The sequence below is a fragment of the Neomonachus schauinslandi genome, chromosome 6, assembly GCF_002201575.2.
Source record: "Neomonachus schauinslandi chromosome 6, ASM220157v2, whole genome shotgun sequence".
In the NCBI taxonomy this organism is placed as follows: Eukaryota; Metazoa; Chordata; class Mammalia; order Carnivora; family Phocidae; genus Neomonachus; species Neomonachus schauinslandi.
In genome coordinates, this window is record NC_058408.1 from 76754058 (window position 1) to 76867669 (window position 113612).

Consider the following 113612-nt stretch of genomic DNA (forward strand, 5'->3'; position numbering starts at 1 on the left):
ACCCCCAAAATGGCTCCTTCAAACTTCCAGAATCTCCTGTAAGCACAGCCTCACCTGAGAAATTCTATCAACCCTGTAATATCATGACCTCATATTTTATAAATTAAGCTTTTCGGGTCACACATATCATGCTATGGGTAGGGTTTAATGTATAAAATACAAATGAGATCAAGAGTATCTTGTACCCACATCGTATATAGAACATAGTGAGTAGTCACAAAAATCTGTTAATGATTTTTATTACATTGCCACGTCCTTCAACCTTTGCTGGAAAAGCCCAAAGCCTTCTTGTTTGTTTCACCCCCTTTATTTTGAAAGTGGCAACAAGAGATTGTTAAAAGTAGATCATTTAAAAGTCTTTATTTCAATGAACTTTGTTGGTGGGCTTTAATAAAGTGACATGAGAATCTCAGGGACTAGTGACCAATATTCATGGTGGTGGAGCTGGTTAAGGAGTCAGATGCTTCATCAACTCGTCCTTCTCAAGAAAAGAACAATCCTTATATTCGTATAGTCTCCTGTGCTTTTGGAGCTAACTACCTTTCTTTTAGACTGCATTTAGCAGACAGGGGCAACTTTGGTTTTGGTTGTTGAACACAAGTAAACACATTTGCTCCTACAGAAGCTCTGCTCATATCCCTCATTCCTAAATCTGAACTGTCAACTTCTCAGCTGATCTTCAAGGATTTATTTCTCTAGCTACTATCTTGCTCCCATATTAACTTGAAGCAAATTTAAGACATTACATATTTCACCCATTGAGTATTTCAGGATGTATTTCTAGAAGATCAGGTCTCTCTTTTTAACATAACAAAACCATCATCACATCCAAAAGTTTCTTAATATCATTAAACATCCAGTCAGTGTTCAGGGTTCCAATTGTCGCATAGATGTCAAATTTTTTTACAGTTTGTTTGAATCAGAACCCAAATATGCTCTTCACTTTTTATTGGTTGATCTGCCTCTTATCTCTTTAGGTCTATAGGTCATCTGCCCCCTCTCTTTTTATTTCTTGAATTTTTTTGGTTATTGTTGTTAATGAAATGGTGTCTTTGGCTTGTAGTTTCATACCATTGAGATTTTGCTGATTATATTCCAGTTGTATAATTTAACATGTTCCTCTCCACTTCACATCTCCCATAAGTCAGGATTTCTAACCTCCAACACTATGGCCATTTTATTTGCCAGATAATTTTGCCCAGATAATCCCCGGGCATTCTAGGATTTAGCAGCATCTAGGTAGGTGGCCTCTACCCACCAGATGTCAGCAGCACACACACCCGAATTAGTGATAACTAAAAATATCTCCAGACATTGTCAAATATCACCTTAAGGGGAGAACTGTCCATCGTCCCTGCCAAGAACCATTTTTGTGAATTATAACCTTGATCACATCGAGATCTTTTTTGGAAAAGCTACTTCATAGACGGTATTGTGTTTTTCTAGAATGAGGATCAGAATGCAGAATTGCTCATTGTTCAGGATGTCAGTAGCTATGTCTTTGCAGCACCCAGATTCAGCTGTTCACTAGGGGTTAGGGAACGATGATATTCTAGCTGAATCATTTTTTCTTCATTTATTAGCCAGGATGCTTCTGTAGGAGAAAATTTTCTTCATATGTTATTTGGCTACCCAAAATATATGATTCTTTCCCTTTTTCAATTTCCAAAATGAGTTTTCCTTCTTTTAGTATCATAATCAATTAATGTTCCTTTGCATATTTGATGTGTTTCAATGCAATGCAATTTTTATTCTTAGAGATATTAAAATTATTCCCATATACTGCTTGTGAGAGCCTCTAGGAATGGTTCCTGTGTCCTTTTGACCTAACTGTCATCTTGTGTATTTGCCTCCCCTGCTCTGGAATCAGTTATTTCTCCAAGAAGTCCTGGCTCCTTTTAAGAAGCCTTATTCCACTAGGGAGGTTGATCATTGTTATCGGGTTGGTCATTGTTTTTAGGCTTTTTCAGTGACGAGAGCTAGGTAATTTTTTTAAGATAAACTACATCATGGAGTGTCTAGGTGGCTCAGTCAGTTAAGTGTCCAACTCTTGGTTTCAGCTCAGGTCATGATCTCAGGATTTTGAGATTGAGCCCCACATCGGGCTCCATGCTCCTTGTGGAGTCTCCTTGAGATTCTTTCCTTCTCCCTCTGCCCCTTCCCCCATTCACACTCTCTAAATAAATAAATAAATAAATAAATAAATAAATAAATAAATAAATAAAATCTTTAAGATAAAAATACATCAGACTTTTATATTCATTTTTCTCTCAATTTTTAAAAAATATTAGCTCTTCATCCCCATCTCCACCATATCTGTGAACACATAATGCTTGAACTATTGCAGTAGCATCTTAAATGATCTTCCTTTCTTTAGTCTCTGCTTAATATTCCAAATTGATTCCTAAGATCCTCTCCATTCTTCAACTTCTTAAATTCAAATTCCTCAACCTGCCATCCCATGTCCTCATAAATCTAGAGTTACTTATCTATACTATCTCTTCCCCATCTACTTTAACCAGAGGCCTCCCTTCTAGTCAAATCATCCCTTCCTTGTGTCTCAAATATACCTCTTAATTTGCACCTTCATATCATTGCTCACATTCTCCTCCAAAATTCTTCCTAATTTATTTTGGGGTTGCAAGTAGGTTTCTATGTTCTGTACATAACTCACATGAAGACCAATAAAAATGAACAGAGAAGTGTGTTGTCATCTAAAACTTACCAGAAATAATATGACTCCTATTTTTAAACATCATGGTATTTTAAAATTAAAAGAGCTAAGCAACTACCCACTTTAGTCCCAACATTCTCCCAGTGAGGCTATTAAAATTCACAGCGATTGAGTCCCTTAATAAATTGACACCATCACGGCTGGGATCCACATACCCTAGTCCAAGTATTCTCTTTTTGCTGCACAAAGCTGACATAAATAGCTCTGTTATGTTGCCAAATTAAATGTTTCTAGAGTTATCTGAGGGAAGGAATGAGGGGAACTGCTGAGGATTTTGTGAAGTATTATTCAGGTTAATAATATTGAATATCTGACCTTCTAGGCTCTACGCACATATCCGTGAGAGAAAAATGCCAGTTGAATTAAGTTTTCCCTGCAAGTGTGAAAGGAAGTAGAAGTAGCTGGATAGACATTAGGATGAGAAAGAAGAGTGGTGCCTGGGTCGCTCAGTTGGTTGAGCATCTGATTCTTGGTTTTGGCTCAGGTCATGATCTCAGGGTCGTGAGACTGAGCCCCGTGTCAGGCTCCACACTCAGAGGGGAGTCTGCTTGGGATTCCCTCCCTCCCCTTCTGCCCCTCCCCTCACTTGCACACACACTGTCTCTCTCTCTCTCAAATACATAAATAAAATCTTTTTAAAAAAAAGAAGAGAAAGAAGTGGAAACAAGAAAAAAGTCAAGAGAGCAAGATATTGAAGGTATGGGAAGGATTTGAACCTCCAGATGCAAGCCTCACCTGCTTTGCCATGTTTCAACTGGGCATTGTCCTAGCCCAACTCAGAGACTGTAAAAGCCATATAATCTAAGCCAACAGGGAAAAGCATTTAAGGCATACAAGTAAGATGCCATTCTAGAATGTTCTTTTGAAAGCAGCACACACACACACACACAAAAATACAGATGAGATGAGCTATCTGCTCAAATAACCCACTCTAAGAAGCAGTTTTCAGGTAGGCTGCTGATAGTAGCAGTGAGTCCAAAACCTCATCGAGAATAGTAAATTAAAGCTAAAATAAACTATAAAACAATTTAAGGTATCATAACATGCTGATGTCGTAATAAGGTCTACAGTAAGTAGGGATATATGGGAACTTAAAACCGAGTGTATTCTAGTCAATTTGCAGGTAGGGAAGGATATATATATTTTCAAGTTGCATAATAAAATTGTGGTAAACATGAACTAAGAAGTCAACGTGACCTGAGTTCAAGTGTAGATCAATGATGTATATTATGAAAAAGATGTTGTCTTCCCGACACTCAGTTTCCTCCAGTGGAATAATGAAAGTACTTCATGGAGTTGTTGTGAGGATTTCCAAATTCATTTATTGAACAAATATCTATTGCACTGTTTCTCTATGCCAGACATTCTAATACACCTAGTGTATGATCCCGGGTAGCACCCAATCAATATCACCTAATATTACTTTTATAGCTCCAAGGCACTATCTATTAAGATCATTTTTCTTTGCTCTTACATTCCAGACAATCTTCTTATGGTAACTTAGCTTCAAGATAGAATAACTACTGGGGTGCCTGGGTGGCTCAGTCGGTTGGTGTCCAACTCTTGATCTCAGGGTCAGGAGCTCAAGCCTGGCATTGGGCTCCACACTAGGGGCACAGCCTACTTAATAATAATATATTTTTTAAAGAAGATCCCGCAAGATGGAATAACCACTGAGTGAGAAGCTTGTAGAGCACCCAATGTAAGTGTCGGATCTACTACATAGCAGGTAAAATTTCTCTGCACACATAAAGCATCGATATTCTGTCTTATCGGGTCTTTTCTGTGATTTTGGTTAGTGTAAAACAGTTCCTCAAAGCCTGATTATCTTTAAGTAAACTTATGTAGTCATAGTAATAAAAACAGAAAGCCAAAATTTATGCACAATTATGGAGCCTAGTTAGACCCAATCTTGGGAGCCAGCTGGCCTGCATCTGGTTATTTCATTTTAATAATTACACATTTTACATTTCTTAATGAATTATCTCTCTTTGAGTTTTAACCTTCTTGTGTAATTATTTCAAGGTGTATTTCCAAGACCGAAAAGCATCTGGAAACTTCTTTCTTCTTCCTGCGTTCGTTTGGTTTGCCTGCTCATTCTTCCCAGCTTCTCCTCTATCGTATCACCCCGTTGGCTCTCCAATACAAAGCTCCTTAACTTAACTTGCCATATCTGTGAGCTCAGCCTTTAAGAGGAGCATTAACACTTTTTTTTAAAGTTCCTCAATTCAAGGTCTCCCCACAAGTTCCAACAATCCACTACTCTTTATGGAAGAGAAACCAATTCATGGATTCCAGTAGATTCAGTAACACCAGAGCAGCTGGCTTTCTGTCACTGTGTTGTTCAATGTGTGCTGCTGCGGCAAGGTCAGCCCCTACCAAGTGCACAGGAGACTTGAGTGGTTCTGTTTGCGAACCCTCATCGCCTTATCTTTATTTTAGATCAGCTTATGGAACACTGAAGAATATATGCACATTGTATGTCTAAAAATATATATCCAAGTATAAATACACATATTTACAAATACCTGTTATATATTTTATGTGTATGTATATATATTATACATAATAAACTTTGTATAATATATACTTATAAGATTATACATATATTTATACACACATATACTACTTAGAATATGTGTGCACAAACAGGCACACAGTCAGAAAAAGAATTACTTTCTTTTGAATAAATATTCTGCCAAACAATTTTAATTATCTAAGCATTAATATACCCTTTCCAGTGACCTTAAGAGTCTGGGTTTCACACCTTCATTTTGAAGCATCTCATCAGAAAATGTGGCTGAACTTATCAAACAGGAGAAAATGGATCTATTAGGTTAAATTTTTTAAAAAGCTTCTTGGTCTCTGAAACCTGTGCTGCTTGTAGAAAATATTTATATTCATTTAATAAGCCTAAGTTACATAAAATATATTATATTCATATTCATTTAACAAATATTTATATTCAATAAATAATTACAGAGCTCAATGCTGTTCTAGATGCAGGAAACAAAGACAAACCCCTGCCCCCCATAAAGCTTGCATTTTAATGGGAAAGCCTGGTAATCAATTATAAACGGATGTATATTATGGTATCAGGTAATAGTAATCACTGATAATAAAGATATAGCGGGTGGGACAGTAGGAAGGACACAAGGCAGTATGTTAAACAGAGAGACCAGGAAAGTCCCCTTTGGGAAGTGACACCTGAACAGAGAATGGACCAACATGAGAGAGATGCGATGTATTTGAGCGTCTGGCCCAGTAGCTCTACACCGTCAAGGATGGAGATGGTCTCGCAAGTTAGCGAGGTAGCCTGCCACAGTATCATCACGGCTGGCAGAAGATAGGAAACTCCCAGGTCAGAGACAAAGGACTCCGTTGCTCACAGCACAGCAGGCCTCATGACCTCTACCTTGCCCTTGTTCCCCAAGTCCCAGGAAGATGTGAAAGCTGACCCAGGTGTACGTTGCACATACAATGGGTCTACGCCACGATGAGGAGCCCCAAGCATAGGGAATCCCCATGCTATAAAGGGGGCTGCTAGCAAACCTATCCAATCTCGGCCCCAGAGAGGGACACCGTCTTTATTACACTGGCCAGGAACAAACCTGCCCTGTCTCCTGAAAAGAGATATTACCACTGTTTTCTAAAGCAGAGGGTTTGGTCTGCTATGCAAGCATCCTTGAAAATAATCTGGAACAAAAATTGATCTGAGACGTGCAGACATATCCTGGAGAATAGTCTCCTCATGTCAACTTTTAACAAACATCAGAATCACCTAGAAGGCTTGTTCAAACACATATGGCTAGTGCTAATCCCCAGTATTCCTGATTTAGTCTGTCTGAGGTGAGTCTCAGAATTTGCATTTCCAAAAGTTCCCAGAAGATAGTGATACTGCTGATCAGGAATCCACATTTTGAAAAATCACCATTTTAAGTCTATTAAACAGACCGTGTTTTGTTGTGTTGTCCCTGATTTGTTTTCATCTTGCTCTGCTTTATAATCAGAAAATCATAATTTTAAATTGCTTCTGCCTCTTGGGATCTTTTATTTCATTAAGTCTGGCAAGTAGTGTATCTCTTATTAGAAACAATTGTCATAGGGCACCTGGGCGGCTCAGACGGTTAAGTGTCTGCCTTCGGCTCGGTCATGATCCCTGGGGTCCTGGGATCGAGCCCCACATCGGGCTCCCTGCTCGGCGGGGAGCCTGCTTCTCCATTTCCCTCTGCCTGCCGCTCCCCCTGCTCGTACTCTCTCTCTCTAATAAAAAATAAAAAATCTTTAAAAAAAAAAGAAACAATTGTCATATCTTACAACATGGTTCAGCTTACTGCCTTTTATATGTTCATTCCAGACACAAAACAAAGGAGACGGTTGAAATAATAGAGAAAAAAGAATCCTGCTTATAAAATTACCTCAATAATCTTAATAGGAAGCTTGTGCCTAGAATTGATATTAATGGCATCCCGGTTTTTATCTATAAGATGCTTTGACAGAAGCTCAGATGTTGGCATTGTTTCAAGAGCACCAATGATTTTCCATCTACTATCACATACTCTTGGTGACTGCAGCTTTAAACAAGTTTTTGAAGTCAAAATTGAGCTTTAAATGACCTAATAATATTATGTATTTCAGATCACACACAGGTCCATAAATCTATACCATTAAAACATAAATACACTTCACGGCTATATTCAGAATTGTTGCAAACCCGGCAGGGTTTTTTTTTTTTTTTTAATAGCTTGAAAATGTAACTGTTCTATGAACTTAATTCCATAAGCGCACAGACATGCGGTTTATTCTTATGAGAAAAACACTTACTGCTATTTAAAATATTTTCATATTCACAATCTATTTTAACAAAGATATTTTGTAGGAACTATCCCATTACCCAAATTTGCCACTAGAATGTAGATTGGGAGATTTGCCTGTGATTTCGCTCTTAATCCAAGTCATTGACTCTATTTTATTTAATCAATAGATGGCGCTTGTGGCCATCTTACTTAGCATGTTAAGGCCCAGTATTAAAAATTGTGAAAACTTCTCTCTCTACAAAAAAAAAAAAAAAAATAGACATTAAGTCTTAGAGCAATTCACAAACAGAAGGTAGGGCAAACTTGCTAAGCACTTTACATATGGCATCACAAAAATACTACAAAATTGGTAATACACCGATTTCACAAAGTAAGGATGCAGAGAATAAATTGTGTGTGCACATTCTCCCTGCAAATAGTGGAAGCAGGATTTGAATTCAGGTCAGCCTGACCCAAGTTTGTCAATATCTCCTACCAACACATCAAGTCCTAATACACATAAATCCTTCACGTGATGCTATGCTACAAAGTACATTTTGGTCTTTGTTACCACTCTTCCCTCTTTCTGTTAGGCAGTAGGTATGAGTAACAGTTTTTATCACTGCTTTGAATTTGTAAACTGTCATTTCAGGGAACCCCAGGGCTCCTTCTCATTATATGTTCTCTGCTGCTATGGCTCAGGAAGACACAAAAAAGCCCTTGTTTCATCGCCAAAGCTTATCATTATGTCCTCCTCTGATACCTTTACCAGTTGTTTACTAACAAATAATTCATTTTTTCCATGTAGCTAACCTGTCCATTTCTTTAATGTGTCAGGTTCTCTTAAAATCACATGTAAATAGCAAACCCACTGGGGACTGGCTTACATGGCAAAAGTATTCCTAAACTTGATACAAAATTTACAATGCCCTGAGTTTGATTTACTTCATCATCTTATTACTAATTTCTTTTTAAAACTTTCATTTTAGGGCTGCCTAGGTGGCCCAGTCAGTTAAGCATCTGCTTTCATCTCAAGTCATGATCCCAGGGTCCTGGGATCAAGTCCCATGTTGGGCTTCCCACTGATGGGGAGTCTACTTCTCCCTTTGCCCCTCACCCAGCTCATGCTTTCTCTCAAACTCTCTCAAATAAATAAATAAATAAAATCTTTTAGAAAAAAACCTTTTTTTGAAGTTTTCAAGCACAAAAATTGAGAAAGTAGTGGAGCTCCCAAAGATCTCTCAGCCAAAATGTCTATATTTTGGCCTAAATTACATGGCCAATTTTATTTCATCTCTATTCCCAACACAACCAGCAACGGATTGTTTTAAAGCAAACTTCCAGACATCATATCATTTCATCTGGAAATGTTTTATGACATAGCTTTAAAACATAAAAAAAAATTTAAAAATGTAACCACAATATCAGTATCACCCCTAAAAACCAAGCAAATAATGAATTCCTTAATATTATCAAATATCCACACTATGTTCACATTTCCATGATTGTCTCATAAATATGTTTTTTACAGTTTGTGCAAACCAAGAATAAATACTCCTATGTACTGCATTTGGTTTATAGGCATCTTAAGACTCCATTTGAGTCACTTGGCTGGCTCAGTCGGTAGAGTATGTGATTCTTGATCTTGGGGTCATGAGTTTGAGTCCCATGTTGGGTGTAGAGATTACTTAAAATAAAAAAAAAAAAGACTGTCTACACCAGTTTCCTTCTAATTTTCTTATTTCTTTATGCCCATATGTTTACTGATGATAGCTCCCAATCCCAACAATATAATCTGTCTTTGAGAATACTTTCTATTGAATCCTTTTCTGGCAAGTGCAATCTGTTTCCTGTAAGACCATAAAGTACATCCAATTTATATCCTCATTTTACCTTTTAATGTTTCTCTTCTTTCCCCAAATGGCCACGTTAAACTCAGTCTATGCAAGCACTATACTCCTAATACAATTCCGCCCCTCAGTCACTCCCAGCAATCATTTCCTCCCACGCCACGTCAACACCACAAGGCTCCCATCCTCAAACTCACACCAGAACCGGAATACCTAAGGCTCCATTTTGTGACTCCCTCTTTCCATCTGTTGATCAAATGCAACATAAGAAGCCTCTCACACCTTCTATCATTTGACTTACCCCAACAGAGGGCTTACTTCCTAAATCAGAATCAAATTTATTTCTGAGTTTCTCCTGAAAAGGTCTTTTTCCATCATGATAGGATAGATTCAAGAAGGTGTTGCCATTCCTTGAATTTCCACCCTCCTATCAAAATATCAAGGTATGCCTTTAAGAATAATGTGATGGGAAGGGTTTTCTTCTTGGTCTTGTTTGGTTACTCTTTTTTCCATGTCAGGATTTGATTTCATTTACACCACCTCCAAATGAGCTAACTATCCTCATTGACTACTAAAAGCTGTTTCTGGAATCTCTATTAAACCCTAGGAATGAACAGCATGGTGGAATCAGAAAGACCAATCTGTCCAGAGGAGCTCTGATCATCAAGGACACAGTGAGGTGGTTGCTTGAGAAGCAGGACAAAATCATTCATATATGTTCCCAAGTTATTAAACAAATGTTCTCATTCAAAAGTATCTCTTAGATGCTCCTTTCAAATGGTCTGGGATAGAGCTCTTGGATTTGAAAGCTGAACTCAGCACATAGCACAGACAATTGAGCTCTTAGTAACAGAAACTTGACCATTAAAATAGTTGAAAATACTTATTGATCTTAAAGCCATGGTTGGTTTGTTCAGAAGATATAAACACGAGGTGATGAGAATTTTTCCAACTGTTTATTCCTTATCATTTTTGTTTTTATTGCAAGGAAGAATAGTAGAACACAGAGCCTGCACTGAATCCAGATTCTGATTCATGACAAAGCATGTCCATTTTTGATAGGTTTCTTATCATCTCAAAATTCATATGTATATTTGAGTAAAACCCATCTTGTTACTCTCACTTGAATATTTTTAACTAAATAGCCTTAAATTAATGTTCTCAAATAGTCTTATCCTTTTATTCTTAGTAGATTTTATACTTTTAGCAAGTTTGCAAAAACGATTGCTGGGATTTTTATTAAAATTGCATTAAGCCTTTTCAATAATTCTTTAAAAATTGGTAATTCTTCAAGCAGAGTCTTCTTCAAAATAGCGTTTCTGGACTTCAGTTCAAGTTGCCTTCTATGTCCCTTAGTAAAAGTATGTAGTTTCCTATATATAAGTCTCTCGTTTCTTATCCAAGAAATGGAATTTTATGATTTTGTGGGTAGCATGAATTAGATTTTATTCTATTCTTATATATCTAACAAGCTATCACTGGTGTAGAACTGTGACTATCAGCCAAGGCATTACAAAATCACTTGTGGGTTTTTTTTTCCAAACTGTATTCCCTTGATGCCCAGGGATTCTGATACATCTTCTAGAATATAGGTCTGCCCGCCACCTTACTTATGAGTATATATATCACCCCTCAGGATCAGGAGCAGGGAGCAATATTAAGTGCACTGAAGTAAAACAAAGCTATGGGGTCATTGTTTTTGCTTTTTGTTTGTTGTTGCATGGAATCACTTTATTACTTTTCCTATTCTGAGAGCTTTTCTTTTGCATTGAGCAATTTGCTTTCTAAAATAAACCTCAAGCATTTCCTCTATTAATCAATAACCAGTGAATGTATGTGTGATAAAGCCTGTGCTGAATGCTTCAAGAATACACAAACCTGAACGTCTGAATTTACCTTTCATCAATCAGGTTTGGGGAGGAAGTGGTACCTAACAGTCGGGTTAATTGAGCTAAGCCGAAAACAGAGCAACAGAAGAAATAAGCATGTGCATTTTCATGAACCGTACTAATAGTCTGTCCTTCTGCATATAGGCATCAGGAAAGTAAAAATAATTGCTGAAGGAGGGTGTTGAGGCAGGAAAAAACCCAAATTCTGAGAAAAACAAACTTCAGCATTTCTGCACATCCTGTAATTTCATTTATATATATAAATGAGATGTGCATGGAACCCTTATGTTGACCAAGGATGTCCAGCTAAATCATTCTCTTGAGGTTGGAAGAGGTGGAGGGGGGGCTTTCGTGATGTAGCCCTTGGAGACAACGCCCATAGCCCTCTACCTTAAAGAAGGGGTCATCTCTTCATAAAGCCAACACTGCCTACACTAATAATAGGCCGTCTCTGAATGCTGATTTCGAAATGGTTCATTTGGAACTTGCAACACATTTCCTGTGAAAATGATGCTTTATAGCAGAGCTTCTTCAGGCTACGCCATAGTCTCCTAGAGAGCTTGGTAAAACACAGAGACACCCAAGTCCAGGACGCTGATTCTGGACATCTGGAGCGGACCCCAAGGAAATTGCATTTGTGTGGATTGCCAACAAATACAAACACACACGTGCTCTTTTACTGCCATATGGAGCCTCTCCTCCCTCCACCCAGCTTCAGGCAACCATTGAGGGAGGTGCAGAGCCCCTGACAGTGGTCTTGCTGCTGGTCAGGAAAAAAGGGGGGTTTTGGCAATAGGAGAGGATTAAGACATGCAGATTGAGTGGAAGAGATGTCAGTAGTTTGTTCCACTGAAGGATTAGGCGGGAGAGAGGAAGCTTGCTGGATTGGGCTCCCTTTGGTAACTACTCTCAGCAGATCCATGGGAACTAGACAATGAGGGGATATGCCCACCAATCACAATGACTTCTGGGCAAATGGAGTGGATCTAGTGGGAAGGGAAAATATGGGATTCCCAGAATGCCCCGTCTCCCAATTCTTGTCAACTCATGATGATATCCATACCCTTCTCAAAGAGGAGAGGGGACTGACATTTATTTAATGCCTACTAAACATCAAGCACAATCCTAGGCACATGTGCACACCATCACACTCCCTTTTCATCCTCATTTTATGAACAAATCTACTGGGCAAAGAGCACAGCTCCCACCCCTGCCTGGTGAGTGGCTTTTAATAAATTACTTGACCTCTTCAAGCACAGTTTATTTGTTTTTTTAGTCTGTAAATGAGAGCAATCATTCATAGTTTCTAGGGATTATGGTGAGGATTAAAATATATAGGTCAAAAACTCAGCACAGTGCCTAGCCCATAGTTGATGTTCAGTAAATTGTAGCTAGATCATCATAATGACCATAATTGTCCTCATTATCAAAAAACAAGAACCAAAACAAAACAGAAAAGACACCAAGTGGAGCTTGCTTAAGCAACAGAATCTAAATTCAAATCTAGGCACTTTTTTTGCCTTCACCCTAGCCTTGCTACTCAAAGACTAGGCCAAGTTCTTAGTAGTTTATTAGAAATGGAGAATCTCAGATTCCATCCTGACTACTTGAATCAGAATCTATGTTTTAACAGGATCCCCAGGTGATCTGTATCACATTAAAGTTTGAGAAGCACAATTCTACAGAACTTGTGCATTTATTTACTTGTCTGGTAGAACGTTATGCTTAAATTGATGCTGAAAATTAGCTTTGTGCTCTTGGCTATGTCTAGAATGTAAGTTCAACAAGGGTAAAGATTTTTATTTGCTCACAGCTGAACTCCACTGCCTGAAAAAAAATCTGGTATATATTGTAGAAGCTCAGTAGATGTCTGGTGAGTAAATAAATCTGAGGCAAAATGGGGGGGGGGGAGGATATTTCTGGAAATGTTTTACATACTGAAGCAGAAGGAAGCACCATTCCATAGGCATAATTAATTGCCAATCAAGGTCCAGATAAATTGGTGCTCCCCTTTCTATTTGCCAAATACTGGAGGAAAGGAAGAAAGAACTGGTTATTCTTGCTGCCCTAGCACGTTACCTTTGTGCAGACTAATTTGCACATCACCCAGAAGCCTAAAGTTGTCAGCACACTGCTGTGTTCAGAACATTCCTTTCAGAGCACTTGGTTTCCATGATCAACCCCTGACATGTCTCTTGTGGCAAAGGGTCTTAAAGCTTGGACTCCACAGTCACTTTTGAAATGAAAACTTTGTCACGAAGACGCCTAAATTTAACAAATACAACGAACACGCAACGATCACTAGATGAATTTCTGCTTCAAAAGGTGGTTGTTCACTATCAACATTTTGAATGGACTCACGTCCATTGAGCAACCGTAGATAGTACTCATCAAAACAACAACAAAAGTGACTTTATGAGTTTTGTTATAGTTACTTGTGTGCATTTCAAATTTCTACCACCAAACTATAAGTCTCTAAAAGAGTAAATCTCTTTCAAAAATATTATTGTCCAGGAATATTTGATATATTCAAAAGAATATATGCAACACGTGTGAGCTATAAAACGTAACAAATCTAACACTCCACATCCAGACCCCACATGAGAAGAAAGATGGCCATTCTATTGCATCCACCTGCATGCCTGTGGTTGGCTGGGGGAAAAATGGTCCCTCGGAGATAGATTTACCTCACAATCTCCAGAATCAGTTAATGGTCTGTGAAGATTCTGTGTGTGCACATGTCTGCATACAGTGATATGTACATGTATATGTACATGTAATATCCCTTGTCACTTTCAGTTATGGGAGACAGTAATTTAGTAAAACTAATAACAAACCTGAAATCAGTTGTAGCCTTAGCTCTGACACAAGCTTTCAGTTAATTTTAACTTCTTAAAAGTGCAAGTTGTCTTGAAATGAAGAAATGTGAATACATAATCTCTGAGGACCGCATAAGCCCTAAATACCATGATTCTATAAAGAAGTTGTGTGAAGCACCTGAATGAAGACAGACAGAGAGGAGAAATAAGTTAAAGTTTAATATGACTGTCCATTGAATTTGGAAGCAAACCTGTTTTCTCTTTTGACATAAAATTTACATGCAAGTAACTAATGAAAGAAGTGATAAACAATTTTTTATTGGCACTTCAGAAAACTGAAATGATTGTTAATGCATCAGATTCCTATGGAACTGCTTTCTTTAATAAACTCAAAGAGGGCAAACTTTAACATCGTAAACATTCTTGCTTTTGTACTTTACTGCACTTGAGTGAAACAATAGCCATACCCTTAAGGAGCTCACAATCTCGTGGAAGAAAGACACAAACATATGGATTATGTGTTAGCATCCCATTGCTGGACACCACAGTGACTTCACACAACACAAATTTACTACCTTACAGTTCTGGAGGTCAGACCTCCAAGATGGGTTTCAGTGGGCTAAAATTAACTAATAAATTCTTAGATATGTCATAGCTGTAGGGGGTATTAAAATGGAAACTTCTATTGAGACCTAATACTCCAGAGTGGAGGGTTAGAGTCCCAGGGAGGACCTGCGCTAAAGGTAGGAGAAATCATTTGACTTTTAGAATGTTGTTTCATGAACTGCCCCATCCACAGAGGATGAGGAGAGACCGCTACAGATTGGCAGGTGGTGGGGGTTTTTTGGTTTGTTTTTTGGATGTTATTAGCTTATTATAAAAGAGAGACATGGACATATTCACGGGATGACCAATTTCAGAATTTGGTGGAAGGGGCAGCTTCATGGGATGCCATCTCAATAGTGACTTACTTCAGTCTCCATACTTTGCAAGAGTATCACCCCTTCTAAGTAAGAAATGATCCTGGCCATCTAGAACTACTTTGGTGCCTCCCTATTCTGGGAGGACGATACCCGACTTTCACGCGAACCAGCGGAATCCATCCACCCTTTCCTTCGGAGCCCAATCCGACAGCTACTACCGTTGCCTGCAATGCTTTTCCCTGAGATTTTTCTGGAAGCATAACGCCTCTTGGTTGATATTTTGGCTACACCCCTTTCAGCTAAAACTCAGTCGAGGAGGGGACGAAATTTTCTAAATGCCTGTCTTGCTAGCAGTGTGTAGCCTGTTCTCAGACACTGGGATGGTCGGTGGCAGGCTTAATAAGCCGAGAAAATTACTTTTCAGGTTTGACTCAGCTGCCGCAAGGTGAGTAGATCTCCACACACGAGTATAAGAATCTTAAAAGTGGCTAGAGAGGCCTTACCTGGATTCAGTGCTTGTATGCAGTCCCTCAGGCTGAACAACACGTGAGCTCGGCAGGTTTTGCTCCTGGGCAGCTTCCTGAGCAGGGAAGGTGAGCAGAGCACACAGTCTGAGGACACAGAGGAGGTGAGGAGCCTCTGGGTGCTGGGTCCAGCTTGGGTTCGGCTTGCGGGTCAACTAGGGGTCATGTCTTCTCGGTGACTGCCTCCAACACACATCTCAAAGCTCTAAAAAGGTCAGAGATTGTGGATTTCAGGGTCAGGCTTTTGGAGAAATGTATTACCACATTGTGAATCCCACCTCTTCTTTTCCTTCCCCATTCTCCCTCTCCCCAGGAACAGGGATGCACCTGCTTGCCCCTCAGTTCAGGCCAAAGGGGTGACTTGGAGAGCATAATGCATATACCCTGCACTTTAGGAATCAGCAACCTGGTGTCTGACTCCACCTGCAAAGCTAAGGCCGCTTTCTAGGCTTGGAAAGAAGTGGGCTACATGGGGCCCGGGAGAGACAGTCACTACATGCTTGTCTTTCATCTGGAGGACCGCCTGGAAGACCAAGAACCATCAGCGGGAAGAGGCCGGAGGTATCACCAAATAACTTGGAGCTGCAGAGGTAAGTGAGCATCTGGAATAGAGATGCGTGTCCCCTGTCCAAAGAGCTACGGATAGGCTTCTCCAAAGAATCCCACAAGACAGTCAGTTTTCAGAATAATCAAGTCTAGAAAACACTAGTAATACAACAGGACAAGTAGTAAGAACTTGCTCCCCTTTTATCTTCTGTGTCCCAACTCAGTGGACCAGAAACCAAAGTTCGAGAACTCGAAGAGAAAGGGTAGAAGCACCCGGAGAGAGAGTGTGAGCCAACATACTCCCTTGCCTAATGCAAGCTTCTGATCTCAGGCTGGTTGGATACAGGCTCCAGTGGGGAAGGTGCAGAAACTTTAATTTTAAATCCAGATTGAATTGTGATCCTTCTTGGTGAAGTCAGGGGATTTTCCTGAGTTTTCATGCAGATGGGAATAATTAGCACCATATGGCAGATTTATAAAAGCAGTAACAAATAAAATGGGCTTGTTCCACGTACACATTGCTATTCAGGGTCATGGCCTTAGAAGTCTGGGCTGGAAGCCCGAGATGCTTGATCACCCAGGCCTCATCCTTGACCCACACCACACACATAACCTCCAGGTGATGCCGCACACGTAAGGTGTGCACCTGCTGGGAAGCTCTCAGCCTCACCCAGCTTCCAGACCTCTACCATTTGCTCTTCCAAGGCCACTGACACCCATTGAGCATTATGCTTTATACTGGCTAATTTTATAGGATTTCTTAATGCGTGATTTTGACATTCTATCATTAATAACAAATTTGAACATCTGTTCATGCATATGGTCTCTATTTATATTTAGCCTATGTGAAATTTTTTATATCTGAACTTTTCCCACTTTTTCAAATTATGTTCTGTCTTTTATTTGCTGGTTCCTAAGTACTCCTTATATATAAAGATTACTAACTCTATTATATAAGTTATAAATATGTTTCTAAATTCATTGCTTTTGGAAATTCTCTGTGCTGCTTTTAGGAATGTAGACCTATTGAAACTTTTACATGGCTTAATTAATGATCTATTGTCATGATTTCTGCCTTTGGTATCATATTTAGAAAGCCCTTCCTCACTCAAATATTATAAAAATATTTACCTGCATTTCCTACTACCTTAATGTTATTATATTTTGCATCTAAATTTTTAATTTACATGGGATTTCTTTTGGTATTTGGAATGATGCAAGTATTTAGCTTTATTGTGTTCCAAATATTTAGTCAATTATTCTGACGTCATTGGGGAAAAATTCCTTGTCTACACACCTTAAACAAGGTTTTATTGTGTTACAAAGTCTTGACATTTAGGGGCGCCTGGGTGGCTCAGGTTGTTGGGTGTCTGCCTTCGGCTCGGGTCATGATCCCAGGGTCCTGGGATCGAGCCCCACATCTGGCTCCTGGCTCGGCGGGGAGCCTGCTTTGTCCCTCTCCCTCTGCCTCTCCCCCTACTCATGCTCTCTCTCTCTCTGTATCTCTGTGTCTCAAATGAATAAATTAAAAAAAAAAGTCTTGACATTTAGATGCATTTCATAGTGAAAATTTTCGTTGTATTCTATACTTTTGCATAGCTAGAATGAACCCATGGTGATGTATTATATTTGCTAATTTTTATTTAACTTTGATGTATCACAATTTATAAGTAAGCACGGTCTGTAGTTGCCTTTAACTTTTTTGATTTTTTTTCAATGAGGCTTATTCTAATCAGATGCATTAGAAATATCTTCTTGATGCTCTGTAATAGTTTCGATAGCCCAAGAATTGTCTGTTCTTTCATGATTTGTTATAACTATAATCTATAACTCCTTTAAGTATGATGCCTTTTTCACGAAGGGATTTTTACTGCCTTTTAAATTTTTTCTAAGATCTATTTAGGTTTTCTATTGTTTCTAGAGTTCATGTTAATCATTTATATTTCACAATAAAATTTCCATTTCATCCAAAAGCATCCATAAAGCTAATATATGTTATGAATCTCTAAGAGTATAACATAAAGGGTTCTTAAACGTTTCTGGCTGGGAATCTTTTGTTGTTGTTTAATTTTTTGTAGGACTATTGTTCTAAGTTATACACTTTGGAAAATGCTAACACCATGTCTTAGAACATTCCCTTAAATTTGTTTTTAAATTCTCTCTGCACAAAGAATTGTATTCCCTTTCTTACTCTGAATCTTGTATATTGCTTTTCCTCTATTTTATACAATTATTTTTACTCAAAGAAATAGCTTTTGAATATGTGTGTTCATTCTTCTGTTTTTCAACTCTTTAAAAAATTTTTTTCTCCCTTAAGGGAAAGGGGAAAAGAAATTGAAATCAGGAATTCACCAGGAATTTGTTTCAGAAAACGTAACTGGATGTACTTTTAAGTATTTAAACTGAATGAAATAAAAGGAAGCTAGAAGAATGAACAGGTATACAACATAAAGGTTTTAGTTACGAATATTGTGAAATGATTGTCATAGTAAGTTCAGGTAATATCCATCATCTCATACAGGTACAATAAAAAGAAATGGAAAAAAAAGAAAAAAAATGTCTTTCCTTGTAATGAGAACTCTTGGATTCATTCTCTTAACAACTTTCCAATAAGTAATACAGCAACAATAACTATAGTTATCATGCTGTACCTTACATCCCTAGTTCTTATTTACCTTTTAAGTGGAAGTTATCATTGGACCACCTTCTCTCAATTCCCTCTGGCCCTACCTCCCAGCCTCTGCTATCCACAAATCTGATCTCTTTTTCCATGAGCCTGTATTTTTTCCCCTTAGACTCTACATATAAGTGAGATCATACAGTATTTGTCTTTCTCCGTCCGACTTATTTCACTGAGCATAATGCCCTCAAGGTCCACCCATGTTGTTGTAAATGGCATGATTTATCTTTCCTTCTTAGGATTACTTTGGCTATTTGGGGTCTTTTGTGGTTCCATATAAATTTTAAGATTTTTTCTCTACTTCTAAAAAAATGCCATTGGAATCTGGATAGGGATTGCATCGAACCTATAGATAGCTTTTGCCTGTATTGACATTTTAACAATATTATTTCTTCCAATCCATGAACCTGGGATACTTTTTCATTTATTTGTGTCTTCTTTGATTTCTTTTATCATTGTCTTATAGTTTTCAGAATAGAGATCTTTTACTTACTTGGTTAGATTGATTCCTAAGTATTTTATTGTTTTTGATGTTATTGTAGAGGGCATTGATTTTATTTTTATTTATTTATTTTTCAGATAATTCATTGTTAATGAACAGAATGCTATTGATTTTTGTATGTTAATTTTGTATCCTGCAACTTTACTGAATTTGTTGATTAGATCTAACAGTTTTTTGGTTGAGTCTTGGGATTTTATATATTAAAAACACGCCATCTGCAAATACAAACAACTATACTTCTTCCTTTTTAATTCCAATGCCTTTTATTTTTTTTCTTGTCTGATTGCTCTGGTTGGACTTCCACTACTATGTTGAATAGAAGTGGTGAAAGGCATCCTTGTCTTTTTTGTGATCTTAGAGGAAAAGCTTTCAACCTTTCTCCATTGAGAATGGTGTTAGCTATGGGCCTGTCACATATGGTCTTTATTATGTTGAGATATGTTCCTTCTATACCTGATTTGTTAAGTGATTTTATTGTGAATGGATGTTGAATTTTGTCAGATGTTTTTTCTGCATCTATTGAGATGATCATAGGTTAATGTGGTATTATCACATTGATTGATTTGTATATATTGAACCATCCTTACATCCCAGGAATAAATTCCACTTGATCATGGTGAATGATCCTTTTAATGTGCTGCTGAATTCAGTTTTCTAATGCATGGTTGAGAATATTTGCTTCTATATTCATCTAGAATATTGGCCTATAGTTTTCTTTGGTAATAATGTCCTTTTCTGGCTTTGGTATTAGGGCAATGCTAGCCTCCTTTAAAAATATTAATTCTCAAGTTGTTTATAAAGATAAGCACCATACACAACTAGTCTGTAGATAAAATATTTTGAGTGGAAGAGAAATTCTTTTCTCTTTTTGCCTCTTTCCATTTTGTAAAATGGATAGACTTGATCCTATCTGTACATATAGCTTATTGGATAATAACACAAACAGATAAACATTGACTTAGAAACCCCATTTGCCCTGAACTATAATTTTTTCTGTATTTCAAAACATATGGACTGTCTACAAATGGCCATTTGGACTATGAGACCTACAACAAAATATCAAATATTTACATAATAAGATAATTCAGGCATTAAATGTCTTGGTAAGGGGTAAAATGTCTCATTATTTGTCCCCCATCAGCTAGTTCTCTAAAAATTTATAACTTCTCTGAATTGTTTCCTCACCTGTAAAATGGACATTATAATATCTACTGAGCAGGGTTTAGGTGACAATTTGAGTTAAGGGCTTGGTCTCAGGACCCTTTCCCAGTAGCTATGGCCTTTTAAGGCCCCTACGACATTTTAAAAAGAGGTCTTTGGGGCTTGCAGAATCTTAGGTGATTTCACTTCATGATATACCAAACTATGCAAGTGTTTTAACCCATAGATATATCTGAATTGTGAAGCAAATTCTTACAAAAATCTTGTGGTCTAAACCTTGTGATTTAACTCAATGTGGCTATATTATAATAAACTATATTTCGTTGATTTCAAAATGCTTTTTTTTTTTTTTTTTTTTTACATTTTCATATCTCATTACTCGGAATGCTTCTTACAATCAATGTCTTATAAGTATGGCTGATGTTGTGTTTCTTTCCTAGGAGTACATAATATGATGAAAGTTACATTTTACAAATGAGGACATCTTAGATTCAACAAAATAGTGTAAGATCTTCAGCCTTTTCAAATTTAACACCCCCTCCCTGGGAAAACCCACATGCCTTAATGAATTACTACAATCATTAACAGAGGGAGTGAATTTTGATCTTTTTTTGTCCATGGGCCTTGTTTCCCTGTGACTCATAATCTCCAATACACTCCAGCCAACAAGATACCAGGTGCCTATCCACACAGGCACATACAAAAGGTCTTCAGCACACACCTTTGGAGGAAGACATACCCTAAAATAAAAATCTTGAATCTCACAGATAGCCTAGGTCCCTACCAACCCATAAAAATGCAAACCCCAGGGGATAGTACACAAAGGCAATAAACCAAAACAATACAAGTCAGTCCAACATTACACAAATACCAAGGCATATAATCTCATTGATGAAACAATGCCAGATTCCTGGCTCAGATTTAAAGTCACAGATTTTTTTTTTAAGACAATGTTTTTAGCTCGGTTTTAGGTTCACAGCAAAATTGAGAGGAAGGGACAGAGATTCCCCACTTATCACCTGTCTCCACAGGTGCATAGCTTCCACATCATCGTTATTCCCTGACCAGAGTGATCCATTTGTTACAACTGGTGAACCTACTTTGACACATCATCATCACCACAAGTCCACCATTTATATTAAGGTTCAGTCTTGTAAATTGTTGTGAATTCTAGCAGTTTCAACAAATGTATAATGACATGTATACAGTATAGTACCAGTCTAGTACAATACAGAGTATTTTCATTGCCCTCAAAACACTCTGAAGCCACAGATTTTAAAAAGTGTGCACACTGGGGACCCAGCTCCAGTCCACTGTGAATGTTGCTTTCCCTTTAAGACTTCCCTAATCCCCTAGACCCTAGAACACAGTTGCTGGATACACATACTCACTACCAGAATGAGCCTATAGCATGAGTCAAGCAGGGATTACTCTCTTCTTTCCCTTGCTCTGTCCTAACACCCTGGAGCTTTTAGAAATCATGATGAAAGAGGAAGGAAGTGTTCTTGAAAGAACACCTACCCCTCCAGCAGAAGGCAGGAAGGAGAAGCAACAAAACAAGATGGGCCCCAACCCTTCTGCAAAGGGAAAGTACCTTTGCCCTATTATTTTGTGATCTAGACATTGGGAAATAAGTTTAAAGAAGATCCCAAAAGCACAAATATGAATGGAAAAGTAAATATGTAAACAGAGTTGGATTTCTGTTCACTGAGTCAAGTCATAGATGAATGGAATAGAGAAATGACGGATTGACAGAGATGTTTACAACAGCACAACTAGCAAAACAGGTAGAGAAATAAATGGGTACTTCCAGTACTGTGGATGGGAACACACAGCCTATTCTAGAACAATCTGACAGCACATAGTAAAATTGAGCAAACTGTATGACCTATCACCAAAGATCTCATCTCTAGAAATACATCTCAAAGAAATTCTCACACATTCCATAACGGGGGGTGTAAATGCTGATGTTTTTAACAGTGGGGATTTTGAGGAAATAAAATTACATGTCTGACTCGGGGAGGGGGGACAGGATACTTAAAAAACAGATATTGTGGAATTCCGTGGAACAGTAATTAAAAGCAAACCATATGTACAGATGGGAACATGCTGTGTTCTCAAAAGCAGGGCTGACTTGATTGGTATGTCACATATGCAAAGCATAGGGCCCCGTGCTTGGAATGTTCTCACATGTTTACTCCTCTGCTGCCTACATATTGAAATTCTTCATCGTTTTTAAACATGGCATCCCATATTGTCATTTTGCTCTGGCTCTCGCATATTAGGCAGTCAGTCCTGTTCATAAGCATAGCATAGAGAAAGGTAAAAACGGGATGAGATTTATTACGAAATACCATATGGAAAAGTTGTGTACTATATTCTCTACAATGATATGTTAGAATGACAGGTTAGGGTAGAATGGAGGTCAAGTGTGTGGGAATGGGGATCAGAGACAAAGGTTAAAGTTAAATAAGAATAAACAAAACCACAAAGGGCCCTTATATGGATGAATAACTCATTCACTGTAAGTCTCCAAACAACAATGATTTGGATTTTCTTTGGATGAAGGGTGCCCTGCAGAAAACTCTTGGTAAAGTAGTTTAATATCAACTAGGCAGTACTTGAAAGCTTCACCTTCCCACTTCTTTTTGCCTAAGGGTATCTCATTTTCTAGCATAGACTAGATTCCAGTTGTTTCTATATTGCCAACACATGAACCGTCTTTCTGGTGGGTTTTGTTTTTCTTCTCAAGACTCAAAACAGCATGCTGGTGAGGCATACTACTTTGTAAATGGAACTGCCTATTAAAAACATAGGGATATAAAACTTTTGTAATAAAACAAATCAATCTGTAAAACATTTTAATTAACTGCCAAAACTATTACAGTAACAGAAGCAAAACCAATGCTGACTACAAATTTGAATCAAATAGAATCCAAGTGCTTCACTCACTGACACAATCCAAACAGACTTGAAGGTATTGAAATCAGCCTCTTGCCACACAGTCTTGACTGCCCAACTAAAATGCCAGGTCTGCTGTTGTGTTTGGGTTTTTTTTTTTTTTTAAGATTTATTTATTTATTTGAGAGAGAGAGAGCACAAGCAGGGGGAGGGGCAGAGGGAGAGAGAGAATTTCAAGCAGACTCCCCATTGAGCGCAGAGCCTGACACAGGGCTCCATCGCACCACCCTGAGACCACGACCTGAGCCAAAGTCACAAGTGGGCTGCTTAACCGACAGAACCACCCAGACACCCTGCACGTTGTGTTGTGAGTGACTTTGCAACCATCCCTTGTGCTCTGAGTGGCCACAGAGATGCCTGAACTGATGGGGAGAATTCAGGAGCTAATTCAGGAATACTCTTACTCTTCTTCAGCTGACTTTTACGCATGTAAAATGTTAGTGTTTGCATCGTTTTAGAAGTTTGCTTGGTTTAATGTCGTCAAGTTGGATCTGCAGCCTCACAATTGTGAAAACAGAAAACAGGACTCCATGCAGGTCTAATATCCCCTGTAGGTTACATACCACAACCCTCCCAGTGCAGACACAGGAACTGCTCATCCAGTAGGAAAAGACATTGGTTGGAGAGAGCAAAAGCCCCTGGTTCTGCCTTTAGCTGGCTGGAGATCTTGAATGAGACACTGTGTTTCTAGGCTTCCATTGAAAGACTTGGATATACTTTCTCTGTTTCCTGCCTGTCTGATTTTCAATTTACCTAAGAAGGTAGGGGAGATTTAGGAAAGCCAAGGCAGAAATTGGGAATGAATAGCACTCTGCGTGTTGTAACTGATGGTGCAGGGGGCTGAGGCATTTTATGGAGATGCTTGTATGACTGGGTCGTGGCATCCATCCTTGGGTGGAATTATTTTCTGGATGGAGAGTCTATGTTCTGCTGAGAAGCTTCCAATCCACCTGACCCTTGAGGCACAGAACCCGGGGACCGGCTTGGCAGGAGCGAGGTTTTAGATCATTAACACTTCTTTTTTCCTCCCTAAGAACTCGCCTGACAAGGTTGCCTGGGCGGCCTCTGTCATATTTGAAGCCATGATTAATCTGCCTCAAGTTGAGAAGTTTCTGGTTGCAACATCTCCCGGGCTGTCTGGAACAGAGCATGCTCTCCTGGCAACTGCTTCTGGAAGGAGCTGGAATCGATCTGAAGCTCCCAGGGCTTGAGGACAGCACACCCCCGCTTCCCAGAGACTTCAGGGATCAGGTAATAACTATTGATCTATTTGCAGAGCCTGGGTCCTGGTATTTCAATGAGACTTGGGAAATACTTGGAGGCACAGAAACTTTACATGTTGGTGAGGAAAGCTGTATGTGGTTCGACCTCGTTAAGCAAGAGATAGTGAGAGTATAACGTGACCACCGAGAAGATAGAGTGCAGAGTTTTCCTTAGAGAATGTCATAGCGAGTTTCAGAATGCTGTAGCATTTAGAAAGCATATTTGAGTCTCCTCGAGAGGAGGTATTGTTAAGGCCACACCTGGGAAAGGCAGGTGGCAGAGTTCATGGATTTAAGAGACCAATCTCTTAGATGGTGCCTCTAGGGGTTTGGGAAAGAATGCTTGGATATGTTTTTAAAACTTTTTGGAATTTTCAAAAAGCCTTTTATTGTCTCATTCCAACGGCTTTGAGCATGAATATTCCTTCTTATGAGCAGGCTCATCTGCGGGAAAATGTGGGGCCAAGTGATTGCCCTGCATTGCTGTACTAAGTGACATTCCTACTTATGGAAATTATGAACGTTCTTCCAAAATTTTGTGAGGACATGTCATTCTCCTTTTCTGTTGCTTTGTAATGAGTAGCTGCACTGGGTCGGGAGTGAAAGAGTGGTTCCTATGAATATGGATTGAGTCAGGTGCCCCTCCAACCCTCATAATTTCAGACCTGCATGAACTCCTGGGACATGAGGATGGGCTAGCCTCATGGATTCAGATCTCCCTGGGAGACGAAATGACTGTCCTCTCAGTCTACATGTCAAAGCCAAACATTTATTTTCTTGCTCTTACAATATACTTATATTTTATTCTCTGTTTTCAGAAAAAAGAAAGTTGTTTCCAGACTTTCATGTTTGGAAAAAGGAGTCATTTTACTCAAATACAACTAACTTCAGTGTTCCTTTACTGACCTATTCTATGTCTCCTTTACTTTGTAAAAGAAACTGAGGGATCAAGTATCTCCTCCACAGCTCCTCCTTTGTTATCTGTTTTACTTTTTTTAAATTTTGAAGCAACAGTCTTCCAGAGTTCAAGGACTTTGTCCTCAACCTAGGACAATATTTTTTTACGAAGAGCCATGAAAATACGATGCCCTCTAGTGTTTGCTCTTTTTCCTTTTCCCCCTTGAGCATTACATTCCCCATTCAGCATGAAAGTCTTTTCTGCTGGGGCTCCCCTGGGCTTGATGCCCAGAGCTACTGGCCCCTTATCCCATTTGAAGATCCCGCCTGTCAAATTTGACACAAAGTGCTAAATCCTCACATCCCAGATTTGTGGGCCTGGATGTCCTGTTGTGTAATGATTTCCTCCCATTCACTTGTTGATAGTAATGTCCTCATCTTCCTGATTCCTTCTTTCACTCTGTGGGTGGAGGACTTCAGAAAACAGAGAACCAAATTAGATCCAGATTCTGATTAACCTGGCTGCTAAAGAGTTGTGTAACCTTGTGAGTCACACTTCTTTGGTAAGAGATAAGAATATCAGAGCCTTGGGCGCCTGGGTGGCTCAGTTGGTTGAGCGACTGCCTTCGGCTCAGGTCATGATCCTGGAGTCCCGGAATCGAGTCCCGCATCGGGCTCCCTGCTCGGCGGGGAGTCTGCTTCTCCCTCTGACCTTCCTCCCTCTCATGCTCTCTGTCTCTCATTCTCTCTGTCAAATAAATAAATAAAATCTTTAAAAAAAAAAAAAAAAGAATACCAGAGCTTTGTGAAGGATGCTGAGGAAAGGAGGAGACAGAATTTAAATTTTTGTAAACACCCCAATTGGTTTGGGATAGAATACCTCGGATAAAAAGGGAAAATGTGGCAAGCACCAAAAAGTCTTCATTGACAGACAATAGTCTTCTGGCCAGGAAGAACATTGGTATTACTGCCCCAATCCTGTAATAAACAAAATGTGAGGTGGACGTAGGGAGCTGTTGATATGGTTATTACAAAATAGAAATACTAAAACTTGTCAACTTGGCCCCATCAGAAGACTTCTAGTGAAGCAGGAGAGCGAGGTTCTTGTCTCACTGGGTCAAAGAATGAATCTCACAAAGGCGAGTGAGCAAAGCAATAGAGTTTTATTAAGCAAGGATACAGAAAAAGCTCTCAGGAGAGGGGTCCCCAGTGGGTTGCCAATGTGGGTCTCCATCCACAGTCTTTTATTGAGAACCGACCAGGAAGCTTGTGGCCTTATCATTCTTGTGATGTCTTGTTTTGAATGAGGACTGGTGATAATATTTTTAATGGCTTACTTCTTCTTTGGGATCTGGTCACAATATGACTGCCATAAAAACACCCCACTTCCGACACCCAGAGCAGGGTGGTCTGGTTTGTTCCCTTATCTCTGGTTTCGTTGTGCCTCAGCATTTCTGGGATTTCTTTGAGCCTGATCCTGTAGCCCCCTACCTACCTCTCTCTACCTAGCTCCACCTGTCCCTTACTCAATGAGACCCTTCCGATGTATATCAGTGGGTCATATACTTGGGGGGTGATTGCCAACATGTATCTTGAGGGTAGAGATAAAGGAAGTTTCCAAAGGAATTTTTATATGTTAAAGTAGACGTACAGGATCCTGGGGCTCAGGCTAAGCTTGCCTTTTGCCCTTAGCAAAGTATTAACATCAAGGCAGTTGAGTCCCTAAAGGAATGGCACTCTGCCTGTTTCAAGGACTTGTCAGTGGGCTATAGACAGTAAGGAAATTTAATAATTTTTCTTCTGCCTTTGTTTCCCACCTCACTACGGCATTTACTCAGAGGTCATTGGGTTTAAATTTACACCTAATTATTTCTAAATGTCTTAAGTATATTTTTATTATAAGAGTAATTCAACCTAATAAAGTCATCGAGGATAATGTATAACCAGTAAGTAGCAAAAGAGGGGAAGTTGTTATTCCTAGAATCCAAATACAATCATTATCATTTTGGAATAATCCTTCCAGTCTTTTTGTTTGTTTGTTTGTTTTAAGATTTTATTTATTTATTTGACAGAGAGAGACACAGAGAGAGAGGGAACACAAGCAGGGGGAGTGGGAGAGGGAGAAGCAGGCTTCCCGCCAAGCAGGGAGCTGGATGCTGGGCTCGATTGAGGACCCTGGGATCATGACCTGAGCCGAAGGCAGACGTTTAACCAACTGAACCACCCAGGCCCCCCTTCCAGTCTTTTTGAAGATCATACTTTTTCAGTTTATTTATTTGAGATATTTTAAAAATATATATTTAAAAATGTATCTGTAAGTTGCTTAAAGATTCTTTTTGCCTCTGTCACCCCAGACAAATTGTGCAAAACTCTGTAAATATGTACAAAGTTTTAGGCTGACATATAAATTTTTTAATCATAAATTTAAATGGTTGCAAAGGATGCACCTTAAGCATATTGTAGACAGTCTAAATTGAAATTGTTACACAATTTTTAAAATATATCCAATAGAATAGTGATTTGAAACCTAATAACATCCATTGGAAAAAATCTCTTATTTAATGGATTAAAAAATTATATATTTTGTTTGTTCCTTGAATTCATATTCCCATTCCATTTTTTTTTCTACAGGTGTTTTATATATTTCTATAAATACATATACAAATGTATTTGTATGCTTAAAAAGTCTTTTATTGTGCAACTAAAACAGTGGATATGCATTGAAATTAAAATTGTTTTATTTTGTGATCATAAATTTGCATTTTCTTTTAATTTTTTAAAGACTTGCCATTGTAATTTTTATTAGCATATAATTGGTCAAAGGATCATTTAATGAATAATTATTAAGCATTAAAACCAAATTTTATTAGGAATGAATCTCTTAATGACATGAATGGAACTTCTCTTTTTAATTTGTACAACCAGTGATGATTATTACTTATTAACAGATGAAACAAAATTCAGCATCAGTTGTTTTCCATTTATTCAACAGATGTAAGTGCTGAAAACCCTTGTTTAAATAGTGTTATTCAGGTCCTTGAATTCTTTTTGAAGCTCTGTGCCACAAATCAGATAGAGATGCATCCACAAAAATTATTTTTAATGATCTATCTCCTGACAACTCAAGTAGATTCTTTTCCAATTTTTGAAAGCAGAGAATTAAACATCAACACATTTGCAGAGGTGACTTGCCCTTGGAAAAGGACTGCTACTTTATCAACAATGCTTTTGCCAGTACCAATGTCGATGTTGTCAAGTGTTCCTCTGTACTATTCACAAGGCTAAGATTCAGGAGATGGGAGAGGTAGACCTTCCCTTTGTAGAGGTGAAAAAGGGGAACCAGCTTGAAGCTAGAAATTCACAGGTTGTATCAATTTTAGGAAAGAATATATACAGGTGTCAAAGATCTATAATCTGATTTTTAAAAAAAAACTATTTGCATGCCTATATATTTCTTAGAAAGTCATTGCATACCTTGGAGTGAAGACCACGGATATGTACAATTCTTCCTCCCCACAATTTTTCCCCTACTTAATGTAATATCCTAAGTGTGTCTTCCTGTTATTATGTAGTTTTCATGAACATTTTAATGGTTTTCTCTACAATATTTAATTAATCATCTAATATATTTAATTAACATTATATTTTATTTAAACACCCCTTTACAATTGAACATCTGTTTTTAAGTTTTATTTATTTCAAATAAGCATGAAAGCAACTTTGTAGAAAAGATTACCACCCCCCCCGTCCCCCCACCTTCAAGTGTAAAACATATTCTCTTAGTATCTATTTATCGAGTGGAACCTCTGGGACATAAGATATGAATAGTCTTAAGATGTCCTGGTAAGTGTAGCAATGTTATTTACCAACTGAGTTGCGCTAATTTACACCAGAACTAGTAATCATTGAGAACACCTGCTTTGCAATATAGTTTCCAGTTTCTTTTTAATCAAGTTGTAATTACATACAATAAAAATGCACAGGGCACCTGGGTGGCTCAGTTGGTTAAGCGACTGCCTTCGGCTCAGGTCATGCTCCTGGAGTCCCAGGATCGAGTCCCGCATCGGGCTCCCTGCTCGGCAGGGAGTCTGCTTCTCCCTCTGCCCCTCCCCCCTCTCATGTGCTCTCTCTCTCATTCTCTCTCTCTGAAATAAATAAATAAAAATCTTAAAAAAAAAATGCACAAGTTTTAAGTGTGCAGTTAAGGGGTTGTGACAGTCATCTGGTCAAGATATAGAGTACTGTTATCACCCAGAAGCTCTTCTACCTGTCCAGTTAATGCCACCACCAAGTAAACAGTTGTGTTTTTCGATTCCGATACATTTATTTTACCTGTTTCTTTTTTCTTTTCTTTTTCTTTTTTTTGTAAGATTTTGTTTTTAAGTAACCTCTACACCCAATGCGGGACTCCAACTCACAACTCTGAATCAAGAGTCACATGCTCCACCGAATGAACCAGCCAGGAGCCCCTCATTTTACCTGTTCTTGATCTTCATAGAAAAAGAATTATCAAATAAGCATTCTTTTGTGTTTGGCTTCTTGCACTCAGCAAAATATTTGTGAGATTTATTTATGTTGTATGTGTTATTGAGTTCCATTGTATAAATATAACACAACTGTGTATTCCTTCTATTATTGATGGACATTTGGGCTATTTTCAATAATTTACTATTATGAATAAAGCTTCAAGGAGCACATTTGCAAACAAGTCTTTATGTAGACCTATATTTTCTTTTATTCTGAGCAACTACCTAAATATGGAATTGCAATCTTACAGAGTTTTAAGAAGTTGCCAGTTTTTGGCAGTTTTAATATTATAGACTCCCCTCAGAAATGTATGAGCGATCTGATTGCTCCTCCTTCTCGCCAATATTTACTAGTATTGGTTTGTTTGTTTATTTATTTATTTATTTATTTTTAAAGATTTATTTATTTGAGGGAGTGAGGGGAAAGGATGGAAGGAGAGGGAGAGAGAGAATCCCAAGCAGGCTCCATGCCCAGTGGGGAGCCCAATGTAGGGCTTGATCCCAGGACCCTGAGATCATGACCTGAGCTGAAACCAAGAGTTGGATGCTTAACCCACTGAACTACCCAAGCGCCCCTATTGTTGGTCTTTTTAATGTTAGCCCTCTAGTGGGTATGCAGTAGTAGCTCATGAGGGTCTTAATTTGCATTTTCTGATGACTATCAATACTGAACATCTTTTTGTGTGTTTATTGGCTCTTCGTATATCCTCTTTCGTGAAGTGACTATCCAAGTAGTTTGCTAATTTTAAATTTAATTGTATGTCTTATTGTTACTTATATCTTGAAAAATCCTAGACATACATACTTTATTAGATATTAATTGAAATGTTTTCATGTTGTCTGTGATTTGCCTTTTTATTTTCTTAATGGTGTTATTGATGACCAGAAGTTTATTTTAATAAAGACTTGTTTATAATATTTTTTCTTTTATAATTAGTTGCCTATCCCAAATTTGTAAAGATATTATCTTCCGTCTTCTTCTAAGAGCTTTATAGTTTAGTTTTTACTTTTATATTTGCAATACATCTCAAGTATATTTTTATGTCTGGTTTAAGAAATGTAGCAAGTTTTTTTTTTTCAAAATTGATATCCAGTTGTTCCTGTGAAATAATTATTGAAAAGGTTTTTCTCTTCTCATTGAACTTCATTAGAGCATCTGTCAAAAGTTATTAGATCACATATAATTTGGCCTATTTCTGTACTCTATTCTTTTAATGGATCTTTCTCAATTTTTTTGCCAATACCACATTGTCTTAATTACAGTAGCTCCATAGTAAATCTTAAAATTGTGTAATGTAAGTCCTCCAACATTGTTATTCTTTTTTAAAATAGCTTAAGCTATTATAGGGTCTTTATATTTCTATATAAATTTTAAAATCAACTTGTCATTTTTTATTAAGAAGTCTGCTGGAATTGTCCCTGGAACTTAATCCATATATAGTTCAGTTTGGGAACTGACAGCTTAACAATATGGAGTCTTTTACGTATAAAGTACATAATATCTCTCCATTTACTTAGGTTTCTTTAAGTTTTGCAATTTTCAGTGTAAAGATCTTGCTGGTCTTTTGTTCAAGTTGTTACTTATTATTTTTGTTTTTTGTGCTATTTAACTCATATTTTAAAATTTTTGTTTTGTAAGCATTTTTTTTGTTAGCGTAAGATAAACAATTGCGCTTTTTTTTATATTGACCTTGTGTCCTGATACTTTTCTGCATTTACTCAGGAGATCTAGTAAGTTTTGTACGGATTAGTTAGGATTTTCTAAATGCACTATCATGTCATCTGCAAATACAGTTTCACTTCTACTTTCCCACCTTTCTGCTTTTTGGTTTTGTTTTTCCTTTCTTTTTACTCTATTTTATTTAATGACACATGCTGTATGTTGAATAGACGTGATAAGAGCACATATTCTGTCTTTTGTCCCATTCTTAGGGTGAAAGTATTCAGTATTTTACTGTTGATTCTAATTACAGCTGGAGAATTTTTCATAGGAGTCTTTCAACTAATTGAGGAATTTCTGTTTCTACTTTGCTGACAAGTTTTGATTAGGAAGAGGAGTTAAGTTTTGTCAAATCTATTTTCCAGTTTTGAAACTGATCTTTTATTTGCTAATTTGGTTAATTTCCATATTCTTCTAATAATCTTGGCTACCAAGGATTTACCCAGAAGTTTAAGAACAATTTATCAGGAAGGAAAAACTCCAACTGGGCTCTCTCAGTTAAAATCAGATTTTCTTTTGTCACTTTTTAAATACGTAAGAAGTGTACAATACATTTCAGTAATATTTTCAGCTAAAAGAGTTAAAACCAGCAATGACAACAATAACTAAAAAAGTAAGTAATTTACATTTACCTGCTTACCATTCTGGCATTTATTCTGCAAATCCATGTTGTGGATCTACCAGTGCCACCTGTTAACGGCTTGAATTTTCGTAAATGGTGAACAGATAAAGTGCTTGCTATAAATACATTACAGCATCCTCAGAATAATTCCTGATTATTCCAGACAGTGTGTTTTTATTATTCCAGCCTCCACACAGTGAGTCATTTGAGCCAAAGTTTGTTTTCCTCTTCTCATTGACCACAGCACCTGTTCAACCTAATTACAGCTTTTGTGGGTATCTAAATCTGATTTATCTGTGCAGTTTCCACTTTCACTTCTGTTTATTTGCCTCAGAGAGAATAGTCTTATTTGAAAGCCCTTTATTTTTTTTTTAAGATTTTATGTACTTATTTATTTTAGAGAGAAGAGAGAGGGAGAGAGAATCCTCAAGCAGACTCCTCCCACTGAGCCCAATGCAGGGCTTGATCCCACCACCCTGAGATCACGACCTGAGCCAAAATCAAGTCAGAGCTTAACCAACCGAGCCACCCAGGTGCCCCTAAAAGCCCTTTAAAACCCAAATGCTGATGTGATTCTTCCTGCTACAGAGGGAAGGAAGGCAAAAGGGAGAAAGAGAATGATGTAAAAAGAAGGAAAAAGAAGGAGAAGAAAGGAAGGGGAGGCAAGAGGGAAGGAGGAAGAGACTGACAGACAGAAAAAAAAGCAAACGCTTTGGGATGGTGCACAACAATGGTCAGTAATTTCTCCTCCTGAATAAAAAATTTATCCCATTTTTTTACCAGAGGGCCAGGAATGAGGAAGTGGCAAGGTGACCAACGTCTTTTGAATTAGATTTTTAGCTTGTAACTTTTTATATTAAATTACTGAAAATTCCATGAAACATGGTCTTGCCAATAGTCATGAAAAAATGACCTGATCCAAAGAATGTTCCAGCACACACAGAAGAGGCAGTACAGAGTGGCGATGGACTGTAGTATCTTGAATCAAACGATCTCCATGTAAATCTCAGTGCCAGCGATTAATACCTATGTGAATTTAGCTAATGTACTAGCCTCTCTGTGCCTCAGTTTCTCCTTCTGCAAGACAGACAAAAAGGAGATAATAATACTAGTACCTACCAATAAAGTTGTTTTGTGGATTAAATAAGTTAATTCATAGAAACTGCTTTTAAAAACTCCTGGCACAAAGTTCTTTACAAAAATTATTATTTTTGAAATCATATAACTGTAATAATATAACCATACTAAAAATGATAGTGGGGCTCCTGGGTGGCTCAGTTGGTTGAATGACCAACTCTTGATTTGGGCTCAGGTCATGACCTCGGGGTTGTGAGATGGAGCCCCAGGTCAGGCTCTGTGGTGCTCAGTGGGGAATCAGCTTGAGATTCTCTCTCTCCCTCTCCTTTTGCCCCTCCCCCACCTGCTTGCACAATGCTCTAAATAAATAAATAAATAAATAAATAAATAAATAAATAAAATCTTTTTAAAAAATTATAGCTGTTATTATTTTCATTGAATTTTATTTTTTCATGATAAATGTTACTAATAATAGAACTTTGACAGTTGGTGACTGGAAAAAGAGAGAGATGAATATTCAAAGCAAAAATATGTATTCCTGAAAGAAACATGATTTTATGGACTGGACTTTCTGGGATGGCCATGGTTCTGCTCTGTTACTATGAGCGCATGACTAATCGTGGCCTGACAGAATCATTTACCAAGGAAAGACCAGTAGCACTTCTCTGCAAAGGTTACACCCAAAAAAGAAATCTGTTTGAATAATATAACAACACGTGGAGATTGCATGAGCTTGGCTCTGTGACCCATCAGTTGAGTTAGAACCTAACAATATTAACAGGTATCTAATATATGCCAATGTAAGTTCTCTTTCAGAAACTAAGCCTGGAAATCTGCCCTTTCAATGAGGATTGAGAGGTGAAATAGAAAGCAGAGTGTCAAGTTATTTCCTTGCTGAACAGTTAAATGTCAGCCAAGAAGCGAAACAAAAGAGCAAATTGGGCTGATGCTCTGGAGGGGAGTGTTGGGTTATTTCTACAGACATTATAATTCAGACCTCATTTGAAAAGGCTAAGAATTCAAGCTTACCCAGTTACTACTGAAATATGTACTGTTCATCTTTGAAATGTTTCTGAAGAAAGAGTAGGACAAGCAGCTAGCTATGTAATTTAGGAGACAACAGAAATTAAGCAATTGGAAAATGATTTGATGTTTCATGGTATAACCTTCAAACTCATTAGAAGAACATTTCAGAGCAAAGGGCAGTCAGAGAATGACTCAAAAGAGTTGAACCAGGCAAGAGGGAGAGAGTCTGGAGAGATGAAAGTGGGGACATCACAGGTGTGGGAAACAAGGACACAGAGAAATAGGAATTAAATCTGTCTAGTGATGTGCTTCTCCAGGTATGAATTTGGAGCCACCTAGATCAAGAACCTCCTGGGGTACTAATTAAAAATGCAGTTCTCAAAGAAAGAAATAAAAAATAAAAAATGCAGCTCTTGAGTCTCTACTTCACCTTAGAATCAGAATCTCTGAGAGACAAGGTTGAAGATCCCAGTATTTTTCACAAATACGAACAAGGATTCTGAGGTTTAAGAAAGGGAGTGGATGGAACCAACATGGAAAGGATATTGGGCCATTGTGGTTGCTTCTTCTTTTTCTTTTCAACACTTCTTTGAGGTATAACTTGTATATTGTAACGTAGTTACACGCTATAACAGTACTAGCCATGATCTTTGACAAATAAATCCACGTAACTGCCATAAGATCAGTCTTTTATTTTTAAGATTTTATTTATTTGAGAGAGAGAGAGCATGCACAAGTGTGGGGGAGGGGCAGAGGGAGAATCAGGCTCCCCGCTGAGCAGGGAGCCCGATGCAGGACTCGATCCCAGGACCCTGAGTTCATGACCTGAGCCGAAGGCCGACGCTTAATCAACTGAGCCACCCAGGTGCCCTGCCATAAGATCAGTCCTGATATAAATTTTCATCACCCTAGAAAATTTCTTCATGTTTCTTTGCTAACTAGCCCCAAATCACCTTCGATCTAATTTCTGTCCTACACATTAGTATTGATTTTTGTCTAAAATTTCATATAAATATAATCATTCTATATATACTCCTTTGTATTTGACATCTTTCTTTTGCTCAAGCTAAAGTTTTTAAGTTTTATCCATGTGGTTATGTGTATTAACTGTTTGTTCCCTTTTTATGGCTAAGGAGTATTTCACTGGACCTATGTACTGTATCTCTCTATCCATTCCATAATGACAGATATTTGGGTTATTTGGGTCATTTCTCTTGGTAAATACCTAGGGGTGGAAATACTGAGTCATGTGGAAATTGTATGTCGTATATTTAACTCTATAAGACTATATAAGACAACACTAAATTGCTTTATCTAGTGTTTTTTCCATTTTACACTTCTACAAGCAAAGAAAGCATGAAAGTTCCAGTTGTTCAAAGTCCTTGCCAACCATTGGTCTTTTTAATTCTAGTTATTATAGTGGGTGAGAAGAGTTATCTCATTATAGTCTTAATTTGCATTTCCCTTTTGACGAAAGATATGGAGCACCCCTTCATGTACTTATTAGTCATTCATACACCTTCTTTTGTTCAAAGCTTTTGTCCATTTTATTATTGGCTTATTTGACTTCTTATTGAATTGCAAGAGATCTTTATGTATTCTGGATAAAATTTCTTTGCCAGATTTTTGTTTTACAAATATTTTCTCAAAGTCAATGGTTTGACATTTAAATTTCTTAATGTTGTCTTTTCAGCAGTACAGTTTTTAATTTCAGTGAGATCTAATTTATCATTTTTGTCTTTCATGCTTTTTGAGTCCTAAGATATTTTTGCCTACCCTGAGGTCACAAAGATCTCTTGTGTTTTTGTTTAAGCTTTATAGTTTTCGCTTTTATGTTTAGGCCAATAATTTACTTTTAACTTTTATAAATGGTGCATGTTAAGGGTTAAGCTTGATTTTTTTTTCTTTTATGCACAGTTCTAGCACCATTTTTGCAAATATGATTCTTTGCCATTGAATTATAAGCTTTGTCCAAAATGAGTTGACTCTTTGTGTATGTGTATATTTGTGCACCAATTGTTGTACCCCATTGTACTAGATATTTGTCACATGACACTGCCACACAGTGTTGATTACTGTAGCTTGTAAATCTTGCAATCAGGTAGTGTCATTCAACTTCGTTTCTTTTACAAATAAGCTTTGGCTATTTGGGTCACTTTAGAATATAATGTGAATTTATTTGGACTTCATAAAATGTGTTGGGAAGAGTTCCTTCCCTTTTTTAAAAAAATTCTTTTGCTTAATTATAATAATTTCTTCCTTAAATGTTAAATAGGATAATCACTAAGGAAACCATTGGGGTTACTTTTTATTATTATTCCTATGTCTTTTTTTTTTAAGATATTCTTTATTTAAAAAATATTTGTTTATTTATTTGTTTATTTATTTATTTGAGAGAGACTTGGAGGGGGGACAGGCATAGGGACAGAGAGAATCCCCAGCAGGCTTCATGCCCAGCAGGGAACCCAATGTGGAGCTTGATCTCATGACCCTGAGGTCATGACCTGAGCTGAAATCAAGAGTCAGAAGCTTAAACCACTGAGCCACTCAGGCACCCCTATTCATAAATCTTTTTAGGGCTCAAAGTAGAACATGGCCCAACTCAATTTTTTTTTAATAAATAAGACTAATATTTAGTAGTCAAGATACTCAGAAGTGGGATTTTTGGGGCGCCTGGGTGGCTCAGTTGGTTGGGCGACTGCCTTCGGCTCAGGTCATGATCCCGGAGTGCCGGGATCGAGTCCCGCATCGGGCTCCCTGCTTGGCAGGGAGTCCGCTTCTCCCTCTGACCCTCCCCTCTCTCATGTGCTCTCTCTCATTCTATCTCTCACAAATAAATAAATAAAATCTTTAAAAAAAAAAAAAGAAGTGGGATTTTTGTTTGTATGTGTGTAAATTCTTCTTAAAACAAATTCAATTTCTTTATAGAATAGGGCTCATCAAATGTTCTATTTTTTCTTGAAACAGAAATAGTTGAAGTTGTTTTTCAAAGAATTTGTTCAGTTAATCTACTTTATCAAATTAATTGGCATTAATTGGCATATGAGTTTTCCTCATATTCTCTTATTACAATTTTATTATTTGTGATATCATTCATGACATTCATTCTTTAATTTCTGATTCTGGTACTTTGTATAACTATTTTTTTCTTGATTCGTCTTCCTAGTGCTTATCAATTTTATAAATCTTTTCAAAGGACCACCTTTGGGATTTGTTAATTTTCTCTAATATTCTCTTTTTTTATTTTATTAATTATTTTCTCTTATCTTTATTACTTCTTTTCTCCAACTTACTATGGGCTTTTCTTTTTTTACTTAATAAGGTAGAAACTTGCAGTTTTGATTGCGAGCTTTTCTCTCTCCTAATATAAGTTGATATACATTGTTATGTTATATTATAAGTTAACGTAATTATATTACATATTACTAATTTTGACATTTAGTATTTTTTATTCACTCAATTGCAAATATTTTCCTAAGCGAGCTTTGGAAACACAGAAAAGCCCGTTGCTACGTCTCACTCTGAGGAATCTCAGTCTGCTCAATGGTAAAATAAATCTAAAATTGACGTCTTTGTACCTACCTGCATATATATATATATATATATATATTAAAACAGCATTTCCCAAGAGTGTTCCTTAGAAATTGGGCCATGGTATGTTTAATTGGTGTTATTCAAACAGTAAAATTTCAAGAGCAAATGAGATTGCAGAAAAGTCGATTATAGTAAAACAGGGTCAGGATTTCAGGACTATGCTGACCCTTAATTATAATATTGTAAACTAAGACTTCCAGAGCAAGTCATTATATAGCATTTGTATATATATGTACTTATGAGGATAGCAGTGTCGTTCACCCTAGGGGACATTTGGAAAGATGAGGATGCATATTTGAATAATCTAATGGGTGGCTATTGGCATTTAGTGGGCAAAAACCAGGGTTGATAAACATACTATCGTATATAATTTTTATATATGATATAAACTATATATACATGCTTTCCTGTGAGCTCTTCTAACAAGTAACATCTTCTGGGAGTCATGTTTCATAGAAAAGAGTGTGAAATGCTGATTTAGAGTGATAAATCAATATAATCTATATGTAGATTATATATGTATAACTATATATATATAAACCTAAAATACATATATATATATATATATATAAACCTAAAATATATATAATCTATGTTGATTAAGTCTAGAGACTTGAGGCCCCGATCTCAACTTTAAGGACTGAAAGCCCTGTGGAATTTATCATGGCTGCTTTCTTTCTATGCATTCGTGTGGGCCAGCAGGATGTCAGTGTGAGATGCTTTCGTCAGGGAGCTGTCATGGAAACCCATCAAAGAAATAAGAGGACTCTTGGAGTATCATGAAGGAGAAGTGTCTAAATTAGGCAGCCTCACCCAACAATTATAGGTAATATTGTGAGACTCAGATAGAGCAGAGCAGGTAAGTACACCCCTCAAAAGTACAAGTCAGAACAGCCCTGGTGAGAGGTGCCTGAAGAGAGGCAGTTTGGTTAGAACCACTAACCGAAATGGAAGACAGAGACTGCTCTTGTCTGGGCATGTCATCCTTCCAAACCCAGATCCAGCACACCGAGGTATGAAACAAAGCAGCCCAATGGGCTCGATGTCACGGCTACACAACACAGCCTGCATTGACTAGGACAGTCTTGCGCCATCCCTTAGGACAAGACTCCAGTTCTTCCTACAGGCGGCACATGGTCCAGCTCCTCTGCACCAGCCCAGGCCCCAGAGGCTCTCCAGCAGGCCCATTATAGAAGGGAGCTGGATGCTCTCTAACGCAGGGGCCCTTCACAGCAGTGACTATAACTCAGAGGCCCAAATGTCAACCACTCCACAGAAACCACTAAATTGTGAGTGCTTTGAGAGAAAAGACCACTTTTTAAATTTTCCCTCATGCCTTCCCATAAGATAATCCTGAACTAAGGACATAATCAACTCTCAAAGTTTACTGTAAGAGAGGACCAGTGGAGCGGGGTGAAATTGTTACTGATCGATCTATCACAGTGGCTAACTCAGAAAACAAACAGCTAAGCCACTCCCTCTGGGGGACCCCAAGGGGGCTGACAGGTTGAGAGCGTAGCTCTGGGCTGGGTTGCCAACTCTGTTGCCAAACAAATTCAGATAAACTCGGCTCAAAAGAAGCCAATATCTCAAGAGACAAGGGTTTGGAAAAGAGAAAAGGATTTATTTTGGGTGCCGGCAGCTGAGGGAGGTGGCAGTCTTCTCCCTTAACAACAGACTTCTCTGAGGCAAAAAGGAACACCTCGAGTTTTATAGGAGAGTTTGGGGGGTTGGGGAGAACAGGGTATATGTGCAGGGGAGCAGGCAGAGAGCACCTAGTCATGGATAGGAGCTGTATGTGATTAGTGCATCATCACGGGCTGGGAAGGGGACCTGTAGGGTGTGGTCTTCTAGACATTTCATTGCTCTCAGGACTTTTCTGGTCCATGGTTGGAATGTTCTGGTCATCGCAAAGCGTCTTTGTCAACGTCTCAAGACAGTATGATAAGGAATCGGCACAATGGGTTTTAGTTAGAATGTGAGTTGAGCTGCCTTGTCTATTTCTGGTTTTATCTGTTGGGGTCTACAGTTGAGCAAGAGGGCTCGCTGACAAAATGAAACGAGGCAAAAAAGATATAATGCAAAATGGTGAGTCAATGTGGGGTCATCTTTAAGATTAAATGATGTACTCATTCAGTCTTTCACCCATCTATTTACTTGACAAACGTTTATAGGAACTGATGGAGTTTGGGATATGTATAGGTGAGGTTTGGTGGGGTCCAGAGCGGAGGGCCAAGAAAGAATTCTTGAGACTTCTTTGGTGCAAAAAGGTGGTTTTATTAAAGCACGGGGACAGGACCATGGGCAGGAAGAGCTGCTGCCCCAGGATTGTGAGGAGCAATTGATTATATACTTTGAAGTTGGGGGAAGTAAAGATAGGGAAGTTCCAGAAGGATTTTCATATGCTAAAGAAGACTCACAGGATACAGGAGGCCTTGCTATTGTCAAACTAAGGTTGCTTTTTCCTCTAGCAAGGCATTAACATTGAGTTGGGAGCTTCCTGGAGGAACATTATACCCTGCCTGCCTCAAGTATTTGTCAATGGGCTGCAGGTTATAAGGACATTTAATTTTATCTATGTTTCGTTCTGCCTTTGTTTTCCACATCAGGAACCTCCATGCTAGGTCTCAGAGGGACAGAAATGAGAACAAAAAAGTTTCTTTTCTCAAGGAATCCAGGCAGTCTAGTTGTTCCTCACAGGTTGGAATGCATACGAATGAATCACTTGGAATGATGGCTGAAAATGCAGATCCCTGGCCACACCCCCCACAGAGTCTCATTCAAGTTGGCTGGGGTGGGGTTCTGAGTTTGTAGTAATTATGGTGCCTGTGTTCTACGGTCTATTTGACACCAGTCAGGCACATAGTAGCCAGAGGCCCCTGGAAGCCTATTCCCAATGGACCAAGTGGTTAGGAACACAATGCTCAGGAGCATTTTCTTCAGAGCCTGGCAACAAGAGTCAGATTCTCAGGCAAATGACTTGACCTCTTTAAGACCCAGTCTCAGTTGAAATAAAATGGAGATAATATTTCTTATCCCTTGGGATCAGTTTGAGAATAAATGAGACCATGTATGTCTGGCACCTAACTTGGCACATAATAGGGGCTCAGTGGATAGTTGCACTAGTAATAATAATTACTACTATTGGTGGTGTTATCACTACCAATGTGATTCACCAGAATTAAGCTGTATCAATCAATATGAGTTATATATAAATATATTACATTAATATAAAATACATGTTTACCACATTGATCATATTATAATATAAATTAATTATATTAATACATACAGTCAACAGAGATTATGACCTTGATATATCCAAGAGAGACATTCATGGAATTTTCTATAACAATACTGGAGCATCTTCTGAAAAATCCTCCCATTTCCTACAGGGTGAGAGTTACCATCTGTCTTATATTGAAAAAAAAAAAAAAGAACATACTAATAGCTAGGGTGTGTTTTCCAACATAAATTGAAGGTCTTCACTTTGTAAAGACTGTAGTAATGGGAAGTCTCCTGCAAAGTGTCCCCCTGTGTTATTTCTGCAGTTGTTTACTTGTTTGTTGCTTTTAAACTTAAATGGTTTCAAAGCCAAATGGAGAATATAATCATCTTTTCTCCCCCACAATTTTGACAATTTTCTATTTGAAAAGTAACTTCTTTCTTATGATAAAGTAATACTGGATATAAAAAAATTATAAAGCATGGGAAGTCCTGAAAAATGAGAAAATAATCACCCAAATATTCACCACCTAGACATAATGAAACATTCACCATCTAGACCATAATTAAAATTTGGTGTTTACATAACCGAACTAACCTTGAGTTTGCCCCTTGGTGAGTCACAGGTAGAAACTATACCAAGTGAGTTGTCACACAAAGAAAACTTTATTTGTGGCAAATAAGGAGATCACGGGGATTAACTTCCAAAGCTGGGATCCCCAAGCAAGGTGGGTGGGTTCCTTTTATTCAGGGTTAGGATGAGTATTTAGATAGAGGAGCCTTGTCATTGAATGTAGAGGCAGGGATGAGGTTGAGCATGCACCTTAAGGGACCATGCCTGTACACACTTTGCATGTTATGTAAATAGGCTTGTGTTCCTCCTTGGGTGGAGATTTTAGTGTTATAATGAGGTAGAGGTAACTGCGGGTCACTCCATGGTCCATCTATGCAGGCGTGAGTCGGGTTTAAGCTCACACTGGTCAGGGTGCTCTGGGCCATGGGAGCTCTTCCTCTGGGCAATCCTTATTGCTTGAGGGGTGGTTTCAGTTTCTATCATGGGATGCTGTGCCTGTCATGTCTTTTTCCTGAGTTAAGAGATAGGCTGGGAGAAAGAACTTAAGGAAAATGTGGGACAAATATGGATATGTATATGCAGGTGGGCAGCCAAGGTCAGATCTTGGGGTCAATCATGAGGAGTTTGGCAGGTGACAGTCTTTTTGTCCTCTTTATCATTTGTTTTAACATTGGGCTCAAAATATATGGACAATTTACATTGTTTTCCCCTAATATTATATAATAGAGATTTCACATAACACATATAAATATTATACTTGGTGGCTGGATAATACCATTCTTCCTCACCCATAATTTATTTTATCAATCTCTTATTTGGTAAATTTCACTATATTAAGATATATAATCAGGAATGATTTTATAATAATTATTTCTTTTTTATTATGTATATTATTTTTCCTTTGGATAGACTGCTGGAAATAGAATTGCTGAGTGAAAAGTATGAATATTTTTAAATTTGTAAGTCATGTTAATAAATTTCTCTCCATAAAGGTTGTGCCGATGCTTACTCCCATGATTAGAAAAAAAGGAATTAATTCATTTGGTAACTAGAGATATTAAACGTGCTTTATTAATATATTGGCCATTGTATTTCTTTCTCTGCAAATTCTACATTCCCTTCTTTTGTCTAGCTATCTATTGGAGACTTATTTGAGGTTTATGCTTTCTTTCTTCTTTCCTTCCTCCTTCCTTCCTTTCTTCTTTCTTTTCTTACTAAAAATTCATAATTTCAGATTTTTCATGGAATGAGTCTTGAATATTAAGTTTATTGCTTGCTAAAGCACAACCTAGAAGCAGGTTTCTACTCTCTCTTACAGTCATATTATAGAAGGATTACACCAAAGTTCACTTGTAGAATTCTCTTTGATGACAAATATATTAATATTTCCTTTCCCAGGCAGACCCCAAATGTGGCAGCTTTTAGCAGCAGCATACTGGATGCTTCTTCTTGGACCTATATATGGTTATCACAAGAGAAGAAGTGTCACAAATCCTGAAGCTAATATGAATATTGTAAGTCCTTCATTAAGAAAAAACATTAAGGGGCTCCTGGGTGGCTCAGTCATTAAGTGTCTGCCTTCAGCTCAGGTCTTGATCCCAGGGTCCTGGGATCAAGCCCCACATCGGGCTCACTGCTCAGCGGGAAGCCTGCTTCTCCCTCTCTCACTCCCCCTGCTTGTGTTCCCGCTGACGCTGTCTCTCTCTGTCAAATAAAAAAATAAAATCTTAAAAAAAAAGAAACATTAATATAAGAAATTATTAATTTATCATCTTTTTTAAAAATTTTATTATGTTATGTTAGTCACCATACAATACATCATTAGTTTTTGATGTGGTGATCCATTGTTTTTGTGTAACACCCAGTGCTCCATGCAGTATGTGTCCTCCTTAATACCCATCACGGGGCTAACCAATCCCCCCTCCCCCTTCCCCTCTAAAACTCTGTTTGTTTCTCAGAGTCCATAGTCTCTCATGGTTTTAGATCTAATTGGTCTGCTTGTCTACAACCAGTTCTACATTGACTAAATCTGTGTTCACTCCCCTATTCCCTGGCATGGCTAACCAGGAGCTGGAAGTTGCTAATCTAAACTTGGAAAGACTTGAGCCAAGGTGGGGCAGTAATATTCCCTTTCCTGGTGATTTGAGCTACCATCTGATGGTGGTTTCCTGAAGAAAAGTTTCATGAGTTCGTACTGATGACCTCTACAGAGTATCCTTGCATTCTCCATAAGGCTTTTTATAGAACAGTTTCTTTAATTTGTGAGCTGTATCAGTGTTTTTCTTAGTTTAATAAGCCAGACATGGTTTCTGTTGTTTGCAACTGAAAGTATCTCAACATGCAGAAATTTGTATCAGAAGTAGAAAGGAATAGAGTGGAATGGAATAGAGCTAGTCAAAAAGAAAGAGAGAAAGAGAGAGAGAAAGAAAGAAAGAAAGAAGAGAGAAAGAAAGAAAGAAAAGGACAGGCAAATGACCAATTTCCACCATAGGCTTCATTCCAATGGGATACTCCATACTCTTGCATAAATGGTGCACCACTGATGTCCTCACCCAGGTCAAGGCTGTGCTAGAACTTTAAGAAGAATGTAACTGTCACAGTTTCTAATGCGTGTCTCCTGTTGTTCCTGTCTCCACAGTAAGCAGCAGGTACCCCTAACCTCCTACACTGCTGAACTCACAGTCCGTGACTATATGTCTCCATATCGAAATTTCCCTCTTTCTCTCATATTCACACACATTCTCTTCCTTTCTGGTCTGGGTGCTTTTTGGTTCTTAATTATTTTATAAAGATGATAAGAATAATAAACATTTACAGAGCACTTATTTTGTGCCAAGCATTGATCTAGTTATTTTATGTATAGTCCTCAGAACAAATCTGTGAAGAGATACTAATATAATTTTTATTTTACAGTTGAGGGACAAAACGGTTAAATAACTTGCCCAAAGTTGTACAGCTAAGAAGAGAAAGAGCTAGATTTTGATGCCATACAATTTGTCTCTAGAATCTAGGCTCATAACCACCACTTTAAATAACCCCATCATATATGCACACCTCTCGAGCACCTTGCATGGGCACATGCATAATCCTGTGGTAAAGGCATGCACTTTGGAGCTAAACTTCCTTAGGCTTTAATTTTGTCTTTCTCTCTTCCTAGTGTACAATCTCAGATAGATTATTCATCTCTCTGGAACTCGGTTTTCTCAGCCATGAATGGGTATGATCCCATCTCAAAGGCTTGTTGTAAGGATTAATAAAGCAGAACATATACACCATGCTCTATGCAGATGACCAGTAAACAGTACTTGCTCTCTTGCCTGTATATCTGTGCAAGAGGTATTTTTCATTTGGGTTCAGACTCTCTTCTTTACATCTTCTTTACCCTCTGCCCAAGAAACTGACCTGTAAGAACTAGGTCAACAAGGTCCCTTGCCTTTAGCTTTCAGTTCAGTTCAGCCCATTGAAATCTTGAGCAGGAGATCAGAAGGAGGGACAAGGGTAAGTCAGATGATTCATTATCCTGGTTCCCTCCACGTGGTCACCTTAGATGGGCTGTCTGCTTCCTCTCCATGTGGTCCTTTCTTCCTATCTCATTCTGGGCCTGGGGACCACTCTCTCCCACCTCCCTTCAGGGTTGGCTGGCAATAGCTCACTTGTTACTAGCCACAGGGCCCTACACAATCCTTCATGGCTTCCCTCATTAGCTAACCATACACATTTGTTTTCAAACATTTTGTGAGTGAACCCGGGTGCATTAGTAATTCTCATTGTAACTCTCAATCCAGGCCGGGCAGATGGGGATATAAGGTCAACCTCCCTCGTCTTCCAATGCCTCTGCATGCAACCTTCTTCTAAAACCCTCCTCAAGGGATCCTAAGTTTCCTGCTGCATCCTGTCCCAGTACTTAGTTCAACAGTAGCTTGTGTAACTCAAAGGACTATGTTGCAGTGTAGGTATAAAAATCGAGAGCTGACATCATGGACGTGTCTGTTTTCCTCTCCTCCTTCCAGAGCCAGATTATTTCCTACTGGGGTTACCCTTGTGAAGAGTATGACGTCGTGACCAAAGATGGTTATGTCCTCGGAATTTACCGGATTCCTTCTGGAAGAGGATGTCCCAGAGCAAGTAGGATTTATGTTGTTATGGAAGGAAGACTGCCTCCAGCAGAGATTCCTAGGTGTGCTCTGAGCATTCCTAGAGGAGCTGGGCAGCTTTTGGTCTGAAATAGGAAACTCATCACCTCCACCAGTCCGGCTCCATTTCGCTTGTAGAATCTTCTGGGGTTTTTCAAGCATTTAGATACACAGTTGGCTCAAACAACATGGGAGTTAGGGACACCACTACCCCCCACCACAAGCAGCTGAAAACTCACATATAACTTTTGACTCCCCTAAAACATAACTACTAATAGCCTACTGTTGACTGGAAGCCTTGTCAATAACATAAACAGCCAATTGACACATATTTTGTATTATGTTATATGCATCATATACTGTATTCTTACAGGGAAGTAGGGTAGAGAAAAGAAAATGTTAAGAAAATCATAAGGAATAGAAAGTACATTTATATGACTGTACTGTATTTATCAAAGAACTCCACAGATAAGTGGACCCATGTTGTTCAAAGGTCAACCGTACACTCCTTATTTAGTCTTTTCTTCCTCCATGACTTTGTCCTTCCAAAAATAACATGAAATAAAACTTAGTCTTGTTCTGGAGATACTCCCTTCAGGCTTAACAACCAGACCCCTAGAAGTCATCTTGACGCTTTCTTGTCCATCACTTCCTATATGCAGCCAGTCACCAAGGTCTATCAATTTTGCCTCCAAATTTCTCTCTCATCTGAAAACTTCTCTCTGCTTCAATATTCCTCAAGTCTAGGTTTGGACATGATCATCACCTTTTGCTTCAGCTATTCCGACAGCTTTCCAACTTACTTCATTTGTAATTAATTCTCTTCTTAAGTCATTGGGACTTCATGTTTTAAGTAAATCTGACCCGATTTTAAAAAAGATTTTATTTTATTTGTTTATTTGAAAGGCAGAGAGAGAGAGAGATCACTAGCAGGGAGGAAGGGTAGAGGGAGAAGCAGACTCCTCGCTGAGCAGGGAGCCCAACACGGGGCTCGATCCCAGGACCCAGAGATCATGACCCGAGCTGAAGGCAGATGCTTAACCAACTGAGCCACCCAGGCGCCCTAAATTGGACCCAATTATTGCTATACTTAAACTGAATTAATGAGCCATTCCTAGCTCCCTACAATACAGATTGATCTCTGTAGAGTAAGGGGGAATCCACCTGGCAAGAACTGTTTGCTTTCTTCTCTCAAATCTTAGCTCCTTTGATACTTTGGAGTCTTGTATAACGAAACTTGCCAGTCTCAGAATGGTTAATCATATAAAGAGAAAAATCTAGATTCTAGATAACCCCATTACAATAGTCATGAGAACTTTGTCTGCCCAAACTTTTATTTCAGTTCTGCCAGCTAGCTGCCAAAATGTGTGAGCTGGACAGCTGACTCTACAATGAGAAGCTGCTGGGGGCTCAGATCCAAGGGGGCCTATGCTCTTAGGCAATAATTTAGCAGAATTAGTAACACCTCTTCTTTCCGTTTCCTCCAAAGATAGACTGAATGAACATAGACTTTAGTTTCTCGCGTCTGGGTGACCAAAGGCTCTCTGGGACCCCAGTGTAACCACCCGATCTCTGGGAGCTGGTCTAGCCCCAGAGGGAGCTGAGGGGGTCCCGGGTACCAGCACAGTAACAAACCTTTTGTAAAAGACAGGAACATTGTTGCTGCTTTTCTCTCTTGTCTGTGTCTCAATGCCACTTCCCTGCCTTCTTCTTCGTCAAGTTGTCCCAATTCCACATTGTGAACAGGAATTTTCTATCAGATTAACAATTTTACGTTGCATAACATTTCACTGAACATCTTGCATTTTGCTGTTTTGCTTTCTGACAATGTGAATGAAACTATGTGGCGTGTGTAAAATCGAGCCTAATGCCTGGCACTCAGTCAGTATTCACAAATGGCATTTTTAATGTTTCTATTACTATTTCGAGAAAAATTTAGTTTGGTAATCAGATGCTTCGTGAGACATCAAATGTTATTGATATGAATAATAATAATAGAGAAATGATTCATTATGCTGGACTGTCTTGTATGTATTTTTTAAAGATTTATTTATTTATTTTAGAGAGAGAGCAAGAGAGAGTAAGATGGGGGGCAGAGGAAGACAGAGAATCCTGAAGCAGACTCCCCGCTGATCGCGGAGCCCAACACAGGGCTTGATCCCAGGACCTTGAGATCATGACCTGAGCCAAAGGCAGCCGCTTAACCGACTGAGCCACCCAGGCGCCCCTATGTATTTTAATTCTAATTTAATTCTTATGACTACACTATGAGATAGCATTTGTTAATTACTGCCCATTATACAGTTAAGTTAATTGAGGCACAAGGGGTTAATGTGTAGCAGAATAGACTTTGAGCAAGAACAACCTGACTCCAGTACCTACAGAACAATGTAAAACATTATATATAATCCAAATTTTACAGAGACAAAAACAAGACAGGAGAAGACAAATAACTTGCCCAAGTAAGCAGTTCATAAAGGACTCGAACCCAGATTTGCCTGGCACCAAATGTCATCCCTTCCCCTCTGTTCTACTAGAGGAAGTCAGGAAAGAGAATTCTTCTCCAGACACTGAGGGCGTTCAGACATGAGATTCTTGTTGCCCATGTGTTTTCAGCTCCGAGGCCTGTTGTGTATTTGCAACATGGCTTAATTGCATCCGCCACTAACTGGATCTGCAACCTCCCGAACAACAGCTTGGCTTTCCTTCTGGCAGATACCGGTTATGACGTTTGGATGGGCAACAGCCGGGGCAACACCTGGTCCAGAAAACACTTGAAATTCTCACCTAAATCTCGAGAATACTGGGCCTTCAGGTAAGGAGCTACATACTAATAAATAAAGTATGTACCTGTTCATGGACATGGATACCCTTGGATTTCCCTCTTTCTGTGCACACACAACACAGTGGAATCCACGAGAAGGAAACAAACATTTCTTCCTCTACCCGGGCTTTCTTCACAGGCCCTGAAGAAATGCCCTTATTCATTGCATTGCTGTTTGTTTAAAAAACCCCGCTCACTGGTGTGTGTGTGTGTGTGTGTGTGTGCGCACGCGCAAAGTATATATGCAAAAAAATAAATAAATAAAAATGCAAAGATCATCTTTAGAAAGGTTAATTCCAGGACTATCACTTTGCCACTGTGGACCCCAAAGGAAGTTTACCTGGGGTGCTTGCTAAAGAGGAAAATCGAAACTGATCGAGAAATGGGACCGGAAACAAGGCTCTGGGTGAAAATTTTGAGAACCAGACATTCATGATAAGCCAAGAGTGAGCCCCGGGTGAGTTTGCACAGCTGACCCCTCCAATGTTTATTCACTGAGGAGTGAATGAACCATCCATCGGCTGGCGGGGCTGAGACCTGGCCCCAGAGTCAGGTCCTGGGAAAATAAAGAGAAAGCCTGACACAGAATGAGCCAAGAGCAGAGTCACCAGCAGCAGCACCCTGGGGCATGGTCTGCTCTAGAAGCCATGCCGTCTTCGTCCCAGGGGGACCCCCCCCCACCCTGGTACAGACTCTAAGAAGCATGCCCTGCAGGTCACTAAAGCTGTTTGTTCCTTTCTTCATTGCCGCCTTATTCTTCGAAGCCATTTGATATTTCCTCATTCCACACCCCAATGCCCCCGTGTCATGGCATGATTACAGGTAACGTGATGATTCCCTAGGTGAGTGTTTTCCCAACTACACATAGGAAAAGAAGCACCTGAGGTGACTGATAAATACGCAGATCACCCGGCCTCTTCCCCAGAAGTTCTGATTCAGTCTGTCTGGGCTGACCCCTACAAATCTGTTTGCTTTAGTCTGCTTTTAAAATAAACATTCCAGGTACTGTTCTTTTCAAGGGAGTTTGGTAAATCCGCTGTAGAATTAAGTGAACTATGACTAGCCTTACAGGAAAATCGTCTCTGGGACTTTGCAAAGCAGATTTTTCTGATTCTGGTCTCTTAACCATGTCACTCTTGCCATCAAGGGGACATCTTCAAAACTTGCAGAGATGCCTAATGTTCTACATTGACTCTAGTCTTAAATTGACAAAAGCTATGTATCTATGTCTGCAATAAATGTGTCTAAACATTGTAGGACTGACATTGAGTTGGGTTTTTTCCCCCCAATTTTTTTGTTCTTTCTCTTTGGCAGCGTGGATGAGATGGCTAACTATGACCTTCCGGCCACAATCAATTTTATCGTAAAGAAAACTGGACAAGAGCGACTCTACTATGTGGGCCACTCCCAAGGCACCACCATTGGTGTGTTTGGGGCAGGTGGGATCTGAGAGTGTCAGAGAACCTTCCATATTCATGAAAGGGGTCAGGACTTCTTCCCCCTGTGCAGTCTCTAGCTTGAGGACTTGACCTGGGAAACCATTTCCTCTGACTGGTTTCTGAAGAGTAAACAAAACGAGGAGGACACCAGGGATTTGTGCCGCTCCAGGACTGAATTTGGAGATTGATAGATAAGCCTGAGGGAGAGGGACTTACTCCTGTGTGTACACCACACACAGTTACCAGACACTGGTTTAGACCCTGGGAAGGCCGAGATAAGAATGATATGGGTCTTTCCCTTAAAGAGCTTTCAGTCGAATGAGGACACCAAAAAGAAAGCAGAGAATTACAAACTGTGGACATCATATGCCACAATTACTGTTTCTTTTAGTTCCTGGAGGCACTGGGATAGGCTAGAGTAGATGGTGCCGTGTTGACAATGCCCTGAGGCACTTCACCCCCTTCCCTGCTCCCCATGTAGCTAGACAGCTCAACAATATCAACAGCATCTCCACCAGGCTGTTTTCTACATCTGAATTCTAATCAGGTTTCTGGTGTAAAGTAGGTCTTTAGATGCTATGCATCTCACATACCATCTCTCATTGCAATCTACAAACATTTGAGACCATTATCATCCATGTTTTACAAATGACTGAATTTGGAAATCCTTTCCAATGGTGAGAATGCCAAAGAATACCTTCAGATATATATATATATATATATGTAATTTAACCTTCAAAAGAATCACCCTGTGAGGATTCTATTTTCCACATTGACAGCTTGAGAAAACCAAGACTTCCCACAGCTAGTGAATGAGAAACCAAAATTATAGCCCAGTGTTGTATGATACTAGAGAGTATGGTCAAGGTAGAATGGCCCTTGGAGTTTACCTGGACATGCCCCACAATGGATGTTTGAACCCTTTCTGCAGTACTATGAAGAGACATAAATTCTCCAGGGAAAAAAAAGTCACTGCATTTTGAATTAGCCAATTGCTTCCTTGAGAGGTTTAGGAAATTCTTCCCTACCAGTGGTACTTATTCTGAGCTGTTTTTGTAGTTGCTGTTGTTGTTTTTAATATGCCTACTTTTGCTACCATTTATTATGAATGAAGAATTGTTTTAAATCTATAAACTAGTGTTCTTCCCTTTCAGCCTTCATAGCATTCTCTACAAATCCAGAGCTGGCTAAAAGGATTAAGATATTTTTTGCATTGGCTCCAGTCATCACGGTGAAATACACCCAAAGTCCTATGAAAAAATTCACAATTCTTTCCAGAGAAGTAGTCAAGGTATGTGACTCCTCCAAGTTTAAATCTGTAGTAACTAAAACTAGCTCTATTTTCACTGATTTCAAGAGAAGAGAACCTTAGACAAAATGGCATTTTACAAGCTTCTGAGACTATAACAGATGTAAGATGTCCATGTAGATCTACTGATAATGTAATTTTACCAACAGGGTTTAGGGAGCTCACTCCAATACCATTCTACCCTATTGTCTAAATGTCTATCAGGGGCTTCTATCCCATGTCATTCCTCACTCACAGATAAAGCAAATGTTGAGGTGATTAATTGATTTGTTTAATCTAGTAGGTTAAATTTCTCTCTAGTGACCCTTGCTTTTTCAGGAGCAATATGGAGGAGGAGTTAAGATCACAGCATGGCGCCAGATGGCATGGGGTTGGATCCCAGCTAGCTGGGTAAATTTATCAAGACCTTAAATCTTTTGTGAATCATTTTCTTCACCCATAAAGAGGGAATGTTAATAGTTCCTACTCCTAGGACTGCTGTGAGGATTGAGTTCAGACTTGTGAATCCCTTAGAACCAGGTCTTGCACATTATAAGCCTTCAATTAATGTCACCTACTCATTGCTGTCATGATTTGCTTAGAACATACTTTCCCCATCACTAAAAGTCCAACCTTTTTTTTTTAAGATTTATTTATTTTAGAGAGAGAGAAAGAGAGTGAACATGAGCAGGAGGGGCAGAGGGAGAGAGAATCTGAAGCAGACTCCCCACTGAACTCGGAACCTGATGTGGGGGCTCAATCTCACAACCCTGAGACCACCTGAGCAGAAAGCAAGAGTCAGATCCTTAACCAAATGCACCACCCAGGCACCCCACTAGAAGTCCAACCTTACTCAACGGCCCACACTTCTTAGACTCTCAGTCTGTCAACTTCTCGAAATCTGGGCAATATCCTAAACTCCAGATTCTCTCTGTGTGCTAACAGCTAACTAATCTGATCAGTTACTCAGTTGAAGTGAATTGGTCCATGAACTTTAGTGTGTTTTCCTCTTATGGATTGATATGGGCTTCTCCTATTGCAGACTAAAAGTGATCATTGCATTCAGTGATTTTGATTAAAGCAGATGAAAGGAAGACCATTTTTACAGAAGCCAGGGATTCTGGCTTGTGAGAAATAAGTATATTAGCCCATGGTGATTCAATTCCATACCTATACAACCCAGAAAGACACAAATAAATAAAAAGATACCGTGTCCACAGATTGGAAAGACTAATATCACTAATGTGTCCGTACAACCCAGAGTGAACTGCAGATTCGGTGCTATCCCTATCAAAATTCCAATGGCAATTTTCACAGAAATAGAAAAAACTATCCTAAAATTTGTGCAGAAACAGAAAGACCCCAAATAGCCCAACCAATCTTGTGAAAGCAGGGCAAAAGTGGAGGCATCACACTTCCCAATTTCAAAGTCTATTACAAAGCTATAGTAATCAAAACAGTATCGTACTAGCATAAAAACAGGTGCATAGACCAGTGGGATAAAATAGGGAGCAAGAAATAAGCCCACACTATGGTCAACTAATCTTTGACAAGGGTGCTATAAACACATAATGGCGAAAAGACAATCTCTTCAATACATGGTGTTAGGATAACTGGACAGCCACATGCAGAAGAATTAGGAACACCTGGTGGCTCAGTCAGTTGGGTGTCTGCCTTCGACTCAGGTCATGATCCCAGGGTCCTGGGATCGAACCCCACATCAGGATCCCTGCTCAGTGGGGAGCCTGCTTCTCCCTCTGCCTGCCGCTCTGCCTGTTTGTGCTCTCTCTCTCTCTCTCTGTCAAATAAATAAACAAAATCTTAAAAAAAAAAAAAAAGAATTAAACTAAACCCCTATGTTACACCACTCACAAAAATTAACTCAAAGTGGATTAAAGACTTACACAGAAGATCTGAAACCATAAAACTGCTAGAAGAAAACATAGGGAAAAGGCTCCTTGACATTGGTCTTGCCACTGATTTTTCTGGATAAAACACCAAAAATACAGTCAATAAAAGCAAAAATCAGCAAATGGGACTAACTAAAAAGCTTCAGCACAGGAAAGGTAGCAATCAATATATTGAAAATGCAGCCTACAGAATGGGAGAAAATATTTGCCAACCAAGTATCTGATAAGGGGTTAATAAACAAAATATACAAAACGCTCATATAATTCAATAGCCAAAAAGCAAGTAATCCAATTAAAAATGGGCAAAGGATAAGAACGCACATTTTTCCAAAGAAGACATGAAAATGGCCAATAGATACATGGAAAGATGCTCAACATCACTCATCATCAGGGAAATGCAAACCAAAACCACAGTGGGGTATTGCCTCACATTCATTAGATGGCTATTATCAAAAAGACAAGAAATGAATGTTGGCGAGGATGTTGAGAAAAGTGAACCCTTATACACTATTGGTGGAAATGTAAAAAAACAGTATAGACAAATTAAAATGGGAAAATTTTAAAGAACATAAAAAAGTCAAAAGAAAATAAGGAAATGCAGTCATTTGCAACCTAGATGAAACTAGGGGGCATAATGCTAAATGAAATAAGCCAGACAGGAAAGACAGATACTGTACTGAGTCACTTATAGGGAGCATCTAATATTAAAAAACCAATTTCATAGAAAAGGGGAATAGAATGGTGGTTAGTAGGGGCTGGAGGAGGAGGAAATGGGGAGATGTAGGTCAAAGTATACAAACTTCCACTTATAATGTCTTTTAATGTCATTATTTAATGTCATTTATAATGTCATTAAATGTCATTTAATGTCTTATGGTATCAATTATTCCTCAATAAAGTTGAAAATGAATGAATGAGTAAAAAAAATGGGTAAGATCTGTCAAGTTGTTTTGGAGATTCATTGAGATGATATATGTTTAAGCATTATACCTGGCCTATAGCAGGTGTTCAGTTAAGTATTGTCTAGTATTATTAATTGGGTTTATTTTTTTTTAAAGATTTTATTTATTTATTCATGAGAGACAGAGAGAGAGAGGCAGAGGGAGAAGCAGGCTCCCAAGGAGCAGAGAGCCCGATGCGGGACTCGATCCCAGGACCCTGGGATCATGACCTGAGCCGAAGGCAGACGCTTAACCATCTGAGCCACCCAGGCGCCCCTAATCGGGTTTATTTTAGATTCAACCTCAGCACTTGGTGCTTCAGATCTCCTGTTTACCAATTGCTTATCCTCTCCACCTCTCCCATCCCTTGTTTTGCCCCTGGGCATTTATGTGTTCTTACCCTTCTATCTTTTTTCTGACCTACAGCTTGCTTTGACCCTTTGCTCTTTATGTGTTTTCTATAATAGTAAGGGTTGTTAGTATTGTCTTCATTTCTTTCTTTCTTTCTTTCTTTCTTTCTTTCTTTTGGGGTGTGGGGAGGAGCAGAAGGAGAGAGAGAATCCCAAGCAGGGTCCATGCTCAGCGCAGAGCCAGAGGTGGGCCTTGATCTCACGACGCAGGAATCATGACCTGAGCCAAAATCAAGAGTTGGACACTTAACCGCCTGAGCCACCTGGCGCCCTGTCTTCATATCTTAAAAGAAGAACCTGAGGCTCAAAGAGGCTAAGCACCTGTCCCGAATGACCCAGCGAATGGGTGGTGGAACCAGAATTTGAACCCAGATCTGAGCAGGCCATCTATGGTCAATGTTCTTTCTTCTATGTAATTATTTACCCTCCTTTCCAATGCCAAACTGAAAAAGTCAGCTCTGGATCCTTATGCAGCTATGTACACAGAGCCCAGCTCAGCAGTCCACTGAGAGCTGCATCCAGCCCATGTTCTCCTTGGCAAACCATGAGACCTGGCACGGGGCCACGTACCCAGAAGAAGGGATATCTTCTTAAATTAGAGCTAATGCAAGACTGCTATACTGTTATGTGACAAGCACACCCCCTCCAGAACCAACTTGGAATTACAGTCTATGAGTCACGTTGACCACACTGTAGGAATGGGTGTTCTATGGCTGGCTGGCCTGCACTACTATCCTCTCTTTTTAGGTTAGGGTGAAGGAGCAATTATCTGTGCCTGGGTAAATATAATGGTAGTTTTGTTGCATTGCTTATGTGTGGGGGTAGAGGTAATGTGAAGTCAGAGACCGCCATGCTACTTCACCCTGTATTTGGAAACACCGGCAGTCAGAATAAAGAACAAGGGCCCTTTATGGCAGATATAACCTCTTTCTTCACATCATATTTTGATGGCTGGTCACATCTATGAACTGGCACTTCCTTTTCACATGGATTTTCTGCCAAGTGTGGATGATGAAGATATTGGTAATGAGAAACAAAAATGTTTGCTGATTAAAACCAGACCCTGCTTTCTACTCTGATTACTTATTCATGTGCTAATCTATTTAGATTATTACACTTGAGAACATAGAAGAGATGCAAACATTCTTTTATTTTATTTAAAGATTTTATTTATTTGTTTGACAGAGAGAGATAGAGAGAGTGGGAACACAAGCAGGGGGAGTGGGAGAGGGAGAAGCAGGCTTCCCGCTGAGCAAGGAGCCCGGTACGGGACTTGATCCCAGGACCCTGGGATCATGACCTGAGCCGAAGGCAGACGCTTAACGACTGAGCCACCCAGGCTCCCTGCAAACATTCTATTAAAAGGTAAGTTCAAGGGGCACCTGGGTGGCTCAGTCGTTAAGTGTCTGCCTTCGGCTCAGGTCATGATCCCAGGGTCCTGGGATCGAGTCCCCACATTGGGCTCCCTGCCCTGCGGGAAGCCTGCTTCTCCCTCTCCCACTCCCCCTGCTTGTGTTCCTGTTCTCGCTGTCTCTCTCTCTGTCAAATAAATAAATAAAATCTTTAAAAAAAAAAAAAAGGTAAGTTCAAGGGCGCCTGGCTAGCTCAGTCAGAAGAGCATGTGACTCTTGATCTCTGAGTTGTGAGTTTGAGCCCCATGTTGGGTGTAGAGGTTACTTAAAAATAAAATTTTTAGGGCTCCTGGGTGGCTCAGTCGATTAAGTGTCCAACCCTTGATTTTAGCTCAGGTCATGATCTCAGGGTTGTGAGATGAAGCCCCACATGGGGCTCCACACTGGGCATGGAGTTTGCTAAAGATTCTCTCTCTCTCTCTCTCTTTCTCCTTCTCCCTTTCCCCGCTACCACTCACACACATGTTCTCTCTCCCTCTCAAAAAAGAAAAAAAAATTAAGTTTTAAAAATTAAAAAAATGTTTTTTAATTAAAAAAATTTTTTTAATCTTTCAAGTGTCCCAGTGATTGTGACAAAATGAATGAGAGGCCAGAATGAATTAGATAATGTCTGCCATGATTAATTACTGCTTTCTAGACCTAAAGAGGTTGATTTGAACTATTTTAACACATTGTAGTCTCTCTTTCTTTCTCCTTCCCTCTCTCTGGCAGGAAGGGGTATATGAAGTCACAGTATATCATAGATAACCTTAATATTCCATGGGATACCAAATATTCCATTAAATGAAGATGACCTTTGACCATATAAAGTAACCACTTTTCAAACTCAGAATTCAACCAACTATACCCAGTAGGAATTTACTGGTTCGAGTTTACCAAAGATACTGTGAGATCTCGTCATGCACTAGTGCAATAAAAATAAATGCTAGTTGTTATTGTTCTTTGGTTGTAATTGGTAGTTAAAAAAGGCTTCCAGGAGAAAGAGAAGCCAGTTTTTACACTGTAAATAGAATTTCCAAAAGGTTTAAGAATTAAAAAATATCTTTACAGGGGCTCCTGGGTGGCTCAGTTCGTTAAGTGTCTGACTTCAGCTCAGGTCATGATCTCAGGGTCCTGGGATGGAGCTACCAGGCTCTGCGCTCAACAGGGAGTCTGCTTGTCTCTCTCCCTCTCCCTCTGCCCCTCCTGCCGCTCATGCTTTCTCTCTCTCTTTCTCTCAAATAAATACATAAAATCTTTTTTAAAACACTTTCATCTTTGTATCTAATTTAAGATTATAAAGCTAGTTATTGTGAAACAGACAAGATTCATCTTCTATGCACAGGAATGAGATTTGAATTTGTGTCCTAATTCGAAGGGATTCCTGAAGTTCAGAAGGTAAATTCAACTCACTGGCAACATGGCCTGAAATTCCACTAGTAGAGATTGATTTTGGGGGGGTTAAGCTTTTGCTTCTGGAAGAGTTCGCTAGAATATTCTGGAATGATCATTCACTAATTATAATAGTAGTTATTATTTGGGGAATGTTAACTAGATTCTAGAAACTGTAGTAGGCTCCTTTTAAACATGACCTATTATCTTTACACAGTCTTACATACTGCATATTAATTTTTCATTTCATTATCCATTTCCAGATAATAGAAATGAAATACTTTCTTAAGGTATAAGAGACAGAATCCAGAATTGAGCCAAAGTATCCCTGCCTCCAAAGACTTACCAATTTCCTACAGGGGCTAGTTTTTCAGGGCACGTTCCAAAAACACGGCAAGTAGAGGATCTTGGGAAAAGGCATCAAGAGGAGAGTTGGGAAGACCAACAAGGTGGGTTGGGAGAACCAAAAACAAAATTTAACAGGCCTCTCTGTTTCACTGAAGACTAGCATAGAGCAGATACCACTGCTGTCCAGCCCTTGTCTGAGTTATCACTCACTTTCCACTTTTGGCATCCATATCCGTGAAATTTGATGGTATCTTAAATTAATCTTGCAGGCTTTATTTGGTGACAAGATGTTCTACCCTCATACATTTTTTGACCAATTCATTGCCACCAAGGTGTGCAACCAGAAGCTATTTCGTCATATTTGCAGCAACTTCCTATTTACTTTGAGTGGATTTGATCCCCAAAACTTAAACATGGTATGTGTAAGTAGTTGGAGCCAAGAAAACAATTGTTTTGTTGCACAGAGGTGAGGAGAGTTTGTACTGAATCACGTGGAAACCACATCTCAAGGGCTTTTTATTTATTTATTTTTTTTTTGGTCTCCTGAATTGAAGTTACATGTTGGTGGTTTCCAGCCAAAGCTGGGGAGTCCACCTGCTTTAGTAGGAGGATCTGCGAAGAAGGCTTGGCCATTGAACATTCTCACCAACTCTTGCTGTTGGCCAAAGTGCCGCCATTGAAAAATCCTTCACTTACACTAAGACAATGATTTTGAAATTTATCTTGCTGTGCCTAAACCTTATTTCAGACCTACTAAAGTAGAATCTCAGGGAGTAAGCTCAGGCATCTGTATTTTTTAAACCAGTTTTCCACTTTCATAGGTGATTTGGAAATCGTCATTTTGTGAACCACTTACTTCTTTAATCCAAAGGGACTAAGGGATGGCTTTCCAATGATAGGTATTGATTCACTGTTCAAGGGACACCGAGAGGGATAAGCTGGGATTCCTGGTGAGTCCTCTCCAACTGAAATCCTTTTCTTCCTCGGTCACCACTAGCTGACCCAAAGAGTCGGAGAGGGAGGAGGGGAAGCTACTGTTTATTTCCCCTGCCAGAGAGAGGGTATCTTCGAAACCACAGGCAGGACTAAGCTGAAAATGGTCTTCGACTATCTCACAGACTTCTGCCCAGAGTCTAGTCTCCCTCTGTTAGTGGAAGGTACTGATTAACACTTTTCTTGCTTTCAAGCAAGATTTCTAAAAGGCTGTTTATGGAAAGCATGCCCTAGTCACTGGCTTTTCACATTCCTTCTCTACATTGTTCTCAGTTTACAGAAGGGAAGTGTGCTTGCCCATCACTTCGATGGAAGCATATCATGGAGGCAGAGCTAAGTAAGAAGACCTTTAAGCACACACAATAAAGATCATCTCAAAAGCACCCTCTCGACATGGCCCAAGAGTTTGCTAAAGAAAGACTTCACAAAATGGCCCCCTTGAACATTCACTGAGGGCCTTCATTATACATTTTTACAGTCAGATTGCCCTTTTTTTTCACTGTTGGGGACCATCCTATGGAATACTGTAGTCTCTACAGGATGTTTATTTTAGTGGAGGATCGGCAGGGATGCACAAGTAGAGTTTGTGGAACTTTGAAGAAATACACATGTCCAGAACTCACCCCTAGAGATTTTGATATCGATTCAGTAGGTTTGGGTAGGTCATGAGGGGTTATGTTTTTTTTTTTTTTAAAGCTCCGTGTGTTTCTATGCTCACTTTGGTGGAAAAGTATAACTATGTATACTAAAAAAAAAGCAATGGAAAGTATAAAAAAATCAAGTTTTTTTTTTAATCCAGAAAAAATCTAGATGTTAATGGAAGTTACAATACTGGAAGGATTACGTTCGCCAAACTTTCAGAGAGCCCTGTAGAATATTTACTATGTTGTTAAAATCAGAAAGCAAACATTCAGATCTTTTCTCAATGTCTCATGATAAACAACTCTCTCAGGACGTCCTTTGGGACTTAACGCAGGGTGAGGAAGGGCACTGGGGCTTTTATCCCTTGGGTTAAAAGGGTTCCTGGACCTGTCTGACATGAGGCTGGAGAGAAAAGGTGTGTTAGCACCTTTGACCAGCAGGATGCCCTCTGGACTTTAGGAAGGCTGCACAGGACAGACTAGAGCCAAGGGAGGAGAAAGTTCTTCAAGAGGGTATGGTACAGGTTTATTCCTGAGAGAGAGAGAGAATACTCACAGTTATCTGTGGGGTGGTCACATGATTAGCCTCCAGATGAGAAATAATCTCTTTCTTTTGCAGAGTCGCTTGGATGTTTATTTGGCCCAGAGCTCCGCGGGCACGTCTGTTCAGAATATGCTGCACTGGGCCCAGGTACGAACTTCCTATTTCTGAAATGAGGCACACGCAGGTCCCTGAGACCCCTGAAGAGCGCTTTCACAGAGCCCACCACAGGGTGTGCTGGCACCTGCTGCTGTCAGATTGATGCTTCTGGAATCAGCATCAGCTCGCTTTGACTTCCTCTTCTCTCTTCTGTTCATCGTGTCCTCAGTAGCGTCTGCTGTATGGGCCTGCTTCCCACAGATTCTGACTGAACTCTGATTTTTGGATCCCTCCAAACTGCCTTTTCTAGGGAAAGCTTGTATTTCCTCTTTTGGAAAATTGTCAGTTCTAACAGAACTTTATATACCATGACATGGGCTATTCCAGAAAGATCTGCTCAGCCTCCTATTGGCATGTGGGCCATTTCACAGTATGGAAATCATGCTTTATTCTGAGCAAATTAAATGTTAGAGAAGGACTAAAGTAGATTAATGGTTTCTGGTTTTACCCTCAGTTTAAATTTTTTGTGTGTTCTACTGTATCACTCAATATTCAGCAAGTTCAGAGGTAAGGCACATTCAATTGGTATAGCTTTCTGAGCCAAATATGTATGAACCTGTCTGTGTATGGGGGGAGGGGGGATAGGGAGGAGGAGAAAAAGGTCTTCCCAGAGTTTTAATGTATCTGAGATCCTAGGAATCTGCACTTTAACCTCCACCCTAGTAAATTTGTTCTGTGCTTTAAGGTTGAGAAGCACTGCTGTAGATAGCCTGAAATACTAGTTGAGGATTTCTGAACTCCTTTGAAGAGTTCCACCCCCTAGGAGATAAGCCTTCAGGTTCCTGCAAGAAGAAGGATGTTCACGACATAGGGCCTCCTCCCAGTGAGGAGACAGATGGAGCCCATGATGAGCATAGCCTTCATGTTTCAATCTCACGTTTACTGAGCACTTACTATGTGTTCTTGCTACTCATACATGTGATTTCATTCAGTCTCACTGAATTCTGATAACAGTCTTTCCATGGAGGCTTTGAGACCCCCATTCTACAAATGTCCTCACCAGTCCCTTACTCATCTCCCAGCTGACTGCTCTTCAAAAGATCTCTTCCCCTGTGACAGAAGGTCCTCTTCAAGACAGAAATAAGTCAGGAGGATGGGGGAAGGAGATGAGATAAAATATGAGGTCGTAAGTTATGCAGACAGGTAAGGCAAGGGTGATGATGCTGATGTTGATAGTGGTAATTTTGAGTCTTCTTAGGTGTTACACACTTTATAGGCATTACCCTATTTATTTATTTTACCTTATTGCATTACCCTGTTTAATCTCCACAACCCTATGAGGAGAATGGTGTCATTCCCATTTCACAGACGAAAATTAGGGAAGATAAATAACTTGGCATGAATCACAGATGCAATAATCCTTTAAGCCTGGATTCAAACCAGCTCTGTTTGCTGCTGAGAACCCGAGGACCTAACTAGTCCACGATACTGCTTCCCATTGTCAAAAACCTGCAAATTTCCAACAGCAGCAGACTACTGCCTCTGTCCTTAGAAATCACAAGGGGAATAATTTTAAACTAAAAATCCGGATCAAATCAACGAGGGTGGAAAAAAAAATCTGAGATTCAAGTTAAGAAAAAAACCTTTGGAAGAGCCTGAGAATCATTTCATGAAGTGCTTGAGGCAAATGTGAACGTTATCTGCCTCCATCTGACATGGGTGGCAAATCACTGAAGAAGGAGCCCTTCGGCATAGAGGCTTATGAATGTTTCCATTCTAATAGCTGAAGCCTAAGCATGAAAATGCAAATATGGGCATGCGTGTTGTCCCAGACACTAAGCCTGTGGCCACAGGACAGATGACATGGGGGCAGGCTGCTTGACCACGTAATGGGGGACAGCAACACTGTACCTCAAATAGAAAGCACTGAGGATACTCTGAATGAACATTCCTCTCAATAGCAACAAAAACATTTAAGAATAAGGAATATGGTCATAATATCCTAGACCACCTGGCAAGAATAACGTACAAAGCTGTTTTTATGTTAAAACAGTCACTTTTCAATGTAGGAGATGTACAGCTGGTGCCTTTTAAAAAAATATTTATATTCCTGGAGCTAAGATATTCAAGAATCATTCCATCCAGCATCCTTGTGAACATTTCATAAACATTAGAACATTTAAGGACATTGCTGTCTGAGGATTTTCACAGGAGAAGTATGGGGGAGAGGATTAAAAGACTGTCAGTTCTGTGAATTAGTATATCAATATTTATCATTTATATTATCTGGTTTATTCCTCTTTATTGGGTTTTAGCTCTTGTGCCGAAAGAGTGGGATGTGATGTCATCCTCTTTGTATATTTTCTGTTTATTGTCTTTCAATGTATGTTGTTTTCTTATATCATTGTAATGCATTTTTATTTTGATTTTATTATAGGCTGCTAATTCTGGTCTGTTCCAAGCTTTTGACTGGGGAAACCCTGATCAGAACATGATGCACTTTCACCAGGTACAAAGATGGCAATAATCATCAATAGCACCTGCAAGCGAACTAATAAAGTAGTATCCACTCCCTAAGCACCAACACTATGCCAGATATTCTATATCGATCAGATGCTACTTATTGGTTTCTTGCATGTTCCATATCATTACTTTTGATCCTCATAAGGACCTTGCGAGGCAAATATGATTGTCTTCACTTTGCAGAGGCTCAGAGAGGTTACGTAAATTGTCAAAATTATTTAGCTAGTAATGAACCAGAGGAGCCCAGGGGTTCCTGGATTTTATATCCATTCTTCTTCCACTGCTCTTATTCCTTCTCAAAAAAGAGAAACTCTCAGCACTTGGGGACAGTTCTTTGGGATGCCATGTACTATACTCATTTAAAAAAAACAAACAATATATGGATCATTAAAGATAAACCAGACAGAAATATCACTCTTAGGAAAAAATACTGTTATCTGCCAGAGAATGGTGTGTCAAGATATTGCTTGACACAATCTCTGAAAAATTTGGAGCCAAAGTTCTATATTAAATGACGATATGTTGTGTTCTATTTGTTGTTCTTTTTTCCAGTACTTATAAGGAAATCCGTACATGGTTTTGGCTGCGTGCTGATAGACTGAGCTCAAATTAAACAAGTAGTCATCAAAGATACATGAGTTTTTCAAGTCAGGGATGTGGAAAAATTTGAATTTTTTTAAAAAGCAAATTTTCAGTGCTACCCTAACTGCAGTAGTGAAAATGCATAATTTTGGCTGGGGTGAAAAATCTGATTTTTCTCCCAAACTGCTATAGTTTTCTCCTGAACTACTAACCACACACAGACTCACCCACTACGACCAAGTACCATTTACTCTTGTAATTAACCAATTCCTCGTCCTAGCAAGAGTAGATAGTTGCTAAAAGGAAAGTGTCTTGGATGATGAGCTTACCTGTGGGACTCAGGTATCAATTTGGTTGAGAGCTGAGTCACAGGGCTTAGCTTTACCATTGTGCTTGCACATCTTCAGAAGACGGGGTGATTCAAGTTCATTTACAAATCTTTTGCTTGGGACCTTGGGGGAATAATGGAAAACCCCAAACAAACTGAGGCTGAACAACAAAAGTGTAAAAAGCAATCACTTTCGTCACAAGTATAAGTAAGACTCATAAATTAGACAGGCGTGATTATCAATGTAATTACCAATCCTTTATGATTACGAAAGTAAAAAAGAATTTCTTGGCCCAAAGCCAACACGTCTTATTTGCATCCTGAATTTTCATATGCATTTTTGCTTTGCCATCTTCTGGGCCCCCTTTCATCCTTCACAGGGTCTTCATTGCAGAGGGGCTCTGCAGGCCCATTCTCTTGCCATAAACCTTGCTTATATGTACTGCTCCCTCTGGGTTGTGCTGTCTCTCTATTCTTTACCTCTCTCCATCTTTGCATCCGAGTATTTGTGCTCTGTATGATCCTGCCAAGAAAACCAGAGTCAGGAAAAGCATGCCTCTTCTTTGCCTTTGGGGCACTGTGCGGGCTCTCCTGAGCCCTTCTGCTCGCATGCACTGCTGGTGGTGAGCGCCCATCTGCACTCACAGGTTTCTCTGCTTTTCTCACTTCCTGTTGTAGCTATACCTTCTCACTGACCACTTGCTCCTAAGCCCAAGGCCACGGTCTCCCAGCAGTATAGGGTACGCAGGATACCCGTAAGATATTTAGTAATGCAAAGACCCAGACACCAACGCATCCAGGGCCAGTGACCTCGGTGATGAGTAACCCAGTGCTCTCTGCCTGAATACCACCCTGCCCGGAGAACTCCTGGTGCACAATCGCCAAGTTGGGGACCTCCCCCGGTGCATTTCTGGTCTAGGAAAGCTCTCCCCAGCAAGGTTACAAGTGCCTAAGGATCTTTTGTCCATATAACCTTTTCTTCCTAATCTTGCTGCCAAAATTAATGATGGTGTATTTTCTTTTTTAAAGATATACTTAGTTGTTTTTAGAAAGAGAGAGAGAGCATGAGCAGGAGGGGCAGAGAGAGGGGACGAGAGAGGGAGAGAATCTCAAGCAGGCTGTGCTCTGAGCATGGAGCCTGATGCAGGGCCTCGATCTTATGACCCCAGGATAAGGATCTGAGCCGAAACCAAGAGTTTGACGCTTAACCGAGTGTACCACTCAGGCGCCCCAACGGTGGTGTATTAATCTGCTCACGCTGCCATAAAAAAAAAAAAATACTGTAGACTGAGTGGCTTAAACAATAGAAATTTATTTCTCATAGTCCTGGAGGCTGGAAGTCCAAGGTCAGGGTGCCGGCAGGTGGGGTTCTGGTGAGGACCCTCTTCCTGGCTTGCCAAGGGCCGCCTTCTGGCCACACGCTCACATAACCTTTCCTCTGTGTTTGTGCTTGGAGACAGATCTCTCTCTTCCCCTTCCTATAAGGCTGCCAGTCCTACTGGGTTAGGACCCAGCCCTTATGACCTCATTTAACCTTAATTCCCTCCTAAGACCCTTATCTACAAATACAGTCAAAGTAGTGGTTAAGGTCTCCATATACGAATTTTGAGAAAACACAATTCAGTCCACAGACTATGGTGGCAGTCCATAATCTTCCAGTTGCAGATAGCAGAAGACAACTTTATTTTAGGTTTAAAAAATACATACCGCTTTACTGAGCTAAAAAGTGTGGTGGGAAATTAATAATAAATGGGAACTTAAATACTGTCCTCCGGGCTCTCCTGCTCCCTCAACTCCTCCCTCTCTCTCTCCTACTTCTGCTTGCGTATGCTCTTTCCCTTCTTAGGCTGTTTTAAATATAGTAGTAAAATGGTGCCTGGATGTACTTAGCTCATAGCGTTCTTTCAACGGCAAATCCAAAGAAAAAGCCAGTATTTTTCTCAATCGCTCTAGCCAAAAGTTCCAGAGAACTCTGGCCTGGTTTTAGCCATGAACTCATCTCTCATCCAGTCATGGAGGCCAGAAGGATGATGGACTGATTGGCCTGGCCTGGTCATCCTGGCCCGCTGAGGAGCTAGGGGATGGGATTTGTTGGATCCACATGAGAAAGGCTGTATAACCAGAGAGACGGGGCAAGAGATTAATACCACAGCCACTCTTGTCTGGGACAGGCTGGCTCCTTCCTAACCTCATATTTCAAATGTTTTCATCCGTTGGTCTCAGTGCTCCCCCAAGAGCCTGCTCAAGTGTCAATAATCCCCCTAGTCGAGATTTCTGCATATGAGGAGAGGTATTTACATTTATCCAATCCATAAATACATCTATTTTGTTGGAAAAGGACATACTCTCCATGCAAGCGCTACTAGAAAAATGGTCCTCATAGAAATAACGGTCCCCTTCCCCTAGGATTCTTTCCTATTTTCCCCCCAAGTGCAAATCAGGAATAAAACAGTTGTGATTTTTTGGTTTGTTTGTTCCCAATTTAAATTATTGCATGAAAGTGTTTTTAATTACTTTTAACATTTTAGTGTCTATATATCACTAAGTGTATTCTAACTGCACACTTTGAGCATTTGAAGAACTTGCTTCACAATTAATACTGAATGTTACTTCCATAAGGTGGTTTTCTGTAAAAACTGTTTTTTTTTCTCTATCTCTTTAACTGTAATTAGCTTACACCTCCCTTATACGACGTTACAAAGATGGAGGTGCCAACAGCTGTGTGGAGCGGAGGACATGACCGTGTGGCTGATGTCAGGGATGTTGAGAATTTACTCCCTAAAATTACCAGGCTTATTTATTACAAGTTGATTCCACACTACAATCATGTGGATTTTTACCTTGGACAGGATGCACCCCAGGAAATTTACCAAGACCTTATTAGACTGATGGATGAATGTTTGCAAAATTAAATGCATTTTCCTTTCTCTAAGCAAGTGGATTTTCAAAATAACAACGTGGCAGACAAACCCTAAGGTGATCCCTCCAGTGACCTTCACCTCCTAGTGTCCACGTGTTGGTGCAATCCTCTCTCCTTGATTATGGGAGGGCCCTGAGACTTGCTTCTGGCCAACAGAATTGGCAAAGGTGCCACACCCTTGATTAGATCATGTTTATGGCAAAGGTGATGGGACGTCACTTCCTGATTGCATTATATTATATGAGAACTCCATGTAAGTAGACTGGAGAAGGGATTCCCCTTGTTGGCTTGAAGAAGTAACCAATATGTGCAGGAAGCCTACACGGCAAGGAACTGTGTGTGACCTCTAGGATCTACAGGTGGGCTCCAGCCGACAACCAGCAAACAACAGGATTCTCAGTCATACAGCTTCAAGATGAATTACATCTAGATCCTGGATGACCTTGGAAGCCTGTTATTCCCCAGTGAAGCCTCCAGTTGAGAAAGCAGGCTGGCCACAACTCGTCTGCAGCCCGGGGGGTCCCTGAGCAGAGGAAGTAGCTGGGCCATGTCCAGACTGCTGACCCAAAGCAAGAGTGAGAAAATAAACATATTCTTTTAAACCACCACGTTTGTGGTAATTTCTTATCAACAATAGTAAACTACTATTGATAGTACTAACAAACTATTATTATTATTATTATTTTGTCTCTTTGGTTAAAAGCTTGAGAGACCCTGTTCCTTATTACCTTTATTTCCTTATTTCTCTTGTTTTGATGAACTTCCTTAAACACTTCTTGTTTTGCAGATCTGCTAGCTATCGATTCGCAGTGTTTGTCTGAAAAAGTCTTTGTTTTACCATCATTTAAGGTCGAATTATATTCCATTATATGTATGCATTAGGTAGATCTTCTTTATCCATTCATCTATCAATGGACATTTAGGTGGTTTCCATATCTTGACCATTGCGAATAATGTCGGGACGAGCTTGGAAGTATGCGTATCTTTTCAAGATGCTAATTTTAATTCTTTTGAATGTATGCCCAGAAGTGTGATTGCTGGATCATGTAGTAGATCTGTTTTTAATTTTTTGAGGAACTTCCATACCATTGTCTACAGCAGCTGCACCATTTTATATTCCCACCAATGGTTCAATTCCTCTGCATCCTCACCAACACTTCTCTTTTGTCTTCTGTTTTATTAATAGTAGTATTGTTGTGGGGCGCCTGGGTGGCTCAGATGGTTAAGCGTCTGCCTTCGGCCCAGGTCATGATCCCAGGGTCCTGGGATCGAGTCCCGCATCGAGCTCCCTGTTAGGCGGGGAGTCTGCTTCTCCCTCTGCCTCTGCCTCTCTCTCTCTCTGATTCTCATGAATAAATAACTAAAACATTTAAAAAAAATAGTAGTATTGTTGTTATAGCCGTCCCAGCAGGTGCAAGGGAATATCTCATAGTGGCTCTGATTTGCATTTCCCTGATGGTCAGTGATGAATGGAGAAGATACATAGACGAGGCCCCCAGAATCTCCAGCTGGGCTGATCAGTGAAGAAGGTATTTTGCCTTCATTTCTAAAATTTTTTTTCTGATAAGAGAATCTTGGACTGATATGCTTCCTATTTTGTTATTCTCACAGGGCTTTTTTTTTTTTAAGATTATATTTATTTATTTTAGAGAACGAGAGAGAAAGAGAGAGAGAGATAGTGCATGCGCACAGATGTGGGGAGGGGCAGACGGAGAGGGAGAGAATCTCAAGCAGACTCTGTGCTGAGCGAGGAGCCTGACTCGGGGCTCTAGCCCAGGACCCTGAGATCATGACTTGAGCTGAACCCATGAGTCAGATGCTTAATGACTGACCCACCCAGGAGCCCCTCTTGTGATGCTTTTAGATGTTGTTCATTACCTCCTGGCATGTAGTTTCTGATAAACATGTGAGTTCTTATATTCCTTCTTTGTATTTACTGTAGATTTTTTTTCTTTGCTCTAAGATTCTCTTTTCACCAATGGGTTTTTCGCAATTTGATTTCATTGAGCCTTGGGGTGGTTTGGTTGTATATTCTGCTTGGAATTCAATGAGCTTCTTGAATCTGTGGACTTAGAGTTTTCATCGAATTTATAAAAAATTTTTATTATTTCTCCAAATATCTTTTTTTTCCCTCCAAACATCTTTTGTACCTTCACATTCCCTGGGTCTCTAATTTATACGTTAGACCACTTGCTATTGACCCACAAGTCACTGAAGCTGTGCATTTTTCCCAGTGTTTTCCCTCTGTGTGCTTCCTTTTAGTGTCTACTGTTGTGTTCATATTCACAAATTTTTTCTTACACAGTGTCTAGTCTGCTGGAATCCTATCTGGTGCATTTTCTATTTTGGAAGTATATTCTTCATCTCTAGATATCCCAGTTAGGCCTCTTTTATATCTTCCCTTTTTCCACTCCTTATTGTATGTTTTCCTTTAAATCCTTGAGCATAGTCAGCCTCTTTCAAAACCTATCATAACATACTTTCTGTTGATACAATTATCTTTCTCATTTATGGGTTTGTTCGATAGATGGATTCTCTCCTGGTTGTGGGTTATATTTTCCTGCTTTGTTGCACGCTTAATAATTTTTTTTATTGGATGCCAGACTTTGCATTTTGCATTGCTGAGTGCTAAGTTTTATTGTATTCCTTTCAACAGGGTTGGAAATTCTTTTGGCAGTCAGTTCACTCGCTTGAAGCTAAGTCTGATTGCTTTGAGACTTGTGTGTTTTGGTTTGGGTTTTTCACCTCCTCAAGGGCCAGTCTAGACTAATCTCTCCTCCAAGGAAACTCTGCCCTGCTGTGAGGCGTGCACTTCCTAAGTCTCTACTGAATGCCCCCCTGTGCTCGGAAAGCTCTCTCCATGCTGGCTGGTGGGAATTCAAATGCATCCCTATGTATACTAGGGACACTCTAGGAATTGTTTTGCTTATAGTTTCCTGGCAATTGTTCTTTCTCCGAAAGTTTTACTCTGTCCGCTCTGGTCATATTTTAACTTCTGCATGGGCACATTATTATTTAGCCAAAAACTCAAGGGGATGCCTCTCCATATTTTGGAAGCCCTTCCTCTGTATTGCTCTTCTTTCTCTGGTATTCTGACACAGATTTTATCGTCCTCATCTTCCCTGAATTCCAGTCTCTGCCTTCATAACTCATATAAACTACTGAGCTTGCTTGCTTTCTTTTCTTTTCTTTCCTTTCTTTTCTTTTTTCTTTTCTTTTCTTTCCTTTCCTTTCCCTCTTTCATTTCTTTCTTTCTTTCTTTCTTCTTTCTTTCTTTCTCTCTCTTTCTTTTTTTTTCTTTTTTCTTTTTCTTTCTTTTTTTTTTTCCTGCAAAAAGCTTGTTCTGTTTCCACTTGTTCCACAGCTTGGGAGAGGGTTCCAGAGCGGCTAACAAGTTGCCTAGTGGCTGCAGGGAGAGGCTCAGGCAGAACCCCAGCACTGGGGGGATGCCAAAGGGACCCCTCAATGGCTGATGGGCTCTGGAGGCTCCTAATTGTGCTTCAGGGTGAGCCTTTTGAAGAGATCCTCACCCAGCCGGCCCCAGGGGCTGCCAACCTGTGGCAGTGAGTCAGGTGTTCATCCATCTTCTTGATGACTTTTACCTCCTCACCTGGGAAATGGTTCTCCAAGAAGTGCCAGTGATGGGGGTCTGTGTGAGCAGAACCCAGGGCACGCGGATCCAAAAGAGCCTGGTTCATGTTCTTCTCCAGAACCAGTGGCTTCCCTGGCATCCAGGGTTTGACCCCACTCCCACCGAGCTTTCTTTGGGTTGCCCTACCTTTGCTGTGATCTAGAAAGGATCAGTAGGCAGAGCATTCAGGTTTTCCTAGAGAACCCCTCAAACGTTTCCTTCCTCTCAGTGATCACCCTCCTGTGTGGCCTGATTTCCAATGTCTGAAAACTGTTGCTTATTACTTTGGCTCCAATGGTCTAGTTTTTTTTTTTTTTTTTTTTTTTTTAAATTTTATTTATTTATTTGAGATAGAGAGAATGAGAGACAGAGCGCATGAGAGGGAGGAGGGTCAGAGGGAGAAGCAGACTCCCCGCCAAGCAGGGAGCCCAATGCGGGACTCGATCCAGGGACTCCAGGATCATGACCTGAGCCGAAGGCAGTCGCTTAACCAACTGAGCCACCCAGGCGCCCCTCCAATGGTCTAGTTTTGATGGTAGGTGGTAACTCCAGACCCTGTTGTTGTCTCATGGCTAGAAGCAGAAGTCGAAATCCTTCTTAAAGATTGTATCATTGTGCTAATGCAGAGCTAGTGTGACTCGACATAAAGAAAGTAACTAAAATAAGCGTAACTATTAACAATTTTAAAGTCCCTCTACGTTCTACCTAAAATTGTCTCTTACGAGGCGTATGTTTAAGTGGTGTGCCCAAGGTGTATGAGTTAGTGAGCACACTAGAATTGGAACTGTATTTTCAGAATGCTGAGCCAATATAGTATTTCTACCGCATCAGTTTTTCTCTACAAAAGCTTTATTCTTGGGGCGCCTGGGTGGCTCAGTCCGTGAAGCATCTGCCTTTGGCTCAGGTCATGATCTCCAGGTCCTGGAATAGAGCCCTGCATCCAGGGTCTCGGCTCAGCAGGGAGTCTCCTTCTCCCTCTGCCCCTCCCCCTGCTCGTGCTCTCTCTCTTTCTCTTTCATATAAATAAATAAAATCTTTTTTAAAAAGCTTTATTGCTTCCTCCTTAATATCTTTAATTATGAGTTTTTCCACTGATTCATCTTCCTTATTCCTCCTTCCAAGGGTGTTTTCACCATGAAACACCATTGTACCAGAACTTACCATGACTCTGCTGCTTTTTATTTTCTTCTATGAAGCCCTAACTTCCCTAGCTATATTTCAAAGTTCCCCATAACCTGACTTCACTTGCTTTTCTAGATACATCTGCCTCTGCTTCCCTAATCAGATGCCCGTCTTCAAACAAGTTTTATATACCTAAGTCTTCCCACACATCTTCCTCATTCTCCTCGACACGATCTGCCCACCCTGTTTGCCTTAAACTGAATGGAATTTAATTAAAATTAAGTCACAATGTTGTCTTTCCTAATCAGGTTGTATTTTCTTGCCTTTAGGGCTGTCTCTTAAAAATACTCTTTAAATTTATATTCTTAGTAGAAGCCTCAAGGTACATCACTATCACTCTCATCAATCATGTAAATGTCATATTTTTAGTTTGATTTTGTATTACGTGTTCAGGAATCTGAACGTTGGCAGCTTCCAGAGGGGAGAAACTTTTAACATAGAACCACTTTTCAGTTCCACCATAAGCCTACTTTGTGCAGGACCGGGGGCTCAGAGGTCTCCTTCTAGGGGTATCTTTCTGATCCCTGATAAAGAAATTTTCAAACAACTCCTCAGAGTTACAAGTCATTCATTTAAATAAATTTACTCTGCAGGGAGCCTGGGTGGCTCAGTCGGTTTAGTGTCCAACTCTTGGTTTCAGCTCTTGTCATGATCTCAGGGTCGTGACGAACCCTGCGCCAGGCTCTGCACTGAGGGTAGAGTGTGCTTAAAACTCTCCATCTCCCTTTGCCCCTCCCCCTGCTCACACTCTAAATAAATAAATAAATAAATAAAATCTTAAAAAAAAATTTACTCTGCACCTCCTATGTGTTAGAGGCTGGAAATAGGGCATTAAATAAGGAAAATGTGGTCCTCATCTTATGACTTATACATAGTTTAAAGTATGCTGGGGAATTTCAACCCAATGAGGGTAGTAATAAAAATAGCTAACTTTATTTAGCACTTACTAACTTCTTGGGCATTTATCAAAGGCATGGCCTGAGCCGTTTATCCCTGACCTTATCTCTGTGATAAAGGGACTAGGCTATTTTTAAAAATTTTTTATTGTTATGTTAATCACCATACATTATATCATTAGTTTTTGGGACTAGGCTATTTTAAAGACCACAGATGCTAGAAGACTTAGAAGCAAATCTGGGTCTTAAGCCCAGAGTTATTAGAATCCAGATTCCAACTCTCAGCGCTTCCTTGTTTTGTCTCCTTAAAGACACAGATGAGGAAGCCCAGGCGAGACTGTCTGGTCGGGGAGGCTCCTGTTTGTTAGGGGATTCCCAGGGCTTTGCACAGTGGGCAAGGCCAGAATTTCATACAGATTTAAAGAAAACACAGAAACTAAAGCAAAATCACTGTTACCAGAACTGCAGAGACGGAGAGGACGAGCCAGCAACGGGGGGCAGGATCAGGACAGAGCAGGTGGGTCCGTGAGTATGTAAAACAGGACCCCCAAGTTCTGAGTCAAAACCAGCCCGGCAGAGAGGAGGGCCAGGTTCGCCAGGTGTGGTTGGTATTCGTCTGACAAATCTGTTGACAGGTGTGCTGTGGTGGCTTGTCAGAGCCACAACACATCGAGGTAACAGCCAGCAGTCATCCACTTGGCCCCACGCAAACTGATTCCCATCAGGGAAGCCCCGCCCTGCCCCACTGGAGAATTACCCAACCCTCAACACAACACTGCTCCCTCTGTAATTAGGAGGACCGGAAATTTTGAGAGGTTGCCATCCTCTGCAAGAACACGCCTTTCTTTTTTCTTCACCTGAGCTTTCGTACCTGAGGCTGAACGTTTTCCCACCTTCGGGCTTCCATCTTCCAGGCCCCCTCTTTCAGGGATGGTGGCACCTGTGCATCCTGCCCACCAGGATGGTGTCGGATGGATGCATTCCGTTTAGTGAAAGGACCGTTCAAGGACATCGTGGATATGGCCAGTAGTTATAAAGATCATCATAACAAAAAATTGCCCTTCTTTCTATGACACCTCATGCTCTTTTCAGAGTAGCCTGATCTTGTGAGCATTGAGCAATGTATAGGGTTATTGAATCAGTATGTTGTACCCCTGAAACTCATATAACATTGCATGGCAGTTAGACTTCAAAAATAAGGAAACAGTAAAATAAAATAAATTTTAAAGTATTTTCACAGCATAATCACCTTTTCTCTTGACTGAGCAGAAACGTGGATTTGCTATGGAAACAATCCTCATGGTAGTGTTAGACAATGGAAGTTCAGAGTTAGCACCACCATTTATGAGCTGTGTGACCCTGGGAAAGTCATTTCTCATTGATTCTAGCTATTTCCTTTTTTTTTTTTTAAGATTTTTATTTATTTATTTGACAGAGAGAGACACAGCAAGAGAGGGAACACAAGCAGGGAGAGTGGGAGAGGGAGAAGCAGGCTCCCCGCAGAGCAGGGAGCCCGATGCGGGACTCGATCCCAGGACCCTGGGATCATGACCTGAGCTGAAGGCAGTCGCTCAACCAACTGAGCCACCCAGGCGCCCTCTTTTTTTTTTAACAAAATGGAGACATCCATTCCTGCCTCATCCATATTCTGCCATCATGAAGACTGAAGTTGTTTATGAAGAATATTTGTAGAGTACAGCACCTCATCGTGGGCCCTGAAGTCGTTAGATTTGGTTCCTACTCCACTGTTATCTTTATATCATAGACCAGTTAATTAATCACCCTAGCCCACATTTTTCCTACCTGTATAATGGAAATATGTTTAAGTGTCTCTATTATTGAGTTGTTGTGAGGTAATAATGCAAAAGAATTTAACACAATGCCAGTTCCATAGAAAAGGGTTAGTAGATATTATTGTTTATAAAGTGCTGGGTACACATAATGGCTTCATATTTCCATTCATGACCTATATCCCATATGGAAAAAGAGAATTCTTAATTCACATAGGAATTAGGTATGCTGAGATGTTAAATGGCACGTATGAAGTCATATTTAATCACAAGACCTGTTTCCTTAACCTCTTGGGACTTGGACATATTTACCTGAGTAACATTAATAGAATTAATAATGGGGTTAGTCCTAACAGAGATGTGCTGTGAATGTCACATAATCATCAGATTTCAAAGACTTAGTGCAAAAAATAATAATAATAATAATATAAATAAAGGAAAGTCTCTTGTTAATAATATTGATTACATATTGAAATGATAATATTTGGGGTTTATTGGTTTAAATGAAGTATAATATAAAAATTAATTTCACCAATTTCCTTACGCTTTGAAAAATGTGGTTATAAGTTAAATGACATGTGTAGTTCACATCACATTTCTATTGGACAATGCTGGCGTAGAGAAAAGGTTTAGGTTATTATTTCCTAAGAAATCTGGTTATTTGTAGGAAAAAAAAACTTGAATGATTCTGCATTTATGAGGTTTTTTTTTAATGTATGGAGAAGTTAGAGAAGAGAGATTGTGTGAAAGATATCAGATTGTGCCATAATAGATAGATTTAAGGACATATTGGAGGCTGAATGATAGCAGAAAAATGACTATCCAGTAGCAATTTTTGTTATTGTATTAGTATGTAATGCAATCTATGACTAATGGTGGAATTATTCCAAGTAGTACAAAAACAAAACAAGATTGACTTTTCCTCTCTTATTAAATTTACTCTCTTATTAAATTTAATATATAACAATGCTAAGAAAAATGTCCTTTGAAGCATACTTAAGAGCAAAGAGATCCAGTAGAATTTATAGAGTAACGAGGTAAAATACCTGACACAAAGTAAATAATAAATAGTTAAGAATCACTATTTTTATGAATAATATTATTATTCCTCAGTAATTAAGCAATGTTTTCTGGACTTCTTGATTCATCCGTTCATTCATTTAATTCACTCACCCAGCAGATATGTTAGATGTTGATGGTGATTAGGAGAGGGATGAAATCAAAGCCATCGACCCATTTACAGGGATGTTGGGGAGATTTGAAGGTGATTTAACAGCAATTTAACACAGTAGAAAATTAATTCAGAAAAGAAACAGGAGCATGGGTCAAAATAGCCAGTGTTATCTTGTTGTTCTTTCCAATTGCCTTTCATTTACCCACACAAATTGATAAGACTATCTAAAACTAGATACAACTTAAATTTCTGGCCAGGTGTTCTGTGTGTGTGTGTGTGTGTATCTGTCTGTGCATTGTCTGTGCATGTTTAAAAAAAAACATTTCCATTTGAACATACATCCTACAGGAATTCAAATACAAAATGAGCTGTAAAGAATACCATACATAGATTCTGCACATTAAGTAGGCAGTTAGGCAGGTAAACAGGCTTGGAGGATTGGATGCTATAAATCTCCTCCTACGAGATAATATGGTCCATCCTCTTCATTCCCCAGAAGCTTTGACCTTTGCCACAAATACAGTCTTGATCCTGCCACCCCAGGACGTGGAAGTCATCAAGGGCAAACGCCTGCACTCTTGGGAATAACTTCTCTTTAAATGGAAGTGATATTTCCTTTGCGCATTTTGGATAGGGATGAGTGTACATTCAATTAGCTTTTTATGACCTCTTTTCAAAAACCTTTAATATTTCAGTTATTTATGATGGAACTTTTTATTTGCCTTTTCTCTCTTCCACCTCTCCATCCTATAGCCATGCGGTGTTTGAAGGTGGGTGCAGTTTAGTGGGGTTGATGGGGAGATTCAGACACCAGCCAGCATTAAAGAGAACATGCTCCATTCTGATAGATAATTTCAGAAACAGCATTGTTTCTTATAAATGTCACGAGCATGGCCAATTCTGCTTTATGGGTAAAGAAATAAAATTGTTAAATGTAATTTAAAGTGCCTTTCCTAAAGCCAAATTGGGCTAATCAATCATTGTGTGCGTGCACGCACACACGCACACATGCTTACCACCCTGTTTGAATTGGTGAGCAAGCAACAGATTCTGTGCTCCTGTTCATGCAAAGTCTTTTATTCTAGGACAAAATTTGTCTAAAGGGGGTAAGGTTTAATTATTTGTTTCTCCAAAATTCTCATTAATTTCTATTTTTAACCTTGAGTTGCTTTCAAGGGAAAACGATTCCCCCTTTGATACAAAGTTATGTGCTACCAAAAATATCAGTCTTTGGGGAGAAAGAAGCAAGCAAACAGAAAAAGAGGAGATGTAATAGCAAATGTATTTTGAATTAGAACATTGGAAGGAAAATAATAATCATTGTTGCTGACAGACATCAAGTTCAAGGATCTATGTTCTATGTTCAAGCATGTATTTTTAGCCACCTTGATATTTGAACGGGCAGCCATCATTAAAAAATTTGCTCAGACTGCAATATGAACTTTGGGTCAAGGTATCAGAAACACCATCGGGTTTCAGAAAGGCTGCCCCCAAGATCATGTTCCAGCTCTAATATGATCTAATTTTATGGGGGGAAAAAAGTAGGGAAAATTTGAGCTTCTAGAGAGTAGGAGCTATAGTTTTGTATTTCACAGGGCCAAGGAAGAAGTTGCAATGTGTTTCATTTTAACTCCTTTCAACATATTGAATGCTTCCAGGAGGGGTCTAAGAGCACGATGATACAGACTTTTGAGATTCGAGCTGTTCTAAAATCTGTCAAGGCTGGAGACATTTAGCTCCATTCATGCTAGTTCCACGCGGAGTATGGCCACAAATCTACATTAATACTAATAACATTGTGCCTCTTAGAACTCCCCAGAGTCTGTTGAAGTTCTGTTTGAAGTAATTTTTTTAAAGTTTTTTTTTTTTTAAGATTTTATTTATTTATTTGACAAACAGAGACACAGCAAGAGAGGGAACACAAGCGGGGGGAGTGGGAGAGGGAGAAGCAGGCTTCCCGCTGAGCAGGGAGCCCGATGCGGGGCTCGATCCCAGGACCCCGGGATCATGACCTGAGCCGAAGGCAAACGCTTAACGGTTGAACCACCCAGGCACCCCTGAAGTGATTTTGAAAATCAGAAGCCATAGGTGTTTCCCAGCAGGTCCTCACCCCTCTGTCATTGGGTCATCAGGGTCAGGAACGGTGGAGTCTTGCCTCAAAGGTGGAATAATCCGAGTGCCTGGGTGGCTCAGTAGGTGAAGCATCTGCCTTTGGCTCAGGTCATGATCCTGGGGTCCTGGGATGGAGCCCTGCATTGGGCTCCCTGCTCAGCAGAGAGCCTGCTTCTCCCTCTCCCTGTGCCCTGCTTGTGCTATCTCGCTCTCTCAAATAACTAAAATATTTTTTTAAAAAAAGGTGGAATAATCCATAATCTTCCCACTTAGTCCAACAAGCAGAGTCCTTCCTCTCAGTCCATGTTGGTGTAATTGGCATGAAATTCCCCGTTCAAGTGGAACTGATCTTAAGGTTTGGACAAATGCAAATAAGAGCTTTGTTTTTGAAAGGGGTGCAGGATGAGTCCAGACTCAGAGAACAGAAGCTATTGAATCTGCTAGGTAGGACTTCACTGTCTTCCCGCTTCTTGTCCCCAAGAGATTCAGTCACTGCTGGGGCCCTAGAGGTGTACAGAATACAGAGTGAAACAGAAACGATGCGTATGTGCCTCCACTATTTTGCGGGGGAGGTTGGAGCTAAGTTGTCTTCATTCTCCTCTGGCCTCTGCTTCTATTTTGCTTTGTGTGTGGGTTTTGTTTTGTTTTGTTTTTTTAAGATTTTATTTATCTATTTTAGAGAGACAGAGAATGCAGGAGTGGGGAGGGGCAGAGGGAGAGGGAGAGAAAATCTCAAGCAGACTCCCCGCTGAGCGCAGAGCTCGACGCAGGGCTTGATCCCAAGACCCTGAGATCATGAGCTGAGCCGAAATCAAGAGTGGGGCGCTCAATCAACTGAGCCCCCCAGGCGCCCCTGCTTCTACTTTGCTTTAAGTAGAGGTCAACTGCTCCGTGGTTCGGTGCTCACAACGGTTGCTGCCAAAGCTGACCCAGGGCTGCATCCCTTGGGCATATGGGTCGGTGTCCTCCAACGCTCCGCTGCTTCCAGGTCCTGCCTGGCCTCGGGAGCCAGGAGTCAGGATGGCCTCATCCTCACCATTTAGCCACAATCAGTCCCCTCCCTCCACATGACACAGTTGACATCAGTGCATTTCCCAGACATCGCTTCATCTGACCCTGACAGAAATGCCCTGGCGTTGAGAAGGTAGATATTGCTCTGTCTGCTTCTGTCCATTAGGATCCTAAGTCTGTCCGACTTCCCCATTTTATGCCAGGCTTTGAAAATGTAGCGGAACCCTCCCAACAGTGGCCCAAGGAAACATGAAGGATTCAGTCAAACTGGTTACTTGGCATCCTGCAGACCACTGTTTCCCAATCTACAAGCGCATCAGGGCATTTGGTGCGTCAGGAAGATGCCCTGGGAGGCGCCACAGCCTGGGGTTTCCTCATTTCCATGGGCTTCCTGTCTCTGCTCTCTCTAGCTTCTGACTGTCACTGCAACCACATCTCGTTCTTCAGCCTGAAGTCACATGCAAAAGTTTAGAGGTTCCTAATCGGTGCAGACTCTTCGGGAGCAGAGGTGCTCACTGAACTAGGTAAGGTCAGGATCTATCACAAGCGGGAGGGGTGTCAGATGCAAGGGCACTGCTGGGAGGCTGCCTGCCTTCCGGACCCGCTTCTGGCACCCACGGGCTCTGTGACCCGGGCAGATCTGAAATCTCTCTAAGCCTTGGGTTTTTTCATCAATAAATTGAGGATGATAGGACCTACTTCATGGAGTTTCTTTGAGATTGAAATAACACGTCTGAGGCATTTAGAAACATTTTCTGGGCAAGCTTAGCACTCAGTAGATACTAGCTGTTACTAGTTTTAACAATGTTTTCAATTATATGACATTTGCAGATATAAAATCATCTTCAACCAGACAGCAAATGCATGGAAAGCTATTTAAAATCTTCAGAAGTAAAGCTCTAAATTTCTAGAAGTCAGTCATTAATTTGTTACAGCTCTCTGATATTACTTTCTGGCTCATTCTCTGATTGGGAAAAATAGCGAGAAAGGGCTGACTGTGTCTACTGCTTTACAGGTCCTTTAATCCTTCCTATAGCCCTGTAGGGTAGGTAACATTATTCTAATTTCACCCACAAAGAAACCAAGAGACAAAGCTGCTAAATAACTTGCCCAAGGTCAGAGATCTTGTTGGTGGTGAAGCTGGACCTCAACGTCAGGTCATGAGTGGGGGTCACAAGAGGGGCACTGTGGTCTGCCTTGGAAGAAGTGCTTTTAAGCCACGCCAAGGAAGAGATTGCACATTCAAATGTGCAGGCTTCCCCGCTGGGTGTCCACAAGAGAAAGAATCCGGTCACTGGAAACCGATCGTCAGCTTCTCTGCTCACTGTTCTTGTTTGTTTTGTGGGAAGCCGGTTAGAGTAGAGGATAGCACCCCTTTTCCCTTTACTGTGGCTTTGGACACCTGTCCTCTGAGTCTTCGGGTACCCTGGCAATTTGCAGGTGAGCAAAGACTTAACATAATTGAAAACTGGGCGCCTGGGTGGCTCAGTTGGTTGGGCAGCTGCCTTCGGCTCAGGTCATGATCCTGGAGTCCCGGGATGGAGTCCCGCATCGGGCTCCCTGCTCGGCAGGGAGTCTGCTTCTCCCTCTGACCCTCCCCCACTCATGCTCTCTCTATCTCATTCTCTCTCTCAATAAATAAAATCTTAAAAAAAAAGTTAAAAAAAAAAACATAATTGAAAACCTTTGACGAAAGGACGACCAAAACAATAAGGCTTGGTACTGGATGAAATGTCTTGCAGAAGTGGATTGGGTCAAAGCAGTTTCTATGTGAGGAAAGGATTCCCATGCTCAGAGTTAACTCACTGCGTTTGCTTCCTTCCACACTTTCTCAGTGTTCCTAGGATGTCCGTCCGGTTTTCAGTAGGGTACTATTTTCATTTCTTAGAGCAAAGTTGATGTATAAAATTAATCTGTGATTATTAAATGTCTTACATCAGGCATTCCCACGATGTGGCTGGTTTTAACAACAACCTGTTGTTTGATCTGTGGAACTTTAAGTGCTGGTAGATTCTTTAATTTGGAAGAAGAAGCGAATCCTGAAGTGTGGATGAATATTGTAAGTCATGCCAAGTCCCAAAGGACATCACATAAGGCAGATGAATGGTTTTGTGATAGCAGAGAGTCTCAGATAAGGGAACAGATAAAACGTAGGTGATATTTAACATTTCTCTAAGAGTAAAGCTAGGAGGATCTCCCCTTTTGACTGAGTAAATAATATTTTCTAGTAATGTAAAGCAAAAAAGAATTTATAGGCCACCTCCTCTTCTGAATTTATATTTTAAAAATATTAAAATTTCTATTTTAAGCTATTTGGATAATATATATAACTGCCTTCTACCAAACCATAAGGGGTCTCGAGAATCAGCTGGAGAACATAGTTGTGTCAGAAAATACTAAATATTATCTCTACCCAACTACCCACCCCCAAATTTGCCAATAGCAGACTTTTTAAAAATATTCTGCTAATTTTTTATCAAGACTTTACACAGTCAATTGATTTTACAGTTACCTGCGGCTACAGATTTCAGATAATTCACCCCAATAAGCACACACCAGATGCTTTGTTCTAGTTTCTTCCGATCACCTCTGGAGAAGATGTTGAGCTAACGTCTGGGTTTTTACCTGGCAGAGTGAGATCATCACCTATAATGGCTACCCCAGTGAAGAGTATGAAGTCATCACTCAGGATGGGTACATCCTCAGCGTCAACAGAATTCCTCATGGACGAAAAGATGCCAGGAGCCCAGGTAAAAGATGTTCTCTCCTGCAAAGGAGGACAGCAGATGGCTCCAATTTAGTGCTGGCTTTCCATTAAGAGAATGACTAGTTTATCAAAATCGATGGACTCTTGGATTAGTCTTTAAATAGTTAACAGGGAGGGGCGCCTGGGTGGCTCAGTCGTTAAGCATCTGCCTTCGGCTCAGGTCATGATCCCAGGGTCCTGGGATCAAGCCCCGCGGTTGGGCTCCCTGCTCTGCGGGAAGCCTGCTTCTCCTTCTCCTGCTTCTCCCTCTCCCACTCCCCCTGCTTGTGTTCCCTCTCTCACTGTGTCTCCCTCTGTCAAATAAATAAATAAAAATCTTAAAATAAATAAATAAATAAATAAATAAATAAATAAATAAATAGTTAACAGGGAGTCTCATTCTTTTCCAATTCTCTGAAGACAGTCAAGAACCTGAAAATACAAAAGGCAAGACAGATCTTGTTGACAGCAAGCAGGCCTGCTTGGTCAGGGTGTAAATGCAAAGGCGGGGCCAACATTTCTTTCATTCATGACTGATTTCTCATGTGGAAAATTGCTGCATCCCAGGAAAGTGGATTTCCTCACTTGCAAAGAGATCGGCTGGGTTGCATGAAGTCTCTCCTGCCCCCTCTAGAATCAATAGGTCTCCCTCTGCAGGATTAAAAAAATCAAATTAAATGACCCTGACATTTCTGAAACTTTTTCCGAGAAGGAAAACTGGATCATTCTTCCTATGTTTTGATCAGAGGGACAGAAGTTTTGTGGGAGGAAAGAGCATGGTGTTAATAAGGCCTGAATTCTAGCATGAAGAGCCAGCCATGCAAAAGCAGAGAAATGACTCTTTAAATAGGGACATGTCACTGCAAAGCTCAAGATGAGTGAGGAAGAGAGAAGCATAAGCAAAGTATCTGGGAAGTTTAGGGGGCAAATCCTTTACCTGTCACTCACCATCCCTCCTGCCATTCATATTCAGAGGCAGCTAAAATCACCCTGTTTGACTTTCTCTCCTCTAAGAAAGAAAGGCGTAATTCTAGAGATTCAGAATGAAGACTGAGAGTGGGATGTAGGTGGGGGTAAGAGACAAATGGAAGACACCAGTTGAAGCTGAATTTCAGATCACTAACAAATCAGTTTCTCGGACAAGTTCCACTTAGAATGTACTTATACAGAAATTGTTCATCCTGTATCTGAAATTCAAATCAACAGGACATCCTGAGTCTTCTCTTAATCTTCATTTTCATTTTTTTTGCAAAATCTGGCAACACCAGCCTTGGGGGGAGGGGGCTAGGAACTCTAAAAGGAGAGCATTTTTCCAGGAAAAGTTTTACTTAAGAAGGGAGAATTTGGGGAAGGTTTGGAATTAAGAACCATTGATTAAATGTATTATTCTCAAAGCCTTACATTAATTTATATCCAATAAACCTCTCATCCCTAGGAGGTCAGTACTATGAATAGTTATCATTTTACAGATGATGAACCTGAGCAGGCTCTGTAAAATGCTCAAAGTCACACACATAGCAAGTGATGGAATCAGGATTCAAACCCAGCCTGGCTCCAGAGCCCATGGTCTTACCCACTAAATTATGGTACCTTTTTGGAACCTTCTGCATTGGTTCTCCTCATCTCCCTGAATAGCCTCTCCGTCAGGAATTTGACAGTTGTCAGAGGGATGTTGAGCCGATTCTATTATATTTGGGGTTTTCAAATGCTCTCTGGTGGGCAGAGGCTGGGGATTTGGCTGGAAGCTTGGCGAGGAACCAGTCATTGTCCATTTACACTCTCGTCCTCCTCCTGCCTGGAAGAGGCATGGGATTCCATCAAACACGATCATTTTCCTGTCTTTGCAAGTCAAGTCAGACCCCAGAGATAGGCAAATGTGAATTCATAGAGCAGTGAGCTCAGTTACGAGCACCCACTTCGGTGTGAAACAGAACTGGGCTTTCGTCCTAGCTTTGCATCTTGTTAACTGGGTGGCCCCTTGGGAAAGTTACTTCACTACCTTAAAGCTCAGTTTCTGCATCTGTAAAATGAAGATCCTTAAAATAGTAGCTATCATAATAGAGGTATTATGAGAATGTAACAAGCTCATGTGTGTTCATCTGTTCATCTGTCAGCATAGCACCAGGTATAATGCACGTGCTCAAGAAACTTACGTGATTCTCACGCTCTACACGAATGACCAGGGGGAAGGTGAATGCTGATTTTGGTTTTTGCTTCTTCTGGTGTGGGGTGTGTGTGTGTGTGGGGGGGGGTTCTATCATGTTCCTGAGATGCTCTATTTATCATAAATTATTCTCTCTCTCCTCTCTCTTCCTCTCTCCTTCCAGGACCCCGGCCAGTCGTATATATGCAACATGCCTTATTTGCAGACAATGCCTCTTGGCTGGAGAATTTTGCCAATGGCAGCCTTGGATTCCTTCTAGCAGATGCAGGTTATGATGTCTGGATGGGAAACAGCCGGGGGAACACTTGGTCAAGAAGACACACAACACTCTCAGTGACTGAAGAAAAATTCTGGGCCTTTAGGTAAATTGTATCTAAGAAAAATCATGAAGAAAGTTCGAGGCAATTTCTTTGAATATAATAGTGTGGGTGATGTTAATAATAATCTGTAACATTGGAAGTCACATAGTTCCTTGTAGTTTCTACTAATATCTCAAAGCAGAGAAATAGCAAGAAGTTAGATTTCCACTGATTCTCCCACAAGCACATTATATCATTTTAACATGATGATTTTAACATGCAATTCTATCCAATAATATACATTATAAGTCTGTCCCAAGGGACAGCTCAGGGAATTCCTATGATCGGTGCACACACTCACTTAACCAATGTTTGCTGAGTGTCTACTGCATGTACAGTTCCAGGCCCTGAGCACTCAAGAGTGAGCAAAGTACCTGCCCTCACGAAGCTTCTATTCATTCTAGTGCTGCTAATCCAGGTCTTTTCTCTTGGACAGGCCAATCAATTTTGCAGAGGTGATGTATACCAGTACTATATTTTATTTAGAGAAATTCTGGTTGAGACCGTATTGTGTACCATTTTTCAAGAGAACTCCAGTATGAGGTCTTTAAAACCTTGCGAATGGGCAATGGAGAACAATGTTCTCGTATGCTGCCTCTTTGACTGAAAGTATTTTCTGCTGTCACCAGAGGACAGGCTGATGCCTGCAAGAGACTTCCCTTTGCAAGGCTAAGCTAGAACAGAGTGTGCATTCCTACCATATTAATGAAATATTCAGCACCCACTGACAGGTTGAGAATGAAGGAAGGGTAGAATATATTGTTAGGGCCAGAGCTTTGGGGCAGGAGCAAATATCAGGAAATATTTTGTGTCACTGGCCCTTGGCTGGGAGCTTGAAGCTTGTTTACTATAAGACATCACAAGAATTCTCTTATACTCTGTAGTGTCAGCCTACAGATTTCCTATTTCCTCACATGTCCTTTTGATAAGCAAACCTTGAGCCCATGGGCTACCTGGCTCCACTAAATATTATATAAGTCTTTTGGTTCTCCTGTGTTAATTCCAGTTGAACTGGGGCTATGGCATGTTGGTAGATATCGAACATATCTCTAATGCGGAAAGAAACAATAATAACAGGTGCACCTGAGTCATGACTTGACTGTCATCCAATCCCCTTAACAGCCCTGCTCAAGAGCAGGTATTATGTCCATTTCACAGATGAGCAAAATGAAGCTCAGAGCATTTAAGTAACTTATCAAGAGTTTCTCAGCTAGAAGCATGATTTGCAACCAGTTCTGTTTCCAAAGCTGAGTATGAAATGGCCCGAAGGTCTGGAAGTGCCCTGTGGGTGTTTGAAGAAGAGGCAGGCAAAGCACGGGAAACAGAAGGACAAGAAGAGGAGAAAAGGTAGGACTGGCCTTCAGACAGTACACACAGGTTTTGAAATCAGTCCTGTTATTAGACTGTAACGCACATAAATGCAGCAAACAAAAGCTACACTAGCCAACACGTGATTGGGTAAATAATGAGATGCACTCCAAAGGAGCGACCGCCACAGAATTCTGTGTATAAAAAGTAAGTGAGCAGGTGCTCTGAGTTTAAACTTAGTGGCGAGTATTTATGAGCCCCCGTTTTATTTTGCAGTTTCGATGAAATGGCCAAATACGACCTCCCGGGAATAATAGACTTCATTGTAAATAAAACTGGTCAGGAGAAGCTGTATTTCATTGGGCATTCACTTGGCACTACAGTAGGTATGTCTACAAACGTCAGTGTTTTACAAGAGTCAGAGCCTCCCAAGGTTCGCCTTTCAACTGGAACAGAATCACCGCCATTTACTGTGCCCTTAATTTCCCGTCTTGTGCTAGACACATGCTAGTGCTCTACTAGCCACAGCAAGTGGCTGTGAACTCGAATTTCAGAGACTGTGTGTCAGGCAAATCTTTCCTCCATCTCTGGCTACAACAGCACTTTTGTAATGGTGATATAATTTCCATGTGCCCCCAAACTGAAGTATTTCCAAAGTAAGTTTCTAGGTCCCCTCTGAGCTAAAATAGTAAAGCCTAATGACATGAAACATCCCTGAAGGATGATAAGTATGTGTCAATCATGCCTTCCTCACAATCCATTTGGGATTTTAAAAAATAGTCAAAGGGTGAGCTTATACTTACATTTGAACGAATTGAAAATATAGGATCACTTTTTTAAAAGATTTTATTTATTTATTTGAGAGAGAGAGAGAGCACATGAGAAGGGGCAGGGACAGAGGGAGAGGGAGAAGCAGGTTCCCCGCTGAGCAGGGAGCCCGATGTGGGGCTCGATCCCAGGACCCTGGGATCATGACCTGAACCGAAGGCAGACACTTAACCGACTGAGCCACCCAGGCGCCCCTACAGTCACTTTTTTTTAGTTGAAATACAAAAGCATACATCAACTGGGCTTATCTATTTAGCGTGCAATTTAATATTTATGGAATAGCAATTAAATTCAAGCACTATACAGAAAATTTTTAAAAGTTCAAGATCCAGCTCTCTGAAAATGTACTTCTTGGTGATTTACTAGATCTTTTAGAAAGAAATCAAAAATCCAGCTCCAAATAAAAATTTAGAGGAATCCATACTACGAATATTGTGAATTTGTTAGTGATCTTCCACTAAAATTTCTAATTTTAAGAACACAGATTCAAATCAGGTCAGTCTGCCTCCCTGCAGTGAGGGTGTTGGGCATGTGGAGGAACCGGATGGTTAAGGTATGACTTGAGTGGGGTCTAGAAAAGTGGGCAGGAGTAGATATGCTCTTACATCTGATCTGCAAAGAAAACAAAATATCTGATCAGCATTGCTCTGCCTTGCATTTAGGGCATGAATTTTTCAGTGAACATCCTCCACATTTGGGGCAGAGCAATTTTGGTTATGTGGGAAGGACCCACTCTAGACATTTAGCAAACCCATGCTCCAGCTTACCCTACAAGTCAGTGTGAGCGCAGAACAACTCACCTCCACACACTTCCAGAGATCTTCCCAGGGGAAGTATTATACCAGTATACCAGTTTCAGTCTTTGTTGGCTCAGCCAATTAATACAAAGTCTGTTCTTTTTCTGGCCAAAATGGTTTCAATGTTTCAACGAGAATTTCAGGAAAAAAAGCAGGAGCGTCCGTGTGTGCGCACGCGCGCGCGCATGCACATGCACACACACACACACACACACAGTGGCAGGGTCCCCGGAAGGCATCTCAGGGAACCAAAATACACAGACACTCCACATACTTCCCTGTGCAGTGCTGCTTGCAATCCTCCTCCTCATAGGGCTAGAAATGCGTGCTATGCTGTTGCTGAAAAGTCAGAGCGAATGGAGACAGCTGGTCCTTATCAAGACCACAGAGGACTGAGGGAAATCGGAACATTCTGGAGGTTGGGCAGCATCCAGTGAAGCACTGGGAGGGATGAAATTTCTTTGCACCGTGAGAAAAAACAACTGTGGGATCACTGGATAATACTGCATAAAGAACTGATTGGTTCACCTCCCATGAACCAATCGTTTACTTCTGGAAGCTCTGTGACTCATCCTGGCATCTCAGGGTTGGTGGGAAAATGACAGAATTGCTAGCGCTTAGCCCATGCGGAGAGGTGGGGGGGAGCGGGTTGGGGGGGTAAAGCTGTCCCCGGGACCCCTTGGCAGTGGCGGCTCGAGCAGCTTATCCCTCACTCCCCCCAACCAAGTCAAATTGTCCAGAATACGAGGAAAATGGACACTTGAGAGCAGAGAGGACTGAAGGCAGATTATCTTTGCTGAACAACTCAGGAGAGTTTCCCAGTTCAGCCACAGGATCATCGCAATAGAGGGATAAGCTGTCAAAGCAGAGTCCTACTCTTGTTAGTAGGGACATTGCCTCAGCATTTCTAATTTTTACAAAACTGTCTTGTCTCCTGTTCTCTTAGGGTTTGTAGCCTTTGCCACCATGCCCGAACTGGCACAGAGAATCAAAATGAATTTTGCCTTGGGTCCTGTGGTCTCATTCAAATATCCCACGGGCATTTTTACCAGTTTTTTTCTACTTCCAAATTCCGTAATCAAGGTAGGCTTCTCATTTTCGCCAAAATGTCTCTGAGGATCCCATTTTGGACTGTAGATCCTTATTATTGCAAAATCTATTATGAAGCGAAAGTAGGAAAGTAGGAAATTTACATGAAATCTGTAGAAACCAGATTCTGTGACTGTGTGCTTTGTGTGTGTGTGGGTGTGCGTGTATGTGTGTCCGTGTATGTGCGTGTCTGTACCCACGTGCATGTCTACAATTCCCATATACAATTTACCGTACTCAGTCATTAACAGACCTGAGTGTATATCAGAATTTCTAGTTAGGTGACTGTGATGTAGTTTAAAATCCACTCACAATTTTCTCATTCCATTCTTGTTCCACTGGACAGGTCAATAAATTCACGATGCCCAGATGGAAGACATGATGTTAGATAAGCCTGAATAATACACCCCTTCCTGTAGGGGAGCTTGCTTTAATTTACCAGAGCTATGATTCCAAAACCTAAATGTCTTACAGCTCAATTATTCGTTCAGACATTTATTGGTTATTTTCCAGGGGTTGAAAAAGTAGTTTGGTTGCCAATTATGGATTTGGGAATTTATCCATCAAAAGTCTTTTTCTTTTTTTTTTTTTTTCTGTTTGCTTTTTGTTTCTCTAAAAAGGTCATTGCCATGATAAACACAGTATTTTGGCAAAATTGCCTTTTTGATTTGGGGTGTCGGCTAAGATGAATTTTGGCCAAAATGAAATCAAGGAGACCGATAAGGGTTTCACAGTAATTCATACGTAAAATGAGGCCCTGGCTTAGGGTGAATGGGTGGGAATGGAAAAAAAAATTATTTGTGAGCTAACACAAGGATGAATTCCCAAAGAGCCTAATGATTGGTTCCACGGTTTTATTGTATTGTTTACTGTAAGCTCAAGTGATGCAATTTCTCTTTTGTGTGGTTGATAGTTCTGTTGCCAAAGTGTGTTGACACCCGTTAGTTTGGGGTGTTTTCTACATTTGGGCAGAGTTGAGCAGATAAGTTACATTACGTTCGGAGGTAGACACATCTATCTCTAAATACATCATTTTTCCATTTTATATTTTACATATATGTGGCTTTGTGGGCATAGGTGGGTCTGAGGCTTATCTCAGTTTCATATTACCTCCTGTCAGATTTCCTGCCACTTTCAGTCCCATTCCCTGACCCTTCCCACTACTTCCTGTCTGTGGTCCCCAGAAGCTTCAGTCCTCCCCTCAGAGAGCCCCACCCAAGCTTACTCTCTCAAGCCCTAGAAGTTTTAGCTGTGCTGTGTCCCATTATATCAAGTATTTTCTGTCCAGTGGCCCCCTCCTCTCAGTACTCAGTGGTCTGCTTTCCAGTCCAAGAGCTGGCTCCTCTGGGACGCGGCTTAAAAGATGATGTGCACATGCGTAGTAGGGGAAACCTTGCTTTTCCTTCCTAGTCAAGGCAATATTTGGCCTTAAGGAGAAACTGCTCTGCCTTTCTTGCCAATTAATGAGAAATAAGAAACACAGGCAGTCAACAATTGGACAGAATAGGGAAGCTTCACCATGGAGAAGCAAATTTGGGGTTGAAGAGCCTTACTGCAATCTCTTTTTAAATTATGTTTGTTGATCTTCCCTGGATAGAGATGGGTTCATAAATAGTTCCTTTTCCCAAATGACTTAGTCTCCTTGGCAGAAACAGCAAATACAAATGGAAATAGATCTCCAAGAATCCTTATTCCTGGGATGAAGGGAATGTCAAGAAGCCTGAAAACAATTCTTGAAAGGATAATTATTGTTTATTTTTACAGGGTATTTTTGGTACCAAAGGTATATTTTTAAAGACGGGAAGGGAACATTCCCTCAAACTCTGCAACAATAAAATATTATGGGTGTTATGTAGTGAACTCATGTCCTTATGGGCTGGATCCAACAAGAAAAATATGAATACGGTACGTATAATGATTATGGGACCATTTGATGCTTTAAGAGATTCCAGCTTTTCGGGGCGCCTGGGTGGCTCAGTTGGTTAAGCGACTGCCTTCAGCTCAGGTCATGATCCCAGGGTCCTGGGATTGAGTCCCACATCGGGCTCCCTGCTCTGTGGGAAGCCTGCTTATCCCTCTCCCACTCCCCCTGCTTGTGTTCCCTCTCTCGTTGTGTCTCTCTCTGTCAAATAAAATCTTTAAAAAAAAAAAAAAGAGATTCCAGCTTTTCTTTGACTCACCTTGATGTATCTATTACACTGTATAAACTAATGTGGTGTTCTAAACCGTAAAGGAGGAGATTTGCTATGCATAGATTGGGTATTCAATGGACCATGAATGTGAAAACTGGGGGAAAGAATAGGTAGGTTCATCTTTCCATCCCTGGTCATATTTAGGAAAACAGATGTCCATCATGGGTAGGAGTGTCACACGTTCCCTATAGTCAATTTGATTTTACAACGAATACCATGCATTTAAAAAAAAAAAAAATCCCAGAAAAGAAGTCCAGACAAGCATTGAACTTATTTCCTGTGTGCCTTTGTTTGTTGGGTGACTTTGGCCTCAGATAAAACTCCCCACTTAACTTGGAAGGCACAAGACAGAATGGAACGGAGATAGAACCCCTTTCCCACAAAAGAGGAGCAATCCTGTTTCATCAACTCTTTGCTTCCTGTTATGGAGAATTCAAGGAGGAGGAAGAGTGTGCATGTGCAGGCTAATGTGGTTGAACAGCTAGTTCTGTCACATTTCATATGGCGGCCAATGAGGCTGGTACAGTGAAGCTAGTCCCCAAATAGCTTTCTCCGCCAGCCCACCCTACCCCTATTCAAGAGGTGTAGTTGTGCCAGACCGAAATACAAGAGGAACCATTGTTCAAAGCCTGCTTATTCAAAAGTAAACATTTTTAATAGTTCCCTTGATTACTTTCGTTCTACAGTGTTCTAAGACATAGGATTCCGATTGCTAGTACATCTCTATAATATTCATCTCTATGTTGTTTACAAAGACCGAAGCACAGCGCATAGGAAGTGATTATATTTAGCTTTTCTTCTGCAATATTTTATCTTATCCTCACAAAAGCCTGGCACAGTATGACTTTTAGTGTGTTCATTTAATAGGTGAAAATACAGAAACTCACAAGTTACACAAAGTCACAAAGCTTATAATTAACAGAGTTAAGTTCTGGGGGCGCCTGGGTGGCTCAGTCGTTAAGCGTCTGCCTTCGGCTCAGGTCATGATCCCAGGGTCCTGGGATCGAGCCCCATGTCGGGCTCCCTGCTCTGCAGGAAGCCTGCTTCTCCCTCTCCCACTCCCCCCTGCTTGTGTTCCCTCTCTCACTGTGTCTCTCTCTGTCAAATAAATAAATAAAATCTTTTTAAAAAAAAAAAGAGTTAAGTTCTGAAGCCCAGGTGTTTTGACGCCCGGATCTGAGACAGGGCACACCCACGTGCATGCACACAGCACCCCCCTCCTTGCAAATTATCCCACGACTTCAGAGCTGGTGCACGTTGGCTCTCAAGCAATCCATGAACTGACATGAGCTCTTATTTACCTAGATGATTCGGCCTTGTCATTTCCCAAACCCCAGCTTTGGTTTGCTACTTTTTAGCACACTTGTTCTCTGCTTCTGGGAGATATACTTTCTTTCACTGGGTGATTTTTGCTATAGTATGTTTTATTTCCCTTCAGAGTCGAATGGATGTGTATATGTCACATGCTCCCACTGGATCATCAATGCAGAACATCCTGCATATAAAACAGGTAGTATCTTTGTCATGGAAGACTCTTCCAACCTTATTTCGGTACATCTGAAAGGAGAGAGTTAGCAGGTCTACCCTAAGAAGGTTCGAAGCTGGCTTCTATTTTGTCTCTGTCACCATCTTTGGTTTGATTTCCCCAGATTTGAAGGGAAAGGACAAGGTATGGTACAGACCAAGTAGGTGACATAAATGAGCCCAATCTTAGATCGGAGCTTGTAAAACAGAGCCTGAGCTGAAGCAAGAGGTAACCAGGGAAAGCCTCAGGTGATAGAGCCTTCCCGGGAGAGAGTACTATCTGAGGTTTGACTTTCCCCTAAGGAGTCGTGATTTCCCATTAGCTGTCCCTTCAAACCAAGGGAGACCATTGCTTCCCTCTCTGTTGGCCTTGTGCTTCTAGTGGTAAAAATGTATTTATATCCTTCTGGTGATCCAGAAAGCTTTATTTTCTTCCCAGTGCATAGTGGTTTTCTAAGATTTACTGCAAAAATTGTGATTCTTACTCTGATTATTTTTCCAAAAAACATGTATTTCAGCTTTACAGATCTGATGAATTCAGAGCTTATGACTGGGGAAGCGAAGCTGAGAACATGCATCACTATAATCAGGTGAGCTGCTTGGAATGGCCCCAGAAGGGTGGCTTTGAGACATAATAAGAAATTGGGATGACTAGGTGGCTCAGTTGGTTAAGCATCTGCCTTCGGCTCAAGTCATGATCTCAGGGTCCTGGGATCGAGTCCCGCATCTGGCTCCCTGCTCAGCGGGGAGTCTGCTCCTCCCCCTGCCTGTGCTCTCTCTCTCGTGCTCTCACACTCTCTCTGGCAAATAAATAAAGAAAATCTTAAAAAAAAAAGAAAGAAATTATTGGAGAGTGAAAAGAATCCTGCCTGCCTGACAATTAGTGGCATTCTCATTGATAACGCTTTTTAGAAAATGACTAATTTAAATAAGCATTCATTGCAGAAAATCTAAAAATAAATAGAACAGAAATAAAAGAAGGATATCTTAAGGAATTCTAATAATTTATAATCCCTCCACCCAGAGAACACTATATGTATCAATATTTTACTGCATTTATTCCAATCTTCTCAGTATCACTGCTTTCACACAATTTTTAATCTTGCTTTTTCATTTACAGTTACACAAGACCTAGCCAATGCTACTGAGGTGGTTTTTAACATAATTTTGTTGACAGTATAATAATGAAAATTGTTTCATAAAAATCTATAAAAATGTACAGAGAAAATGAATACCCAGTTCTGGATGTCAACATAAAAAATATAGGATCCCACATGAAAATTAAAAGAATCACTACATCAAAAACTAATGATGTAATGTATGGTGATTAACATAATAAAATTTTTAAAAATTTTTTAAAAATTAAAAAAATAAAAAAGAATGTTATCCACCCATGAAGAGTTGAGCCTTTAGCATCTTTTTGCCCTCTGAGTTTTCACACTAAAATTTGGAGATTCATTTAGCCCTCTATGCCTGTGGAGTCCTGTTGCCACCATTTCGTTCCTCAAATTCAGGAGCTGGGCTTCTCAATATGAACCAAACACATTAAATTAAATTTTTCCAATATTTTCCCAGACTGATATATTTAAGGCTATTTATAGATCAATGAAGTTGTTTCTGAGCATCAAAACAGTCAATCAGACCAGTCAATTTCTCACTAATGGATTGAATTGTTAGACAAATGATTCTACTAGCTCTTAGGACAACTAAGAGAGCTATGTATATTTTTATTATTTTTTAAGCTTGATTAAGGTATAATTTACATACAATAAAATTCACACATTTTCCAATTCAATGAGTTTTGGCAAGTACACTCATTCCTGTAACCATGCCACAATCAAGATATAGAAATTTCCACTACCCCCCAAAGTTTTCCCCTGCCCCTCAGACCATATATATTCACAGATGCATTTATTTGCAAATGCTTAGAGTAGGGCCAGGAAAAAAAAAAAAAACACAGCAACAACAAAACTTAAAAGAATTGTCTTCAGAGAGCCAAGGAAAGGCAGACTGAACTAGGGGAACCTGAAAGAATTACGGGAATGTGAAGGAATTAAGGAGGCTCTCAATTTGGATTTGACATACTTCTCTTTTCTTCCATTATTTTTAATGAGCATATTTAATTTATATATTGTTTCCATTTACAAGAAAATGAAACAAAAATGTCACCCATACACTTAAGACCATTGTTAGTCAAATTCTTTCTTTTTCAGCTTTATTGAGGCAAAATTGACAAATAAAATTGTAAGATTGAAGGATACAACATGCTGACTTAAATATATGGGAGTGTCAGTGTCCTTAGAATTTCCCAATGGTTAGCTGGTCCAATCTGAGTCCAGGCTGATCCTGTCTGCTTTGAGTATGATTTTAGGTCACTTGAAGTCAATTTTTATTATATTCTGGCATCATTACTTTGCCGTCTTCTTAAGTTCCCAGCACAATCTTTGTGCCCACTGCATTTTATTGAGAATAAGGAGACTAACCCCTGTCAGCTCCACGAGGGTAGAGATTTCCTTCTGTTTTCTTCACCAGTGTTTTCTCACGGGGCAGAGGACCTGGCACTTCCTGGGCCCTTAATACTTACTTGTTGCATGAATGAAATTTCTTAATGTCCCTTTTATCCATCTTACAATGACTCTGTCCCCTTGGTTCTCTTCTTCCTTCCTCTCAGAAAATGAATGCCCACTTATTTCCCAAGTTTGTGCATCTGTGCCCTTGGCCCCATCTCTTCTCATCTCCTCTTCCTTCTGGCTCCTCTTACCTCTTAAATGAATTGCTGTTCCTTATGAAACAAACAAACAAACAAAAACCTTCCATCAACCTACAGATTCTATCACTCATCATTCCATCCTCTGATTTCAATCAACATTTTTTAATATTTAAAAGGGCTGAGTTCTCCACTTCTTCCCTTCCTTCACTCACTCCTGAACCCCGGAAAATGTAGTTTGGGTCTTCATCTTTCTATTACAGCTACTTTATTTAAAGTCGCGGGTGGTTTTTGATTGCCAAATCCAGTGGCCTGTTTTCGCCTTCAGATGTATGTTCTGTGAGGTCACACAGCCCCTGTACCATTCACTCACTCAACCCGGACTTCCACGATGCTGTGATCTTAAATTTTCCCTTCCCTTTTTGATTGCTTCCTTCGTCCTCCGTTGACACTGTCTACTTTCTATCTCCTCCACTCACAAATTGTCAGCCTTCCTCCAAGATTCTTCACACCTCTGTCCCTTTCTCTCTTGGAGAATGTAGTCATCCCCATAGCTTCAATTATCCCTTCTCTGGACCATCCCTACTGTGTGTCTAGATTGTTCCAGGATCTACCGCCAGCCTATTCCTTCCTCAAGGCATCCCAGACTGATGGCCCTACAGTCACCCTAAGACTGAGCTGTGAGAAATGACCCTGCTTCATCCCCCCCAAACTTCCAAAAATGTCAAAATACCTTAGCCTAGACCTTGACTGTCTGTCTCCAATCTGATATCCTACTGCATTGTCTCACACAGTTTCTTCCCTGGGTTCACTGGAGAGCTTGCCATCCTGACCATGGTGTACATGCTCTGGCTACCTGCCAGGAAGCCCTCCCACCCTCATCCCTATCTGGCAAAATCCAACTGTCCCTCAAGAGTCATTTCAAATAACTCCTCTTTCTAGAAAGCCCCCAGTCAGAAGTTGTTTCTTCTTTGCCTTCACTGCCATTTATTTGGGGAATGTTTTGTGGCATTTGACATACCCTACTTTGTAGGCAAATGTTTGTGGACTTATCTTGCCTTGCTCCTTCATACTCCTTGAAGATACGGACCATTGCAGGCATTCTTTCTACTTCCCTCGGTGCCTGACAGAACTGTGTTCGTAGTCAATGCTCATTTAGCAGCCCCTCTGCGTACCTGAACCCAGTTGTTGTAGTGAGGAGCTTTCTCTCATGAACGTTCTTTCTCTCTTTTCCGTAGAGCCGTCCCCCGCTCTATGACTTGACCACCATGAAGGTGCCTACTGCTATGTGGGCTGGTGGCCATGATGTCCTTGTGACGCTCCAGGATGTGGCCAGGGTAATCCCCCAAATCGGGAATCTCCAGTACTTCGACCTCTTGCCTGACTGGAATCACTTCGATTTCATCTGGGGCATGGACGCTCCTCAGCGGATGTATAGTAAAATCATAGCCTTGATGAAGTCATACTCCTGACTGCAGCACATCTCCATCTTGGTTCAAAGTTGCTTGCCAGCCCATGGGAGGCTTTGGGAAAGAGACTGATCAGCAAGGAGGCCTTCTCCAGCATCCTTCACCTTGTTTGCTGTTGCTGAGGGGCTCCCTTACCTGGCATCCCGGCTAGGAATTATTTCAACTGTGTTGCTCTTAGCTAAGAACTGCACACACCTGAAATCTCCAGTCTCTTCCCCTCAGTCAGGGGTAGGCCCAATTTTTCATCTCTGCGAAATATGCACTTGGGAGAGTAGTTCAAAGAGGCCTTTTCCTTTCCTAGTTAAAGTCAATTTCTTAGAAGGAAAGACTTCATTTGGGAATATATTTTGGGTGGCTGTGATCATATGGCCTACTAGAAATCACAGTTAGGTGGTCATCTATAAACAAGCCATGGTCATCTATGGTCATCTATAAACAGGCCATGGTCATCTATGGTCATCCATAAATGGCCATTCATATGGCCATGAAAATAAGCTCCGGCCCACATCCAGCATGAAAAAGAACAGCCCACTGGAAAAACTAATAAAATTTAAGTATTCCAGGAGCCCACTTTACTGTTATAAGCTAGGAAAAAAAAAGAGAGACAGACAGACAGACAAACAAAACTGGGAATGACTACGTAGGATATGCTGAATTACTGATTATTCTGAAATTACAACACATGAGAAATAATTCTGTCCCGTCTTGCTCTAAAGATAAGTTAAACTGATCACCAGCAGTGTTTTCATGGTCAAAGGGGAATTTATACTATTGCTTGCACCCAAGTGACATTTAAAGCAGCTTCCAGAAAGCCTATTTTAGAAGCAGCAAGGGAGGCTCTAGGAATATTCCAAGTCTTGCTCTGTTTCATTCTCTAACTGATGCCAGACCTTGATTTTAGCATTTAGTACGGAGTTCCAAGAGGAACGTGAAGTTTTGTGTCCGTTTCTGGATTCCTGAGTGGTGGAAACTTGCAAAAGTTCTTTACCTTCTATGAAGATTTCATTAATGGAAAACTCTTTACGATCCTCAAGGAATCATAAATAAATGGTACACATACATACCTCCCACAGTTAATTTTAAACAAGTAAGTGTGAATTAGCTCCCTAATATTTGCATGGAGGACTAGGGTCTTTTGGATGTCAAATACCACATAATCATTCTTTAATAAATAATTCATACTTCATCATTTTTAACCTTAGTTTTAATGTCTTTCAAATGAATAACAATTCTAAAACACTTGGGAAGCCATTTTAAGTACAAATCCTTCCATATTTGTATAATTTTTATTTATCAAGATTGGACTAAGTTTGTTTTTAGTGACTTTTAGAGAGCTCTTCGAAGAGTAGAATGTAGTTTTCTTTTTTAATTTAAATTCAATTAGCCAACATATAGTATATCATTAGTTTAAGATGTAGCGCTCAATAATTTATCGGTTGCATATAACACCGAGTGAAAGTGTGGTTTTCATGCAAACAGTACAGTCTTTTAAAGTCACATTTAACCAAATTAATCAAAATGCATTAAATAATATAACCATTATAACAGATAGAACAGGCATAAGTAAGTCTGAGAACAAATATCTAACTCTTGGTAAGCTTACAGTTCAACTGGAACGAGTGGAAAGATGTGGCCGTAATAGATTAGCTTATTCGTTATGAGTATTTAAGAGGCATTGGACATCAGTTAAGATACCTACAGAGAGAAAAGAGGCATCGGTTACTATAGGAATCTAGTTAAGTGGACGTCAGTTGAGAGAGCTCCTGCAGGATTTGTCTTATTCGGCTATTGCTATAATGCTGTGTAACAAGCAATCGTGAGTAGCTCAGGGGCTCCCAACAGTGAACATTCCTTTTTCATGCTCACAGCCCTGCAGTTTGACTGGGGGTGGCTCTGCCTTGGGCTGGGATCACCAGGGCCTGGCTCAATCTGGTGGGTTGGGTCCTGGTCTGCTCCACATGCCAGTTCATTCTGGAGCTAGCAGCTAAGAGGACCTTGTTCTTCACAAGGTAGATCCCAAGAGCACAAAGAGGACTAGCTCAATCATAGCAGCATGTTTACAGCTCTGCTGGGTTCACAGCCACTCCTACACATGTCTCTGCTGCAGATGACCCAGCCGAGCCTGCCCCAGGGGGGTGGGGTAGTCTGCCTTCCCTACCGGGGGAGGCTGTAAACCACACGACCAAGAATGCACGTACATCATGCTGTGATGCGGGAGTGCAGAAGTGGGGAAGAATCCGTTCTACCACACACAGGTACAAAACTCAAAAGATAAAAATAGGGAATACAATAAAAAGTAAGTCTCTCTCCCTGCCTTGGCTCCTGGTCCCATGGTCTCCCCTTCAAAGACAATTCATTCTCACCAGTGTTTTTGAGTATCCTCCTAGGGATTATACCATGCATATTTCAGTAGCTCCATAGATACTCATTGGGGTTTTCTTTTCACCTAACTGTACCATACTATATGTACTTTTTCACATTTTGCTTTGATCACTTAATATATCTTGGAGATTTTTCTCTATCAGTTCATATGGAACATTATGATAGACTACATGGAATTTCATTATCAACAGAGATTCAGATGGATTAGGATCTTTTGTAATTATACACATTGCTGTAAAGAATATCATACAGACAGGGCGCCTGGGTGGCTCAGTGGGTTAAGCTTCTGCCTTCGGCTCGGGTCGTGATCCCAGGGTCCTGGGGTTGAGCCCTGCATCGGGCTTCTTGCTCAGCGGGGAATCTGCTTCTCCCTCTGCCGCTCCCTCTGCTTGTGCTCTCTCTCTCCAACAAATAAATAAATAAAATCTTTAAAAAAATTCTCAAGCTATGCTTTTGCAATGTGTGCACTTTTTCTATTATATATGTTATGTTTCAATAAAAAGTACGTTTTAAATACACTAAGCTTTTCTGCTTAAAATCAACAAGCTATGAAGTACAGAAGAAGAGAACACTTTTTACCAATACCTCTACTTTTTTATTTTTTGCTCTGCATATTGTAGCAAATATATTGACTATGATAAGTCTGAGTAAGAGTTTATTTTTTGCTAGGAGTTTTACAGGAAATATCTCATTTAAAACTTATAACTCTATGGGATAAAACTATGGTCACATGAGGCACAGAGAAAAATGAGATATAAAAGCCAAATTTTCCTAAGATTGCACAAGTGAAGGAGTCATGATTTTAATCCAGGATGTCTGACAGTATATATCTGTATAAATGTGTTCAAATGGTATATAAATATCGTTGGGACACCATTCAGAAAGTCATGTTTGTTTACCCTAGACCAGAATTACTTGAAAAATAAAGGCAAGAGATGAGAAAATGTTTTGGAGTTTTTTGGGAGAGGGGGTTTGTTGTGTTTTTTATAAACTCATCAAAATCTCATCAAATTGAGATGAGAAGATAGAACTACCCTATGACCCAGCAATCCTACTTTTGGGTATATATCCAAAGCAACGCAATTCCCTATCTCAAAAAGATATCTGCACTACCATGTTCATTGCTGCATTATTCACAACAGCCAAGACATAGAAACCTAAGTGTCCATCAACAGATGAATGGATGAACAAAATGTGGTATACACACACACACACACACACACACGAGTAAAATATTATTCAACCATAAAGAAAGAAGGAAATCCTGTGACAACATGGATGGACCTTGAGGGCATTATGTTAAGTGAGGTAAGTCACACAGAGAAAGACAAACATTGCATGGTCTCAATTATTTGTGGAATCTAAAAACATCAAACTCAGAAACAGTAGAATGGTGGTTGAGGGGGAGGGTGGGGGGAAATGGGGAAATGTGGTCAAAGGGCACAACTTTTAGCTAAGATGAGTAAGTTCTGAAGCTCTCTTACAGCATGGTGACTGTAGTTAACAATACTGTAGTGTGTATTTAAAAGTTGCTGGGAGAGCTTTAATGTTCCCACCATAACAACAAAAGAGTAATTACGTGAGGCAAAGGACGTGTTAACTAATCTTACTGTGGTAAACACTTCACAATATATGAGTGTATCAAATCATCACATTGTATATTGTAAACTTACACAGTGTTATCTGTCAATTATATCTCAATAAAGTTGGATAAAAAATTTAGATGAGTAGATGACTAGTCAGGTCAATTGTAACACATTTTTCATCACTTTGTCTGAAATACCAGGATCACTTCCAAGTAAACATAGAATCTAGCAATGCACTGATGCAGAACTTGGTTATAGACTTAGTAATATAAAGTTATTGAAAATTTGACAACATTTCTCCTTTTTTTTCTTACCGTTACATTTACACAAAGCAAGAAACTCATAGACCCCATAAACAGACTCACTAGGGAACTATAGTTTCTCAAGCCTGAATATCCCATTAATATTTTGTATAGAACAAGGTAAATCATGACATTAATTTCTAATACAAATCCAGGTCAAATGTAAAGTCTTTGGTGAGTTTCTTTCAGGAAGTATATTTAGTTTCAGAGAGGTGAAACTGGACTAAAATAATGGCTTTTTGAGACTTATTAATCCAAGAGCAAGGAAGTTATCTGGCCATGCAGGGCCTTGGTCAGCTCTGACCACTTCCCCGTTGTCCTCCTATGCGAAGCTCATCCACACCGTCCAAGGTCTAGCTCAAGCACCCCCATTTCTGAAAAGATTTCCTTGAACTTGACACCCCCAAATTAATACTTCTTCTTCTAAATCACTTTTTATTATGCTCCTGCATTATCTCTTTAGTCTATCTCCCTAATCAATTTTAAGTAGCTTGAGAACAGGAGCTTTGTGTTTCTTACCTTTTCACTTCTTAAAATCTTTGTTTTGAAATAATATAGATTGCTGTGAAATTGTAAAAATAGTGCAGAAAGTTCCCACATACTCGTCCCTCAGTCTCCCCCCAAAGGTAATATCTTACATGACTATAGTGTGCTCTCAAAACCATGAAGTTGACCTTGGTATAATCCACAGAGCTTAACCAGATTTCACTATGCCCTCCTGTGTGTGTGTGTGTGTGTGTGTGTAGTTCAGTGCAATGTTATCATGTATGTAGATTGTGTAACCACCACCGCAACTAAGATACAGAACTGCCCATCACCACAAAAACTTCCCTCGAGCTTTCCCTGCGTAGTTAACAACCACCCCCACCACTCCCCAGCCCTCCTGAAACCTAACCCTTGTAACCACTAATGTGTCATCTCGGCAACTTTGTGTAAAAGTTGTGTGACCTTTTGATAGTTGCTTGTTTCACTCACTTGAGAGCCATCCAAACTGTTAACTATTAAAGTGTATCACATTTGCTCCTTTTTATTGCTGAGAAATATCCGTGGTATGGGCCCACTACGGTTTATTTAATTATCTACCCACTGAAGGACTTCTGGGTTGTTTCCAAGTTTTGGCTTTACCTTTTAACTTTCCAGTGCTCAGCAAGGTGACTTGAAAGTAAAAAACATTCAATTCGGGTTCGTTAATTTGAATTAATTGCTAGTCCCACCCGAAGCTGAATTCTGTGCTGACACCTGATGTACATATTTGCCCTGAGGGGAAATGTCAGCTTCTCCATGTTTCCATTGACTTCACTCTTACCTTCACCTGATACTGAGAGATTGCAAAACGTCTATGCAGTTCTCATTCCATTTTAGAGTTCAGATGTGATTTAAGAAGTGCTTTGGGGTCCAGGGAGAACGGATTCCTGGTATTCGCACCTTGACGGTTATGAAATTCTCCCCCAGCCTGTTATCAGGGTGACAGGGGCTCTTAGCTCATCAAAATCTCCATCAGCATTATCACAGCCCCCACAGAGCCAGTCCACATGAAAAGAAGAATGACACTAATATTGTGCCATCATTAAAATTTTCTGTGAAATATAAAGGCACCAGTATATTTTTTCAGTAACCCCTACCTTTGTGTGCCATTTTGACTGAAGCATGGTTGACACACAGTGCTTCACTAGCATCAGGTATCAACGAAGTGACTCGACAGCTCTATGCTCACAAATGTAGCTCCCATCTGTTTCCATACCATTGACTATATTCCCTGTGCTGTGTCTTTTCTTCCCAGGACCTATTCATTCCGTTACTGGAAGCCTGCATCTCCCACTCCCCTTCAAGCATTTTGCCCATCTTCCCACCCCTCCCCTCTGACAACCTCTCAGCTTATTCTCTGTATTTATGGGTCTGTTTCTGTTTCCATTTATTTGTTAGTTTTTGTTGTTTTGTTTTGTTTTTGTCACTTTTAATCTGTGTGCAAATTGCTTTCTTAACCTGACCAGTCAACTGAGCTGGGAAAGTTAACTTTTTCGGAATACTATGTGCCCTTCATAGGCTTCATCAAAATAAGCACTGTTAAGTGTTCGCTTGGGCAGCACAGAGACTAAAGTCGGAACCAGACAGAGAAGATTATCATGGTCCCTACTCGAGAATGCCTCGCGAATTCATGAAGCAGTCCTATTTTTTTTTAAATGTTTTTCATTTAAAAATGACCTCCGTGCCCTACCACCATCACCCCTCTCCAAAGAGAGATCACTGGAAACTCTGCTATAGGTAAAAACACCTGGTCCTAGACTCTATCAAAGCATCTCATCAGCCATGTGAGGTGGCGAAGCTCCAAACACAGGAGACAGAGGCCAAAAAGTCAGCACTGGGATGGAAAAAGGAAAAACTGCTAACCACCTACTCTGCAAGATTTGCCACAGGGGTATATGGAAACTACATAGGTTTCTATATCATAATAAAATAATACAATTTATATTACTAAAAAGTACATGTGTATGGTAGAAAATTTAAAAATGCAAATATTATAAAAATTGTTTAATATTAAGTTGGTTCTTTAAATGGGATTTTAGGCATTGGTGTACCACATGCCCGTATTTCCAATAATTTAAGGTTTCAAAAGGCAAATATAGGAAGAAGTTACCTAGTTGCAAAAAAACCCTTAGCTCTTTCATATTGAAAAAACTCAGTTGTTCTAAGTAATCAAAGATCTGATAAAGACAATCTGAAGTATAGGAAATATTTGCTTCTGAGGCAGATTACATAAAAGATAAACAAAAAACATTTTATAATCTTTCATTAAGAGAAGACCAATAATCTAAGACATGTTGTGATTTTAACAGAGAGAAAATTAAAGTCTAGCTTTATATAAGCCCACCACTGAGACAATCTGGCAAGTGGTTGGTACTCAGGAGATGCTCGTGGTACTGGGGGTGCTGTCAGGGAAAATCTAAAGAGTTGATAATGATGAAGCTCCCACCCCAAAAGCTTCTTGGGGAAATCCCTGGTAAAGTCCCTGAGGGAAAACTATCTTCACCATAAAAAGTTCCTTGACCCCCATCCCCATTGCCATCTACTTCATCCTTACCCTCTCCCCTCTACCTCCAAGCTGAAAGGATTGGAATATTTGAGCTCTAAAGCACCTCCTGGGTCCTTTTCCTATGGACCTAGCTCTTTCCTGCTTAGATTGTCCTGACTGGTCATCAGCCACCAGAGAGAGAGAGACCACATGAGCACAGGAACTTACCTTTACCTCTCAGCAAGACTTGCAAAGAGATTCACCCTTAACCCATGCCCAATAAACAATACCCCACCAATTTTCCATTGTTGGTTTGCATTCTTCCTGAATGAAGAGGAAGGTCTCTCTCCCAAACTTGTTGACCCATCCTCTATCCATGCAGAGAACATACTGTCAAAGACGCAAAAGGGAAATTGGGTTTTTTTTTTATTAAGATTTTTATTTAAGTAATCTCCACACCCAAGGTAGGGCTTGAACTCTTGAACTCACAACCCCGAGATCAAGAGTCGCATGCTCCATAGACTAAGCCAGCCAGACGCAGGGACGCAGAAGGGTCACATTCCTCAAGGGAGGCCTCATGCAGAGCTAAGCAAGGAGAAGAGTCATCCCTGACTGTCCTGACTCTTCCCTAATTTTAAGTAGGGTGGTGTTCTACTAAGGCAATATTTCTCAAGCTTTAGTCATTCACATTTCTCATTCACAATGCTGGTTGTACCTGCATGCCAAACATAATACTGCTTATTCAAAAGTCTCAAAATCAATTCTTCTATTTAACTTAAACTGCTTTTTAAAAGAAACCTCCTGCTGGGGCACCTGGGTGGCTAGTCATTAAGCATCTGCCTTCGGCTCAGGTCATGATCCCGGGGTCCTGGGATCGAGTCCGGCATTGGGCTCCCTGCTCAGCAGGGAGCCTGCTTCTCCCTCTGTGCCTGCCCCCTCTCGTGCTCTCTCTCTCTCTCTCCCCCCCCCCCAAATAAATAAAATCCTTAAAAAAAAAAAAGAAAGAAAGAAACTTGCTGCAGCTACTATAAATGGAAGGAAAGGTATTATTTGCCAAAACTTGAAAGTCGCCATAAACAGACTAACAATACAAAACAATTGATGATAAAATAGATAGCATGACTAGTCAGGGCACTAGCGTTTTAGAACTGCCTTTCTTTTGTTAAATGTGCTCTTTATTTGCCAGGGAGATGAGCAATTGCTAGAAACAAAGACATAAACCAAAGTTAGACTCTCTCCTTGTGACATTCAGAAGGTTGAAAGAAAAGAAATTTTTTTAAGATTTTATTTTTAAGCAATGTCAACACTCAGTGTGGGGCTTGAACTTACAACCCTGAGACCAAGAGCTGCATGCTCTACCCACTGAGCCATCCAGGTGCCCCAGAAGGTTGAAAGAAATTTGATAGGGAGACATGGTAGGAAGAATAATGGGCCCCCCAAAGATGTCCCCGTCCTAATCCCAGAAGCCTGCAAACGTGTTACCTTCTATGGCAAAAGAGACTTTGCACCTGTCATTATGATAGGAAACTGGAGGTGAGAATTTTATTCTGGGTTATCTGGGTAGACCCAATGGAAGTGCAAGAGTTCTTATGACAAGGAGGCAAGAAGGTCAAAGTCAGAGAAAGGAAATATGACCTTGGAACAACTAGAAGTGGTGTGATAGAGCCAAGAAATGCGGGCAACCCCTTGAAGCTGGAAAACATAAGGAAGCAGTTTATCCCCTGAAGTCTTCAGAAAGAATGCAGCCTGATCAGCATCTTGATCGCAGCTTCCTGACCTCGATCTTGGCTTTTGGAACCATAACAGAATAAACTTATGTGACTTTAAACCACAACGTTTGTGGTCCTTTGTTACTCTCCCATCCTGTGATTCTGTATTATTTAACATCTCTGCATGATTTAGTAGCCTGTGCAGCAGCTAAAACTCCCATAGTCCCAGGGGAGTCTAGCCCACGCTTGGGGAACCAGTGCCTAAGGAACTAATGGTAGCCATAGATGAAAGCAACTGCAGAAGAGTTGGGGCCTGAGGCAGTGAAGCTGGTTGCTAGAGTGATGGCTGATTACAGGGGAAGCTGTGTGTGGCCAGTGTCCTCCTTCCTCTCCTACTTCAGTCCTCGAGCTGGGCGACAGCATTCCTGAATCAGCCCTCCTTCAGCAAATGAACCCTGCCCTGAGGTAGGCCATCCCTACGGTTCTTTCTGCTCCTAAACTGTACTGCCTTTAACTGGATTAAAATAAGTCTGGGGATATTCTCTTAAATTTAAAAAAAAGTTATTTTGTTTTTGCTCAATTGCAAAAGTAAAATCTGTTTCTTATAGACATTTTAGAAAATAGACACTAACAAAGAAAATAATAACCAAAATCCTCACCACACTAACAAAGAAAATAATAAATAACCAAAGTTCTCACCACCAAAAACTACCTGGTTCATATTTTGATAGATTTCTTTCTAGTCTTATTTCTAGTCAGTAAATATTATTTAGTAGCCTTTATCTTCCCCGTTGAACATATTATGAACATGTTACTATCCTGCTACAGTAGATCTGTAATGACTGAATAGTACTCTGTTGTGAGATTGAATTAGATTTTCTCTAACCATTTCCCTCACGTGGCTACTTATGCTATTTTTGCTTGTCACAGATGGGTCCTAGAAATAAATTTCTGAATTAAGAATATTTGATTTTGGGAGCGCCTAGGTGGCTCAGTCAGTTGAGCATCTATCCAACTCTTGGTTTGGCTCAGGTCGTGATCTCTGGGTCTTGAGATGGAGCCCCGTGTCTGGCTCCACGCTTGGCAAAGAGTCTGCTTGGGGTTCTGCCCCTCTCCCTCTGCCCCTCCCCTTGCTTGTGCTCTTTCTCTCTCTCTCTCAAATAAATAAATCTTTAAAAAAATTAATTTTGGAATTAATTGCAAATTTGAGTGAATAAAAGAGAGGAAAATAAGTAGTGACCTTTTTGGGGAAAAGAGTGAGAAGAGTCTTTATACTTCCTATTATATGTGTTAAACGAGAAAACATGCTTGCCTTCCTCTTTATCTTGTGTTAGAGAAAGAAAAAGGGCAGAAAGAGATGCTCTGGAAATGGAATAATTTCTTAAAGAGGAAAGAAAATAGGTGAGGATATTTTTCCTACGGTATTTTGATGAATTTGTAGCTACTTCTTGGGTCAGTGCTTTCTGTTTGCAGAAAGGTGTAGCAGGTGGACAACCCTCACTGTGGCACGTTGGGAAGGTCCTTCCAAGGTCTTTCTAAAGTCTTTGCCTTTATCAGAAAAGTCGCATGCTACACCCTCGGCCAGAAATAGACCTGTGGATTTAATCAACACTGATGATCAGATTGTAGAGCTTCAAAGTAAATTTCTGCCTCAGCTGTCTACACAGGTTGTGAGAGGCAGGACTTCCAGATTTCCACCTTGCCAAATGTTGTCATGGCAAAGCCGGGGCGACCATTGCCGCCCAGGACGGGGGTGGGGGGGATGGGGGGGTAGGCAATTCTGCCCACAACCAGCCTTGCAAACTCGAGCTGCTAAAGAGTATGTCTGCAATCAGGATCGCCTGCTTCAAGCTCCTTATATATTTTAACTGAAATGTGAGGCAGGAAATGTCCAAGTAATCCAATTTCTTTTCAGTTTTCTCAACCTCAAGCCCACAAATTGGTATTCATTCTAATGATAAGAATGGCAACCATAAATACCAATGACATATTAAGTAGCTTCTAGATGCCAGGCACATTGCTGTGCTCCTCACGCGTGTGTTTTTGTTTTAGGCTTTACAACAATGCTGCAAGGAAGGTGTTATTATTCATTTATAGGTAAGAAAAGGGAGAATCAGAAAATGGTCCAAGGCCCACAGCTGGTAAGAGCAGAGCTGGGATTTGAACCCAAGTCTGTCAGATTCCACATTCCCAATGCTTCTGGTAGGGGGGACTCCATGCTTGGTGTCCCTGTGGCTTGAGGTTTCAGTTGGGATTTCCAGGTCCATAATTGAACCCACACATCCCCTGCTTACCCTTTTAAGAGCCCTAGGAAAAAATTTTTCAAGAAACTCAATGATACTTAGAGTCTTTCATGTTCCTCAATTGTTCCATCCTTCATTAGGTATATTGCAGGTTTGAAAAGGCAGGAATAAAATTTTTTCCTATATTTTTAAGGACATTGTTTTAAAACTATACAGTTTCTGGATTTTTTGTTGTTGTTGTTTTGATTTACTTGTTTGGTGTTTCTTGATTTGATTAAGAATAGGCTGCATATTCCCTATTGATAAGATATACCAGGCATATTATAGACAATCAAATAAACATCTCAAGGCAGGAACCCTTGGGGAGAACCTTCCAGAAATGATCTATGTCAACATCAGCAACAGGACCAGATAGGCGCTACATTCTGGAAATAGAATCCCCAAGCAAGAATACATAGAGAGGAGAAGCAACTTCTGAATACAGAGACACTTCCTATTTAATTCTTTTAAAGCATGCCAGTTCATGTTGCTAGGATGTCCCCTGAAAGCAGTGAAGTGATAGAAGGAGGCTGTCTCTACCTTACTTCCTCTCTCCTCCTCCTCTCACTTTTCATTCCTCAGTGTTCTTTTGCCTGCCTTAGCCCTCATCATGCGGAAGCTGATCTTAAACATTTGGGTGAGTTGTTTCCCTCTTCTGGGCCTTTTTATCTATAAAATAAACCAGCTGATCTGCCAAGTCTTCGTCAGCCTCAATATGTTGTATTCCTATCAATGTGATCACTTTTATTTTTTTAATTAATTTATTTTTTTTAAGATTTTATTTATTTATTTGACAGACAGAGATAGTGAAAGAGGGAACACAAGCAGGGGGAGTGGGTGAGGGAGAAGCAGAGTCCCCGCTGAGCAGGGAGCCCGACGCAGGACTTGATCCCAGGACCCTGGGATCATGACCTGAGCCGAAAGGCAGACGCTTAACGACTGAGCCACCCAGGCGCCCCAAATGTGAATTGTGCAAGACTGTTGAATCCCAAAGGTGATCACTTTTAAAAAAGCAGTGTTGGGGGCGCCTGGGTGGCTCATTGAGCATCTGACTCTTGATTTCAGCTCGGGTCATGATCTAGGTTTGGAGATTGAGCCCACGCTCTAAATTTGGATCCACCCAAGCCTGATTCTCCCAAGTGCTCTGGGACTAAACTATTCCCCAGCCACCGCTCAGCTGCCTCTTATCAAAATTTCCAAAATCTCAAAGCGTGACAACATGAGTAGATATTTCTAATGTTTTTAAGAAGGACCTAGATATAACGTCAGAGAAGAGATTATAGAAACCATCTCACCCAGTGATTTTAAAACAGTTTTAGAACAAAAAAATCTTTTCAAACAAAAAATATGACATAAGGCTCCAACACATGTAAAATCAATGAGTACTAGATGGTTAGTCTAAGTTTATCATATAAAATTCACATTTATAACCTCCAGCCATTATGAAGTGATAAGGATGAAGTTACCTCGATAATCCTCAGAATTAGGAATTATTGTAAGCAACAGTACTCCAGGGACTCAATCTTGGCTTACACTTCAGTACTCTATTTTGTTGAGTTACATGATACGATAAAATCTGCACACAAAAGTAGTTGAAGTCATAGTTGTTTTTAAACAGTTAAGAGGTTTTAAACAACCTCAATTCTCTTCAATTATGTAAGATAGCAAAGGAGATTCTAGCATAAGTTAATGAATATGTGGCTACTGATGTGAACTTTGATATACAAATAGACATTTGCAATTACCTGTGAAGCAAAGTTATTTAAATGAGTAAAATTACATTTTTTTTAAAACAAAACTGAATGCTTCCCTTGGCCGACTTCTTGCAGCCCTTCTACAGAACCCAGACTTCAACAAAACAGTTTGAAAACTACCGATCTGGTTTCAACCAAATTGTATAGCTTCCAGGGCCTGGATGGGGGAAGTGAATTCCCCAGGGTCACACAACTAGCTTCCCTGGGGACCCCAGACCCTGACTCCCATTCCAGTGCTCCTGCCACTTCCCTGGAATGCCTCACTAACCAAGTTCTTTTTTATTAGTGGAACTTCAGGCTTTCTGACAAAACAAAGTAGAGATTTCTCCTAATTAGGGGAAAAAAGACATCTGGGGGCAAAGGCACTGATTTGGATAGCTCCTAAATTACTTACCTGCCTTTGTGAGTGATCGAATCCTACATCTGATGACTACTGAGTTTATTTATCTGTATAAATGTACTCACACGTCTTAGGTAGTTGTAAGTTCAACACTCACACTTCTTCACCTGCTGACTTATAACAGGTGTGAAAGTCCTAAGATCCTCCTTTTTCCTGATGCTATTCTTGAATGGCCATAAACCTGCAATCGCTAGCCCAGACCCCCTACCCCAGAATCCGCGCACTCTGGATGTGGCTTCAGAACGACAGTCAGTACTCAGACCAGGGCTACTCAGGTCCCTTAATTTTCCCTGTGGGTAATGTGCATGGGAAAAAATATCCCTCCTTTGCTGCACTATCCCATCTTCAGCCAGACTTTGTATCACCTGGATGACAGGTGGATATCGATGGACTTCAATATTACCAAGCCCCTAGGTTTAGCAGGGTCCTCAGACATGCTCTGGATTCTGCCCTTCATTTTCTTTCTTTTTTTTTTAAGATTTTATTTATTCATTTGAGAGAGAGACAGAGATAGAGCACAAGGGAGAGGGAGAAGCAGACTCCCTGCTGAGCTGGGAGCCAGACATGGGGCTCGATCCCAGGACCTGGAGATCATGACCTGAGCCAAAGGCAGACACTTAACCATCTGAGCCACCCAGGCATCCCCTGGCCTTCACTTTCTTTTGCTGAGATGGTCTCCCCCGGGGAACTATGTTTAGCTAGCTCTTGGATTTTTTTTTTTTAATGAATTCTTTCATCACAAATATCTTCCTTCATGATTTGCAAACATATACTGAATTTTTGTCAATTCACTTCAAATTTCTCTTCCTTCCTTGGGAAACTCTCCAGGACACCACTTTAATGATGTATATAATGAATCCCTTAAAAGCTGAAAAACTGGGAATGCTAAAATCTAAAGACTTCAGAATAACCATTTGCTCTAGTTGCTGTCTGATGGTTAAGTGTACTTAAGAAAATTATTTTGCTCTCATTGAAGCCATTTTGGAAGTTCGAGCCCTTTGCTGCTATTCTCATAGCTCTTTTATCTCTGGGATTGAGTGGCCCTGGAAGCTAAATATCTCAATAAACATGGAAAGGTCCATTTATCACAGTATTTGTAAAATGCCTCCAGGGATGGCATGAGGTGACTCCCAGCACTTTCTTAGCATCATGCAGACCACATCCATGTGATCTGATTCTCTAGGCTTAGCTATATTTGTTTGTTTAATGCAACCCAGATTTATGATAATTAATGTTTAAATCCACTTGAGATGAGAGCAACCGAACCAACACAAACTATCATTAGCAGCCATAAAAACGAGTAAGGCGCATGTTTGTTTCTTCAACTCTTGTGGTTTTCCCTGATACATTTTAAAATCTCAAAGAGGTCGTGGTTATTATGAATCATCTTTTTACTACATTTTTTGATGCTGGTGAACACAGGGAAAACTTTAACCCTAAAAGCTCAAGTTGTACTTTACCCCCAGGATTAAATTGCCTTCTGAGACCAGTCACTCTGGAAGAATTTGCCCCACAGCGAGGGGTGATTCTCTCCCTGGGGCAGGAGGTCTGTGGGTGCAGCATGGCAGCGACCCCCAAACCCAGCTCACCCTCAGAACCATCTGGTTCACCTGATAAAAATACAAATCCCTGGGTCCCAAGCCCAGAGATCCTGCTTCAGCAAGTCTAGGGTGGAAACTGAAATCAGCATCAGCAATCGGATGATTCTCAGTCTGATTTCTGTGAGTATGGGAGGTAAAGTCAGCTGTGAAAACTTCAGCCCCACCTGGTCTGGTCAAAGCCAGTGCTTTGGAAAGAGCACACAATTAGTCTATGCATATGTCATCCAGGGGAACAAACGATGTGTTCTAGAGTGGGTGAGAATAAAATACTTCAGTTGTGGAGATAAGGGAACATCTCAGAGAACGTCAGTGTGAAGAGTGACATTCTTTCTCACCTGGAAAACAGCCAGCCACTAAATCATGATAATTATTAGCTTGGAAGCAAAACGCCTGTTGGAGGATTTATCAACAGTTACAAAAAAGCCAGCAATCTTATTTTATTTTTTAGAAGATTTTAATTTATTTATTTGAGACAGGGAGAGTGAGAGAGGGAACACAAGCAGGGGGAGTGGGAGAGGGAGAAGCAGACTCTCCGCTGAGCAGGGAGCCCGAGACAGGGGCTCCATCCCAGGACCCTGGGATCACGACCTGATCCAAAGGCAGACGCTTACCCACTGAGCCACCCAGGCGCCCCCAAAAGCCAGCAATTTTAAATACTGATTGTAAAACATGTTCATATGCCTTTTCCAAGTAGAATTTTTTTCTCAGACCTATATTCCTACACTGCAGTGACTCTAGGACAAGATTTCACAACCTCAGTACAGCTGACGTTTTGAATGGGGACATTGTGCGCAGGGGACTGCCTCCTGCCTTGCAGGATGGTTAGCGGCATCCCCGGCCTCTACCACTAGATGTCAGGAGCACCTCCCCTAGTAGTGACAACCCGAAAATGTCTCCAGACGTTGCCTAAAGCTCCCGGGAAACAAAATTGTTCCCAGCTGAGAAGCGTTGCTCCGGAAAATCATGTAAGCTCTCTGGGGCTTCTGGAACTTATAACAGAAGATGAAAAAGTAAAGGTCAGTCATCGCAGTAGAATCGGACAAGACTAAAGGATCAATTATACTTGTAAAATTGAATAGCTACTTATATTAAAAAAAATCCAGATTCAATACCCACCCATATTGAAAAATAAATTTCTTTTTTTAAATTTTATTTATTTATTTGAGAGAGAGAGAGAGCACAAGAGCAGGGTGAGGAGCAGAGGGAGAAGCAGGCTTCCCGCGGAGCAGGGAGCCCGACCCAGGGCTCAGTCCCAGGACCCTGGGATCATGACCTGAGCCGAAGGCAGACGCTTAATGACTGAGCCACCCAGGCACCCCGAAAAATAAATTTCAAATGGTCCAGAGTTCTAAATGAAAAGCATTGCGAAAATATTGGAAAATATATTTATGTAAACTTGGGATAAAGAAAATTTGTCTTGGAAAAAATCAGAAAACCTAGAAGCCCAAAACAAAGGCCTCAAGAGACTTAACTCTGTAACATGTTAACATTCCTGTAAGATGAACAAGGAACTAAAGAAAAGTACCATAATCAAAATTTTAAAAGAGGAAAAAGAGAAAATATGTGTAATACATGTAACAAACTAAAGATCGATATTCATAAAAAAATGAAAAGCCCAACAAATCATTTTAAAAATGTAGAGAAAATAGGCTAATAATTTGAAAGAGCAATTCATAAAGAAAAATCAAGGAGCCAGAGCACAGGAAAATTTTCCAAGTTCGTTATAACTCAGTAGAACACAAACAAAAATTACCATATCATCTTGATCTCATCAGACTGGCAACATTAAAAAGATTTATAAAATGCAGAAGCGATGAAGGAGGATGTGGAGAAACAATCATGCTCATGCCCTATTAGCAGAACTTACCCTGGGTCAATCTTTTGGGGACAATTTCACGGTAGCTCTGAAGATGTCGAAACTGTATAACCTTTGATCTAATATTCCCCATCTTAAATCTACCCTATAAAAATACTCTCATATGTGCACACAATATGTAGATATGAGGGTATGGTATTGTTTGTAATAAATAAATATTGCAAACAGAAGAAAGTTAGCCATCAGTAAAGAATGGTTGGTGCATTGTTATATCTTGGTACGTACAACGTTGTTTTTTGCAGTAGTGAAATCGAATGAGACAAATGTAAGAAAGAGAGAGAGCGCACCTGCAAGCAAGGGTGGGGAGAGGGGGAGAGAGAGAGAATCCTAAGCAGGCTCTGGGCTGGGCTGAGTGTGGAGCTCCACACAGGGCTTGATCCCATGACCCTGAGATCATGACCTGGGCTGAAACCAAGAGTGGGTACCTTAACCCACTGAGCCACCCACGTGCCCCTGACAGAAAGTTTCAAATCTATAAAGAAATATGAAAGCATACACATATTTATATAAATAAATTTATTTATTCATGTCTACAAAGTTACATGCATTTGACTGTGAATGTATAATTACACGTATATGTAAACATGTAAAAAGTATCTTGAAGGTTACGCATTAACACGTTAACTCCAGGAAGAAAAGTAGGATGTACATCTCATTCTATGTGCTTCATAGTGTTTTGAAGTTTTACCACAAATATGCAGTTTGCATATTATATAATTCTGAAATAAAAGCCAGGACGTTGAACTCCATGATGTCAGAAGTCTGTGATTTCAGCTCTAACAAATTAGGGCTCAATTAATCTTGGGTTAGAAATAAATCTGGAAACTTAAGCCACCAAGCTTGCGTCTATATCATGGGATCCTTCAAGAAGGAAAAAAAAAAAAACACACACAGGGAAAGAAAGTACTATGCCTTAAGCACCCACATGTGCTTACCCCATCTGTATGCATTTTCCCATTTATCGTGGTGGTGTCACAGTTCTTTGAGGCACTGAGAGGTGAAGGGGCTCGACAAAGATCACTGGGCCAGGAAGGGACAGGCTCAGGAGTCAGACGTGGACCAGTCTGCAAGGGATATGACCACAGCTCTCCACACTGGATGACTCCTAGTTTCTCTGGTT

General features: G+C 40.2%; 2 protein-coding genes and 1 non-coding gene across 6 annotated transcripts; all 3 read left to right on the forward strand.

Moving 5' to 3' along the window:
- Positions 1 to 24516: 24516 nt before the first annotated feature.
- LIPK (lipase family member K) lies at positions 24517 to 67211 on the forward strand. 4 transcript variants are annotated; one of them, XM_021696169.2, is made up of 10 exons: positions 24517 to 24636; positions 43307 to 43422; positions 45919 to 46033; positions 48658 to 48856; positions 50180 to 50289; positions 51459 to 51595; positions 58254 to 58400; positions 60238 to 60309; positions 62696 to 62767; positions 66364 to 67211. In XM_021696169.2, the coding sequence occupies exons 2-10, from the start codon at positions 43318 to 43320 to the stop codon at positions 66601 to 66603; spliced, it is 1197 nt and encodes a 398-aa protein (XP_021551844.1). In that variant the 5' UTR covers positions 24517 to 24636; positions 43307 to 43317; the 3' UTR covers positions 66604 to 67211. The 4 variants fall into 4 exon arrangements, with proteins under 4 accessions (XP_021551844.1, XP_021551845.1, XP_021551846.1 ...); XM_021696170.2 differs by having other exon boundaries at positions 48757 to 48856; XM_021696171.2 differs by lacking the exon at positions 58254 to 58400.
- Positions 67212 to 78806: 11595 nt separating this feature from the next.
- Positions 78807 to 95593, forward strand: LIPN (lipase family member N). Its single transcript, XM_021696129.1, has 10 exons — positions 78807 to 78931; positions 80348 to 80466; positions 81040 to 81157; positions 83481 to 83679; positions 85261 to 85370; positions 87556 to 87692; positions 89463 to 89603; positions 91329 to 91400; positions 91933 to 92004; positions 95360 to 95593. Exons 2-10 carry the CDS (start codon positions 80359 to 80361, stop codon positions 95591 to 95593), a joined length of 1191 nt encoding a protein of 396 aa, XP_021551804.1. The 5' UTR covers positions 78807 to 78931; positions 80348 to 80358.
- Positions 95594 to 101928: 6335 nt separating this feature from the next.
- On the forward strand, positions 101929 to 102035 carry LOC123325190. The gene has a single exon (XR_006540294.1). It is a non-coding gene; the product is annotated as a U6 spliceosomal RNA (small nuclear RNA).
- Positions 102036 to 113612: the final 11577 nt, after the last annotated feature.

Bases quoted from the DNA above. Each gene is read 5' to 3' on its own strand.
- LIPK (XM_021696169.2), top strand. From the start codon at position 43,318: ATGTGGCAGCTTTTAGCAGCAGCATACTGGATGCTTCTTCTTGGACCT. The intron at 43,423-45,918 runs GTAAGTCCTTCA...TCCTCCTTCCAG, and splicing joins CTGAAGCTAATATGAATATT to AGCCAGATTATTTCCTACTG. The intron at 46,034-48,657 runs GTAGGATTTATG...ATGTGTTTTCAG, and splicing joins AAGAGGATGTCCCAGAGCAA to CTCCGAGGCCTGTTGTGTAT.
- LIPN (XM_021696129.1), top strand. From the start codon at position 80,359: ATGTGGCTGGTTTTAACAACAACCTGTTGTTTGATCTGTGGAACTTTA. The intron at 80,467-81,039 runs GTAAGTCATGCC...TTTACCTGGCAG, and splicing joins CTGAAGTGTGGATGAATATT to AGTGAGATCATCACCTATAA. The intron at 87,693-89,462 runs GTAGGCTTCTCA...TTATTTTTACAG, and splicing joins TTCCAAATTCCGTAATCAAG to GGTATTTTTGGTACCAAAGG.